Genomic DNA, 135447 nt, shown 5'->3' with positions numbered 1-135447 from the left:
ATAGACCGCAGCCCACCAGGCTCCCCTGTCCCTGGGATTCTCCAGGCAAGAACACTGGAGTGGGTTGCCATTTCCTTCTCCAATGTGTGAAAAGTGAAAGTGAAGTTGCTCAGTCGTGTCCAACTCTTAGCGACCCCATGGACTGCAGCCTACCAGGCTCCTCTGCCCATGGGATTTTCCAGGCAAGAGTACTGGAATGGTGTGCCATTGCCTTCTCTGAATGCCTTTGGCAAGAGGCAGTAAATCAACTGAAAGAGGTCCAGATATACATCAGTGACTTTGTCCTAAATATGTCATGAAATTCTACACTAATTGACTTGACAAGTCTGCCATGAAAATGAAAAACAAAATCATTCTATATTCCAGTTATTGATTGCTACATAACACACTACCCCAAAATTTAACTTAATGGCTTAAAACAACAATTTATTATCTTTCATGGTTCTGTGGTTGACTGGGCTGAGTTGGGTGGTTCCTGCTTGAGGTCTCTCATGTGGTCGCAGTCAGATAGCAGTTAGTCTGAACTGGATGTCCAAAACAGTTTTTTCATTCATATATTTGATGGCTTAGATGGAATGACTGGAAGATAAAGGCTGACTGGGCAATTCTCCCCCACCCCACTCTCTGTCCACATGGCCTCTGAGATATAGCAGAATATGCCAGCCCAAAATATGCCCCTTTGGTGTAAAGATTATTTTGAGCTGTAAGCATTTAAGAAGAAACAAACACACACCCCCTAACCTCTCTGCCCTCCCTATGTCTGCTCAAAGCAGGATATAAATTTGCAAAGGTGTCCCCTCCCTCCTCTACCAGGAAGGACAAAAATTATTCACTGAAGACAACTCTAGACTCTTGTTGGCCCAGAGATGGCTCAAAAGGAATCCACATGACCAACTTTACTCACTAACCTCTATCTTTCATTAGTTCTCATATATGTTTACCTTCTTACAATATGCTGCCCTAGAAACTCAAATCATTTGCTATGGTTTTGTCCCATCTCTAAAAATGTATTGCTTTTTGTTACAATGCTCTATAACTCAGAATTATAACCACTCTTTTGAGTTACTCATCTCTGAGTGCTCCCATATATATGCATGATGCATGTGTTAATAAATTTGTTTTTCTCTTGTTAACCCGTGTTTTGTTAGTTTAATTTATAGAGGCCCAGCCAATGAAGCGATGATGGGTAGATGGAAAACAGATCCTTTTCCTTCCCTATACCTCTCTACTTGGCTAGCTTGGGCTTCCTCACAGCATGGCACCTTAGGGCATTTGAATTTCTTACATGGAAGCTGGCTTGCCTTGCAATGAGGATTCCACAGATGTGGGCTAAAGTTGCACAGCTTTTTATGACCTAGCATTAGAAGTCACCTAGCATCACTTCTCGGAGAAGGCAATGGCACCCCACTCCAGTACTCTTGCCTGGAAAATCCCATGGATGGAGGAGCCTGGTAGGCTGCAGTCCATGGGGTCGCTAAGAGTCAGACACGACTGAGCGACTTCACTTTCACTTTTCACTTTTCACACATTGGAGAAGGAAATGGCACCCCACTCCAGTGTTCTGGCCTGGAGAATCCCAGGGACGGGGGAGCCTGGTGGGCTGCTGTCTGTGGGGGTCACACAGAGTCGGACATGACTGAAGTGACTTAGCAGCAGCAGCAGCATCACTTCTATGATATTCTATTGGTAAAAAAAAAAAAAAAAAAATCAGTTGCAGGGCCAACCCATGTTCTAAGGGACAGAACTATGCACGTGTGTGCTAAATTGCTTCACTCATGTCCGACTCTCTGCGACCCTTCAGACTGTAGCCCTCCAGGCTCCTTTCTCCATGGGATTATCCAGGCAAGAATACTGGAGTAGGTTGCCATGTCCTCCTCCAGGGGATCTTCCTGACCTAGGGATCAAACCTTTGTCTCCTGCACTGACAGGTGAGTGCTTTACCACTGGACTACTAGAGGAAATTACATTTCCCTTCAAATTCCAGGATTCATGGCTTATTCCAGGAGGCAGGACCATCTTTGAAGACTTGCTACCACATCCAAGCACACTTTTAATTAAGTTCATTCACCTTATCAGTATATTCTGCTGGGTTTTTTCCCCCCATTTCCAACCATCCTGATGGTCTTTTAAAGACTTCATATTTCAATCTATATAGAATTTTGCAGCCTTTTGGGTGCAAAAATTTTGCATTGCTAGCTCCAGAACTGCAGAAAACAATTTTGGGTGAGAATGTTAAATTATCTAGAAGGCTATTAAACAATGTCCTTTAGAAGGATATCTTATAATGTCAAATGTGGCACTCCTGGAGAATACCAAAGTCAACTTTTTTCAGTAATTACTACTTCAGGACCTAAGACTGAACTTTCATCAGTCAACCCTTATCAGATATTTTAGAGAGAATATATTGTTGTTTTTTAAAAAGAACTATAATATATTTTTACATGCAGGTGCTAAAGAAGATGAAATGAAAGTATTTTTTTTTTAATCAGGAGAATATTGATCCCGGTCAATTCTCGGTGCTGCAGACCTCTGGAATCTATAATTCAAAGGTGGAAATCTAAGTAAAAGGAAGATTGATATTGCATTCCAGTGTCATGTGAAGCCGTACGAATACTTAGCATTTGATGTTGAGAAGAGTTTTTCAAATGTTCTGATTATGGCACATCCTTGGGAGAGGCCAGCCTAAGAGTTTAGCAGGGGTCATATCCTGACACACAGATAGGCATTCTTGGCTCTCTGTAGCAGGATGGGCAGGCAGGAAGGACCAGCTTTGAGAATTAGAACTGCCCTCGAGTGTCACCGGTTACAGAAGGAAAGGGCGGGGCTGACTGCCAGAACCCAGCATTTGAAGTTTGTGTTGATAGCTGCTTAGAGTCCAATATGAGTTATATATATTTCCATGTAAAACACACCCACGCACACACACTCCACCCAAATTATGTATACTACTCTAATTCCAAGGCACTCCCTGAATAAACAATCATTTGAAAAGTGTTAGCTAATGAGCTCGAAGTGGGATTCGATAACTGGTGATTCACTAAGCTGAAAAACTGTTACGCATAGTATTAAAAATTACATAAAAATAGTGAAACAGGATAAATTATACAGTATTACCAAAGAGCAACACAAAATATTTAAATAGTAGCTTAGCTTAATGCCATCTATGGGGTCGCACAGAGTCGGACACGACTGAAGCGACTTAGCAGCAGCAGCAGCAGCTTAGCTTAATGGTACTTGCCATTTCAGTTCATATTCGTGAACTTTCTTCCCATAATATCTATCTATCCCAGATTCATTTCCTGCGTTATTTAATTGCTATGCTAGGGACTTCCCTGGTGGCTCAATGGTAAAGAATCTGCCTGCAATGCAGGAGACACAGGAGACATGGGACTGATCCCTGGGTCAGGAAGATCCCCCTGGAGAAGGTCATGGCTACCCACTCCAATATTCTTGTCTGGAAAATCTCATGGATAGAGGAGCCTGGCGGGCCACAGTCCATATGGTCACAAAAAGCTGGATATGACTGCAACCACTGAGCATAGGAACTTCTCTAGTGGTCATTAGGACTCCATGCTTCCACTGCTTGGAGCTGGAGTTCAACACCTGGTTAGGGAACTAGATCCCTCAAGCTGTGCAGCACGGTCAAAAAATAAGTTTTAAACAAAAATTATTATGCTAATTTTATGACACACCCTGCTGCTGCTGCTGCTGCTAAGTCGCTTCAGTCGTGTCCGACTCTGTGCGACCCCATAGACAGCAGCCCACCAGGCTCCCCCGTCCCTGGGATTCTCCAGGCCAGAACACTGGAGTGGGTTGCCATTTCCTTCTCCAATGCATGAAAGTGAAAAGTGAAAGTGAAGTCGCTCAGTCGTGTCCAACTCTTAGCGACCCCATGGACTGCAGCCCACCAGGCTCCTCTGTCCATGGGATTTTCCAGGCAAGAGTACTGGAGTGGGGTGCCATTGCCTTCTCCGATGACACACCTTAGATCTGAGTAAATGATAGATCTGGGAAAGATCTAAATGAGTAATACACCTCTTTGAAGGTATAGTTCCTGAACCTTCCAGTTCAGGAGAAGTTAGAGATATTATGTTAACCTAACGTTTGCTGCCGACCTGTTCCTGCTAGTGCACAATAGGACAGATAGAAAAGCCACTTCTCCCCAGTCGCAGGAGGATGGGACACAAATGTCACAGCACAGCTGTTTTACAGGTACTGTGGCTACTTGCTGACACATTCATTGAAAAGTTTGCTGCTTGTTTTACTCCACTTTACATCAGACTTGCTCTGTCTGCATATACTTCATAGGAAACCAAATATAATCTAGATTATGAATTGCTTTTCAGGCACTAGCATCGCCTATATATGTGACTTCATTTGCCAAAAAATATGTTGCTTCGTTGTATATTATATACTAGTTTTCATTGATACCAATATATTTATTTTAGCTATACAATTTTCTATTTTATTTTCATGGTCAGTGGACATAATTTTTTTCCATTATAGTTTATCGTAAGATATTGAATCTAGTTTCTTGGACAAATTAGGACTTTGTTGGGAATTCCCTGACAGTCCAGTGGTTAGGACTCGGCTCTCTCAATGCTGGGGCCCTGGATTTGATCCCTGGTCAGAGAACTAAGATCCTGTAAGCCATGTGTTACAGTCAAAAATAAATAATTAAATAAAGTAGGATTTTGTTGTTTATTTTATGTATCGGTCGACTTTGTTGAATACCCAGGATTGATGATTTCGTATTTCCATTTCATAGAATCAGTGTACTTAATTTGATGTGCAAAATAATCCTTTTTCCTAAAATCACCTCTAAATCAACTTTCAATGTTTCTTTGCATAAGAGTACAGAAAAGTAAAATTTTTCCCACAAAATCAGGAGGTGCCATATATATCTCCAGTGTAGTAATTACTGATAATAACATTAACTGCCATATTAAGCACTGAACAATTTATATCTGTTATCTCAGTTTTATTTTTTTAATGTATTTTATTGAACTGCAGTTGATTTACAATGTTGTGTTAATTTCTGCTGTAAATTGATTTGGTTATACATCTATATATATATATATTCTTTTTCGTATTCTTTCCCATTATGGTTTATCACAGGATATTGAATATAGTGCTGTACATTAGGACCTTGTAGTTTATCCATCCTATATATTATAGTTTGCACCCACTAATCCCAAACTCCCAATGCATCCCTCCACCACCCCTTCTCCCCCTTGCAGATCACATGTCTGCTCTCGATGTCTCTCAATTTTCTGAATGACGTCAGGATGATTCAATGCAGGATAATTATGTGTCACAGCAGATCATGACACCATGGACATGGAACAAGGACAGCCAATATTTGGAAATCCAACTAAGCCAAGTCTCCAGAGGCACAGCTGCACTGGAGTTTGCTCTTTGTGAAATAAGCCTGAAGAATAAACTTGCTTATCTAGTGGTTTTAGCTAACCGCTTCAGTTTACTTGCGAGCCCCCTAGCAAAAGTGTTAAATCAGTATGGGCATCTTTCAAAGGCAATGTACAAGCTAAAGGCACAGAAGGAAGAGGAGAGTGAAGCAGGACCGCTCACCGCTCACCCGAGGCAAAGCTTGTCCTGAGGTTTCTTTCTCGGTCTGGGTGGGGCATGGCTGTGTGCATGGCAGAGGTGTAATATTTGTCTTCTTCTTTCAGAGGTAGAGGAAGAGCAGTTTGGTCTCCACACCTTCCACAGTGGGAAATTTTTATCTTTCTCCCTGTATGTACACATATTTCCTGCTAATCTGCTGTGCTGTGTGGTTAGTCGCTCAGTCGTATCCAACTCCTTGCGACCCCACGGACTGGAGCCCACTGGTCCCCTCTGTCCATGGGGATTCTCCAGGCAAGAATACTGGAGTGGGTTGCCATGCCCTCCTCCAGGGGATCTTCCCAACCCAGGGATCGAACCCATGTCTCCTGCATTGCAGACAGATTCTTTTTTTCTTTTTTTTAGAGATACAAGCTTTTATTGTTTCCATCATACATGCAAGCTTACAACTGTTTATACTGTTTCAGAACAGAGAAATAATTGCATTATTACCAGAGTGCCAAATTACCAAGTAAGACAACCGGTTACTGATTACTTTGGGGAGGTTATTTTCACAGAACACAGAAACAATTTCCAAATTATACTTTACTTTCAAGTTCAGAGTTATATCATGAGACCAGGAGACGCTGATAATTGTAATAGTCACACAAAGTCTCCATCTTAGAGGGGAAAAAAAGACTGTTATTCTGGTGAAAGGTCTCAAGTAAGCACCTTATCAAAGACTGATAGATAAGTCTTTGAAAGAGTTTACAACAGAGCAGTCTCTCTTTCCTCTTGTGGACACAGGGAAAAGGCAGCTTCATCACTCTCTAAGACTTCTTGTCAACTCTGAAGACTTTCTAAGGTCCATCTCTGGAATGTCATTAGTTAACATGAAAAGCAAAAAGCAGATCTGATACGGTAGTGAGAGTGTAGCCCACCACGATCACCACCAGCAGAGTGTGTCAGTCTCCCAAAGTGGTCCCAGTTGAATCGGCACAGTGTCTTGGACTTTCAATCAACAATACAGGCGGGGAGATGGAGACGCAGATGAAACTGGGTTGACCATAACTGATAAATGATGTAGCTAGGTGACGGCACATGGGGTCTTTCCATTTCTGTGCATGTCTGAAAATGTCCATAATACAGGAAAAAGCTTTTTTTTTTTTTTTTAAAAAGCCAACCTGTATAGCTCTATTTTCCCATTAGGCAAAAAATGGGGAAAATGATAAGATTTACTCAGAGACAAAATAAGTAGCACATAATCTTCTACAAAACACAGGGCCACACCTGGAGCCACAGCTTGACGACAGTGAGCACATGTCCACACGTACCAGCCTGCCCATCAGTCCAGCAGCCAGCAGGGTTCCTGGAAAGCTTGAGAGGGTAGGTGTGTGTCTCATGCACCAGGAGAGGGCCTGTGTCCACAGGTAGGTCTCGAGGTCCTTGTTGCCCAGGAAGCCAATTGGGGCTGACTGGCAACCTAGACAAAACTCAATGGCCTGACAGTGATGAGGTGTGGTGCAGACCTTGACAAAGGTTTACCAGGAAGAAAGGCCCAGAGGCAGGAAGAGATGCAGAACAGTACAAAAGCCACAGCAAACTGCTTCTCACCCTGAACCTCAACCCGTTGTCTAGGAGGGCAGCATGGGTCCCTGGCCAAAGCCAGAGATCCTGCAGGTGGCACCTTGGCTGGTGACCCCAGAGCCAAGAGACAATCAGTTTTGGCTGGTGGCCAGTGCCACATGCACTAGCTTCATTCTGCAGTGGCCACCAAAAAGCTTGCCACAGATGGCATGCATGGCTGGCATGAACTCAAAGCCCAGTAAGTCACCAGTCCTGAAGTAGCAGAACTTGAGGATGCGCTGGTCCTCCTGCTGATTGACTCATGAGTGTCCATGTGAAAGCCAGGTGGGAAGTGCCAGAGCCAAGAACAGGGTCCAAGCAATGTAGAGAGAGGCAACACACACTGGAATCAAGTGAGTTTAACATATGAACAGGAGGGGCGAGATCACATAACCTATGATACTAATGTAGAGAAAGCAAGAACGTCACGGAAGGCAAAAGAACATGATCATAAATGCCATATTCTTGTAACCAAAGTCCAACAGGAATAGTGTGCAGAGGCCAAAACGAAAAGAAGGCAGACAGCCAAACACCCAAGGCCAGCCGGGCACGGGGGCCAGTAGGAGGTAGGACACAGGACGCAGACTTGAGCAGGATCAGTTGGACTTGTTTACCCCAGGTTCCGGGGTCTCCCCTGGCGGCCTCGCAGGACCCGGCCTGCCCTCCTTTCCTTTCTCTGCACGGGCCCCTTCACTCATCAGGTAGTACTGGAAGGGATTGGGCCACAATTCCTCGTTGATTATCTCCACAGTCTTGTCAGACTCGATGGAGCTGTGGTTTGAAAACCACCCAAAGAAGCTCCGGCTGTTGTCAGGGTTCCCCTGGCTAAGGGTCTGGAGGTCGTGCCCGGGGAGCTGCTGGATTGGAGTGGAACGAGACACCACCTGACCCGAAGGGCCGCACCCGTATTCCTTGATGAGCACCTTATTTTGGAAATAGGGGTTGCGCCCGAAGTAGAACTTGATTTTGTAGCCCAGTCTCGCCAGGCCAAGCTCTTCCACCTCCAAGCTATTCAAGAAGCTGAGGACCTCTTTATCCTGGTTGTTCAGGAAGGACGAGAGCTGGGGGTGGTTCTGAAAGGCCTGCCCCCAGAAGCCTGGAATATTCTGGATAAGGAGGTTCCTGCGCTCTAGCTGGTGCAGCAGCAACTGCCCAAACTTGCGGGAGAGCCGCAGGTAGGCCCGGTCCGCCTGGGCATTCATGGTCTCCAGCTTCCGCTGGACGTTCTCCAGCGTATCCATGCTGCCCTCTGTCGCCGGGGGCCCTGACCGCATGTTCTCCACCTTCTCCTCGCGCACGGGGACGGAGGCGGCCTCCGCCGCGGCCCCTTTCTTTGGCTTCCCACCGGCCAAGGCCGCAGACCCCCTTCCCACCGCACTACAGGTATCTGGGGCCTTCTTCGCGGCGGGGCCGCGCCGGCTTCCGACGCGGGGCCCGTTTCTCGGCCTCGCCACGGTGCCCATGGTTCCCACGAAGACGGTGTCGCTCACCAGGCGCTCCGGGAGGGATGTGGCCTTGACCGGGCAGGGCCTGGTCACCGCCTGCCCGCGAGTCCCCGCCGCCCGGGCCCGGAGCGCGAGGCCACAATCTAGGGGCAGCCGGCAGGCAGCCTCTTCCCCGGGCCGGCGGGGCGGCGCCGGCGCAGCGCCTTCCGGGCCACCCCAAACCGCGCCAGCCTGCACCTGTGCCGCCTTGGTCTCCTCCCCGAGCCTCTGGCACTCTGGAGGGTCCGGGTCGCGTGGGGCGTCGTCAGGCGCGGCGCAGACTCGGCCTTTGGCGCGGGAGGACCTTCTCCCCTTACTCCGGCCGCTCATGGCGGCGGCCGACTGGACCTCAAAGCCGCGATACGACCCCGTGGCCCCCCTGGCGCCGGCTCGCGGCCCTACGGAGTGGGGCGCTCCATGGCAACCCTGCAGGCAGATTCTTTACCGAATGAGCCACCAGGGAAGCCCAATCAAATTTATAGACCAGGGCAAACTAGAGTATCAAACACAGCCTAAAACAGATGAATATATATGTGAATTTATATAAAATAAATACAGATGTATGGGATAAATATAAACATGGAACATTTATTATGTAAAAACAAGGTTTTAGTCCCCTTGGAATACAAAAATGATTAAGAATTCATTCCTGCTTCAAGAGGCTAACGATCTGGGGCGGGGGGGGGGGCAAGTAGGTTAGAAGGTAATAGGACAAGACGCACAGAGCAATGGAGCAAAGTGACGCTCGCACAAGCTCCTGTGGGCACCCAGGTGGAGGACCCCCCCAGAGGACGTGAGTCTGTTCACAAGGTCTTCAGTGCCCAAAACCAAGGACGGGGGCGGGGGGAGGGGACTGTGAGACCTGCAGGCGCCATGTACACAACATGAGATGGAAGAGGAAGTGGTTTTGTGCCCTTCAAATTAGACCGTCTAGATGCTTGCCTTTTCCCTCTCTGTGTAAAATGACTCATTCTCAGTACGTGTGCGTGTGTTAGTTGCTCAGTGGTGTCTGACTCTTTTCGACCCCTTGGACTATATAGCCTAGCAGGCTCTTCTGTCCATGGGATTTTCCAGGCAAGAAAACTGGAGTGGGTTGCCATTCCCTTCTCCCATTCTCAGTATATTTATCTGTAAATTTCTTCGGACTTTCAGTTTATCAAAGAACAGCATCGTGTCATTCTAACGTGTGTTTGCCCAGCAGAAGACAGAGAATTATGCTGACAGCGCTTAGCAAGAGATTTCTGGAGGTGACAGAGATGTTTCCAGGCAGAACTGTTCCCGGGCCATGTTCTGCAGGGTCTGAAAGTTCACTGGCTCCCTACCCCACGCCTTCTCACACTCATTCTCTCCAGGCGCCAGTCTCTCTGCTGCCCTCAGGCTTCCTGGAGCCCCGCCTGGGGCCTCCCAGGGCCTCCCCGGCCTCCCCGGGCCTGGCCTGGCCCGCTGGTCAGGCTCCTCTGCAGGGAAACCGTCTGCCCTCCTCCACTGGTCAGACTCCTTCTCTCCTGTTTGTCCAGCAGGAGGACGGCTGTATCATTTCACTAACCTACAGTCATGTCTCAAAGCCCCAATTGCTAGCTTATTATATGAGCTTTTGCAAGAAAGTTTAATTTTTAAAAGAAGAGGATTTAAGTTCTGGTAAGCAAAGGCGGCAGCTTCAGTTAAGATTGTGTTCTCTGCTTTCCTGGCCCCTCAAATTACAACCTAGGGGAAGTGGCTTCTCTCTCTGAGTTAATTTGCTCTGACCCTTGGAGGCATTTGTAACCTTCAAGTGCCCTCTGGAGGCAAGAATAATCTCACGTTATATAAAATATGGATACAGTACCTGTGTGCGCGCGCGTGTGTGTGTGTGTGTGTGTGTGCCAGTGTGTAGTGTGATGTGTGTGTGTGTGCAGTCTCTGGTATGTGGGGTGTGTGTGTATATGTATGAGGAGGGTGTGATGTGTGGGGGTGTAGTGGGTGTGTGCGGTCTCTGATGTGGACGATATGTGTGTGGTGTGTGTCTGTGTGTGTGTGAAGAGGGTGTGGGGTGTGTGTGTGTCTGTGTGTCATGTGTGTGTGTGTGTATGAGGAGGGTGTGAGATGTAGTGGGTGTGTGTGGTCTCTGATGTGGGGATGAGTGTGGGGTGTGTGTGTGTGTGTGTGAGGAGGATGTGAGGTGTGGTGGGTGTAGTGGGTGTGTGTGGTCTCTGGTGTGGGGGGTGTGTGTGTACATAAGGAGGGTATGACGTGTAGGGGGGGTATGTGCAGTCTCTGGTGTGGGGGGTGGGTGGTATGTGTGGTGTGTGGTATGGTGTGGTGTGTGTGTATATGAAGAGGGTGTGTGGTGTTTGTGGATGTGGTATGTGTGATATTATGTGTGGGGTGTGAGGGTGTGTGTGTGTGTATGTGTGGTGTGTATAGGGTGTGTGTGTATGTGTGGTGTGTGTGTGTGGTGTGGTGTGGTGTGTGTGTGTGGTGTGGTTGGTGTGTGGTGTGGTTGGTGTGTGGTATGGTTGGTGTGTGTGGTGTGTGTGTGGTGTGGTGTGGTGTGGTGTGTGTGGTGTGGTGTGGACTGGTGTGTGTGTGTGTGGTGTGTGTGGTGTGGTTGGTGTGTGTGCTGTGTGTGTGCTGTGTGTGTGTGTGTGGTGTGGTGTGTGTGGTATGGTGTGGTTTGTGTGGACTGGTGTGTGTGTGTGGTGTGGTTGGTGGGTGTGTGTGTGGTGTGGTGTGTGTGTGTGTGGTGTGTGTGGTGTGGTGTGTGTGTGCTGTGTGTGTGGTGTGGTTGGTGTGTGTGTGTGTGTGTGGGTGTGTGTGGTGTGGTGTGTGTGTGTGCTGTGTGTGTGCTGTGTGTGTGGTGTGGTTGGTGTGTGTGGTGTGGTATGGTTTGTGTGGTCTGGTGTGTGTGTGTGTGGTGTGGTTGGTGTGTGTGGTGTGTGTCTGTGGTGTGGTGTGTGTGGTGTGGTTGGTGTGTGTTGTGTGTGTGTGGTGTGTGCTGTGTGTGTGTGTGGTGTGGTTGGTGTATGTGGTATGGTTGGTGTGTGTGGTGTATGTGGTTGGTGTGTGTGGTGTGGTGTGTGTGTATGGTGTGGTTGGTGTGTGTGTGGTATGGTGTGTGTGTGTGGTGTGTGTATGGTGTGTGTGTGGTGCGTATGGTATGGTGTGGTGTGTGTGGTGTGTGTGTGTGGTGTGTGTGGTGTGTGTGTGTGGTGTGTGTGGTGTGGTGTGTGTGTGTGGTGTGGTTGGTGTGTGTGTGGTGTGGTGTGTGTGTGTGTGGTGTGTGTGGTGTGGTGTGTGTGATGTGTGTGTGCTGTGTGTGTGCTGTGTGTGTGGTGTGTGTGTGTGATGTGTGTGTGTGATGTGTGTGTGGTGTGGTTGGTGTGTGTGTGTGTGGTATGTGTGGTGTGGTGTGTGTGGTGTGGTATGGTTTGTGTGGTCTGGTGTGTGTGTGTGTGTGTGTGGTGTGGTTGGTGTGTGTGGTGTGTGTCTGTGGTGTGGTGTGTGTATGTGGTGTGTGTATGTGGTGTGTGTGTGGTGTGTGTGTGGTGTGTGTGTGTGGTAGTGTGTGTGTGGTAGTGTGTGTGTGGTGTGGTTGGTGTGTGTGGTGTGGTTGGTGTGTGTGGTGTGTGTCTGTGGTGTGGTGTGTGTGGTGTGGTGTGTGTGGTGTGGTGTGTGTGTGTATGTGGTGTGTGTGTGGTGTGTGTGTGGTGTGTGTGTGTGTGGTAGTGTGTGTGTGGTAGTGTGTGTGTGGTGTGGTTGGTGTGTGTGGTGTGGTGTGTGGTGTGGTGTGTGTGTGTGTGCTGTGTGTAGTATGCTGTGTGTGTGCTGTGTATGGAGTGTGTGTGAGAGAGAGTGCTCACGCACACGCACATACTTCTACCAAAAGACTGCTGGGCGTTCTGCCATCTCTTGTCCCGCTGTCCAGATGCCGCGTCCAGGCTCTCACTGTCTTGGGCCTTGACTGCTTCAGCAGTTACCTACCCCATCTCTGTCCCCTCATTCTCACTCTCCCACAATGTTTTTTCTACTCAACCACCAACGTGATCCTTAGTAACTTAATTTAGGTCATTTTTTTCACCAATTTAAAATCTTGAAGTTTCCCCTTTGCACTTAGAAATTTTGCCCCCAGAGGGCAATATTTCACTTTATCACTGTATCAAACCTCACAAAATTAACCCAACACAGCCCAGAAACACTACCCAGATAAAGTACCAACAGAAAGATATTTCTATCACACAAAAGCCAATATAAGAAGGAGTCTATTCCACAGACACCGATATAAGGAAGAGAGAATCTTACCGGGTGGGGTCTGTGCAGGTCTGGGAAACAGGCATCAGTGTGGGAAATGACCAGCCCTTGCCTACTGCTCTGACGGCCTTCCCTACCTCTCCTCACCCTTGCTCATGGCATCCCAGTAACCTAGACTTTCTTCCTGTTCTCTGTACAGCCTTGCTGGATTGTTATCTTTGACAATCCCCTGGAGGAGGGCATGGCCACCCACTCCAGTATTCTTGCCTGGAGAATCGCCATGGACAGAGGAGTCTGGCAGGTTACAAAGTCCACGGGGTTGCAAAGAGCCAGACACGACTGAGCAACTAAGCACAGCACATTCTTGTCCCTGGAATAGCCTTCACAAAGATTGTTGTATGATTGGCTCTTTCATATCTTCCTAACTTAGCTCAACAGTCACTTCTTCAGTCACTTTCACATCTCATGAAGCCCACCTGCCCACTCCATCACTGCCTGAAATGATTTATCATTTACTCAACACACTCACTTGGAGAAATGGCAACCCACTCCAGTGTTCTTGCCTAGAGAATCCTGTGGACGGAGGAGCCTGGTGGGCTGCCGTCTATGGGATTGCACAGAGACACAATTGAAGCGACTTCGCGGCAGCAGCAGCAGCAACACATTCACTGAGCACCTTCAGGGGGCGCTATCTTATGCATGTGAGCTACCTCTGGGTAGGAACAGGCCTGCTCCTGGCCCCTTGGAGCTTACAGATCTCTCGCCAAACCTGTCTACATATTTATGTCAGCCTCCCTGGCTAGGCTATGACAGCAGAGACCTTGGTCAGCCTTCTTCACTGCTTTACCTAGTACACCATTGATGGCCAATCAGCATTTGTTGAATGAATAAGCAAATGTTCCTATTATTTATTAGGGTATGCAGAATTAACATTTTAAATTCCTATCATTGAGATCAGTTCAGTTCAGTCGCTCAGTCGTGTTCGACTCTGCGACCCCATGAATCACAGCACGCCAGGCCTCCCTGTCCATCACCAACTCCCGGAGTTCACTCAGACTCATGTCCATCGAGTCGGTGATGCCATCCAGCCATCTCATCCTCTGTCGTCCCCTTCTCCTCCTGCCCCCAATCCCTCCCAGCATCAGAGTCTTTTCCAATGAGTCCATTCTTCGCATGAGGTGGCCAAAGTATTGGAGTTTCAGCTTTAGCATCATTCCTTCCAAAGAACACCCAGGACTGATCTCCTTCAGAATGGACTGGTTGGATCTCCTTGCAGTCCAAGGGACTCTCAAGAGTCTTCTCCAACACCACAGTTCAAAAGCATCATTGAGATCAAGTTAATTCATTTACTATAAAAATGAGGCAAACAAGAAACCTAACATGGTAGCCACTGCTGCTGCTGCTGCTAAGTCGCTTCAGTCGTGTCCGACTCTGTGTGACCCCAGAGACAGAAGCCCACCAGGCTCCCCCGTCCCTGGGATTCTCCAGGCAAGAACACTGGAGTGGGTTGCCATTTCCTTCTCCAATGCATGAAAGTGAAGAGTGAAAGTGAAGTCGCTCAGTCATGTCCGACTCTTAGTGACCCCCATGGACTGAAGCCTACTAGGCTCCTCCATCCATGGGATTTTCCAGGCAAGAATACTGGAGTGGGGTGCCATTGCCTTCTCCGAATATATGAAGCAAATTACCTAGTACTTTATTCCTTTAGTGTTATAACACCTTAACACAGTTAATGTTATAACCTCTGTGTTTACCACACAGTAAATCCCTACCTACAAATGAGTTCCATCTTGAGAATGCACTCATAAGTCCAATTTGTTCATAAGTCCAACAATGTTAGCCTATTTACCCAACTAACAAGATGAGCTATATATGAATTGTAATAGGGTTATAATACGTTTCACACAAACAATATTCTAAAAAACAAGCAGAAAATAAAGGAAGTATTTTCCATCTTATAGTACACCTTGAAAAGTACAGTAGTACTGTACGTCAGCTGGCATACAGGGACACATTCGCATCTTTGAAAGCTCACAATTTGAAGGTTCGTGTGTAGGGGACTTACTATGTTTTACGTACAAATGTAATACATTATTGGAGTAGGAAATGGCAACCCACTCCAGTGTTTTTGCTTGGGAAAGCCTGTGGACAGAGGAGCCCCGAGGGCTACAGTCCATGGGGTCGCAGAGAGTCAGACACGACTGAGCATACACATGCACACATATAATACATTATATACTCAAGAACATCAAAATGACTTTATGAAAGTCACAGTGTAAACTTCTGGTTTCCAACCTTCCTGACTACTCAGCTTGCTTCTCTCTCTCTATGCACCAACCCCCAACATTTAGTTTCAGAGTGTTAGGTTTGCCTTTTGAACTGGTCCTGCTCTAAGTTCGTCTGATGCTGGTGGTCTTTGCTGGAGTGAGAGCCCCCTCCTTGGTGGAGTACCTCCTCAGAGAAGGGCAGCTGTGCTTCTTTCCTCTGCATCTTTCTTTCCTCTGCCCCCAAGCACCCTATTCTGGTGGGGTGTCACCTCCTTTGGCTTCCCAGGCAATCTCAGGGCTCCTCTCCTTTCTGTAACACATTCTCCTTCATGTGGAGTCATGAGAACCATTGGGAAACCTGTTCCCCTTCACCAGGCCACTGTCCCTTCAAACCAGCAGGCCAAGCCTCCCCACGTTCAGAATCTCTGAGAAATAGGCACCAGTCCTCATGTTTATGAGACCCTTGAACTCCAACTGTCCCAAGACACACCCCAAGCTCTTCTAAAGATCATCACTGAGCAGGTTGTGCTTAGCTCGGCTGGGACAGTAAGTGCACCGCAGAGGGTGCAAGCTTGGCAGCTCAACCAGTAGCCAACTGAGGGGAGAGCCAAGTGGATTCCCTTCAATGTCTTGGTGACCAAAATGATTTTGTGAAGAGGAGGAATAGGCTTCTTGACACAAGCCCTGCCCTCTCCCTGCCTCCTCTCCCCCAGTTGGCCTCTGAAATACTTCATGGCCATGAAATACTTTTCCCTTCACCTGCTTAGGGGCTTCCCTGATGGCTCAGCGGGTAAAGAATCCACCTGCAATGCAGGAGACACAGGCAACGTGGGTTCCATCCCTGGGGTTGGGAAGATCCCCAGGATTAGGAAATGGCAACCCACTCCAGTATTCTTGCTTGGAAAATCCCACGGACAGAGAAACCTGGCAGGCTACAGTCCGTGGGGTTGCAAAGAATCGGACCTGACCTAGCGACGAAGCACGCAGCCCTCAATCAATTCCTCTCTCGGTGGAAAAGGAGGCTGGGATGGTGAAGCCTAGTGATGGATGAGGAAGCAGCAGGTTCTGCAACCTCTTGGTTAACCCTACAGGGAGGTGTTATTAACCACTTTGGTAACTCTAAAATGCCCTTCCCCACCCTCTTACACTGTTGGTGGGAATGCAAACTAGTACAGCCACTATGGAGAACAGTATGGAGATTCCTTAAAAAACTGGAAATAGAACTGCCTTATGATCCAGCAATCCCACTGCTGGGCATACACACTGAGGAAACCAGAAGGGAAAGAGACACGTGTACCCCAATGTTCATCGCAGCACTGTTTATAATAGCCAGGACATGGAAGCAACCTAGATGTCCATCAGCAGATAAATGGATAAGAAAGCTGTGGTACTTATAGACAATGGAGTATTACTCAGCCATTAAAAAGAATACATTTGAATCAGTTCTAATGAGGTGGATGAAACTGGAGCCTATTATACAGTGTGAAGTAAGCCAGAAAGAAAAACACCAATATAGTATACTAATGCATATATATGGAATTTAGAAAGATGGTACCAATAACTCTGTATACGAGACAGCAAAAGAGACACTGATGTATAGAACAGTCTTTTGGATTCTGTGGGAGAGGGAGAGGGTGAGATGATTTGGGAGAATGGCATTGAAATATGTATAATATCATATATGAAACGAGTCGCCACTCCAGGTTCGATGCACGATACTGGATGCTTGGGGCTGGTGCACTGGGATGACCCAGAGGGATGGTAACGGGAGGGAGGAGGGAGGAGGGTTCAGGATGGGGAACACGTGTATGCCTGTGGCAGATTCATTTCAATATATGGCAGAACCAATACAATATTGTAAAGTTTAAAAATAAAATTAAATTTAAAAAGTACTGACTCTTGGCATCCCATTGGACAAGATAAATCCTACTCAGCACCCTGTTATACTTTTTGGTATAAAATCACACATGTAGTTTTAACCCCATATTAAATGATTTATATACACAAGCTCCCAGGTATACAACATAAAGCCTTCTTTCTTTGGTTGTCTTGTTTGGTTCCTAGAAGGGGATTCTCAACAGGAGAATAGAGACAAACTTCAAATCTCCCATTGACCACAATGACCAAAATACATGAGAGAAGAAGAAAGATTTAAGAGCTGTGGGCTGGAGATAATCTACCATGACAGTTGCTAAGGCAACCATCTGTCATCATTGCTGTCACTTAGCCTGTTCTGGTTCATGGTGACCAAACTAGGAACTGCTCTTCCAGATCTGATAATGAAAATATATATTAAGTCCCTGAGCTGATGGCAGCACTTCTTTGGCAGTTCAAGTTGTATTTAATGTTTGTTGACTGAAAAACTGAAGGTATGTACTGGATGGCTGTAGATGTGAAGATGAGAAATGACAGGAGCAACCTGCAGGAGAAAATATGTTCATCTGATACTGCTGACAGTCTGTATTTCAAAGGTAATAGAACCAATGATAAGTATATTTTACAGCTTTTAATGATTGAAATAGAAAATCTAAACGTAAAAAGAAATCACCTTTACAGTTATTTTATTTTAAAAACATATATAAAATGTCTGCAATGCTTACTTTGGATCATTAATTTGGTAAGTGTAAAAGATTTGCAAGTTTGGTAATGTTTTCCACTTACTATGAGACATATTATTGTTCATTTGATCTCTCAAGGCATATTTTATGATCATTTTAAAAAATGGTTTTGATCTTAGATCTAACTGAAAGCATCATCAAAGAGTATGCATGTGACCCTATGAGTTAATAATTGAATACTTCTCACATTTAAAACAAATTAGCCAGGACTACCCTGATGGTCCAGTGGTTAAGACTTCACCTTCCAAAGCAGGGGGTTCAGGTTTGATCCCTAGTCAGGGGAATGCCTCATGGCCAAAAATCCAAAACATAAAACAGAAGCAATATTGTAACAAATTCAATGAAGACTTTAAAAAATGGCCCACATCAAAATATCTCAAAAAAAAAAAAAAAAAGGCAAGATAGTCTTTATAAAAATATCCATTGGAGATAGGCCCAGTTGTGAGAAAAGACACATGTGTACACAAGCGTGCGCATGCACACACACACACACACACACACACACACACGAGAGAAAGAGAGAGAAACTGTGTACACCAGCAAATCCCTTACTGGCAAATTCTACAACAATGATGCAATCCAATAGATTGATTACAAAGATTCAACAGGTAGTGACTAAAACCCACCATGGGCCTGGCCCTGGGCCAGGCAAGGCGCAAGTCACAACTTCCGGGCTTCAGCTGCAGATCACTGAGTAGATTAGAATCCCAGGGATGGGGGAGCCTCGTGGGCTGCCATCTATGGGGTCGCACAGAGTTGGACAGGACTGAAGCGACTTGGCAGCAGTAGCAGCAGCAGAGTAGATTAGAGACCTGAGAATTTAGCAGGTGGCTCCTCCTACCTCCCGGCCCCGCCTCCCAGCATTCCCTGCTTTATACTCTGGCAGAGCCAAACTGCTCCAGTTCCCCAGACCTGTTGTTCCGCTTTGCAGCTCTGCACCTTCAGAAGTGGCCTTCCTCCATACCGCTCCCCCTCACCCCTGGAATGCTCAGCCCGTCTAGAGCCGGCATGTGTCATGTTTTCTGGCTGCTTGAAACCGTTTGAAAACCCTGCCTACATTCAAAGCATTTTCTAATAAGTGGGTCTTTCCTCTCTAAGACAGAAGCCAGAAAACCCCCACGTTCCCAGCCTCCTTTTACAGATCAGGGTTCAGTCACGTGACCCAGGCTCCAACCATCAGCTGCACCCAAAGGAGAAACTCATTTGGAAATGAGAAACAGGAGGCCACAGGGACAGGGCCTGGCAGGACAGGGAGTGGCAGTGGCTTATCAGGCAAAGCTGGGAAAGAAGATGCTCACTTTGGAAAAGCAGTAGCAAGAAGGCTGAGGCCCTGACATAGATGGATCACAGGGACAACTATACCATCAGATGGGAAAATGGGACCAACTATAACGTCTAGAGCTCTTAAGGGACTACAGCATGGTTTCCACGGCTGACACGCTCTGCAGTGGGTTTGAGGACTTGTTTCAAGTCCTCAGGGAGTATCATCTCCCCATTCAGCCATCAGGAGAATCACCCAGAATCTTTTTAACTGGCTGCTATTTTGCTCTGTCAGCTAGAATTAGCTTCTGCCGACTGGAAGAGCCCTGAGTGCTACATTACGTTTGTTCATCTTCTTAAAAAAGACGACTTTGCCTTTCAAAACATACCCCGATAGGGGAATCTCCTAGAGGCCTGCCCTGAGATTCTCTTTTCCATCTTTTATTCATGCCCTTCTCTGAGATGCCACACCACTCACACCCCTTTGCTGCACACCTTCCCTGAATTATAATTATTTGTTTTTTCCTCTTCTGCTTGGACTGAGGGCTCTTTGAGGCTTGCCATTGTCTCTTTCTTTTTTAAATATTTGGAAAACCCGAACTCCTTTGACTGACCCAATATTTATCAGCTGGTCCTTTTCACAAGTTTACTGAAACCTGTTTTAGACCAGTCATGGTAACTTCATTCTCTTCCCAATGTTTATGTTTGGCGTAGCATGGCACCCAGTTTCAGGCCAATGAAATATAAGGAGAAGTTTGACAGAGGGCTTCTAGGAAAAAAAATTTTTTTTTCTCTGATAAAAAGTTGGTATGGGAGAATGCTTTCTGACTTTGGATGTTGTGTGTGAAAATGTCATAGGCAGAGCTGTGGCAGCCATTTTGTGATCATGAGGAAAAGAAAAGATAAATATAGAAGTGGATCCAGATGCCTTTGAGCTGTTAAATTAACCAATCCTAGAACTTCCTATCTCTAGAAATATTTTTATATTCAAAGTAAATATGCTGACAGCTGGACAGTCTATTACTTGTAGCCAAATATGTACTAAAACATATATGAGAATATGATTTTTTTATATTATGGCATACTATTTCCTCTTATTGATAACCCATTAAAGTTTAAGCATTTAGAGGCATTTCTCCTAATTCTTTGCTATAATAAGTTATCTTTCATTTTTAACATATTTTACCAATTCAAACCTAAGGATCTTAAAACATGTACCTTAGCTGATTTTCTTACTTTTGCTTGTACCATTAAAAAACTGCCAAGGAAAAGATAAATAAAAAAACTGTCCCCCTTCAAAACATTGCCCTAACAATGCTTTCACAGGACACAAATTACCCTCCTTTATCACACTGATAGAAATCCAAACATATTTATTTCAAATACAGATTCTATCTGATTCAAAACAAATTTGAGGGTTTTCAATAAAAGTTACATCACAGCCAAAAATATTCAATGGGAGTTAAAATTGTGTGATCAAAGCAGTTTCTTCTTTCTCATTAACAAAAGGTATCCTTGAATGAGAGATAATTTATGTTTCTGAATTATTTGCAGCTCCAGTTAACACTTTGTTAAAACACACTCACATGATATCAGGGCCCAAAGGCTTCAAGTGGTGAAATTCTTTCTTCTTTTAGTATCATTAACCAGCACATTGTGAAATTCTGTTGAAACAGCAGAAGCTCCCTTTTCATGCAGCCACTCTGTCTGTCCCCTCACCTCTGACCTGCGTCATACCTTCCCTCTCACCCCAGAGCCAGCTGCACTGATGTTCCTGGATTATGCAATCCCAAGTGCTGCACACAGATGCCTGGAGCAAAGAGGTCAGTGCATTGACTTCTTTGCTGTTTTGAACCTGGATTTGAAATATCATTGGGTTGACTAACCTCTACGGAGAGCAGTGATGCATGACTCTAAAATTTTCTTCTCAAGAGGCCAACAGGTCCCGGGGGAATAACCCTTAGGATGAAAACTTTCATGATTTAATGGCAGTCAGGTGATTTTTCAATCTTCCTCTGAGCTCCTGTGAGATGTTAAACCTTTTCACATCTACATATGTCTCTATTCCTAAAGCAAAGATAGCATACAGGGCCACCATTGTAAGAGGTGATTTTTAACAAAATATTATGAAGGGAGATATTATGGAGCTCTTTCCAGGAGAAAGGGTTCCTGCAACCCTCTTGCTTTTCAGAGGAGGCCTTCTGGGAGGTATTACTGTAGAGCATAGCAGTTAACAATATGAACTCTGAGTCCCACCTCTCCTCTTAGTAACTGTACAACATCAGTTAAGTCCCTTGACCCCTCTAGGCCTCAGTTTCTTCACCTGCGTCATTTTCCCGGCCATGGGGGTAGTAAGCCAGATAGCAAATGGAGAAGAAAACAGGTGAGAGTTTGTGCAAAAAGGCAACTTCGTAAATGAGGGGTTAAAAACTTGCAGGGAAGTTTCCTGATTGCTTCTTAGTTTACAGAATTGAGGCTGAGGGTTGTGAAGGAGAGGTGAGGGAGAGAAGAAATGTAAAAGCCTTGGGGAGAGTGATGAGAGTTAAGGCGCTAAAGCAAGACAGGACAAAATGTCAGGAGACCCTGATCTGGAGTAGCAGCACGCCACCCCCCACCCTCCCCATGCCGTATTGCTACTGCAGGCTCCCAAAAGCAGCGGGATTCAAAGGAGGCCACGACGCTGTCACGTGATAGCTGAGGTTTGGAAAGGCTAAATGACTCACTAAAGGTCATGGAGATTTTAACACAGGTGGCCTTGCTCCAATTCCAGGGCTTTTTCTAATCTGTAACAGGAGGTCTAAGCCTGCCTCTAGTTAGCTCCTTTGGGCCTCATGTTTCTGGTTTGCAAAAGCCACCAGGCCAGGTGCCACGGAAAGTGCCAATCCTCTAGGACATTATACTGAGGGTTCTTCTTCTCACTGGTTATGCTACATGTCACTGGGCAAGTCGCTCAAATGCCCTGGCTTGTTTCTGTAATTAAATTATGCTCCAGAAGCTTGAGTTCTAAAGTGCTGATTCTGTGAGAAGACAATGGTTTTCTGCCACATTGAGAAGGGCTCCCATGCATGTATCAGGAGGTCTGACACCCTCACAGCACTTCCTCACCATCCCCCGCTCAGGTCTATTCAGCTGGGCATTCATGTTTAAGCATTAACACGTACTCAGTCTCTCAGTTGTATCCAATTCGTTGTGAACCCATGGACTGTAGCTCACCAGTCTCCTCTGTCCATGGGATTCTCCAGGCAAGAACACTGGAGTGGGTTGCCATTTCCTCCTGCAGGGGATCTTCCGGATGCAGGGATCAAACCTGTCTCCTGAGCTGCAAGCAGATTCTTTACCCACTGAGTCACCTGGGAAGCCCTAACACAAACCACCTCAAATATTTGTCACTGGCCTTCACAAAAAAAAAAAAAAAAAAAAACAGGCTTCCCATGTGGCGCTAGTGGTAAAGAACCTGCCTGCCAATGCAGGCATAAGAGACATAAGAGAACCCATAAGAGACATGGGTTCAATCCCTGGGTTGGGAAGATCCCCTGGAGAAGGAAATGGCAACCCACTCCAGTATTCTTGCCTGGAGAATCCCATGGACAGAGAAGCCTGGCTGGCTACAGTCCATAGGGTCACAAAGAGTCAGACACGACTGAAGCAACTTAACACTTAGGACGCAGTCACCAAAAATCACTTTAGTTACACTGGCAGTAGGCCAACACCACATTCAAACAGGGCAGAAAGTTGTAAAAGAAAACTGCTAACACAGTTTAAAGAAGAAAACACGGTGTAGGAAAGGAAAATGAATGCATGATGTCTGAACCAAAGCACCAAGACCATGACTGTTAATGGAACAGCTGTGAGTCACAGATCAACACCCTCCCAAACGAGTGAGTCTTTGCCTGGGACACTAGAGAAAATTCCTCTACTCCCAGTGCACAACAGAAACCTTGAACTGTGCTTTTTAATGAAATGCCAGAGAGGTGCAGAACTAGTCTATAATTCATTGCGCTTGGTCATGCGCTTAGTCGCTCAGTCGTGTCCGACTCTTCGCGACCCCATGGACTGTACCTGGCCAGGCTCCTCTGTCCATGGAATTCTCCAGGCAAGAACATTGGAGTGGGTTGCCATGCCCTCCTTCAGGGGATCTTCCCAACCTAGGGATGGAACCCAGGTCCCTGCATTGCAGGCGGATTCTTTATTGTCTGAGACACCCGTTGGAAACTATTCTTAAAAAAGACAGAGTTACAGTTTCCATTGGTGGGTGTGCTTTTCCCAAATGTCATCTGTGTAGATTTCCTCGCGGAAGGTGGAATGGGAAATGTTTTGGGGTTTTGTTTTTACCGGCAATAAGCGAATGTATTTTTCATTTCAGTACTTTGGTGCTCAATTATAACATAAAATGAAGGCCTTGAGCCCCGAGTCCCAGCCAAGTCAACACCCTGCAGACTTGTCACTCGTCTAACTCCAGGCACTCCCAGCGCCCGCTCTGAAGTCGAGCTAGAGTCGAGCTCACCACGGGCCTCCGGGAACCGAGCGGGCAGCAAAGCGACGTGGAGGCCCCGACTCCCGGCCGGCCCTCCGGCCCCGCCAGCCCGGCCAGCCCCGCCCGCTCGCGGCCCCCGGCGGTCCCCGAGCCCGAGCGCGCCGCCGCACGGCGCCGACTTCCGCTTCCCCGGCCGGCGGGCGGGAGGCGCTGCAGCCCCGGGCCCGCGCCGCCCGCCCCGGCCGCAGGGGCGCTCCGGAGGCCCGGGGGCCGCCGCCGGCGGCAGTCGGGCACGGGAGGCGGGGCTGGAGGGCAGGGCCGCGGCAGACGTGGGTGTTAAGCCGCCACCCCCGCCGCCGAGCCAGAGCCGAGAGCAGGCGGCGGAGCGCGAGGAGGACGCGGTGGTAAGCGCAGCCCGGTCAGGCGCTCGCGGACTGCGGGGAACCTGCCGGGAGGGAGCGGTGAACGGGCGGGCCTTGGCGCCCGGGCTGCGTGACCTTCCCGGGCGGCGGGGATCCGGAGTCCCCGGGCCCACACGCGCCGCCCACGTGCCCGGGGATCCCGCGGTCGCCCCTTTCCCGCGCTCGGCCCTGGACTTCCCCGTAGACCCTCGGGCCCCGCGGCCTCCTGCGCGCCGCGGTCACCGCCCGGGAAAGGTTGTCCTCCTTTGCCCCGCTAGTCGTGTCACCCAGCCTCCTGGCTCCGCGCGGCGCCGCGCAGGGCGGAGGCGCGTATGAATGGGAGACTCGGGCAGGTTGCTGGGTAGAGTCAGCGGACGTTTAGAGCCGGGAAGAAGTTGGAAGTCGTCTCCGTAAGCTAACGCTTTGGGCGGACCGGGATCCCGAGCCCCCGAAGCGGGAGCTCCGGTATCGGCTGCTAAGCGGCGAGACTGGTTTGCATCCTTGCGCCCGTGGGGCGCCCCTCTCTGGGCGCTCTGATGGCGGGCGGCCTCCCCTCACCCCAGCTTCGGCCTGAAGCTGGAATCTTCCCTAAACTGTGATCTGGTGGGGGAAGGCGGGGGTCCTCGGATTCTCCCGCACAAGAAATGAATTTCCCCGAGGAATGGGAAATGTACATGGTCTTCTGGAGTGGGACTCCGCTGTAGTTTGAAAGAAGGATAAAGGGACTCCGCAAGGTTCAGTTTTTCTGTTTCAGTTGGTACTGAAGGCTCATAAATCAGTCTAACTCAGGTTGGTCAGTCTTAACGCCCTCAAACCATATGTCTTCCTCAAGCCAAAGCCATGCATAGTTTGAAACAGTTGCTCACATCTTCTGAGTTAATCTGTCAGTTTCCATCACTGTTAACAGTCCTAATGATTCTACAAGTAGTTATGTGCAGGAGTTGATGTGTTTAAGTCTGACTTGCCTAAAAGGGTTAAATTCGCGTTGATGACATAGTAACATCTGCTATGCCTCTTTCTTTCTAAGGGAGAAATGTACCCCCGCCCCCCCCCCCCCACCTGCCACGCAAATGAACCCCTTTGGATTGCCACCATCTGTGGCTCCTTTTCCCTCTAAAATGCAGGGTTGAGTGCTTTTTCTCCTTTTGATCAGGTGGGGATACTTTGGAATTAAGTATTGGTTGATAAGCACAGACCCAAAAGGTAAGACTTGCATTGAATGCTGTCTGTCGCAGACTTGTTGTATGACCTTGGATGAGCCATTGGCTTCCTCTGGCCTCAGTTTTTCCATTTGGAAAAGGAGGAGATTGGATTAGGACCCTGATATCCTTCTCTCACTACTGGATGGTCCCCGTCTTATCAACATTAGTCATTGGCACTGCCTCTCCAGGCCTATCGGTAACATAAAGTCTGTGGTTTTTATGTCTGAGTTACTTGCTTTATAAAATGCTGTACTTTTGTTGCTAGTTTTAACACTTTTTTTAAAGGGAGATTCTTGGTGTCTGGTCATTGACAACATATTTTAAGCGGTTGAAAAACTTCTTGGTGGCTAAAATTATTTTCTGCTGGTGATTAGGGTGAGGTTGGTACTCATGGATCATTCAGCCCACCCACCCCCTCTGAGAGGTGGCCTGACTGGGTGTGGTATCTTCAGTGTGACAGTTAAAAAGCGTTCCTTGTTACTCACACGTAAGAATATTCTGTTAAAGAACTACCTTTTCTTTTCTAGTCAATATTTATTTAAGTCAATTCCATGGCAACGGTTGATTTTTTTGTTTTGTTTTATTTGTCTAAAGGTAGAAAAGTGGACTCTGATTTTCCCAAACTTCTAGACTCCAGCTCAAACCTACTGAATCAAGATCTCCAGGAGAGCGGCCTGGTTATTTGAATATTTAACAAGTGTCCCAGCTGATTCTTACCAAGCAAATTTGGGGGCAATGGAGCAGGTGTTGCTACTCAAAATACAGTTAACACCAGGCATTATCAACCTCACCTAGGAGCACGTCAGGCAGGCAGCATTTCTGGTCCCACTTGAAGCCAATCACATCAGAATCCGCCTTTTAATAAGGTCCCCAGGTGATCTGTGTGCACGTTTATGTTGAGAGGCTCTGGAGGGAAGTCTGATGACGGGAATGTTTGCTGCTAATGTTTTGTAGTTCTAAGAACTCCTGGTGCATATTCACAGTTTATCATTGTATTTATCCAATATGGCTATTTCTGATTGCTCTCAGATTATGATAGTATAGACAGAGACCTTGTATAGACAGGGACCTCCAGCTTTACGGGCCCAGGGGCCCCCCCCACTGGTGGCAGAGTAGGCATTCAGACCCAAGCAGGTGTCACTTGGCAGAGCTCCTAACTCATTCCTTTTCAGACCTCCTGCTTTGTGGCATTCTTTTAGGGTCTCAGGCTGCTGTCTGAATTTGGAACAGAGCCTAGTGGATTGAGAGTTCAACCTAGGCCTCTGAAAAACTGGTTTGATGGGACTTGTGGTGTCTGCTTGGCTTGGTTGTTTGGCCTTTGTTTCTGAGAGTTTCAGAAAAGTTGGTTGAAGTCCCCCCACCTGTTGATGGAGCAGTGATACTCAGAAAAGGTTTTCAATCTCTTGTGTTTTTTATGGGGAGGTGATGGGTAGGGAGAAGGGGAGGCTGATGACTGAGCTGCTCTGACCCCCTTAGCCCCCTCCTCTGGAGCCACTCAGAGCCAGTTTCCCAGTTCTGTGAGGTTCAAGTCCAGTAGCTGGGCAGCCTAGAGAAAGGGGGGCTGCAGAGGCCCGACTGATGGTGAGCTCTGGCTTCCTCCCAGGGGTATGAGGTGCCCGTCATAAGCTCCAGAGAGTCACCCTCCACAGAGCCCAGCAGAGGAGCGGGAGAATATGAAATCCAACCCTGCCATCCAAGCTGCCATTGACCTCACGGCTGGGGCCGCAGGTAAGGCCAGAGAAAACCCCGTTCTCTGATCCTCAAGTACCTTCTGGGAGTGAGATCCAGTGAGCACATTGCCTCTGTCACTCCAGGACCTTGTAATGAATCCACTTAACGGGAATGTAATACTGTGTTGCAAGTACAGCAGAAGGTAGGCGTTACGTATATACAGTGGAATGTTCAGTTCAGTCCCCCAGTCGTGTCCGACTCTTTGCAACCCCATGAATCGCAGCACGCCAGGCCTCCCTGTCCATCACCAACTCCTGGAGTTCACCCAAACTCATGTCCATCGAGTCGGTGATGCCACCCAGCCATCTCATCCTCTGTCGTCCCCTTCTCCTCCTGCCCCCAATCCCTCCCAGCATCAGGGTCTTTTCCAATGAGTCAGCTCTTCGCATGAGGTGGCCAAAGTATTGGAGGTTTCAGCCTCAGCATCAGTCCTTCCAATGAACACCCAGGACTGATCTCCTTCAGAATAGACTGGTTGGATCTCCTTGCAGTCCAAGGGACTCGCAAGAGTCTTCTCCAACACCACAGTTCAAAAGAATCAATTCTTCGGCGCTCAGTTTTCTTCACAGTCCAACTCTCACATCCATACACGACCACAGGAAAAACCATAGCCTTGACTAGACGGACCTTTGTTGGCAAAGTAATGTCTCTGCTTTTGAATATGCTATCTAGGTTGGTCATAACTTTCCTTCCAAGGAGTACGCATCTTTTAATTTCATGGCTACAGTCACCATCTGCAGTGATTTTGGAGCCCAAAAAGATAAAGTCTGACACTGTTTCCCCATCTATTTCCCATGAAGTGATGGGACCGGACACCATGATCTTCGTTTTCTGAATGTTGAGCTTTAAGCCAATTTTTTCACTCTCCTCTTTCACTCTCATGAAGAGGCTCTTTAGTTCCTCTTCACTTTCTGCCATAAGGGTGGTGTCATCTGCATATCTGAGGTTATTGATATTTCTCCTGGCAATCTTGATTCCAGCTTGTGCTTCTTCCAGCCCAGCGTCTCTCATGATGTACTCTGCATAGAAGTTAAATAAGCAGGGTGACAATATACAGCCTTGACGTACTCCTTTTCCTATTTGGAACCAGTGTCTTGTTCCATGTCCAGTTCTAACTGTTGCTTCCTGACCTGCATACAGATTTCTCAAGAGGCAGGTCAGGTGGTCTGGTATTCCCATCTCTTAAAGAATTTTCCACAGTTTATTGTGATCCACACAGTCAAAGGCTTTGGCATAGTCAATAGAGCAGAAATAGATGTTTTTCTGGAACTCTCTTGCTTTATCAATGATCCATCGGATGTTGGCAATTTGATCTCTGGTTCCTCTGCCTTTCCTAAAACCAGCTTGCTGTTGCTGAGGCTGCTAAGTCACTTCAGTCGTGTCCGACTCTGTGCGACCCCATAGACGGCAGCCCACCAGGCTCCCCTGTCCCTGGGATTCTCCAGGCAAGAACACTGGAGCAGGTTGCCATTTCCTTCTCCAATGCATGAAAGTGAAAGGGAAGTCGCTTACTCAGCCGTAAAAAAGAACACACTTGAGTGAGTCCTAAGTAGGTAGATAAACTAGAGCCTATTATACAGAGTGAAGTAAGTCAGAAAGAGAAAAATATCATATATTAATGCACGCATATATATATATATGGAATCTAGAAGGATGGCACTGGTGAACAACCTATTTGCAGGGCAGCAGTGGAGAAGCAGACAGAGAATAGACTTCTGGACACAGTGGGGGAAGGAGAAGGGGGGACACATTGAGAGAACAGCCTGGAAACATGCATCATCGTATGTAAAATAGCCAGCGGGAATTGGCTGTATGATGCAGGGAGCTCAGGCCCGTGCTCTGTGACAACCTAGAGGGGTGGAAGAGAGTTTCAAGAGGACGTATGTATGCCTATGGCTGATTCATGTTGATGTATAGCAGAAACCAACACAATATTGTAAAGCATTTATCCTCCAATTTAAAAAGTTTTTTAATTGACAAAAATAAAAAGACAAAAAATAAGCCAACTAAGAGTCAGGGTAAAGGGTGGGAATGTCCCTGGTTCACAGCTAGAAGACTGTGAGATCACAGCTCAGAGCTGAAGCCACATGTCCATTGCCACGTGGCTGGGATACACAGGATTCTACTCCTAGCCTGGCATTCTTGAGAGCCCTTGTGTGCAGAAGTAATGCTGTACCATTTCTCCAGGGAAATCCCAGAGACTGTCCTTACTACCACTGAGGAGAGAACGGAAACCCTTAGAAATATCTTTGGTAAATAAGACTGACTTTTGACTGTGTCTTAAAGCCCTGAAAGGAAAGGAGAGGCCCCAGGCCTGGCCGGGGAGTGGTGGATGGGGTGAGTGCCAAGGCAGACTCTGTCCTCCGCCCCTGGCGGCCCAATAACTCCCGTCCCAGGCACTGGCAAGTTCTCGGCCACGCCTGCCACGCAGGCCACTCTTCAGAAAGGCCGCCTTTACTCAGTGAGAGGCAGATGACAGAATTCCAAGTGCTTGAGTGATGACTTGGTTCTTCGGATTCCTGGGTGATTTTACGGCCGGAGAAGCGCTGGAATGCCCACCACTTTCCCAGTGGAAACCCTGACTGCTCCTCGCCTCCTTCACCGATTCTTGTCACGGCTCCCTGGAGCGGAGAGGCCAGGGGAGTGGGTCGCCCCCTGTCCTCTTATCTGGGGGGGCCCTCCTGGGTCAGCAGATGAAGGGCAATCAGAGGGCTGCCTGCTCTCATCCTGTCATCTTAATTGTCAAAAAGAAATCAGGGATTCAGGGAAGCTCAAAGTATTTTTCCATGAACCAGACCTTGACCACGGTAGGCTCTTGAGGAAGTCTGGAGACCGTATGCTGCAAGACACTGATAAGAAGTGCAGGCAGGGGCACTCCCAGGTCAGAGGCCGCGGGAGCGGGAGCGGGGTGGGGTGGTGGAGGGGGAGGGGCGCACTAAGGGCTGCCTGGGTTCCCTCCTGAGGCCTTTCGCATGCTGAGTGCCGTGGGATTGAGCCCCAGGCCCTCGCACTGTCCCCTCTCCATCCCTTTAACCCCTGCCCCTTGTCATTCGCTGGCAGAGGACACCGACTTTGGCAACCATGGGCCCAGCTGCCTGCCTCGTACCCTCCCGTGAACGCTTGTGCTCAGTTCGTGTCTCTGCAGTAGGAGTGGGTTTCACCCCATGGGGGAAGCTCAGCTTTTGGAATTCTGTGTCTTTTCAGTCTGTCAAAGGTGTAGGATCTGTTGTGATAGAATTAAAGCATTTTTGCTTTTCCTGGAAAGGACAGGCATTTGAGTACTGCATTCATAACTGTATCTGCATTCATAATAGTAATCTGTAAAGATGTAAATTGCAACAGTATTGTCCGGAGTCTGGCTGTGTAAGGCATTCGCCAGTACACGTGCCTTTTTTTTTTTTTTAAACGTGTATAAGGCCCGTATAGGAATATTTAAAGATATAACTTGCAACAATATTGTCAGGAACCTGGCTGTGTAAGGCATTTGCCAGTACACCTGCTCTTTTACAGTGGTATTAACATGTATCAGGCCCTTATACACATTAGCATTTATTTTTTCTGCTAACTGTGGGTAGGTGTTCCTTCTTGCACTGCAAACCCAGGGTCGCCCCTCACTGATGTCATACCACCCTGGTTGTCTTGACATCTGAGGTCAGCAGGCTTGCTGGGTGCTAAGCCTGTGAGACACCAGGCAGAGGAGGTCCCTCGTGGTGACCTGAGAATGGGAAGCAGCCGTCCCATTTTTGAGAGGTTTCAGCCTGTGAGTGATGGAGCTAGAAGGGCCTTTAGAGACCCTTGACTCTACTGCTCTTGTATGTGTAGAAAAGGGGCCCAGAGAGGGATAGTGGATTTGTTCAAGGCTGCACAGCTGTCAATAGATGGTGTAAATAAAGACAGGGCAAGGACCTTGGCTGCCTGGTTCCTTGCCCCGTTCTGTGATCTTTTTTCTGATGCTACATGATGGCCAACAGTGTCTCCCAGAGGTGGGGATTCCTTTGGGGGCTTCACTGCCCCAGCTCTCTGGATGGGGAAACTGGGGGGCTTTGGGATTTTTCTGTGGCCGCTGCCAGGAGCAGAGGACCCTTAGTGCTTTGTAGACATGGACCACCCATGGAAGCGATGTGTGTGAGAGCAGAGGCAGCCGTGGTTGGAGGTGATGTGAGTGTAGCATCCGTGTGTTCTTTGGTGTGTGTGTCTTCTAGACAAACCTCCTCCATCAAGCAGTGTTTCAGTCCAGCTCGTCTACTCTAAGGCGCAGCTTCCGTGTCCGAAGCTGCTGTAGGAGCGATGCCAGGAAAAGATTGAGAGGCCCAGGCAGCTGGTTGGGGAAGATTTGAAGGCAGTGGTTAGGTAATTGGATAATTATTGAAACGAGGCAGCTTGGATCACAAAAGTTAAATCCCCTTAAAGGGAAACCTTAGTGGCATGCGAAGGTCTAGTAGTTTAACAACTATCAATGTAAAAGGATGCATTCTTTCCCCCGACTGCTCTGTTGCAATGTGCCTTGCTTAAGTAGTCGGGAAAGTGGCATTTTATTTTATTTTTTGGCGTGTGGGATCCTAGTTCCCCAGCCAGGGATGGAAGCCACACCACCTGTTGTAAATGGTATTAGTCATTCAGTCTTGAGTGCCTGATTCTTTGTGACCCCATGGGCTGTAGCCCCAGGCTCCTCTGTCCATGGGATTCTCCAGGCAAGAATACTGGAGTGGGTTGCCATGCCCTCTTCCAGGGGATCTTCCTTACGTAGGGATCAAACCCCAGTCTCCTGCATTGCAGGCAGATTCTTTACTGTCTGAGTTAGGAAGTCCTAACAACTGGACCGCCAGGGAAGTCCCCAAAATGTGGCATTTTTAGATCATTGAGGTTTATCCTTTCAAATGCCAAAATTAACAACAAACCATAAGCACTTTTTGGTTGGCATATTTTGAAAATGGCACGCCTTTCTGCACCACTAAGGGGAGCATTGACTGCCTGCCTCTGGCCGGTCAGAGGCTCTCCTTTCTGCGTGGGTGGCCAGGTCCTCCCGGGTGAAGGTCTGCCTCTCCATTCCCACAGGGCCTCCCCGAGCGCTGTCTGTCACCACTGTCACTGTCTCAGCCCTGGTGGATTTCCTCACCAGTTTTTCACCTGCTGGCTCTACTCTGTGGGGGACCAAAATCCACAACTACAACCTTGAGAAGATGTAGGTTGCAACACGTCTCCTGCAGAGGAAAGTGCCACAGAGACACCTACACAAAAGTGCAGAGAATGGGTCTCTTTGTTTTCTTTTTTGGGGGCTATGCTGGGTCTTCGTTGAAGCACACAGGCTTCTCTAGTTGTAACCTATGGGCTTACTTGCCCAACTAGGGGTCAAATTGTGCCTTGGAATCTCAACCACTGGACCGCCAGTGAAGTCCCCCTTTTGTTTCTTTTTTTTAATGAACTTTTAAAAATTATTTTTTGATTGGAGGAACCCCCTCTTGTTTCTTATGGAGAGCAAGATGATCAGAGGTCTGAACTCTAGGCAAATAGGGAAAGAGATAATTCCTGTAAATTATTCATAGCTTTGTAGACTCAACAGGTATGAGGACCGTCTTGGTCTTGGGTTAGTGCTGGTGTTCAGAATAGTTATCACCTCCTTGAGCAGGGCGTGATGAGTGCCATGACGGTGTCATTTGTCTGAGCTTCCCTGGTGGCTCAGTGGTACAGAATCCGCCTTCAGTGCAGAAGAGGCAGAGATGAGAGTTTGATCCCTGGGTCAGGAAGATCCCCTGGAGAAGGAAATGGCAACCCACTCCAGTATTCTTGCTGGGAAAATCCCATGGATAGAGGAGCCTGGAAGACTACTGTCCACAGGGCCGCAAAAGAGGTGGACATGACTGAGTGACTGAGTGACTGAGCCACAAGTTACGTAGGAAGTTAGCTTGCATCCATGGATGAAGGGAGAGAATTGTAGGTAGCATTGGAAGTACGTTAGCCTCCTACTTTCTCCCTGTTGGAGATGGAAACTGTTATAGATAAGCAGCAGATGGGTACTGTAGTTACCCAGATGTCTGTGCTGGTCAGGATGGTTGGGTGAAAATATGGAAAACTCCTGGTTAAGATAGGATTTTAATGCTCTGAATTAAATGCTTTTTTCCATGTTGCCCCATCTAGGCTGTCAAGATTATGAACCCACTTTAAAAATTCTGACAGTCACCTCTTCTTTTGAAATGATTATTTTTGACATGAGTAGGATCTTATTTCATTCTAGCTCATCAGTACCTGAGAGAGAATGACTCTAATTATGGTAACATCTTATTAAATTATATTCCACTAATTCAGGACTGGCGATGGTGTGGCAGGACAAAAGCAGAAACGTGTCATTGCTCTCCTAGAAGGGAGGAACAACGGCGATAGGATCATGGAGACCATACCTGTGCGTGCTTAACAGTTCAGTTTTCAGACTCTTGGGTAAATGTTCATCTACCAATAATTGGGAGTTATTCCTAACAGCCCTCGCTCCATCTCTACTTTCCACAGTGTAGTTGGAGTAACTTATTATGTCAAAGTTGTGAAATTATATTTCTGAAATTCTTTGTCAGTTTTCTCTGGTTCTTTTTTGTTTTGTTTTTAAATTGGAGGCTAATTGCTTTACAGTGTTGTTAGTTTCTGCTGTACAACATCCTGAAGCAGCTGTATATCCCTTCCCTCTTGAGTCTCTGTCCCACCCCTCTAGGTCATCACAGAGCGCCGAGCTGAGCTCCCAGCTATCAGCAGCTTCCCACTAGCTATCTCTTTTACATATGGCAGTGTGTATACATCGGTGCCACACTCTCAATTTGTCTCACCCTCCTGTGTCCACAGGTCTGCATCTGTGTCTCTATTCCTGCCCTGCAAATAGGTTCATCGGTACCATTTTTCTAGAGTCCGTATGTATACATTAATGCACATTATTTGTTTTTCTGGCTTCGTTCTCTAGGTTCATCCATGTCGCTGCAAACAACTCAGTTTCATTCCTTTTTATGGCTGAGTAATATTCCATTGTATATATGTACCACATTTTCTTTATCCATTCATCTGTCTATGGACATCTAGGTTGCTTGCCTTCTCTTCAGCTTTGCTGAGGCTTTAATAACCTCATCCAGTGGTTGTGTGTCCTGGCACAAGTACAGGACATCCTGGCCCAAGGGGAGGTAGAAGAGTTCACCAGGGACAGTTCCCCAAATGCTGACCCAGCCCAGGGTCTGGGGATATCACAGGGTGTATGTTGTTCGGTCGCTAAGTTGTGTCCACCTGTTTGTGACCCCCATGAACTGCAGCACACCAGGCTTCCCTATCCTTCACTATCTCCTGGAGTTTTCCATGTTTTTCATGTCTATTAAGTCAGTGCTGCCATCCAAGCATTTCAACCATTTCATCTTTGTTGCACCCTTCTCTTGCCCTCACACTTTTCCCAGCATAAGTTAAGGGTCTTTTCCAATGAGTTGCAGGGTTTATAAATCATTCACTTCCTCACATCAGAGTTGTAATTGAATGCAATTTAGATTTTGCTGTATTTAATACTCTTAACAGTATAAAAGCATATAAATATGTGTGCTAAGCTATAAAGAAAGGTAAGCGCTGAAGAATTGATGCTTTTGAACTGTGGTGTTGGAGAAGACTCGTGAGAGTCCCTTGGACTGCAAGGAGATCCAACCAGTCCATCCTAAAGGAGATCAGTCCTGGGTGTTCATTGGAAGAACTGATGTTGAAGCTGAAACTCCAGTACTCTGGCCACCCAATGCAAAGAGCTGACACATTGAAAAGACCCTGATGCTGGGAAAGATTGAGGGCAGGAGAAGAAGGGGATGACAGAGGATGAGATGGTTGGATGGCATCACCAAGTCAATGGACGTGAGTTTGGGTAAACTCCAGGAGTTGGTGATGGACAGGGAGGCCTGGCATGCTGCGGTTCATGGGGTCGCAAAGAGTCAGACATGACTGAGCGACTAAACTGAACTGAAGCAAGGCAAGTTTCAGTCTAGTTCCTGTCTGAATACAAGTCATTAGAGTCCAGATAAGAGGTTTTCGCATAGGGTCAAACATTTAGCTCTTTGGGGACTAATTAGGCTCTTTGTTTTCTTTCTCTGTGGCCTAGTCTCCTGTTATTTTTCTGATAGTCATCAGGACCACTGGGCAACAGACAGAGGAGTGATGAACTCTTTCCAGACCATTCCTCTCCCCTTCCTTTTATGTGGATGCACACACAGTTAACCCCTATAAATTAACCCCTTGTGTAGCAACCGTAATGTTAGACCCTTATCCTAATCCTCATGCTATCCCAGTAGGGAACTGAGACTCAGAAGTCACATCGCTTGTCCTGGATCTCATAGCAGAGTCAGGCTTCAACCCCAGGTGCCTCTGACCAATGCTCCTGAACACACGTCCCACCTTCACATCAGTGGCTCTGATTGTTGAACACATCCTTCTCCCCTACTGAGTGTGAGCTCCTTCAGGGCTGGGCAGGGGACCCAGCACACAGGGAACCCCCTAGAAGTTTTACTGAACTGGGCTAGAAGGTCTTAGGGGGAGAAGAAGTCAAAACGAGATGATGCAGAGGTTAGCCCGGGGGTGGGCTGCCTGTCCCTCATCTCCAAGGGTCCTGGGGCTGCAGCCTGCCACGCAGCCATGGACTCGGGGGACTCTGTCCTGGTTCCAGGGGGCACAGCATGTGTCCTGACCGGGCAGCCCTTCGACACCATGAAAGTGAAGATGCAGACATTCCCCGACCTGTACCGGGGCCTCACCGATTGCTGCCTCAAGACCTACTCCCAGGTGGGCTTCCGGGGCTTCTACAAGGGCACCAGCCCCGCGCTCATCGCCAACATCGCCGAGAACTCCGTCCTCTTCATGTGCTACGGCTTCTGCCAGCAGGTGGTGCGGAAAGTGGTTGGATTGGACCGGCAGGCGAAGCTGAGGTGAGTTGAGGGCGCTGACCCTCTTTGTTTGAAAACCAGCACTTATTTGGTCAAGAGCTTTAAGAGACCTTATTGGGAAGAACATTTCCTTTTTTGTTGTTTTAACAGTAACCACTTTCTTGATTCTGAAGTGATCCATCACTGTCATAGGAAACTGGGAAGCACATACATATGTGTTATGAAAAAGTTGCCCACAATCCACCACGGAGAACCAGCCACCCTCACCTTCCTCCCACTCTTCAGGAAGATGCTCTTCTTTCTTTTTTAAGGATTATTTTTCTTTTCTTTTATTATCATTTTTTTGGTTCAGCCGGGTCTTCCTTGCTATGCATGGGCTTTCTCTTGTTGCAGAGAGTGAGGGGCTACTCTTCACTGCGGTGCGCAGGCTTCTCATTGCAGTGGCTTCTCTCATTATGGAACACAGGCTCTAGGCACATGGGCGTCGGTGATTGCGCGGACTCAGTGGTTGCAGCACATGGGCTCAGTTGCTCCATGGCATGTGAAATCTTCCCGGACCAGGGATTGAACCCATGTCCCCTGCCTTGGCAGGCATATTCCTATCCACTGTATTCACCAGGGAAGTCCAGTTTTTGCCTTTGGATTGGAATATAGTTCATTTACAATGTTGTTAGTTTCAGATGTACAGCAAAGTGACTCAGTTATACATATATCCGTTCTTTTTCGGACTATTTTCTCACATAGGTTATTACAAAATATCGAGTAGAGTTCCCTGTGCTCTGTAGTAGGACCTTGTTGGTTATCTATTTCATATATAGCAGTGTGTGTATGTTCATCCCAATCTCCTAATTTATCCCTCCTGCCACCGTTTCCCGTTAGTAATTAGAAGTTTGATTCTACGATCTGTGAGTCTGTTTCTGTTTTGTAAATAAGTTCATTGGTGCCATTTTTAAAAATTAGATTCCACCTGTAAGTGATATCATGTGATATTTGGGGAACATGCTTTTCAAATGCTGCCTATGGGTGCCACTTCTCGAGACAGAAGAACTTAAACCAGAGATCTGACTTGTGATCTGAGTTTTGGGTTCCACGTCATCAGCAAAATGCAGTCAAAGAGGTTTGAGGAGGAAGTTGGAATCTTAAGAAGGGTCAGAGCATCTGAGAAGATGCAGGTGAGGGTCTGTTTCCTTGGCCACGTGTGCCCCAAACATCAGACTTTGGCGTGTGCTTGGTCATCTCTTGGGTACTTATTATACAGAGATTAAAGGAATTTGGAAAGCACTGGGATGTTAACCCTTTGCTCTTTTGAACATTGATTTATTTTATTTTATTATTGTTTTTTAAATATTTCTTTTTGGCTGTGTTGGGTCCTTGTTGCTGCACACAGGCTTTCTCTAGTGTAGGGACTACTCTCTGTTGAAATGCACGGGCTTCTCATTGAGGAGGCTGCTCTTCTTGCAGAACACGGGCTCTCTGGCACGGGGACTTCAGTAATTGCAGCTCCCAGGCTAAAGAGCGCAGGCTTGGTCATTGTAGAGCACGAACTTGCCCTGTGGCATGTGGGATCTTCCCAGACCAGGGATCTAACCAGTGTCCCTTGCATTGCAAGGCAGACTCTTAACCACTGGACCACCAGGGAAGCCCTGATTTACTCGGTATCATTTAAAAGTTTTCTTAGCTTCACAGTTGCAGAGGGCAGTCTTGGCTGGGTTTTTTGGTGGGAATTTGAGGTCCTTTTGCAACCATCGGTCCCATGTGGCTACAGTGGATTCCCTTGTACAGAAGTTTTCTCTGCAGTTCCCTGGAGAGGTGCCTGTTTATAGACAGCCATTTTATCTTGATGGAAGGAACTTGTTTTTTTTTTTTTTTAAAGGCTCAGAACTGGATGAAATCACCCAGGGAGACATGTTTGTAGGACTGAGCATGGATCGTAGGATCATCCAGCAAGGGGGGGTCAGGAAAAAAGAGGAAGTAAAAAAATAAGCAGAAGCCCAAACAGGAGAATGTGGTATCCCATGTAGAGACAGACAGGAAGGACACAGCTGTGACTGGAGCTCTTTCCACTCGAGGGAGAGACTTTTTAGCTGAAAAAAACCTGTAACTATAGCCAATCCTTTAGCATCCTTGGTACCGCTAGTGGTAAAGAACCTGCCTGCCAATTCAGGAGACATAATGAGACGTGGGTTCAATCCCTGGGTCAGGAAGATCCCCTGGAGGAGGGCATAGCAACCTACTCCAGTATTCTTGCCTGGAGAATCCCATAGATATAGGAGTCTGGTGGGCTACAGTTCACGAGGTTGCAAAGAGTCAGACATGACTGAAGTGACATAGCATAGCATTCTTGGAGAAGGACTGAGTAACCACAGGAGATTCGAAGCAGATCCTGCAGTGAAGAAGTCTTCCTGTTTCACTTGGCTTAACCAGCACCTTTGCCTTTTTGTAAAACAAGAAAAAGAAATTATGCATTTATTTATTTGTGTCTACGCCGGGTTGTCTCTGCTGTGCGGGCTTTTCTCTAGTTGTGGTGGGCAGGGGCCGCTCTGTGTGCGGCTTCTCATTGCGGTGGCTTCTCTCGTTGCGGAGCACAGGCTCCAGGGCACGTGAACTTCAAAAGTTGCAACATTTGGGCTCAGTAGCTGCAGCTCCAGGGCTCTAGAGCACAGGCTCATAGTTGTGCTTGGTTACTCTTTGGCAAGTGGGATCCTCCCAGACCAGGGATCACATCTCCTACCTTGGCAGGCAAATTCTCCACCAATGAACCACCCAGGGAAGCCCTACTTGCCTTTTTTTTTGGAACTTGGGGGACAGGGACCTGCTGCCTTTTTCATCCTGCAGAGCAGTGTTGCTGATTACCATTGAGCATATACTGCCTGAGAGCTTGTGAAGCTCTGACATGCATGCCATGCTTCCCTAGCCCTCACCCCCGTGGTCCTGTGAGAGCATCCAGGCAGGCAGTGGTCTCTGTTTCATAGGCAGGGAAACCGGCACAGACATTGACACGGGCTAATACGTGATGCAGCCAGGACCCCAGCCATGTCATCCGCACCCTGCAACCAGCACTCTTCCCATCAGACCACTGGCAGGCTCTGGAGTACTTTGTAGGAGGTCAGGTCCAGAGATAAGATTAATAATTACGCAGATGCAGCAAAAGCAAAGAGCTGCTTGTGGGCACCTGGTGAATTTCTGCAGGACTGCTGTAAATATTTGTCTGTTCTCAGCTTGAACATGCCCCTGAGTAGTGTTCTCTTTCCATCCTTGGCTGGAAGGAGTCTGACACAGCAGGAATATACAGGTACATGTTTGTCGAGTGGGTGACAAAAACAGTTGATTCTTACCAGTCCCATCCACACCGACTGCCGCTTGAGCTCCAGGTCTAAACGTTTATACTACGGGCACAGCCTGAGGCCCGTGTCCCTTACCTGTGCAAAAAGTATTTATTAGAAAGCCGAAGTCCACCGCAGATCAGACTTGGCCTTGTGCTGCCCTGTATCAGCATGCTCGGGCTCGTTCAGGCGTTACCGCCTCTGAGATTGAGTAGCCGGCTACATTTATCATGCCACCTTTGTTCCAGCAAGCTTGGCCCACCCTGGTCAGTGACCCTAATTGACTACGGCCTGTCAGCAGGTTGACAGAGAGCCCCAGAGGGAGGCCAAGTACAGATCTGCAGGCTAGCCAAGAGACAAACCATTTAAGCTTTGGTTTTGACAAACAAGCCAAGCAGGAGTGAAGGGGGAAGGCTGGAAGGGACAGTGTCTGGCCGTCCCCACCCCTAGAAAGCTGTGTGCCAGTGCAATTGTGGAGCTGGCTCTTCTGGTAATGCTCTGACATGTCATTCTCTAAAAGGAAGGCCAGTGTCTTCCTTCTGAAAGAAAGCCTGCTCCAAGCCAGCTCTTCTGAGGCCTGGGTGTGCAACAGGCTGGCTTGGCCCTGGGCACCCACTTCACATTCACCTAAGGCACCAATGCCAGGCCACCAGAGGTAGGAAATCAAATTGGAGAGGGCAGACGGCCCTTGGCTTTATGCAGGCACACGTCAAATATTCTGGGTTTGGTTCCAGATTGGCTTCCCAGTGCATATAAAGTTAAGTTTACACCATACTGTTGGCTTCCCTTGTGGCTCAGCTGGTAAAGAATCCACCTGCAATGCGGGAGACCTGGGTTTGATTCCTGGATTGGAAAGATCCCCTGGAGGAGGGAAAGGCAGTCTGTTAAGTGTGCAATAGTATTATACCTCAAAATCCAATGTACCTACTTTAATTTTAAAATGGTGATTTAGTCACTAAGTCATGTCTGAGTCTTGTGACCCTGTAGACTGTAGCCCGCCAGGCTCCTCTGTCCATGGGATTTCCCAAAAAAGAATACTGGAGCGGATTGCCATTTCCTTCTTCAGGGATTCTTCCCAGCTCAGGGCTTGAACCTAGGTCTCCTGAATGTAGGTAAAACCTAGGAAGCCCAATTTTAAAATACTTCATTGCTAAAAAATACTAGCCATCATGTGACAACTTGGGGTTGCCACAAACCTTCGATTTTAAAAAATGCAATATCTTCAAAGTGCAGTAAAGTGAAGCACAGTAAAGTAAGCTTTGCCTGTAGTAATGTTTGACTCCAGTTTCTGTAACCATTAGTTTATTGTAACTTTTTATATGGTTTCCAAAACACTATTTTTTAAATTTAATTTTTATTTTATATTGGTGTATATTTGATTTACAATGTTATTAGTTTCAGGTGTACAGCTAAGTGATAATTAGATATATATATATATTTATATAACTATCTCCATTCTTTTTAAGATTGTTTTCCCATGTAGATTAATGTAGAATATTGAGTAGCGTTCCCTGTGCTATATAGTAGGCCCTTGTTGATTGACTGCAAGGAGATCAAACCAGTCAATCCTAAAGGAAATCAGTCCCGAGTATTCATTGGAAGGACTGATGCTAAAGTTGAAACTCCAGTACTTTGGCCACTTGATGCAAAGAACTGACTCACTGGAAAAGACCCTGATGCTGGGAAAGATTTAAGGCAGGAAGAGACGGGGATGACAGAGGATGAGATGGCTGGATGGCATCAGCGACTCGATGGACATGAGTTTGAGCAAGCTCCAGAAGTTGGTGATGGACAGGGAAGCCTGGCGTGCTGCAGTCCATGGGGTCGCAAAGAGTCGGACACAACTGAGTGACTAAACTGACTTGATTATATATAGTAGTGTGTATATGTTAATCCCAAACTCCTAATTTATTCCCATGTTTCCCCTTTGGTAACCTTAAGTTTGTTTTTGAATTCTGTGAGTTTGTTTTTGTAAATAAGTTCATTTGTTTAATTTTTTTTAAGATTCCACATATAAATGATATTGTATGATATTTGTCTTTGATTTACTTCACTTAGTATGATAGTCTCTTGGTCCATTGATGCTGCAAAAGGCATTATTTCATTGTTTTTTTATGACTGAATAATATTCCATGTATATGTACCACATCTTCATTATCCATTCCTCTGTCAACGGACAATTAGGTTGCTTCCATGTCTTGACTGTTGTAAACAGTGCCTCAGTGAACACTGGGGTACATGTATCTTTTTAAAGTATGGTTTTCTCTGGATATATGCCTAGAAGTGGGATTGCTGGATCATTTTCTATTTTTATTTCTAATTTTAGGTTTTTAGGAACCTTCACACTGTTCTCCACAGTGGTTGTACAAATTTACATTCCCACCAACAGTGTAAGCGGCTTTCCTTTTCTCCATACCCTCTCCAGCATTTGTCTGTAGGCTTTTTGATGATGGCTGTTCTGACCAGTGTGAGGTGATACCTCGTTGTAGTTTTGATTTGCATTTCTCTAATAATTAGTGATGTGAAACATCTTTCATGTGCTTTTTTGGCCATCTGTGTATCTTCCTTGGAGAAATGTCTGGATCTTCGGCCCATTTTTTGATTGGGTGGTTTTTTTAATTAGAGTTGCATAAGCTGTTTGTATATTTTTGGAGATAAATCCCTTGTTGGTTCCTTTGTTTGCAAATATTTTCTCCCATTTCTGTGAGTTGTCTTTTTGTTTTCTTATGGTCTCCTGTGCTGTGCAAATGCTTTTAAGTTTCATTAGGTCCCATGTGTTTATTTTTGTTTTTATTTTCATCACTCTGGAAGGCAGATTCAAAAAGATATTGCTGCCGTTTGTCAGTGTTCTACCTGTTTTCCTCTGAGTTTTATAGTATCTGGTCTTGCATTTAGATTTTTAATCCATTTTGAGTTTATTTTTGTGTATGGTGTTAGAGAATGTTCTCATTTCATTCTTTTACCTGTAGCTGTCCATTTTCCCCAGCACCACTTATTGAAGAGACTCTCTTTTCTCTATTGTATGTTTTTGTCTCCTTTGTCATAGACTAATGACCACAGGTGTATAGGTTTATCTCTGGACTTTCTGTCCTGTTATGTTAAATCATATTGGTTTCTTTTTTTTTTTTTTTGGCCAGTTTTTTTGTTTGATTAGTGTAGCTTTGTAGCCGGAGAAGGCAATGGCAACCCCTCCAGTATTCTCTGGAGAAGGAAATGGCAACCCACTCCAGTATTCTTAACTGGAGAATCCCATGAACAGAGGAGCCTGGTAGGCTGCAGTCCATGGGGTCCCTAAGAGTCGGACACGGCTGAGCGACTTCACTTTCACTTTTCACTTTCACTTAGTTGCAGCATGCGGGATCTTCATTGCCACTCACAGACTCTAGTTGTGACACGCAGGCTCCAGAGCACAGGACTCTGTAGTTGCAGCTCCAGGGCTCAGTTGCCCTGCAGCATGTGGGATCTTAGTTCCCTGACCAGGGATCAAACTCATGTCCCCTGCATTGCAAGGAGGGCTCTTAACCACTGGACCACCAGGGAAGTCCCATGTTAAAAGCTGTTTAATCATTTGCAATTTCAGTACTTGTGACTGGTCTGTTCATATTTTCTACTTCTTCCTGGTTCAGTCTTGGAAGGTTGTACCTTTCTAAGAATTTGTCCATTTCTTCCAGGTTGTCCATTTTGTTGGCATACGGTTGCTTGTAGTAGTCTCTCTCTCTCTCTCTCATGGGCTTCCCTGGTGGCTCAGACGGTAAAAAGAATCCACCTGCAGTGTAGGAGACCTGGGTTCGATCCCTGGGTGGGGAAGATCCCCTGGAGGAGGACATGGCAACCCACTCCAGTATTCTTGCCTGGAGAATCGCCATGGACAGAGGAGCCTGGCAGGTACAGTCCCTGGGGTCACAAAGAGTCGGACATGACTGAGTGACTAAGCACAGTAGTCTCTTATGATCCTTTGTATTTCTGTGGTGTTGATTGTAACCTCTCCTTTTTTTATTTCTAACTTTATTGATTTGAGCCCTCTCCCATTTTTTTCTTGATGAGTCTGGCTAAGCTTTTAGTTTCATCGATCTTTTCTATTATTTTCTTCATCTCTTACTGATTTCTGCTCTGGTCTTTGGTTTTTTCCCTTTTACTAATGTTGAGTTTTATCTCTTCTTTTTCTAGTTGCTTTAGATGTAAGATTAAGGGGTTTTTTTAGATTTTTTCTTATTTCCTGATGTAAGATTGTATTGCTATAAAATTCCCTCATAGAACTGCTTTTGCTGAGTCCCATAGATTTTGGATTGTTTTGTTTTCATTGTCATTTGTCTCTTGGAAATTTTTTTTTTAACTTTTAAGATTGAAGTATAGTTGCTTTTCACGTAGGTAATTTTTTATTGCCTCCTTGATTTCCTCAATGGTCCATTGGTTGCTTAGTAGCTTTGTTTAGTCTCCACATCTTTGGTGTTTTGTTGTTGTTGTTTTTTACAGTTTTCTTGCGATTGATTTCTATTCTCATAGCATTGTGGCTGGAAAAGATGTTTGATATGACTTCAATTTTATTAAATTGACCAAGGCTTGATTTGCGGCCCAGCATGTGACCTATTCTGGAGGATGTTCCATGTGCTCTTGAGAAGAATGTGCACTGCTCTCTGAGGGAATTGTCTATAAATGCGAGTTAAGTCCGTTTGGTCTTACGTGTCATTTAAGACCTGTGTTTCCTCACTAATTTCCTGTCCTGATGACTGTCCACTGATGGAAGTGGGTTGGTTTATTGTAACTTTAGGACAACTGAATGTGGTAGGTCTGTTAGGCATTTACTTCCAGATGGGACATAAATCATGAGGAGACCTTTCTACCTGGCAGGCTGCCCTGGGAGTTACCTTTGGGGTCTTCTGGAGGTCTGTGAGTTGTTCCAGTTGTCAGTGACAGCCTGTTGCTGGGATTTAACAGGTCAGGGTCAGGGCCAGGTGCTGTGAGCAGCTCAGTTCTTCAGCCCAACTAAACACTGTCCCCACACACACCAGTAGAACATGGCCCCGCGGCTTGGAGACCGTCTGCTTTGCTGACGCCCATGAACTCCCAGGAGTCTTCCTGGCAATTTGTTTTGGGTACTTTTCCCCATATTCTTGAACTCTTAGTGGGTTCTAACTTCACAGCCCTGCTGGTGCCTCAGGCTGGTGGTACTAAACCCATGTGAGATGAAGGATGAAGTGAATTCTTCTCTTTCTGTAATTGTGTGCATTCATTCCTCCATCTAGATTTCCAGCTTTGCCATCTGCCCTACAAGCATCGAGCTTGCTGACTCACACTGGCTGCCCTCCTCCTATGGCAACACTATACCACACCCATGCCCCTCTGTGGCTGAGCTCCAGGAAGTCATCAGCTGAGCTGGAAAATCTTTTTGTGATGAGCAACTTTTTGGTTCAAAATTTATCCTGGGTTTTCATCTGTTCAGTTCAGTTTAGTCGCTCAGTCATGTCTGACTCTGTGACCCCATGGACTGCAGCACACCAGGCCTCCCTGTCCATCACCAACTCCTGGAGTTTACTCAAACTTATGTCCATTGAGTCGGTGATGCCATCCAACCATCTCATCCTCTGTCATCCCCTTCTCCTCCCGCCTTCAATCTTTCCCAGCATCAGGGTCTTTTCCAGTGAGTCAGCTCTTCACATACCCTGGTGGCTCAGACAGTAAGATGTCTGACTACAATGTGGGAGACCCGGGTTCAATCCCCGGGTCGGGAAGATCTCCTGGAGAAGGAAATGGCAAACCACTCCAGTATTCTTGCCTGGAAAATCCCATGGATGGTGGAACCTGGTAGGCTACAGTCCATGGGGTTGCAGAAAGTCGGACACAACTGAGTGACTTCACTTTTTTTTTTCTTTCTTTGCATCAGGTGGCCAAAGTATTGGAGTTTTAGCTTTAGCATCAGTCCTTCCAATGAAAATTCAGGACTGATTTCCTTTATGATGGACTGGTTGGATCTCCTTGCAGTCCAAGTTCAGTTCAGTCGCTCAGTCATGTCCAACTCTTTGCGACCCCATGAACTGCAGCACACCAGGCCTCCCTCTCCATCACCAACTCCCGGAGTTCACCCAAACTCATGTCCATTAAGTCGGTGATGCCATCCAACCATCTCATCCTCTGTCGTCCCCTTCTCCTGCCCCCAATCCCTCCCAGCATCAGGGTCTTTTCCAATGAGTCAGCTCTTCGCATGAGGTGGCCAAAGTATTGGAGTTTCAGCCTCAGCATCAGTCCTTCCAATGAATACCTAGGACTGATCTCCTTTAGGATGGATTGGTTGGATCTCCTTGCAGTCCAAGGGACTCTCAAGAATCTTCTCCAACACCACAGTTTAAAAGTATCAATTCTTCTGTGCTCAGCTTTCTTTATAGTCCAACTCTCACATCCATACATGACCACTGGAAAAACCATAGCCTTAAGTAGATGGAACTTTGTTGACAAAGTAATGTCTCTGCTTTTGAATATGCTATCTAGGTTGGTCATAACTTTCCTTCCAAGGAGTAAGCATCTTTAATTTCATGGCTGAAATCACCATCTGCAGTGATTTTGAAGCCCCCAAAAATAAAGTCAGCCACTGTTTCCCCATCTACTTGCCATGAAGTGATGGGACCAGATGCCATGATCTTTGTTTTCTGAGTGTTGAGCTTAAAGCCAACTTTTTCACTTTCATCAAGGGGGTCTTTAGTTCTTCTTCACTTTCTGCCATAAGGGTGGTGTCATCTGCATATCTGAGGTTATTGATATTTCTCCCGGAAATCTTGATTCCAGCCTGTGCTTCCTCCAGCCTAGTGTTTTTCATGATGTACTCTGCATAAAAGTTAAATAATCAGGGTGACAATATACAGCCTTGACGTACTCCTTTTCCTATTTGGAACCAGTCTGTTGTTCCATGTCCAGTTCTAACTGTTGCTTCCTGACCTGCATACAGGTTTCTCAAGAGGCTGGTCAGGTGGTCTGGTATTCCCATGTCTTTCAGAATTTTCTGCGATCTACACAGTCAAAGGCTTTGGCATAGTCAATAAAGCAGAAATAGATGTTTTTCTGGAACTCTCTTGCTTTTTCGATGATCCAGAGGATGTTGGTAATTTGATCTCTGGTTCCTCTGCCTTTTCTAAAACCAGCTTGAATATCTGGAAGTTCATGGTTCATGTATTGCTGAAGCCTGGCTTGAAGAATTTTGAGCATTACTTTACTAGTGTGTGAGATGAGTGCAATTGTGCGGTAGTTTGAGCATTCTTTGGCATTGCCTTTCTTTGGGATTGGAATGAAAACTGACCTTTTCCAGTCCTGTGGCCACTGCTGAGTTGATCCCTGTGTCCTGTACAATGTCAAGAACCTCCGTCCATAGTTCATCAGGCACTCTGTCTATCAGATTTAGTCCCTTCAAGGGACTCTCAAGAGTCTTCTCCAGCACCACAGTTCAAAAGCATTAATTCTTTGGTGCTCAGCTTTCATTACAGTCCAACTCTCACATCCATGCATGACTACTGGAAAAACCATAGCCTTGACTAGATGGACCTTTGTTGGCAAAGTAATGTCTCTGCTTTTTAATAAGCTGTCTAGGTTGGTCATAACTTTTCTTCCAAGGAGCAAGCGTCTTTTAATTTCATGGCTGTAATCACCATCTGCAGTGATTTTGGAGCCCAGAAAAATAAAGTCTGTGACTGTTTCCACTGTTTCCCCATCTATTTGCCATGAAGTGATGGGACCGGATGCCATGATCTTAGTATCATCTGTAGCAGTTACATTACACTTGTGGTTGCTCTGGGCTGGATGCAGGGCATATAGGGATGGCCTTGAAAACTAGTTTTATTTAAAGCTCAGCAGCAAACACACTGAAGTATTAGTGGAGTATGTGTTTGGGGTGGTGGGACCTTGGGGAATTTTTTCTTCCATATTTGGTTTCTCTGTGTCACTTTTTGTCTTAGTTCTGACTGCTAAATAAAATACCCTGGACTGGGTGGTTTAAAAACAAACATTTGTTTCTCACGGTTCTGGAGGCTAGGAAGTCTAGGAATGAGGTAGGTGCTGGCTGATTTGGTGTCCAGCGAGGGCCGTCTCCTGGTTTGCAGAGGGATGCCTGCCTGTCCTCTCACATGGTAGAGAGAACACCAGCCAGCTCTCCAGTCTCTTCCACTAATCACATCAAGACCCCATCTCAAACTAATTACCCCCCCCCCCTCCAAAGACTCCTCCAGATACTATCAAACGGAGTGTGAATGCTTCAACATTGGAATCTGGGGGTGGGGTCCAGGCCATAGCTCTATGACTAATAAAAGAAGCATGGGTTTGCCATCATGGAAACGTGTGTTTGAAACCTAGCATCGCCATTTAGCAGCTGTGTGACTGAGCACGTTGGCATCATCTCCTAATCATCATTGTCCCCGGGAGTCAGGGTGCCGCTATCACCCCCACGGGGCGGTGGGCTCCTCAGAGGAAGCCTGGTGCGTGCCTGGTGGGCGCTGAAGGAGCATTCCTCTCCACCTGTGCTCGCTCTGCTTTACCATCCGTGTTGGAGCATGCCCCGTGCCGAGTGAATGAGTCACTGGCCGCCTGTGCTTGTATCCTTCCAGTGATCTGCAGAACGCAGCTGCTGGCTCCTTCGCCTCTGCCTTTGCTGCTCTGGTCCTCTGCCCCACAGAGCTGGTGAAGTGCCGACTGCAGACCATGTACGAGATGGAGACGTCGGGAAAGATAGCCAAAAGCCAGAAGTAAGTGCTGCTGCTGCTGCTAAGTCGCTTCGGTCGTGTCCGATTCTGTGCACCCCCATAGACGGCAGCCCACCAGGCTCCGCCGTCCCTGGGATTCTCCAAGCAAGAACACTGGTGCTGCCCATGTACAAATGTAGGGTCTCCATTGCCTTGGTGTAATGAATATCTTTAAATTTTACATTATGCTATAATTAAGAGGCAAAATAGTTTATCTACTCGAAACACTCCCCCCACCCACCCCATGCCCACCAATCCATGAATAATGTTCTGAATGGACAGTCTGGGATGGTTGGACCCACCACCCACCCCAGAATGTAGGCAAAAGATTTTTTTTAACAATGATTTATTATTTTTCCTAATTAAAATTTTTTTTTGTGGGGGTAAGGCTGTGCCATGAGGTGTGTGGGATCTTAGTGCTGCGATCAGGGATCGAACCGGCGGCACTCCCTGCATTGGAAGTGTGGAGTCTTAACCACTGAACCACCAGGGAAGTCCCTGTAGGCTAATATTTCATATCCTAGAAGTGGAGAAGCAGGGCTCCTACCTCATTTGGCCCGTGGAGAGCCTAAGGCATGACCTCCATATATACCTGGAAACACACAGCAGCAGCTTTAGAACTGAGGCTGAGCTTTCCTAGGTGCCGATTTGGATTCTGGGATGAATATTTGCTCACTCCCCAGTTTCACATCGGTGCTCAGGCTGATCACGCCAGATCCTGGTGGTAATTTCCTTTACCCCTTCCCTAATCCTTCAGGTGCCCCTGAAGAAGGGAATGGCTTCCCACTCCAGTATTCTTCCCTTGAGAATCCCACAGACAGAGGAGCCTGGCAGGCTACAGTCCATGGGGTCACAGAGAGTCAGACATGACCTAGTAACTAAACAACAAGAAGTCCTTTAAGTATACCTACAAAGGGCCCAAATTCTCAAAACGTTCATCAAACCCTTGTAAGCTTAGCAAGTCTTCAGTGATTGAGTTATCCCGTGAATGTATGAATCATATACATTATTATTTATTATTTGAATTAAAAAGCAATTTATTATCCTTATTCATCCCCAAATTTGCTTATTGAACTAACTAAAGGTTTGGTCATGGATATTGCTCAGGTTAACTCAAAAGCCAATAAATAAACTGCTGGGAAAAACTAGTAGATAAACTGACCATTTTCTGAGTCGTCAGTTTCCTTCCAATGAAAATGGGGTTTGTAATAGCGCCCTATTTCTTGCAGCCAAGAGATTCATTACAACCTATTTGAATCTATTATTCACAGCCTAGAAGTTCAAAAGTCTTTAATGCTTTTTTTTCATTGGAATACAGTATACACACAGTAACAGAAACACACCCAGAAATCATAGAAAATCTTAAGTGTGCAGTTCCACGAATAGTCACAAATGAACCTTTTTGTCAGCTGGTGCCCAGATGAATAGTGCATTGACAGCACCCAGAAAGTTGTCTCTTGAAAGTAGTTTAAAGTATTTTTAAAAAAGTAATTTTAGATCCAAAGGACTCTGGTAGATGGACACCCTGTACAAAAGAAAACATGTTTTAGGTACAGCAGTGCCCAAGCCGGGAATATGGTAGCTGAGGGTTGAGACCTGGATTGGAACTAGGCTAACTGTTGAGTTGCATTACTTTGTGTGTGCATGCATCAGTCACTCAATCATGTCTAACCACTTGCGACCCTATGGACTGTAGCCTGCCAGGCTCCTCTGTCCATGGGATTCTCCGGACAAGAACACTGGAATGGGCTGCCACGCCCTTCTCCAGGGGATCTTCCCCACCCAGGGATCGAACCTGCATCTCCTGTGTTTCCTGCATTGGCAGCCGGGTTCTTTACCTGCTGAACCATCAGGGAAACCCTGGATTACATTACTTCTTCAATGTAGAAGGAGAGGGCACTGCAGCAGGGACTGGCTAGTGGATAATGCCTGGGAAGGCAGATCATCGATTAAAAGCAAGTGGCCTTTGTTACCTGGGCCCTGATCCCTCTCTGGTCCAAGCCAGGTCACCTATTGAGAACACAGTGAGGAGTGAGGGGCTGCCAGGCTGACAGGCTTGGTTTCTGGTGCTATCGGGAACAGGCCTGCCCACCCCCACCCCTGACACCATCAGGAAGAAGAGCCTGCACAGAGTGTGCCATGTTCTGGCTGCCTCAGGCTCTGATCTGCTTCAGGTAAAAAATTCTTACACACCTGCCTCTGTAAGAACTGAATCCTGGGTGCGTCTAGCCTGACATAGTTCGGCTCTTGGAATTTCTTTTGTTCTTGCCTTTAAGTAACATGTAAGGCTCCTTACTCACTTCCCTGCATGGAAGCAAAACAAAACCCTAAACACCTGAACAATCAGTTCACTCAAAATAGATCATCTCAAAAGAAAGGCTGAGGAGATAGAAATCGAGAGTGGTAAGGGGACTGGGCAAGAACAATGCCATTTTATTCTCACTGAGTTTGGACAATCTCATTGTAGTTTCACTTACTCACTATTGAAAAAATGGGTGTGATTGACTCTCTTAGATCTTTGATAATGATTTCTAGAAATGTATGCATTCATTTTAATAAACTATCTTTACATGGACTAGCTCAAGTGATGAAATAAACTTGTTATAAAATAATTGTATCTGAGAGATTTCCTTCCCACAGAAGCCTTTTAGGGCTGGAATTCTGGTAGCTCTGTTTATAGAACGAGCTGCTTGGTGGTCAGAGCTCCGTCAGGTCTACGGGATGGGTGTGGTCAGAGCCCCGTCAGGTCTACGGGATGGGTGTGAACATTGTCCTAACTGTCTGTCACCCTGTGTCTCCACCCAGCACAGTCTGGTCTGTCGTGAAGACTGTCTTTAGGAAGGACGGCCCCTTGGGCTTCTACCATGGACTCTCAAGTACTTTACTTCGAGAAGTACCAGGCTACTTCTTCTTTTTTGGTGGCTATGAACTAAGCCGGTCATTTTTTGCCTCGGGGAGATCGAAAGACGAATTAGGTAAGCCTGTTGGCGAGGACCACAGGTGGGTTTGAAGCGTTGGCTTCCTGGTGGTGGTTCAGTTCAGTTCAGTCGCTTAGTCGTGTCCGACTCTTTGCGACCCCATGAACCACAGCACGCCAGGCCTCCCTGTCCATCACCAACTCCTGGAGTCCACCCAAACCCATGTCCATCAAGTCGGTGATGCCATCCAACCATCTCATCCTCTGTCATCCCCGTCTCCTCCTGCCCTCAATCTTTCCTAGCATCAGGGTCTTTTCAAATCAGTCAGCTCTTCACATCAGGTGGCCAAAGTATCCGGGTGGTGGTGGTTGCTATGGAATCTGTGCACGGCGCCCCCTTGTGGCGGGTCCACCTGGCCCTCGGCCCCTCTGGATGCCAGGGAGTAACCGTGGCGGCAGGTGGTAGCTAGCACCTTCCTCCCACCTAAGTAATTTCCTCAAGGCAGGGACTAGAGCAAGACTTCCCAAACTTATTTTACTGGAATACCATTTGTGCATTATCTCCAGGTCCATTTTAAGGAAGATTGCAGACATCATTTTTCCTGGGGGAAATCACCTGTAAAGAATCTCTGAATAAGCTTAAACTTAGTAATAAATCTTGATAGTTTGTTTTTTTTTTCCCCCCAAAGATTTTTTTAGATGTGGACCTTTTTTTTTTTAGTCTGTATTGAATTTGTTACAACATTGCTTGTTTTGTGTTTTGGGTTTTTTTGGCTGTGCAGCGTGTGGGATCTTATCTTTCTGACCAGGGATCAAAGCCATGCCCCTCTGCAACGGGAGGTGAAATCTTAACCACCAGACCACCAGGGAAGTCCCCTTGCTAGATAATATTTTAAGAGCAATGAGAAGGGTCCTTCCTTCTCATTTATCCTCATTAGTGGCTTGACCTAATGCTTGGCTCGTGGGTGATTACATTTTTTTTCTTAAACACCTCCATTCAGTGTTTTGGACCTGTTCTGAGGATCGTCGTGCTCCCAGGCTCAACTGTCATGTTTAATAAGATAACTTTAGATTTTCACAGTAAAGGGAGAATCAGGGCTGTAGGGTATTAATATATTAAAATACTTAAGAGAAAGTTGAAAAAAGATGCAGCCTGTGTTTCCGTGGCCTCTGTTCTTACTCCTCGTGGCAGGGTGTTGCCATGCTGCTGATGCCTGCTGGTTCTGGCGGGGGGTGGGGGGAGGCCTCTGGAGAACAGGGCAGGAGGGCCACAGTGACCAGCGTAAATCTGACCCTCACTGGAGCTGCCCCTGGTCCTGGCATCATGAGGGATGCCCCCAGGCTGTCACAAGGACCCTGTGCCCTTAGATCGTTGCCCCAGAGAACTGTGCTCCACAGCTTCCGTGTTGGTAACTGCACCCACCTGCCATCACTGCTGCACTGACCTCTGGAAATGTCACATCACCTGTGCTTTAGACAAAATACCATTTGCGCATTTTCTCCTCTAGGCCCTGTCCCTTTGATGTTAAGTGGTGGATTTGGTGGAATCTGCCTGTGGCTTGCTGTTTACCCAGTGGATTGTATCAAATCTAGGATTCAAGTTCTTTCCATGTCTGGAAAACAGGCGGGATTTATCGGAACCTTTATAAGCATCGTGAAAAATGAAGGTGAGTCTGCCATTGGCCGAACCAGAGGTGCTGTGTACAGAGAGCGGTCATTTCGCCGCTAGTCTTGTTGAGGTTGATCACACGGATAATGGCTCTATTTCCCCCACCTCATAACCTTTTCTAACTGTGTATATAACCCACACTTGTGGATTTGTTTTCAAACCCCTTTCTTTAGGTTCTTTCATTATTCTCAAGAATGTTTAAAGTTCCTGACTTCTAACCTCTAGGCCAGGATTTTTTTTCTAAATAGCGTGGAGGGAATTTTTAAAGTATATACTTTTGTCTAAGAGGACGGATGTTTCGAAGTTAGCACCACTTGTTTTAAGCAATATTATCAGAAGCTGAGCTCTAATGGAATTGCTAAGACATTTCAAACAGTGTGCATCCTTAATGCTAAGACTTCTGGAATGAGAAAGGCACTAAGCCGTTTCGGAAGGTTATTTGCTATCAGGTTTTGGTTATACAGGAGGATAAAGACTTTTTAAAGTAGCGGTTGTGTAAAGTCGATTTTATGCTACTAGTGAGTAAAGACCTGTCCTTCTAGCATTCACTGTGCATCTTAAAACTTGGCACATGCACGTCTCTTGAGAGCGAGCATGGTAAAGATGCAGAAACTGATTTAACCCCAGATAGAGCACAAGACGTCTATTACTAATAGTAACCCCGTTGGTTTTTTTATTTGGCTACACCGGGTCTCAGTTGCAGCATGTGAGATCCTCAATCTTCATTGCGACATGCAGAATCTTTAGTTGCGGCATGTGGGATCTAGTTCTCTGACCAGGGATCAAACCTGGGCCCTGTGCTAATGGGAGCGAGGAGTCTTAGCCACTAGACCACCAGGAAAGTCCCCAGTAACCCCTTTTCAATTTGCATTACACTTCATAGTTTTACAAAGTACTCACACCTCCTTTATCTGATTGGATCTTCAGAACCGCCTTGGGCAGTACTGACACTAGAAACCTGATACTGGTCAGATTTCTGACCTCATCCAGGTTCTTGCTCCTGGCCCACTGCCTCATGGTCCTCGCCCCCACGTGAAGCTGCAGAGCCGCTGCCATCTGTGACTCCGGTTGCCTTCTGTCCGCCCACGTGGCCCCGCTTTGCCACATCCATCTACTAGGAGTTAACAGGCACCGGATTGGTGAATGTTCGCCAGCTCTACTGGGAGACCTGCCCTTGCCCTTGTTTCCACTAGACTGTTTGGTTCCATTAGCCCAGAGAAACCTGCTCCATAACTGTTGGGTTTTAGCTCTATTGTCTGGATTTGTAAGTGTAAAAATATCCATGCTGTGCGGGTTGGTGGGATATCTGCAAGAAGAGGGGGGAAGGATCTCAGTCTTTGATCACCCTTTTGTCTTCTAGGAGTACCGGCCTTATATTCTGGACTGAAACCTACCTTGATTCGCGCGTTCCCTGCCAATGGGGCTCTCTTCTTGGCCTATGAATACAGCAGGAAGTTGATGATGAACCAGTTTGAAGCATACTGAAGTGTTGCAGTGAACCTCGATCCAAGTGCAGGCATTTGAGGACTGCAGTTCATCTCAGGGTTTCAAAGAGTACAAGACCAATGTGGAGTTATTTTGATTTCATGCAAATTACTTTTTTTTTTTTGTCTTCCATTCTTCTACCTTAAACTTTATAGAAGAGCCTCTATTTTATAGCGTATAATTTCTGCCCATAATTGTATTGAAATAGAAAAGTTGCTGCTCTTGTCCATGGTGGGACATGCAGGGTAGGTGGGCTGCTGGTCTGAGATATACCTATTCTGGAGGGCTGAGTAGAACTATATCAAGGGCTTTTGCATAAACCTGTATGTGTCCATGCAGTTTAGATGGTTATGAGTTGTGAGTGAAGCACAGTGTAGTTCCATGTTTTATCTCAGATCACATCAGAAAAAAAAAAAAACCTGAGGTAACCATGTTTCATGAGGATGGTTATAAATGCGTAATCCTTTCTAGATGTAGGGTCTCTTTTTTAAAAAAAAAATCTGCGTAGCACGTACACAATATTAAGTGGGTACAGTTTTTAAAACGTTTTCCTGTGGTGCTTGAAAACTTAAGATGTCCTTCTAGATTTTTAAAAAGGAGAAAGTACCCTCATACTGGTGTGGCTTTCACGTTGTCGACTGACGTTTCAGAGGAAGCATGCTGGATTCTCCTAGGATGCTCCTCTGTGGAAACAGTGCCAATCATCTTCCAGGTAGGACCACATTCTGCGCCCTGACATAGGGCTAGGTGTGGCCCAGAGCCTTTGAGAAGCAGCCCAGGGCCGGCTTCTCCTCCCTTCTCTCGCAAGGGACTCCCCTCTGCTGGGCTTGAGCTAGAGGAAGGGGCTGAGGGGACGACGGCGGCGGCCGTGGTGCTCGGTGAAGCTGGTGGCTGACAGCTTCCCTGAGCTGCTTTCTGTCTCTGGGTCCTGGCCTGGGTGGGGTTCCAGGGATTCTGTTGGACTCTCTATCCGTTTGGGGCCACGCCCTCCTTTGCCTCCGCCAATCAGAAGCCCTTCCAGGGAGCCGACTGCGGAAGCCCAGAGAGGCCCTGGCTCTGCATCGGGGAATAGGATGCTCCTGGGCGAAGCGCTCTCCTCTCAAACATTCTTAGGACTTGCCCTCTCCGTAGGGGTGTTAGGTGAGCTGGGCTGAATTTTTGTCTCAGGATCCCTCACTCCTGGTCGGGCTTTTCCAGCATGAGAGCCTTTTGACTTGGGCCTCTGGCCGTCGTGAATTTCAGCGACGTGGTCTCGGGTGTGACTTGATCAATGAAACAAGTCATTTTATTAAACTATGCCGTTTGTCTGCACTACTCACAAACCCTAGTTTTTTGGGTTTCTACAGACGTGGGAGGGTCAGCTATTCTCTGTCCTCTGGTGTAAGGGAGTTGCACCGTCCCGGTCCCAGGACCACCCAGGGCTCTGATAAAAAGGTCTTAATAGGCCTCAGCGGCTGATGTGTTGTTAGTAACAGTCCTCAGCCGTATGTCTGTCCCTGGCGAAACCTCTAGTTTCTGCAAGCTTTTTGTTCTCCCTGAAGCCTCGTGGTGACTCTAGCCACCTGCCAGAAGCCAGGAGGTCAGGAAGGCAGGATGCTCAGCGTTGTGCCCAATGGGTTCGTGTTATGCCTGGTCTTGAAAAGCATTTGCCTTTTCTTGAAAAGCATTTTTCTACCTACCTTTTCTCCATGTTTAAATGGTCAGTAGCTACCGAGTAGTGCTTCATCTAGACAGGCTGGACTGAAGCCAAAATAACAAACGGGACTGGTTCCCCCAGGAAGAGGCTTCCTCCAGAGCCCACTGGCAGTACTACTACCGGTGTTGTCCTGCAAAGATGTAACTGGATTTCTTCAACGGAAACCGTCTGAGGCAAGTTAAGAGTGAATGGGAGTAAGGATTGGGAACTTAAGTCAGAATTGTGTTATTGTTTGTTTCATTCTATTCGCTTAACTCATGGTTCAGTATTTAGGTACAATTTGTACCATTTCAGGTGTGTACTCCAGACAAAAATATAGTAGCTTGAAATACTGTGTTTAAAGAAATTCTTGAGTTCTGTCATTAAATTATTTGCCTAATAGGTGACTATATGATTTAAGTGCATACATTCAAAGAACCAACTGTCAGGAATGCTTGAGTCATGTATGGTGATATTTCAAGGTGGTGGTTTTATTGCAATTAGCATTGTTCTTTGTCAACAAAATTCCTGATGTAAAACAACTACTGATAAAAATCCATGTTATCTGTACACTGCAGTGATGAAACTTGGCCCACAAAAGTTACTTTCCCTCCACCAGGCTGTGGATGTGATGTGATTGATTTGCCAGGATGCCATGCTATTTTTTAAAATAAACTTCTCGATACAAGTTTGGGTAGTTCTATTCCAGGTCAGTAAATTCTTTTTGGCCACACTGCGCAGCTCGTTGGCTTTTAGTTCCCTGACCAGGGATTGAACATGCGTCCCTTGCATTGGAAGCGTGGAGTCTAAACCACTGGACTGCCAGGGAAGTCCCTCCAGGTCAGTAAATCCTATTCAAGAAAACCAATATCGTTCTGATATTCTATAAATTTCTCAAGTTGTTTAACTATTCGCAGTGGATTCTAGAAAAGCAGGCCTGCAGGTGGCTGTGAGCAAGTTCTCTTTATGAGCAAAAGCAGTATTAGGTGACCACTCATAGTTGCCAGAAATTTTGATGCACTTTGGAGGATTAGGGAAGAAAAACCCCCAACTGTAATCTCCTCTATTTCAAAACTCAAGATTCTGAAAAATTGGGGTTTCCCAACTTTTGCCAGTATTAAAGCTAGATCTTACTCTCCTCACTTTTTACCTCATCCACCTAAGCCTGCCAGCTGATGGTCCTCCGCAGATGACGGCTGCAGGAATTTCAAAGGAAATAACCTGTCCTGACACGTTTCTGTAACCCAAACTACAGGGAATAGTGGAGACATAATGTAGGAGGAATTTGAAAGCCTTTTCCTCCAAGATCGGTTCCTCCAAGGGGGCAGGGCATTGGGGGGAGGGAAAGGGAAGGATGATCATTTTTCTGGCTGGGCAGCTGCAGTGGCAGCTGGGACCCTTTGTGGGCTGTTTTTTTGGGGAAAAGAAGCACCTGCAGGGCCTTCCCTGCCACCACGTGACAGCTCGGAGAGTCTCCTCCCTTCTCTGCTTGGTTGGCACCCACCAGCCCTCGTCTGTAAACTGATGGTCTAGTCTCCCTCAAATACTGACTGGGGCTGCCAGCCTGAGTGGTCAGTGTGCTGTTCTAGCACTGCTTCATCGGAGTGGTCTGCCTCAGCCTCCCAAACCTTATTTGTGGCTCAGATGGTAAAGAATCTGCCTGCAACATGGGAGACCTGGGTTCCAACCCTGGGTCGGGAAGATCCCCTGGAGGAAGGCATGGCAACCCACTCCAGTATTCCTGCCTAAGAATCCCCATGGACAGAGGAATCTGGCAGGGGTTGCAAAAAGATCAGTCCTGGGTGTTCATTGGAAGGAATGATGCTAAAGCTGAAACTCCAGTACTTTGGCCACCTCATGCGAAGAGTTGACTCATTGGAAAAGACTCTGATGCTGGGAGGGATTGGGGGCAGGAGGAGAAGGGGACGACAGAGGATGAGATGGTTGGATGCCATCACCGGCTCAATGGACATGAGTCTGAGTGAACTCCGGGAGTTGGTGATGAACAGGGAGGCCTGGCGTGCTGTGGTTCATGGCGTTGCAAAGAGTCGGACACGACTGAGCAACTGAACTGAACCAAAGAGAAAACAGTGATTCCCTGTGGACACAGGGTTAACCTGTGTCTATAATGAAAACTTGACCTTACTTCAAAGTTCTCCAAGCTTGGGTGAAGCTGGTTGGGGGCAGGGGTGGTGGATTTTAAAATCTGGATTGCTCTAGGCAAACGTTCCCATTGACTTCTGTAATGATGGACAAAAGCAGAGGTTACTGAAGATTCTTTTACCCTCCCCCGATGCCCTGTGTATAATTAATGAGCTCCGTGTGGTGCTTGGAGTAAAAAAAAAAAGCCCATGTTGGGGGTGGGAGGCTGCTGGTGTGAACATTTCTCTGGGTTTTAAAATTGTTTTTACTGCCATTCTGATCGTTGTTAATAGTTTGTAAGTCAAATAGAGGAAAGAAATTACCTTCAGTTCTTTCCTCTATTTGACTTATAATTCTTACTTTCTAACATCTGAAGTTACAGATGTAAAACAAAGCAGGGAATAAATACTTGTCCAGAAATATATAAGTAAATGAAACAAACCCACAGTATTAGGGAAAACTGCAGTCTTTAAATCTTATTTTGGTAGGAAAGTTTTATTTGTAAGTTCTTAAAAGTGATAACTAATGTTCTGTGTACTGTTTCAAACTTAATATATACGAAAACTCTGTGTGATGTATAGTCCTTCCAAAAAAAAATACTGCCATTGACATTCTCCCTTGTATATATTTAATAGATTTCTCAAGAACATATGTACATGTATGTAAATATAAGCATATCAGCAAGGACATAGGTTTAAAAGATATAAATATGTAGCAAGGATTGGGAAGAACATGATTCTAGCCTAGAAGGGGAACTATACTTAATCAGATACCAGGAACAACTTAAATGTCATCAAAATATACCTCGACTGCAAACTGTGGACTGTAAGCTTTCCATGCTTTTATTTTATGGGGATTATCCAATTCACTTCTTGAAAGATAAAGCCTAGAATAGAAAAAAAATTTTTTTTTACATTTTATTTTAGGGCTAACAGAAAAGCCATGCTGAGGGGCACCCTTGTTTTAAAGCCTCGCTGGCTACCATCAGTCTCAGTTCCTCTGCATCTAGTTAGCTTTCTAAGCTCAACTCTCTATTAAGAGAGAAAAATATCATAACCTTGAGTAACAACATGCCACTGATTCTTTTAATATTGCCTTTGGAATTAACATCCGTATTTAATAAATTGCTGTGTGACAAATCAGACTGGATGTGTATTAAAACCCAGGATAAACAAGTGTCTTTTTAAATTATGAAGTGGGCATTTTGGATAAATTAAGTCTTGTAGTACAAACAGCTTCACCCAGTAGTATGGAAATCTAAATGTTAAATCTTGAGGAACTATATAAAAGTGAGGAGAAAAAGTGATGGAACTTGTTGCCTCTCTAATACAGCTATGGTGTTTTAAAGGAAAAAACTCCCTCAGCAAGAACCGCTTTGCAGAAGTAGCACCAAATGAAGTTCCACCTAGATGTCAATTCTGAGGGATTTTGCTCATGTTATGAGTCAAAGTTTTCCATCTGTAAACATCCAGGGGGGCTTCCCTGGTGGCTCAGTAGTAAAGAATCTGCCGGCCAGTGCAGGAGACTTGGCCAGCCAGGAAATTTAACGTTTAGATTTCCTTACTACTGGGTGAAGCTGTTCGTACTACAAGACTTAATTCATCCAAAATGCCCACTTCATAATTTAAAAGACACTTTGATCCCTAGGTTGGGAAGATTCCCTGGAGAAGGGAATGGCAACCCACTCCAGTATTCGTGCCTAGAGAATTCCATGGACAGTCCATGGGGTTGCAAAAAGTTAGACACAACTGATCACAAGCACATCCAAGGGGAAAAAATCTGGTAAAGTTCCATCACATCTAAAGTTCATTCTATCGAAATCCACTAAGTGTGTGTGTGCGTTGTAGGTATATTGTTGCCTTCCTGGAACTTGAGGTGGGACGAGAGGGCATCCACATTTGAAGCAAAGGCTAGAATTGTATGTCAGGAGAACTATCAACTCAGGCCATATATAATCACAACCACTTCTTCAAAATTCCTGTACGATTTTTTGTATATTGTTTTTCCCTGGATGGGATGGGATGGTGATACCAATCTCAAACTTTCAGCACCACAGGACAAGAGAAGTGGGGGACTTCTAGATGTAGGAATGAGGTTCAGATATGATAGAGGTTCTTTGGCATAATCTTCAAATCAATAGATTATCCAATTTATAGTTATTAGAACATTTTTTATGGGAGACTATTCATAATTTTTTTAAGCTGTCTTCATCAGTACTTACTGTGGATTATAACTTCTGCCCTAAATATAGAAGTGTAAAATAGAAGTGTGTCAGCCAGCTTTTAAACTAGCCGAAGGCTCCCTGGGTGATGCCTTACTGTGGTGTAGAATATGGTATCGGTTGGTCATCAGTAAATCAGCACGTACTGGGGACCTGCCATATTTGAGGTGCTAAACAGACTCATATTGAACTTTCACGGGAAGGACTTGTTACCAGTCAAGATCTGGTTACAGGATGTTTTATGACAGTCCTACGGCATGGGTCTTGAGGATAATGCAACAATGGATCTCAAGAATAGCCATATTTTTAAAACAACTAGATCACAATAAATAAGGCAGTGAAAACGGGGACTCAAAAGAATTTTTGGTTGGTATCTATAAATTGGGTTTGGGTAATTAGCAAAAGACTTGTCAGGGACTTCCCTGGTGGCCCAGTGGTTAAGAACCTGCCTTAAAATGCAGGTTCGATCTCTGGTCAGGGAACTAAGATCCCACATGCCATGGAGCAGTCCCACAGGTTGGCAACTAAGCCTGTGTGCCACAATTAAGACCCAACACAGCCAAGTAAAATAACTTTAAAATAAAGGCTTGTCATACCCCTTATGTAGTCATTGGAGCTACTGGATTATGCCACGGCCATACCTGTTATTTCGTATAAAAGACATATGGAACCAGAAGAAGAATGCACAGTTTTCGTAGTATTTAGGAAGAGCCTAAAAAGACATGGTTTTAAACAACAATTAGTTCTTGGTATCCATGTAACTGTGAAAAATAGTCATTTCAGAGGGATTAAAATTCCTTCCTTTATTCACTTGTGTGTTCATCAAATAGTTGTAGTTATTAAAATGCAGCACTTCTAGTCAACATTATATTCAAGTCACCTAGGAGGAGACTTTAAGAGATTACCGTTCCTTTCTCTTGCCTTTTCCAGCAAAATTTTCAAGGAAATGTATTTTCTCTATGATAGATATTTATAAATTTAGACACTGGTATTTTAATCAGGTTTGGATAGCGCTAAACAGAATCTACTAAGGACTATGCCGATTTCTGCCCCAGTGTATCATCCATTTTTACAAAGAACAGCTACATTAGATAATTAACCACTATCGATAATGATGATAGAAATAGCTAAAATTTCCAAAAGGGCTTTCATCTCATGGGCCTGAAAATCACAAAGGCCAGATAAAACCAGCATCCCCACATTAGCGCTTCTGCTTAGAGACCACTGATTAAGAGAACTCAGACTGGCTCCATTACTCGAGGGGAACTTTCCAGGTCACCTGCTTTAACACATTTACCACTTCAAACTTAGTAAGTTCTCCCCAACAGGGAGCAAGCGGGGGATGAAGGAAATAAGCTTTCAATTGAGCAACACAGTTATGTGTTGGCAGTTCTGGTTGATGATGTTATAGGAAAATGAACTAGCAATTGAGGCTTAGAAGTTTACTATGTACAGAATACTGCCATATACAGAATAATCAGACATTTGCTAACTGGTCAACATAATTATACCCTCATGATAATGTACTGACAGTGGCAGACATTATATTTCATAAATATTGGATTAAATATACTATTTTAAATGAATTATACATCAATTACGAGGAAAGTTAAACCTCCCTCCCTTTAAAGTATTTTATAAGTTATGGGGAGAAATGTGTTTCAAAGATACAAAACAAAAATATGATCACTGCTATGTAGTAAGACATACATTGTTTTTAACATCCTGGTTTTTGTATTTTTTTCTTACTCGAAAATGAACACATGCAAATTGTATAGAATTTAGAAAACAACGAAAAAGGGTTTCCTTACATATTTTCTTATTTTAAAAAATTCTTTATAGTAATCTGACTTGTTTTCTTCCCCTCCCCGACTTGGGGTTGACATTGCCTGTCATCTCGCTTATTGGGAATTATAGTCAAGGAGATCCCAAATCAGAAGCATTCACAAGACTAGATGAGATGAACAGCATAGGTTGTTCTTGATTACTCACCGAAGAAGAGAAAAATTTCACTTTTACCTCATCATACAGAGGTGGGCACTTAGAGAGCAAGATTATTACTCTGTCTGTTTCAGCATCATGAAATATCTGGATGAACACACAGAATTCAGAATTATCAACCTGATAATGAGACAACAGTGAAGTTCATGTTCGCTTATTGCAGCTTCTAATATTTAATCAAGTACTCTTGGTCTCACAGCTCAGTGACTACATGTATAAATATTAATCTTTAAAGTTGCAATACTGTTGTTTACATTTTTAATAGGCCAATGTGGTTGAAGGTTACGGGGCAGCACTGTTGAAAAGTAAAGTATCCAGTTTCCCATTAGACTTCAACTATGTTAACAATACTGCTGAATGTCTATCATCTGATTTTCAAATACTGAGAATACATTAGAAGTTCAATTTTAAAGCTAGTATGCACATTCAAAAAGCAATGCCTAATGGGTCACATTTTACAAAAGATGTATTTGCTGATGGGATTATTGGCCTTGTCTGTAGCAGACAGCTGGATGGAAGGACCAAAATAGACCAAGTTTCTGGAATGAACGACTTGGACGCTATACTATTTCTTTGTTCCTGATACACCCTTGGGTGAGGGTGGCACCCACAGTGGGAAGGGTCTGTGCTTGGTCCTGTGAAAAAAAATACAAAAGGAGGCGCAGACTCCGATGATGCTTCCGGGAGTTAAGCATGCAAGGAACAATAGCAGAATGGCAGGCAATCACGTGTCAAGCTGGATGATAAAGACTGAGGGTGCCGTTATGGGCTCAGGGAGGTTAACACGAGGTGAAGAATGAGAGCGCTTCCCTGAGGAGGCAGACGCTGAGCTGGGCACAGAAGGATGTGTGTTGGTGAAGAGGAGCACCGAGGCAGGATCAAGATGGTGGAGGAGGAGGGTGCCCAGCTCACCAGCCCCCACGGACACACCAAAACTACAACTACCTATGGGACGACTCTATGAATGACCTGAAGACTAGCAGGACAACTCTGCTACAACTGAGGATATGAAGAGAAAACCACTCTGAGACAGGATGGCAGAGATGGGTGGTCTTAGAAGACCCGTACACCTGGCTTGACTACTACCCACAAGCGGGAGGAGGCTCACCAACGTGGAAGTTCTCCCTGTGGAAAGGAGGGGTTCGAGCCCCTCTCATCAGGCACCCCAGCTCTGGGGAAGATGAGCCCCCAGAGCATCTGGTTCCAAAGACCAGCAGGGCTTATATCCAGGAGAGCAGGAGGGCAGTGGGAAGTGAAACTCCTGCTCTTCTGACCAGAGACATATTAATAAGTCTTCTGCTACCCAGATGTTATTGATCAGAGATGTTTCAATATTCACTTACACGATAAATCACTGGCCACAGGCATTAGTTATCTGCAGAAATCCCCCAGTCGATAATGTGTTAAAGGCCATGAGCACAAACTCCCTCACAAGGAGCCCCAGTGCAGAGGCTGTACTTCGAAAGGTGCCCTGGCCAAATGTGAAGTACGTGTATAAGCTTCAGGGTGAGTGCCACAGGGGCAGAAGCTTCCCCTGGAGAACAAAGTGCTGGCAGGCATCATGTGAAAAATTCCCCCTCCGCCTAGCTGGCCCAGCGTGGCGGGTGCCACTTCAAACGTCTGCCATCTACCTGGCTAGCACCACGCGCCCCGCCCCAGTGTTCTCTTGCAGACCCGCCCTGCCCCACATGCTCACCCCAGTGGCCAGTCCTCCAAAGCACCTCCCACCCTAAGGGACCACGCTCATCCCATCATGACCGTATCTGCAACTGATGTGGCTGGGAGCCAAGCCAGCCGCACTGAGGCCCGCCCTGCCCACCAGTGAACCTGCAGCCAGCCCTCATAGGCAGCCAGCCTCGGGGCCAGCGCCATCCACTCGTGTGTCTGCAGCAACAGTGGCGCCACACAACAGGTGGGCACGTGCAGCCCACTAAAAACATCCCTGGCTCTGGTGACGAGCCGGGATTGCTCTTCTGGGTCCCATAGGAAACCTTCTACCTAAGGCCATTTCTTCAAAACCAGATGTCGGTGATCCACCTAACACATAGAAACAAACTCAGAGTCAGGGAAAATGAGGAGATGGGAATGTCCCAAATGAGAGAAAAAGACAAGACCTCAGAAAAAGAACCAACAAAATGGACATAAAGAGTCAACCTGATAAAGTATTCAAAGTCATGCCCGTAATGAAACTCAGACTTGGAATAAGAATGAACGCAGTAAGAACTTCAACAAAGGGATATTAAAAAGAGCCAATCAGAGCTAAATACAATCACTGGAAGTAGCAATACTTATATCAGACAAAATAGACTTTAAAACAAAGGCAGTAGAACAGCTATGTGTAAAAGAACATTTTCTAACACTCTGTACAAAAATAAACTCAAAATGGATTAAAATCTAAATGTAAGACCTGATACTATAAAACTCCTAGAGGAAAACACAGGTTGAACACTCTTTGATGTAAATTGCGGCAATAATTCTTTGGATTCCTTGGATCTATCTCTTAAAGGAAACAAGCAAAAAGAAATGAATGGGACCTAATTAAACATACATGCTGCTGCTAAGTCACTTCAGTTGTGTCCAACTCTGTGCAACCCCATAGATGGCAGCCCACCAGGCTCCTCTGTCCCTGGGATTCTCCAGGCAAGAACACTGTAGTGGGTTGCCATTTCCTTCTCCAATGCATGAAAGTGAAAAGTGAAAGTGAAGTCGCTCAGTCGTGTCCGACTCTTCGAGACCCCATGGACTGCAGCCTACCAGGCTCCTCCATCCGTGGGATTTTTCAGGCAAGAGCACTGGAGTGGGGTGCCATTGCCCTCTCCGAACATACATGCTCTTGCACAGCAAAGCACACTACCGAGAATATGGAGACAGCCAAAATGGAGGAAATATTTGCAAATGATTTGACTGATAAAGGGTTAATATCCAAAATATATAAGCAGCTCCTGCAACATTAAACAAAAACAAAAAACCAAAACAAGCAACCTAATTAAAAAGTGGGCAGAAGACCTGAATAGACATTTTTCCAGTGGACATCCAGATGACCAACAGGCACATGAAAAGATGTTCAACATTGTTAACTACCAGATAAATACAAACTAAAACCACAACGAGCTGTCATCTCAAGCCCATCAGAATGGCTGTCATCAAAATGACAAATAACAAATGTTGGTGAGGACGTGGAGAAAAGTGAAACTTCAAACACTGTTGGTGGAAAAGTAAATTGATGCAGCCACTGTGCAAACAGTATGGAGGTTTCTCAAAAAACCAAAAATATAAAACTATGACCCAGCAATCTACTTCTTGGGAAAAAAAAAACCCCATTAATTAAAAAAGATACATGCACCCCAATGTTCACAGCAGCATTATTTACAATTGCCAAGATATGGAAACAGGTGATTTTCATGGGCATTGAAATTTCAGAATCAGTGCCATGTCATACAATGACCAAGAAGAACAGGACATGGCTAAAAGTGACCAGAGGCATGAATTTAAAACTCTGATAGGTTTCTGGGAACATGCTTAGCATCTATGGAAAAGTGAAGGGCAAAGCACCACTCAGAACCAAAAGTATTCTGGAAAACACCCTGAAAACAATTTTGAACAATCAGTTTAACTCCTGACTCACATCCAAACCCAGGGACACCAAGTTGGATGGTAACCAGAAAGCAACATGGCCTTTTCCTGTGGTGATAAATGGTTTGGGGAGGTCAATGTGCTGACTTGAGATTTAAAACAAACACCAGACTTTTCAGTTCACATGCTTTCTCTTACCCTACAGTTTTTGGAAGCAGAACAGAAAAAGACAGTCTTTCGTTGCATTATTATTTGTACTTTTAGATCATGTCCATTGCCTTTTCCAACACCTGAATGAAATTAAAAATTTAGACCGGTTAGAGCAAAGATCAGAATGTCTAAAAATCAACAATATGGATTAGAAAGAGAAAAAATGAACCCAGCTAACAATGCGTTAATATTGGATCATTTGGATCTGGCCTGGATTTTGTCTTTGAAAGACAAAGCTTCAATCCAATTCTGCCCCTAAGGCAGAGTTTATAAGGCTGGAGGGAAAAAAACCCGAAAAACAAAAAGGACACAGTTCAGCTTCTAAGACTTAGAATCTTACTGCTCACCTATCTAGCAAAAAAAAAAAAAATTAGGGAATGGAACTTGAAACCTTTCTTACCAATGTGTAGCTTTCTTCAGACTTCCAATCATGATGTTTCTTAATAATAAATTAAAATTCCTCTTGCCTTAATTTAAGTCCAGTTTATATAAAACACAGGATAGCTGTATCCAAACATTCCTGCTGTGTTCACTATATATTTAGAGACAAATGGCTTTTTGCCCCGCTCTTGTTTTTTTTTCCAATTTAATTGACCCACTTATTTTAGTATTTCCTCAAAGAGTTGGTTTCTCAAGCCTCCAATTAACTTTTCTTGCTTTTGTTTCAATCCTGCATATTTCACTTAAAGAAGCACAGAACCAAAGGTACAGAACTAAAACAAATATTCTAACAGTCATTTATCGATCATTCTTGATTATTTTCTCATATTGTTTCATGTTCATTTAATGTTGTTCTCACTAACACTGAAATATTCATTTGTCATTAGGAGTCATGGCTTTGCCTCAGTTCTCTCTGTCATATCCAGTTGCAGAATTTGTTTCAACTAATATTAACTAGAATTCAGGAAATGCAGAGCTAAACGTTAAGACATTTATCAAGCGACAAGGGCATTGTTTTATGAGCTTGAATTCCCACACATTAAAAAGTTTAAAAATACTTTAAGTATATCACATGATTTAAAAATAAAATATAAAGAAGATGAAGAGTCTCCATTTCACCTATCACCCACCTGTTTAGTTTGCCGGCTCCAATAGATAACTATTAGTTTCTATTTTTATGTATAATCAAATATATTTTCTTCAAGTTTTATATGTTTTCTGCGTGTATATACGTACAGACAGGGCTTCCCCAATGGCTCAGCACATTAAAGAATCCAATGCAGGAGACACAGGAGATGTGGATTTGATCCCTGTGTTGGCAAGATCCCTGAGAGGAGGAAAAGGGCAACCTACTCAAGGATTCTTGCCTGAAAAATCCCGCAGAGGAGCCTGGTGGGCTACAGTCCAAAGTATCACAATGAGCTGGACATGACCGAGCAACTAAGCATCATGCATACAAACATAAATATATATATATACTGTTTTACAGAAATTGTTGCATACCATAGCACTGTCCTGTACTTGTACTTTTTTAACACATCAAAAATCTTATTTAACTTATTAAAAAAAGAAAACAGTCAAATGTTGTAGTTGGTTCAATGTACTGCATTCGCGGGCAGATAAGGAATGATGAAATTAATTTACAAATAGAATCAAAACAGGTCAATAAGCAATTTCATTCTACTAGACACAACTAATTTGCATTTCTATTCCCAAAATAATTTGCATTATTATCAGTTTTCTATGACTTAGAGTTGTAAAATAGCTTAAAGACCATGAGCGGTGAAGACAACCTTGAGAAGACACAACCCTGGAGAAGATACCCTCTGTCACTTTTTCCTGACAATCTCCCCACTCTCTCTCTGTTATGATCATAATCTCAAAGGAAGATTATTCTTTAGAGTTTTTACAGGATTTTTTTCCTTGTTCTTTCATTTGATACTCCTCTACCTCCTCATTGTGTTTAACTTGCTCTGTCTCTATGAAATCAGGTGAATCAGTTACCTATCCTGGTCTTGAAGGCATGTCCTTGTGTGGAAGCATCCCTACCCAGTCTAGGTGTGCCCAGTGGCTTTGGTGGGACAGCTGGACCCGAAGCAAGTGTGGGTCCCATCTCCCCCTGAGATGCTCTGGGAGTCACCACCTTGGTGGGAGGTGGGGCTGGAGATGGAGAGGCTACAGCCAGAGCCAGGCGCGACCCTGTGTGTGTGTGAATGAGTGAGATGGCAGTCTTCGCCTTGGTTTGGGACACATCAGGGGCTCAAGGGTGCATGCATGCTAAGTCTCTTCAGTCGTGTCCAACTCCTTGCGACTCCATGGACTGTAGTCCATCAGGCTCCTCTGTCCATGGGATTCTCCAGGCCAGAACACGGGAATGGGTTGTTTCCCTTCTCCAGGGGATCTTCCCAACCCAGGGATCAAACCCATGTCTCTCATGTCTCCTGCACTGGAGGAGTTCTTTACCACTAGTGCCCCACGGCTGGGGGCCACAATTCTACGCTGGTTTCACCTTTTTTCCCTGGTGAGAGGCTGGGTTGGGCTAGAGAGGTTGGTGCCTCACTTCTGGGCTGGTTTCCCTCTCACCAGCAATGTCAGTCACTGCCCTGGAGTAGCTTTGCTCCTCCTAAATGTGGGTAGCAACAGAGTACTGGCCAAGGTTGCCTTCTCCCTGGTCAGAGTTTTCAGGCTGCTGCCTCGGTTGGGATGGTGTATTAGCCACCACTTTGCTCTTTAAGAGCAGGGGTCTCAGTGTTTCATTCACAGCCTCCCCTCAGCCCCTCTGGCTTTCAGGCCTACTAAGGGGATACAAAAGTGTGACTGACACTTAGCTAATAGAGAATCAGACGCATCTAAGCGTTCCAGCATCATCTGTGTTCTGGTATGTGAGTTACCTCTGTACTAACATTTTCAATTCCAGAGACCACAGTGATCTGTTATTTTCAAGCTATACCATTCCACAAACAGATGCAGGATGACTGTGTGGAATGATGTGGTGAGTCAGTCAATTTGAAGCTGACAGAATGTCATTAGCGTTGCTTTAATAGGATTTAGTAGTTTTTTAAAAATCTGATTCCCAGGTAATGACTAAAGATAATTAAGTTAGTATTGAATTTTGCATAGAATGGTAAATTGCAAATCAATAAAACCACTAATAAAAATAAAATATTAAAAAAAAAATCCCAACCAGCCAAGGGGACCCATTTTCCTGGTGTCAGACCATGACCTGGGGTGCAGCTCAAATCCCTCACTCCTCCAGGAGAATCCCCAAGCCCATGACACCAGCCCCCTCCTCTTCTGGGTCTCCCACCAAGGGTGCAGGTCTCAATCAGATTGCTTCTCCTCCCTTCCTGCCAGACTCCAGAATTGTTTTCTTTACAGACTTGGCTGTAGAAGAGCTTATCTACCCCGGTTGCTCCACAAGGAGTTGTATTTTTGACGTGTTCTTGGCGGGGAGTGGGGGCAGGTAAACTCAGCACCCTCCTACTCTGCCATCTTGATCTCCCTCAAAGGAAAGAATTCTTATTCCAAATGAGGGCTGGTGTCCCCGGGTCTGGCCTGCTTATTTACGTGGGCACAGCAAGAATTTTAGCATGCCAGGCATGCCTTAAGTCAGCACTGCCAACCAAGTCCCACACTATAAGAACAGCTGTAAAGGGCACAAGCTTCTGTCTGGAAGCCTCTGTGAGGGGTCTCAAAGTAGACTTTTAAAATCCACTACTTTATGTTAGCCTGAGAAGTAAAGTGAAAGTCGCTTAGTCTTGCCCAACTCTTTGTGACCCCATGGACCATATAGGCCATGGAATTCTCCGGGCCAGAACACTGGAGTGGGTAGCTTTTCCCTTCTTCAGGGAATCTTCCCAACCCAGGGATCGAACCCAGGTCTCTGTATGGCATGCAGATTCTTTACCACTGAGCCACCTGGGAAGCCCTAGATGAGGAAACTAAACCCATAAATCTCTCTACCAGTTTTTGCCCTGCAGTGCTTATATATCTGCATTAGTTCCAGATCTACACTTGACAGTTTTAACAGTATCTCCACAGAGGTTAAGTAAAACTCAAAATATTAAGAGCCGTCCACAGTCTTAGGATATGATATCAGACTGAGACAATCTATGAAATGCTAGAACTTATTAAAACCATTTTCAAGCTTAGCATTTTGAGAAATGATTCCTCTTCTCTGGTTCATGTTCGAGCAATGCATCAAAACTCCATCAGACTAACACCTATTTGCCTCTTTGGAATAGCTTCATACTCACAGAGGTGTGTATAGATACTGTTACAGGCAAACCTCAGGGATACTGTGGGTTTGTTTCCAGACCACTACAACAAAGTGAATATTGCAATAAAGCAAGTCACGTGAATTTTTTTTTGTTTCCCAGTGTATATAAAAATGTATATTTACACTGTACTGTAGTCTATTTATGTCTAAAAAAAACTACATTCATTAAAAAAAGACTTGATTGCCAAATTGCTAAAAAATGGTAACCAGCATCTGACAATGCAGAATTGTCACAAACCTTTAATTTGTAAAAAAAAAAAAAAAAAAAAAAGGCACCATCTGTGAAGTGTGATAAAGGAAAGCACAATAAAATGAGGTCTTCCCGGATTCTCATTATGAACCAAGAGGGCCCTGAGGGAGACGAGACATGCAGGTACAAACCAGGCTCTCACGCCGCCAACTTGGTTTTACGGCTGAGTTTAAAATTCCGAGAGAAAGCAATTGCTCCACCAGCCCCTGGGTTGCCTCTCACACTGCAGAGGACAGCAGTGTGGCTCTTTCTGCAGGGAACGATGGGGAGTGAGCCACCCCTGTCCCCTCCTGCCCGCAAGCCTGGCTTTACCCCAGGGAGGTCTGAGGGCAGCTGGCATTCCGAGTGAGACTCCACTCCAACCCTGTCCCTCATTCATCACACACACATGAGATGGTCAGAATGGACCTGTAAAGAACTCTGTAGCCCACAGAGCCTCCTCACAAACAGTTACTCCTTTATACACAGAGGCAGGCTTGTGCTGGAACAGGCTGGGTTTCCAAGGTCTGCCTGTGCAGTGCTTGTTTGGAAATCTAGACCAAAATTGCCCACAGAACCCCTGCTGCTGGGTTGAAGTTTGTTTCCAGAAGCCAGAAACCCACGTGACCTGCTTGTGGTTGGCCCTCACAGCTCCTCACCACCATTAGGAGGTGGTGGTGGTGACGCAGGGGTGTGTGGGTAGGGAGGGAGGAATATATAAATAATCTGAGAAAAAGCTTTTTCTATTTAAATAATTGTAATTTTTTTAACTATACAATTTTTACATATATTTTGAAGGAGTCTCTTATTTCTGAAGAATTGGATTAAGCATTAAAAAAATGTCTAGAGAGTATTTTAGTGAAGTGTTAGTCACTCGGTCATGTCCAACTCTTTGTGACCCCATGGACTGTAGCCCATCAGGCTCCTCTGTCCATGGGGTTTTCCACGCAAGAATACTGAAGTGGATTGCCATTTCCTCTTCCAGAGGATCTTCCCAACCCAGGGATCAAACCTGGGTCTCTTGCACTGCAGGCAGATACTTTACCATCTGAGCGTCCAAGGAAGCCCTGATACTGGGGGAAATTGCAGGCAAAAGGAGAAGAGTGTGGCAGAGGATGAGATGGTTGGATAGCATCATCAACTCAATGGGCATGAATTTGAGTGAACTCTGGGAGATAGTGAAGGACAGGGGAGCCCAACGTGCTGCAGTCTATGAGGTTGCAAAGACTTGGACATGACACAGAGACTGAACAGCAACAACAGAGAGGATTTTGTGTGACTCCTCAGAGGACTAAAAACACTGGGCTGTCTGAGTGGAGACTAGCACCCTAGCCCCACACCACCCGGAAGAGTCTAGCACCACTGGGTGCTCAAGCTGGTGATGCTTTCAGGGATCAGAGCCAGAAACGTCCCCTCCTGTCACACCTCTGGCAGTGGGGGAGCCCCATCCCTTCCACTGAGGGGTCCCTGTCTCCTGCCTCCCTGAGACTGAGCAGTGCAGGGAAGCCAGGCAGGTGAGAGAGAAATAAAACACGGGGCTTGACCTCTATTCCTCTCGCCCTCCTTCAAGTCCCAGAGATGAATGATCTGACCAGTCTCCCAGGGCGATGGCAGGTCCATGTCTTTCTCCTTACATTTTTAAAAGGATTTTTACTCCCAGTGAGAACTGGTAAGAGCTAGGGTACTGAGAGACAGGCCCCCAGAGACCAGGTGTGTCCCAACCCTTTTCTGTGTTCCCGTAGGTTCAGGGAAGGAAGACCCAAGTGCTGTCCCCGCAGGAAACTTTCCAACACTGCCGTCAGCTCTCCATTCATGTACATTCCTCTCCTTTGTTTACCACTCATGGGCTCCAGAGAAACACAAGCTGGGGGCCTGACCCAAAGTAGTTCTTGGGAGTTATTTGTGAAAAAAGAATTGTGGCAACAAAATGCATCTGCTGTTCAGGTATTTAAGACATCCTGATGGAGTTTCTGGGGAGAGAGGGCTATAGGAGAGGAGGGTGGGTAAAGGGAGAACTTTTGATGGTAAGCAGAAAATCAAAGAAAACCAGGTGATGAGAAAAAAAAAAAAAGGATCTCTGAACAGAAAAGGAGAGAACGATCCAGGGATGTCTCTGCCAAGACAAACCCTGAGCCAGAGATGAGGTATGAGAAAGAAGTGGTCTCCAGCCTCATGGGCCCATACTCCCTTTAATCTCAGAGGTCCTACTCTGAAAAGGACACCCTAGGCTGAGCCCAGAGCCGCAATGAGAATAGGAGAAAGGGAAGGGGGTGGATGGAGCCCCTCAAGCTGGGAAAGGAAAGGAGAGGACATTTGAGTGGTGGTAATGTGGCCACAGGGCTTCCCAGGTGGCTCAAGGGTAAAGAACCTTCCTGCCAATGCAGAAGACATGAGTTTGATCCCTGGGTTAGGAAGATCCCCTGGAGAAGGAAATGGCAACCCACTCCAGTATTCTTGCCTGGGAAATCCCACGGACAGAGGAGCCTGGCAGGCTACAGTCCATGGGGCCACAAAAGAGTCAGACATGACTCAGCAACTGAACGATAGCGACAAGGTGGCCGTAACAGTAAAGGGCTAACGGGCAATTCCAGGGGGAGGAACCTGTACCTGAGGCTCCACTAACAGCTATCAGTTGGGACTGCCTGTGTATATAACGGTGAGAAAACCCTCCCAAATAATAAGAACACTGGCCCTCCTGCCCATTTCTCCAATTATACATAGAGCACTTACCATGAATTGAATAAATCACGAATTTTTTGATCGTGAGTTTTTTTATTGGAGGAAGAGTCAAATTGTAGATATTTTTCACCATTGCAAAATATCCAACGAATCTATTCTGCAAAACAACAGAGGTCTCAATTTCAATGCAGGTGAAAATTCTAAAGTCAGTATCCCCGATTTTTTTAAGGAAAGTAATGGATGAAGGAAACATTGACTGTGGTCCATTAGATAAGGCACTGTTGTCTCACCGACCTTAGGGGGGAAAATACTGAGCTAAAAGCAATGGGGAAGGAACAAGAAAGGGGCCCAGTGTCCTGAGAGGCAGCTGGGACCAAGAGCAACTAACCAGAACCAACAAAATAGCTATGACAGCATCACAGCAAGATGCAATTAACCGCAAATGTAAGAGACCGGTAGAGGGTAGGAGCTTTGTGGTGGCTGAGTTAAAGGAAGGTTTGTGCTTTGCAGGGAGAAGGAGTAGCTCTTCGGATAAGAGAAGGGAAGATGTAAAGACTCAGGGGGAGACCCCCCCAGACCAGCAGCACATACGCATTCTTCTCTAGTCCCAGTCAGCAAGCAGTTCCCCACTGTCCATTTCCCCAATCTCATTTTTGCAGCAAAGCCCTGTGGATTCTCTTAGCCTAGTACTCCTCCTATGGCAAGTTGCTCACAAGGGCTCTGCTTGAACTTTTCTTCTAGAAGTTGAAAAGTTCTGTATGGAGTCAGCTGGACTGAAAAGTTCACAGGCTCTTCCCCACTCATTGGGAAATATTAGTAAAATTAACCACCATGCTCTTCTTTGGAAAGGGCCAGTCAAGCTCTTTAGTCAGGGACAGATGAAATGTGTGTAATGCATGGAATGACGCACAAAGCAGGGCCAGGAGGGGATGGTGTCTGAGAACTACCGCCACACACACGCCTGAGAGCCACAACTACTGAACCCCAAGGGCCTAGAGCCTGTGCTTTGCAATAAAATAAACCATCACAGTAAGAAGCCCATGCAATGCAGCTAGAGAAAGTCTGCACGTAGCAACGACCTAGCACAGCCAAAAATTATTTAAAAAAAAAAGAAAACCAAACCAGGAAATAGGTGCCAGTCTTAATCTAATTACCCAGAGTGACCCCTTTTAAAGAAAGAACACTTACCTGAGAAGGAGTCTCTATTCCCTGAAATTTACTGCTAGTGGATTTATCTGTTCGCCGTTCTCCAAAATAATACAGGCTGTCCTATAAAAGAGGGGACAGTCCAGTCATGGGTCATCTGCGCTTTCCTTTTCTGTAGAAGGCATTAGAAAGTTTCTAAGGACATGTGATTTCCTAAGGTCAGCAGTCTCCCAGCAGAGGCCACCCAAAATAACAGAACTAAGAAAGACACATCAAGGCCTACTCTCATTCAAAGATTCATAAAGACAGGGAATTTTAGAGCTGGAAAACTTCAGAGATAATCTGGTCCTTCTTCCTTTCTTACTCTTTTACAACGAAAAGACTAGGACCAAAAGAAAATCAAGTGACCTGCGTGGAGATGTATGTAACTGGTGAGTCAAAGACAGCACAGGCCTGAACACTGGCCTCTGGCTCTATCCAGGGCTTCAGACCAATGGCTTTCAAACTCTTTTTTCTTTTTTCGGCTGTGCACCATGTGGGATCTTAGTTCCCTGACCAGGGATTGAACCTGTGCTGTCTGTGTTGGAAGTGCGGCATCTTAAGGAAAGTCCTCAGACTTTTCACTTTCAAAGCTACAATCCACATCCATAAGCCTGGGAGATGCACACACACTCTCTCTCATGAACACACGACTGAAACAAAAGCTTCACAAAACAATACTCACCTTTTCTAATCTATCCCATCTTATAGGTAGATTTGGTTGCAAGTCACAACCCAATGAGTTGATTTCACAACTCACTGATAAACTCTGACCCACAGTGTGGAAAACACTGTCCTAAAGCATCCATCATCCTAACCTGTGCATCTCAAATTAGAAGCAAAGAGGAGGGTGGAATCAGAGCCCTGAACCCAGCGCATAACCCTCAGCTTCTCTTTTCTGCGCAGCAGACTAAAAGAGGCCCAGAGATGCTGGGAGCATGCCCTTCTCCGTAAGATCACGGCAGAAAAGAGAATGAGAACCCTGCTTTAAGACACAGCAGCAGCCCATCCTATCTTCTCAGAAATTCCCAGAGGGCACAGACCCCACAGCTATTGATTGTGCAAAGATAGTAATGTCCAGGGGAGCTTTTGTTCTGGATTGGAAAATGATGACTTTTACCTACTGAGCACTACCAAGGATGTTCAAGGTCCTTTAGAAAATTTCCCTAACCCATCTTCTTATTTTCATGAGGAAAGCAGAAAGCCAGGAGTTGGTGGGATTCTATCAGAGCAGGGCTGGGTCTGGGGGTGGCAAGTCAAGTTTCTGGATTGCTGAGGTTTTTTGTACTTGCATAACTCAACCTTACTCACTTCACATTAACCCTTCTTCTACTGTGTCCTGTCTTTAATCAAAATATTAACATTGTACTCATGATGAATGTGGGTGCATTAATTTTGATTTTTTGAAAAATATTGCATTAGAAGATTATTGATCCTAATTACTGAGATTTTTGGCATTCCCTTAAATTTTGTGCCCAGGGTGAGCATCTCAGCAACTTTACCCTCATCCCAGGCCAGAGGAAGAGGCACTGAGGTCAGTTACCAACCAGTGCCAATTAAACAAGAAAGTATCCAAGCCAGGTGTTCTAAAACCACCTCTCCAATAATTCCATGAAATACAATGAACAATGACTCAATGGACATGAGTTTGAGCAAACTCCGGGAGATAGTGAGGGACAGTGAAGACTGGCGTGATGCAGTTCATGGGGTTGCAAAGAGTCATATACAACATAGCGACTGAACAACACACACACCCATGACTTAAGGAATCATCCTAACATCCTACCCATGAGCTATTAAAGCTAGCAAACTCAATAAGCCTACGACAGAGTTTATAGGAGCATCTTTCATACCTCCGCAGTGGCAAATATCTCACTGGCAAGAAGGTAGGCACAGACCATAGTTCCAGTTCTTCCTAGAAAAGAAGTTAGTCCATGAACCGTTGTTCCTGAGGGCACTTGATATAAAACTACTCTGCAAAGTATTTAAAGAGCTCATTGTGGATTGATTTTCTTTCATGCCAAAAGTACAGGTTCAAAATATTTCAATTCAGAGATAGCCAAAGCCGGTACACTGCTTGTTCTGAAGGTCTGCCTAGAGTTCTGTGTTAACTGTGTGCACACATGTGTACGTGTATGCTGTTCTTGAATCACGACCCCTGGGGACTGCAGTAACAGGCTCTGCTCTAGGACTCTAAAGCTAAAGTGATGCTCACCGATTAAGAGCTAATTATACACCCTGTTTCTCTACTAATATAAATAAAAGAAGCTATTTAAAAAAAAAAGATGGACAGAACACAAACCACCACCTAGCATTTGCAATACCCATTCCTTCTATTTATTTATCTAGTTATTGTGTTGTAAAGTATACATTAAAATAGGAAGAACAGCGTAATAAGCCTGCATACACCCATGCCCCAGATTCCATAACTATTGATTGTTTTACTTGTTTCTTTTCTTCCCTCATCCTTCTCCCCCTCCTTCTTTCTATGCCCTTCCTGTAGCATCTTACTTTATTATTAATTAATTTTTATTGGCATATAGTTGCTTTACAATGTAGTGTTAGCTTCTACTGCCCAGCAAAGTGAATCAGCGAAATGTACACATATATCCCCCCCTTTGGATTTCCGTCCCATTTAGGTCATCACAGAGCATTAGAGAGAGTTGCTTGTGCTATGTAGTAGGTTCCCATCAGTTGTCTATTTTACACATAGTATCAATACTGTGTATATGTCAATCCCAATCTCCCAATTCCTCCCAATTCTACCCACCCTTACCCACCTTGTATCCACACATTTATTCTCTAGGTCCGTGCCTCTATTTTTGCTTTGCAAATAACTTCATCTATACCATTTCTAGATTCCACATATATGCTCTCACCCCCGTAGCGTTTTAAAGAAAACTTGATTTCATGTCATTTCAAGCTCAAAGTCTCATGCTTTTTTCCTAATTTATATTTTTGTCCAGGCACACAAAGTGTGAGTTAAAAAGTACATTGCTTCTATTATTTCTACAATGACCTATGACTTTGTCTTAGCTAGCGTACGCTGAACTTGTTTTATGTAATTCCAAACTTAACCTTTTACTTTGAGATAGACTTTATTTTCTATTCTGTCCTTCAAAAAAATGAATGTTTAAATTTATTTTTCAATCCATAGTTTGAAAAACACTACTCTAAGCCAATAACTTCCAAAGAAGGCTACTGACCATTAACAACCTGGCTGTCTCTAGGTTAACACTGCACATTTGTTGGACATCTATGAGTCTCCACAGCCCTTATATATTCCCATTTGAAAAAAAAAAACAAAACAACTTTTGTAGATCCATGTCCCGGTGGCTGTGGATAAGCACACACACGCTGCCATAGACAGAGTAGCCGCCCTCTTATCCAGTCAACTCAGGTATGCAAGGAATCATTAAAATGGTTTACATTTGTTTTCAGTATTTTAACTTAAAACACAGGTGTATATTCACTCACTAAGCTTTTGCTATTGGACAAAAGTTTTAAGTATGATGAAAAGAATCTACCAAAATATGTACCAGGTTTATCATATTAATGATGAAATGATGATAACATTCCTTCTAAAGCCAGGAACTAAACAAAATGTCCACTATTGGCTGTTTCTCTTTAACACTGAACTACATGGCTTAGCCAGTGTTGTAAGAAAAAAAAACAAACTGTATATGGATTTAAAAAAAGGGAACAAACTACTTGAAGACTAGAAAAATCCAGGTAACTCTACAGGCTAACTCCTAAAACTGATGACAAGAGTTCAGGAAGATACAAGGTCAATACTAAAAGAACAAACAAACAAAAACCCCCAACAAACTCATGGCTAAATAAAGGATGTAGGTTGAAATCTTTAGAGTAATTACTAAGGAATATAAAAAGGAATATAAAATGACTTCCAAGCAAATGGTGGGGGTGGAAAGAAGCAAAAAATTCAATCAAAATATCAGTATAGAATATGTGAATAAAACAATGAACAGACAACCTAATGGGTACATATAGAACCCTGAACAGTGCATAATACACTTATTTTTCAAGTGCAGAGAAAACATTTGATAAAATTGACCAAATTCTGGGCCATAAAGCAGGTTTTAGAAAAGGCAGAGGAACCAGAGATCAAATTGCCAACATCCGCTGGATCATCGAAAAAGCAAGAGAGTTCCAGAAAAACATCTATTTGTTTTATTGACTATGCCAAAGCCTTTGACCGTGTGGATCACAATAAACTGTAGAAAATTCTGAAAGAGATGGGAATACCACACCACCTGACCTGCCTATTGAGAAATCTGTATGCAGGTCAGGAAGCAACAGTTAGAACTGGATATGGAATAAGACACTGGTTCCAAATAGGAAAAGGAGTACGTCAAGGCTATATATTGTCACCCTGCTTATTTAAGTTATATGCAGAGTACATCATGAGAAATGCTGGGCTGGAGGAAGCACAAGCTGGAATCAAGATTGCCAGGAGAAATATCAAAAACCTCAGATATGAAGATGACACCACCCTTACGGCAGAAAGTGAAGAGGAACTAAAGAGCCTCTTGATGAAAGTGAAAGAAGAGAGTGAAAAAGTTGGCTTAAAGCTCAACATTCACACCCTCTCCAGCATTTATTATTTGTAGACTTTTGGATCGCAGCCATTCTGACTGGTGTGAAATGGTATCTCATAGTGGTTTTGATTTGCATTTCTCTGATAATGAGTGATGTTGAGCATCTTTTCATGTGTTTGTTAGCCATCTGTATGTCTTCTTTGGAGAAATGTCTATTTAGATCTTTGGCCCATTTTTTGATTGGGTCATTTATTTTTCTGGAGTTGAGCTGTAGGAGTTGCTTGTATATTTTTGAGATTAGTTGTTTGTCGGTTGCTTCATTTGCTATTATTTTCTCCCATTCTGAAGGCTGTCTTTTCACCTTGCTAATAGTTTCCTTTGATGTGCAGAAGCTTTTAAGTTTAATTAGGTCCCATTTGTTTATTTTTGCTTTTATTTCCAATATTCTGGGAGGTGGGTCATAGAGGATCCTGCTGTGATGTATGTCAGAGAGTGTTTTGCCTATGTTCTCCTCTAGGAGTTTTATAGTTTCTGGTCTTACGTTGAGATCTTTAATCCATTTTGAGTTTATTTTTGTATATGGTGTTAGAAAGTGTTCTAGTTTCATTCTTTTACAAGTGGTTGACCAGATTTCCCAGCACCACTTGTTAAAGAGATTGTCTTTAATCCATTGTATATTCTTGCCTCCTTTGTCAAAGATAAGGTGTCCATATGTGCGTGGATTTATCTCTGGGCTTTCTATTTTGTTCCATTGATCTATATTTCTGTCTTTGTGCCAGTACCATACTGTCTTGATAACTGTGGCTTTGTAGTAGAGCCTGAAGTCAGGTAGGTTGATTCCTCCAGTTCCATTTTTCTTTCTCAAGATCGCTTTGGCTATTCGAGGTTTCTTGTATTTCCATACAAATTGTGAAATTATTTGTTCTAGCTCTGTGAAGAATATTGTTGGTAGCTTGATAGGGATTGCATTGAATCTATAAATTGCTTTGGATTGCTATAAATTGCATTAGATTGCATTGAATCTATAAATTGCTGTGGAGAAAAGGGAACCCTCTTACACTGTTGGTGGGAATGCAAACTAGTACAGCCACTATGGAGAACAGTGTGGAGATTCCTTAAAAAACTGGAAATAGAACTGCCTTATGATCCAGCAATCCCACTGCTGGGCATACACACTGAGGAAACCAGAAGGGAAAGAGACACGTATACCCCAATGTTCATCGCACACTGTTTATAATAGCCAGGACATGGAAGCAACCTAGATGTCCATCAGCAGATGAATGGATGAGAAAGCTGTGGTACATATACACAATGGAGTATTACTCAGCCATTAAAAAGAATACATTTGAATCAGTTCTAATGAGGTGGATGAAACTGGAGCCTATTATACAGAGTGAAGTAAGCCAGAAGGAAAAACACCAATACAGTATACTAACGCATATATATGGAATTTAGAAAGATGGTAACGACAACCCTGTATATGAGACAGCAAAAGAGACACTGATGTATAGAACAGGCTTATGGACTCTGTGGGAGAGGGAGAGGGTGGGAAGATTTGGGAGAATGGCATTGAAACATGTGAAATGTCATGTATGAAACGAGATGCCAGTCCAGGTTCAATGCACGATGCTGGATCCTTGGGGCTGGTGCACTGGGACGACCCAGAGGGATGGTATGGGGAGGGAGGAGGGAGGAGGGTTCAGGATGGGGAACACATGAGAAATAAAGGAATAAAAAATTAAAAAAAAAAAAAATCTCAACATTCAGAAAACTAAGATCATGGCATCCGGTCCCATCACTTCATGGGAAATAGATGGGGAAACAGTGGAAACAGTGTCAGACTTTATTTTTCTGGGCTCCAAATCACTGCAGATGGTGATTGCAGCCATGAAATTAAAGATGCTTACTCCTTGGAAGGAAAGTTATGACCAACCTAGACAGCATATTAAAAAGCAGAGACATCACTTTGTCAACAAAGGTCCGTCTAGTCAAGGCTATGGTTTTTCCAGTGGTCATGTATGGATGTGAGAGTTGGACTATAAAGAAAGCTGAACACCAAAGAATTGATGCTTTTGAACTGAGGTTGGACTGTTGAACTCCTTGGACTGCAAGGAGATCCAACCAGTCCATCCTAAAGGAGATCAGTCCTGAGTGTTCATTGGAAGGACTGATGTTGAAGCTGAAACTCCAATACTTTGGCCACCTGATGCGAAGAGTTGACTCATTGGAAAAGACCCTGATGCTGGGAAAGATTGAGGGCAGAGGAGAAGGGGACGACACCGGATGACTGACACAGGCATCACCGACTCAATGGACATAGGTTTGGGTGGACTCTGGGAGTTGGTAATGGACAGGGAGGCCTGGCATGCTGCCGTTCATGGGGTCGCAAAGAGTCAGACGCGACTGAGCAACTGAACTGAACTGAAACAAATTTCAAAGAAAAAGAATACATATGTTCTCTGACCACAATGACATACAACCAGAAATCAGTAACTAGAAGACAATTACAAAATCCTCATGTTTGAAAATATAGTATATTTCTATATAACCCATGAGGCTAAGAAACAAACACAATGGAAATTAGAAAATATTCTGAACTAAATAATAATGAACACATACAAAAACTTGTGTGATGAAGCTTCACTAAAATCTTTCATTAATTCTGTTAACTTATCTGTAAATTCTTTCACATTTTATTGCACAAGATTATATTGTATGAAAATAAGGAACTATATTTTTTCCTTTTCAATCCTTTCTTTCCTTAGCACTGGCTAGAACCTTTGATGTGGCGTTGAATTAGTAGTGATGATCATAGGCACCCTTGTTCTCCTACTCTCAAAGGAAAAGCTTTCAATAGCTCACCAATTACTTTAGCGGGTATGTGGTTTTTATCACATTAAGACACTCCTTTAATTTGTTAAGAGTTTTTATAACGAATGAATGTTGAATTTTATCAGAAACTTTTTCTGTATCTTTAAAATAATATGATTTTTTAGCTTTATTAATCTGGTTGATTACATGGATTGATAGTAAACTAACCTTGAATTCCTGGAATAGACACAATTTTGTTGTGCTGTAGTATTTTTTAATAAATTGCTGGTTTCTTAATATTTTCTTAAGAATTTTTCTATCCATGTCATGGGTAAGAACAGCTTTTAGTTTTCAAACTTTGGCTTCATAAACTAAAATTAAGTTGCACTTACTCTTTTTTTAAGTCTTTGGATGAATTTGTGTAAGTTGACTTCGTTCCTCTCTCTTCCCTTCTTTCCTCTCCTTCCTCTTTCCTTCTCTTCCTGCAGTCTTTTTATTTTTTAATCTACTGTATTTTTTAATTGGAGGAAAATTGCTTTACAGTGTTGTACTGGTTTCTGTAGTGCAACAACCCAAATCAGCCATAATTATACATTCTTCCTTTAGTCTTGAAGCTAGTTTTTTAAAATGTCAACAGTGATTATTACTGGTTCATAGCAGGACATATCTTGTTGATGTCCCTTATTAAAATTTTCAAATTTCTTTAGAAAAAGAGAAATAAAAAGAACGTTTTTACCTTTGCCTCCCTTACAGTGAACCACTATGATATTGTCCTTGTCTTGAGCCATCCACTCTTTCACTTCCATGGAGAACGCCAGCATCTCACTGATTTCAAATGAAATATTTTGGGTTCAATTAAAATACTTCCAAAGAAAACCAAGCCCTATGTATTTGACCCTCTTCTGTTAGTCAATTTGGCGTCAAACATACCTCAGAGAGGGGACGTTGTGATCATCAATCAAGTATCGATGGACCCTATGATGGAAGTACTTAGGATCATAAGCTCTTTCACCTGAAATAAATGATGCATAGTCATATCACTAACTGTAATTACCATAGCAATGAGCAAGGTGTGAATAAGTTATACTTTTTAGAGACTCCTTATCTACTTTTAAAAAGAACTTTCTGACTGGCTCCTGCTGCTCCAAAAGGGTCTCAGAAACATAAGTATAGTAGTGCTTTCTCCATCTTGAGTAACATAAGCCCAAATTATTTGGTTTGCTTTACTTTTAATTTTCTTTTTAAAAGCACCTTTTTATTTTGTATTGTGGTATAGCCAATTAACAATCCTCTGATAGTTTCAGGTGAATAGGGAAGGGACCCAGCCATACATACACATGTATCCATTCTCCCCCAAACTCCCCTCTATCCAGGCTGCTGTATAATGTTGAGCAGAGTTCCATGTTCTATATAGGTCCTTCTTACTTGTAATTTTCTAGCAGGCTACTCATTACTTTATCATAGGGTTACACAGAGCAGAAGCAAATGTGGCCACCAGAATAAACATTTGCCTCCTGAAAAATATCCATTTACTATATAGGAAGAGGCGAAACTGGGATATAATCTGTTTTCTACAAGAATTTGGATTTATTTTTTCCCATGCAGGGCCCTGGTCTCCTCATATCTCATCCCTAGTGGGTTAGAGCATGCATTTGTTGAATTGTCTTCCAAACACAAGCTGGCAGGAAAAACAGAAAAACTTTCCTAAACCACAAGAGCTGACTCTTTCTAAAATGTCCCTGCCTCCAGTCTCCTGCCTCCCTCACAGGGTACGTTGTGCTGTTGAGCTTTCTTTTCCTACCAAATAGGGCCAGCATAAGATGGAGATTTTTTAAATTCACTTCCTACCACCAAATACTTATGATTAAATGAAATGTAAAAACTAAATAATCTTGCACGCAGTGACCTATTTTCTATCATAGGAGCAAAACATGGAGTCATGTACATACTGCAGAGATTGTAAACTTGATAGTGGTTTGGGTGCTTGGTATCCAGGAACCGCACAACTTCCTAAAAAAGATGGACACACATCTTATATATGCCCATGGTGCACCAACATAAACCCTTCCCTACCACTAACCTAGAGTGATTATTACCTTTTATTCACTTGTCCCTCACTTAGCACCTTTCAGGGAAGATTCAATGAATAAAATGCATTCCAAGTTATACCTAAACCCTTTGTGAGTTTTCAAATAGCCCACAAAGTTGTACTTTTATACTCACATTAGCCTTTATTATAAATACACATTGTTTAAAGCTACCAGATAAGGAAATTAGATGGTTAATGAGCTTTAAGGAATTGTAATTTGTTCTAAACTTTGTAAGTAAGTGAAGTCACTCAGTAGTGTCTGACTCTTTGCAAACCCGTGGACTGTATGTAGCCCACCAGGCTCCTCTGTCCATGGGATTCTCCAGGCAAGAGTACTAGAGTGGGGTGCCATTTCCTTCTCCAGAGGATCTTCCCGACCCAGGGATCAAACCTGCATTGCAGGCAGATGCTTTAACCTCCAAGCCACCAGGTACGCCTAAACTTTGTACAGAACCACAAAAGATCCTAAAAAGCCAATCGTCAGGAAGAAGAACAAAGCTAGAGCTTTATTGCTCGCTGATTTTATCATGCTTCCCGATTTTAGACTATTAATACAAAGTTGTAGTCATCAGAACAGTGTGGTACTGGCACAAAAACAGACAATAGATCAGTGGAACAGATGAGGGCCCAGAAATAAATCCACACATATATGGATAACTATGCAACTTAAAAACAAAGAAAACCAATTAAAAATGGGTAGAGGATCTTCTCTAGGGGGTCTTCCTGAACCAGGGATCAAACCGGCATCATCTCTTAAGTCTCGTGCATTGGCAGGTGGTTCTTTACCACTAGCACCACCTGGGAAGCCCCATATGGATGATTAACTTTTGATAAAGGAGCAAAGAATATACAGAGAGGATGGTCTCTTTAACATACAGTGCTGAGAAAACTAGACAGCCACATGCAGCCATTATCTCACATTACACACAAAAAGTAACTCAAAAAGGATTAAAGACTTGAATGTAAGATGCGAAAACATAAAATTCCTAGAAGAACACATGGCTGGTAACTTCACTGACATTGGTCTTAGCAATGTTTTTGTGGATCTGACCCCAAAGGCAAGGGAAACGAGCCAATATAAACAAATGGGGCTACGTCAAACGAAAAAACTCCTGTGCGGTGATAGAGACTATTATCAAAACAAAAAGGCAACCTAACTGAATGGGTGAAGACATCTGCAATTCACATACCCAGTAAAGGGTTAATATACAAAATTTAAGAACTATACAATTTAAAAATAAACAAAATCTATAAGCAATACATGCTGGAGAGGGTGTGGAGAAAAGGGAACCCTCTTACACTGTTGGTGGGAATGCAAAGTAGTACAGCCACTATGGAGAACAGCGTGGAGATTCCTTAAAAAACTGGAAATAGAACTGCCATACGACCCAGCAATCCCACTGCTGGGCATACACACCGAGGAAACCAGAATTGAAAGAGACATGTGTACCCCCAATGTTCATCGCAGCACTGTTTGTAATAGCCAGGACATGGAAGCAACCTAGATGTCCATCAGCAGATGAATGGATAAGAAAACTGTGGTGCATATACAGAATGGAGTATTACTCAGCCATTAAAAAGAATACATTTGAATCAGTTCTAAAGAGGTGGATGAAACTGGAGCTGATTATACAGGGTGAAGTAAGCCAGAAAGAAAAACACCAATGCAGTATACTAACGCATATATATGGAATTTAGAAAGATGGTAACAATAACCCTGTATGCGCGACAGCAAAAGAGGCACAGGTGTGTAGAACAGTCTTTTGGACTCTGTGGGAGAGGGCGAGGGTGGGAAGATTTGGGAGAATGGAATTGAAACATGTATATTATCATATGTGAAATGAATCACCAGTCCAGGTTCGATGCATGATACAGGATGCTCGGGGCTGGTGCACTGGGATGACCCAGAGGGATGGGATGGGGAGGGAGGTGGGAGGGGGTTCAGGATGAGGAACACATGTACATCCGTGGCAGATTCATGTCAAGGTATGGCAAAACCAATACAACACTGTAAAAAAAATAAATAAATAAAGTCAGTTAAGTGAAAAAAAAAAAGGAAAAAAAAAAAAGAAAACAATAAAAAATGGGTAGAGGATCTGAACAGTTTTCCAAAGAAGATATACAGATGACCATCAAGCACATGAAAAAATGTTCAACATCACTAATCCATAGGAAAATGCACATCAAGATATAACCTAACACCTGTTAGAATAGCTATTATCAAAAATAAGAAATAAAAAAATGTTGAGAGGATGTAGAGAAAAGGGAATCCTTCAACACTATTGGTAGGACTGTAAACTGAAGTAACTTCTATGGAAAAAAGCATAGAGATTCCCCCCAAAATTAAGACTAGAACTACCATATGATCCCAGCTATTCTATTTATGGGTATATACCCAAAGAACACAAAAAACACTAATTCCAAAAGATACATGCACCATTCACTGCAGCATTATTAACAATAACCAAGATATGGAAACAACAAAAATGTCCATCAATGGATGAATAAAGATGTGATACACACAAGCACATGTGTACACACACACACACACACACACTCCTATTCAATCATAAATGAAGTCCATCATTTGCAGCAACATGGATGGGCCCCGCAAGCATTATGCTAAGTGAAATTGTCAGGCAGAGAAAGACAAACGGCGTATGATTACATTCATATGTGAAATCTAAAAAAATAAAGTGAACAAACAAAAGAGAACGAAACCAAGCACAGATACAGAGAACAGATTACCTGGTTACCAGAGGGGAAGGGGTTTGGGGTGTGCCTGAAATAAGTAACGAGGGTCAACTGTTACGGCGATAGATAGCAACTAGACTTGTGGCAGTGATCACTTTGTAGTGTATACAGATGTTGAATTATAATGTTGTACTCCTGAAACTTATTAGAAAGAGAGAGAGAGAAGAGAAAGAATAGGAGTGGAACAGAGGGAGGGAGGAAGTAGTAAGGGTTTGCCTGAGAGCACAGTCAGCAAAAGTTTTGACCAACTTATAGCATGATGAAGACAAAAATCACAGTGATTGACATCTGGATCAAAGGATTCCTCAGTAAGCCGTATAGAAAATAAACTTCCAAATGAAGATGGTCTGGAAGCTGAGGGGCATGAGGTTAAAAAAATACTCAAGTATGACAAAGAAAACGATGTCAGAGATGGCCAAGCAACTTCTAGGGACATGTTATGGCAGAAGAAACAGAAGAACCAGCTTCATCTAAGAATAAAGACAAAGAGGATGAAGAGGAAGAGAGTCTTTAACAACAGGAAAAAAAAAAAAAATCAAGAAAAAGAATCTGATGATCCCTTAACTATAAATGAGCGTCAGACCCCGCAGAAGCTCACCGGCTGTGATGGACCGTGCAGAAGCGTGGCCGAGAGGAGCTACCCCTCGCCCAAGGTCGGGGGTGTAACCGCGCAGCAGCAGCCGAGAGGAGCTACCTCATGTCCGACGTCAGGGGCAGCGGCCAAGAGGAGCTACCCCACACCTGAGGTCAGGGGCGGCACCCGAGAGGAGCAACCCCACGTCCAAGGAGCGGCGGCTGCACGGGCGCAGGAGGGCCGAGAGGAGCTACTCCACGTTCAAGGTCAGGAGGGGCGGCCGTGAGGAGATACCCCTCATCCAAGGTAAGGAGCAGCAGCTGCGCTTTGCTGGAGCAGCCATGAAGAGATGACCCACGTCCAAGGTAAGAGAAACCCAAGAGGACTGGAAAAGGTCAGTTTTCATTCCAATCCCAAAGAAAGGCAATGCCAAAGAATGCTCAAACTACCACATAATTGCACTCATCTCACACGCTAGTAATACTCAAAATTCTCCAAGCCAGACTTCAGCAATACGTGAACAGTGAACTTTCAAATGTTCAAGCTAGTTTTAGAAAAGGCAGAGGAACCAGAAATCAAGTTGCCAACATCTGCTGGATCATTGAAAAAGCAAGAGAGTTCCAGAAAAACATCTATTTCTGCTTTATTGACTATGCCAAAGCCTTTGGCTGTGTGGATCACAATAAACTGTGGAAAATTCTGAAAGAGATGGGAATACCAGACCACCTGACCTGCCTCTTGAGAAACCTATATGCAGGTCAGGAAGCAACAGTTAGAACTGGATATGGAATAAGACACTGGTTACAAATAGGAAAAGGAGTATGTCAAGGCTGTATATTGTCACCCTACTTATTTAACATCTATGCAGAGTACATCATGAGAAACACTGGGCTGGAAGAAGCACAAGCTGGAATCAAGATTGCCAGGAGAAATATCAATAACCTCAGATATGAAGATGACACAACCCTTATGGCAGAAAGTGAAGAGGAACTAAAAAGCCTCTTGATGAAAGTGAAAGAGGAGAGTGAAAAAGTTGGCTTAAAGCTCAACATTCAGAAAACTAAGATTATGGCATCCGGTCCCATCACTTCATGGGAAACAGATGGAGAAACAGTGGAAACAGTGTCAGACTTTATTTTTGGGGGCTCCAAAATCACTGCAGATGGTGATTGCAGCCATGAAATTGAAAGACACTTACTCCTTGGAAGGAAAGTTATGACCAACCTAGATAGCATATTCAAAAGCAGAGACATTACTTTGCCAACAAAGGTCCGTCTAGTGAAGGCTATGGTTTTTCCAGTGGTCATGTATGGATGTGAGAGTTGGACTGTGAAGAAAGCTGAGCGCTGAAGAATTGATGCTTTTGAACTGTGGTGTTGCAGGAGACTCTTCAGAGTTCCTTGGACTGCAAGAAGATCCAACCAGTCCATTCTGAAGGAGATCAGTCCTGAGTGTTCATTGGAAGGACTGATGTTGAAGCTGAAACTCCAATCCTTTGGCCACCTCATGCGAAGAGTTGACTCATTAGAAAAGACCCTGATGCTGGGAGGGATTGGGGGCAGGAGAAGGGGACAACAGAGGATGAGATGGCTGGATGGCATCACCGACTTGATGCACATGAGTTTGAGTAAACTCCAGGAGTTGGTGATGAACAGGGAGGCCTGGCGTGCTGCGATTCATGGGGTCTCGAAGAGCTGGACACGACTGAGCAACTGAACTGAACTAACTATAAATGAAGAGACTTCTGTGGAAAATAATAAATAGAAGAATCTCCTCTGTCTCAGGATGAGAAAGACTTAGATTCTGCAGATAGTGAAAATAGAGGCCCTGCAAGTAGGATTCCAACTGTCATGAAATAGAAGAACTAGGAGGATCCAAAACCAGCAGAACTGGAGAGGTTCTCTCAGAATCATCCACAGGAAATGATTGTAAAGTCACAGAAGTCACTGATGAACCGAAGGAACAAGACTCTTTAGAGTCTTGCAGTAGTTCACACTGAGTTCTAGTTTTACAGTCTTTGAAATTTTTATGTAAACAAATGGAGTTTTAGTTTTACAAGAAAAGGAGGTCATAAAGTACTTCATGGGATAAATTCTGAAAGAGTTATTCATGTAGAAAACTATGAATATCAGCTTTACTGGGTCCTGTTTACTAAATACTTTTTGGAAGGTGGGAAAGGATCTGGTTAAATCAGCGACTCATTTTTAGATTTTTTTAAGTTTAGAATTAAAGTGTTTAACTGGAAAGTAATAATTACAGTCCTTAATTCTTTTGGAGAGTATTGTGTTCAGATAATACGTATCCAAAAAAGCTTCCAGTCTTCTTCTGACAGCTCTGGCAGTTTTTATATTTCGGTCATAGTTACCATATAGTCACAGTTACCATTTGAGTTAAAGTGCTTCATGGTAGTTATATACAGTTTTTATCTATAAATATAAATTACATATATGTTCATCTCTTATAGAAACACAAAAATAAAAAATTTTCTCCCTTAGAATAATATATGTATATTATGTGTGGAAAAGTATAAGCGTTAGCTGTTCAGTCATGTCCAACTCTTTGGGACATCATGGACTACAGCCTGCCAGACTCCTCTGTCCATGGAATTCTCCAGGCAAGAATACTGGAATGGATTGTCATGCCCTTCTCTCCAGGGAATCTTCCTGAACTGGGGATCAAACCCAGGTCTCCTGCATTGCAGGCAGATTCTTTACCATTTGAACCACCAGGGAAGCCCATATTTACGTGTAACATATTATATGTTATATATATATGTACGATCATGCATATTATATAAAATAAATATGATATATATAATATATAACAGAACATTACAAAGAAATAATATGTATAATTATTTTATTAATAATTTCATGTTTATTATATAATATATAAATTATAAATTTGTATATACTGATAGTATTACATATAATATATTCAGAATATATGTATATTTGTATATTATATGAATGACATAATTATGTCATATAATATAAAAACTATTGTTTTATAATTTTATATTATATAGTATACATAATAAATCATATGTAAATATACATATATTATAATAAAGGGGGAACTGTTATATTTTTCTGTTTCTATAAGAGTTGAAATGTATACTATATATGTAGTAAATATTTATAGATGGAATATTAATGTTACATAAAACTGATATGCATTTATATATGATATATAATTATATACTATATAACATGATATATATTTAATATATTAATTTTATATATCATGTTAACATACATTTAGGAGATCCAACCAGTCCATCCTAAAGGAGATCAGTCCTGAGTGTTCATTGGAAGGACTGATGCTGAAGCTGAAACTCCAATACTTTGGCCACCTGATGCAAAGAATTCACTCATTGGAAAACACCCTGATTTGGAGAAAGACTGAAGGCGGGAGGAGAAGGGGATGAGAGAGGATGAGATGCTTGGATGTCTTCACTGACTCAATGGACATGAGTTTGAGTAAACTCTGGGAGTTGGTGATGGACAGGGAGGCCTGGCGTGCTGCAGTCCATGAGGTTGCAAAGAGTTGGACACGACTGAGCACCCGAACTGAACATATACTATAATGTATATTTTATTTAAATAGATACTATTTTAAGATAAATATTTTAATATATCAGTATATAATTAAATATACAACTGTATATTATCTAATTTATTATATACAGTATATATAATATATATTATATATAATTTACACACATTATTCTGAGGGGGAAATGCTGTATTTTCTGTTTCTATAAGATACCACGCTGAAGCTTAAACTCCAATACTTTCGCCACCTGATGCAAAGAGTTGACTCGTTGGAAAAGACGCTGATGCTAGCAAAGATTGAAGGCAGGAGGAGAAGTGGATGACAGAGAACTAGATGGTTGGATGGCATCACCGACTCGATGGACATGAGTTTGAGCAAGCTCCGGGAGTTGGTGATGGATAGGGAGGTCTAGTGTGCCGCCGTCCATGGGGTCGCAAAGAGTCAGACATGACTGAGCGACTGAGTTGAACTGATAAGATATGAATTGGATACTTTTTCTAGTTGGTAACAAAGGAGTCACATTTTTCAAGACAGATTCTCCTCTAAGTAATTTAAAATCTGATCCTTGTTAATGGTTGGAAACCTTAAGCCTGTTGAAATTATGAAGTTAAATACATTCTGAGAGATCTATTCAAACTAAAATTCTTTTTGCACACTTTTGTGGTGAGAAAAAGACTTCATTATTTGTAAGAAAATGTGCTTTACCTTAGAAATAGTGTTCAAACATTAGCTTACTGTTTTGCAGAAGGAATATGCTTATGAAGCTGACACAAGATTGTCTCAGACGAACTGGGCAGTTTAGTTTTTGCTTGCTTTTCTGCACATTTGTAAATATTATACATTTCTTTCTAACATATTCCAGAGTATGCAAATATTGATGTATGAAACACAGGTATACAGGAAAAATTAATAAATTACTTTAATGATGGACTCAACCTAAATGACTGAATATCATATTCACAGATTTAAAGTCATGAGATGTGTACAAATGGCTGCCAAATTTATAGCTGTTTCTTCAGATGCACCTCTTGGTATTTAGAATTTTTAATTTTCTGAATTTTCAGAATGTGATGTGTTGGCTGCTTTTGTGAAGCAATGTATAATTGTATAATTTCTGTAAGTAAACTGAATGCTTGGGCTTCCAATCAATATTCCAGAAGCAATAAATATTAATGTTATGCTATTTAGAAAGAACTGTACTTTATATAATTATATGTACAACTATTATATTACTGTACCCACAATAATACTGGACAAATCTCACAGAATTTATTGTAAGCATAAAAAGCTACAGTATATGATTTCATTTACGTGAAATTTAAAAAAAAAGTAGAACTAATCTGTTGTGACAGAAGTGAGAACAGTAATTACCTCCAGTATGTCAGGGTATTGACTGAAAAAGAGCAACAAGTGTTCCACATTGTGATAGGGGTGTTGGTTACATGCATATATACCTATATATAATTTTAATCAAGATACACATTTAAGGCAAGTGCAATTTACAATATTTGTTTGCCTCAAAGTATAATAACATACCCACATGTATATAGGTACACTGATATATAGACATACACACATTTACATACATAATTACATTTTACTGAGATATAACAAATGGATATACAGTAATGTATACACATGCACAGGGCTTCCCAGGTGGCTCAGAGGGTAAAGAATCTGCCTGCAGCACAGGAGACACAGGTTCAGTCCCTGGGTCAAGAAGATCCCCTGGAGGAAGGCATGGCAACCCACTCTAGTATTCTTGTCTGGAGAATCCCAAGGACAGAGGAGCCCAATGGGCTATACTCCATGGGGTTGCAAAGAGTTGGACACGACTGAAGCAACTGAGCATGCGCGCATACACATCCACACACATATGAAAACTTCTTAAACAATTACTTTTAACTAGAATTTCATAGTAAACATCATTTGATGTTTGAACTTATTTAACCTATAGAACCTGAAGCAGTATGTATCCACTGTAATTTAGGATCTCAACCTAAGAACAGATATTTTTAAAGAATTCTCCATCTTTCCCTCTATGACAGACCATGAAAAATGGCCACAATTCCCCACAGATACAACAGAGATGGTATCTGTTGTCTGTCTGAATCTGAACTGGGTTTGTAGTTGGCTCGTCTGATAGAATAAGGTAGAAGCCACATTACACTAGTTTGGTGCCTGGGCCTTTGGAGGTTCGGCATTCTTTGGCTGGATAATAACGAGGTCCTTGCCACTGCTTTATGCGAACAAGCCTGAGCTAGCCTGTTGGAGAATGAGAATCACATGGAGCTTCCAGGCATGCCATCTTAGACTATCCAGTCCTCAGATGCCCAGGTGCTGCCCACAGATGTGTAAGTTAGCTCCGCCAAGATTAGTGAAGCCAATTCCTGATTGGCAGAGCCAGCCAGTTAAGCCCAACTCAAATTTACAAACCACATTATCACGAGCTGTTTGCTATTGGAAGTCACTGAAGTTTTGGGGCAATTCATAACACAGCAAAAGCTAACAGATAACAACCCATGATAATTTTTTTTTTTAATCTGAAAGAGTACATTTTCAGGAGAGTACTGCTGTCTCTGGGCCAAGGTTATCTTATGACTCCAGAGTCTGTGTTTGCTGAGAAATGTGAGCTTCTGTTAGATAAAAACCTTTACCTTAATGGGATTCCTGTAGAAAGACTGCTTTCCAGAAGATGGGAATGACATGGCAATAATACGCTCTGGAAGTCAAAACAGTCACTATTACAAATCTTATAGATGTGAAGCAACACATGAGAACTCAATTTACATGTAATCAGACTCCTTCTCCATAGAAAAGAATTTTCAGGATTGAGAATGACCAAAGAAAAAGCTAACTAACCCTCAGCATAATCAGCATAACATATGAAAGTATTCACTATTTTGATCATTACACTTAATGTTCCCAAGACTCAAATGGTTCAAGACTTAAGCAACAAATTTGTCTGTTCAAATGGTTGAAGAATTAAGCAATAACTTTAGTCTGGAGCACCCTCTGTGGTCGGAATTGGTTTCTTAAACACCAAAGGAAAATGAGAGATCTGGGCTCCAACAACGTTAGGAACTCCTGGGATGTTTTCCAGTGTTCCCTTGACTCAGAAACCTGAGACCCAAAAGCAATGACCTCATCCTAGGGTTCCAGCAAGAGAAGAGGTTTCTCTGAAAACCTCAAGACCAAGGATAACTCCTAAAACGTAATAAATTCTAAACCAAACAAATGACTTCAGCTGAAAACCCATGCAACTTTCATACTATAACCAAGTAGCCCTGATTTGAGATGAAAATTGAGATTTTTCCATTGTCAGGGTTACACTCCAAGTATGTCACTACCATAGTGGCAGAAGTCTTCATGGACAAAGAATGCTTTGCAAGAACACGGCTTAGGGCAAAAACTAAACATATAATTACTCACACACATGAAAAATGTGGTGTTAATATAGGCAATCAACAGATAAACTTCACAAACCAGTAACATAAGTGAGGTCTAAGTCAAATCCATCCTTCTTGTACCGCCGTTTGTTTCCTGAAACCTAAGAGTTTATAACAGTCATTCACTTGTAATACATAAACCAACATTAAAAAAAAAAACAATATATAGATATCTAAAACCCTAGACAGTAGTCCCCAAAATACAAACATTTTTTCTGAAAAGTAAGCATATTTCGCCCACTTACCATCCTTCTGGTTAGCATTTCAAGATGTCTTTTTTGATAAGCCAGATGAAAAACTCTTATCAGAATGACAAGTCTTACAGGTCGTAAAACAATTCTCAACCTAACAATAAATTTAAAAGATTCAGTTTTGCTTTAGAAACAGAGGATTTTGTCAATATAGACTAAGTCTAGAGCAGCAGCTCTTAACCAAGGGCAATTTTGCATACGCCCTCCACCCCATCCCAGCTTCCCTCCTGCCCACCCAAGGCATATTCAGCAATGTTCAGAGACATTTCTAGTTGTCATAACAGCCTGTGGGTGGGGAGGTGGGGGGTGTTGCTACTTGCATCTAGTGGGTAGAGGCTAAGGATGCTGGTCAGCACCAATGCACAGGACAGCTCCCAATACTGGGACTTCCCTGGCAGTTCAGTGATTAAGACTGTGCTTTCACTGCAGGGCAGCTTAGGTTCAACTTCTGGTTAGAGAACTAACCTACACAGTCAAAAAAAATTTTTTTTAATTTTTAATTCAAAATTCAAAATATCAATAGTGCTGGGTTGAGGAAACTCTGGTTTAAAGAAAAAGTCACATGATAGACTCTCAGAATGTGTCTTCAGTAGATTTAAGACAAGTATTTTTCCATCTTTTTCCCATCGAAAGAGAATTCCTGTTCATCTCTGTCACTCCCATGAGTAACAGGGGCTCACTAGAGCTGTGAACATACATCACACAGGCAGCAGATTACTTTCCAAGTGTGTCTTCTACCATCAGGAGAAAACATGATGGCAGAGAAGTAATGGTTTGGGCTAGCGCTTCTCTAACTTGAGCATGCACACTGATTCAGTAGGTCGAGAGTGGGCCCTGAGGTGGTATTGTTCTTGTATTTCTGATAAACTCTTCACTGATCCTGACATTGCCTGTCTAAGGACTACACTGGCTTTGGCTATTTTAAGAAAATCTCCAAAAGCTTATTAAATTTTGTTGGGACCTGAATGAAAGTCCTTAGATGCCAGAGTACAAAAAAAAGCAGTATACTATTTGACTCAGGAATAAGCCCAGTGAATCACCCAACAGCCACATCCCAGAACACTTTTATTCTTTTTCTCACTGCCACAGTAGAAAGAGGAGGAAAAAGAAAAAAGCCATTGGTCTCTCACACATTTTTGTTTGATCTCTAACAGTTCTAACTTCGCCTCAGCTTACATCATGTCAGTTCAGTTCAGTTCAGTCGTGTCTGACTCTTTGTGACCCCATGAATCACAGCACGCCAGGCCTCCCTGTCCATCACCAACTCCCAGAGTTCACTCAAACTCATGTGCATCGAGTCGGTGATGCCATCCAGCCATCTCATCCTCTGTCGTCCCCTTCTCCTCCTGCCCCCAATCCCTCCCAACATCAGGGTCTTTTCCAATGAGTCAACTCTTTGCATGAGGTGGACAAAGGATTGGAGTTTCAGCTTCAGCATCAGTCTTTCCAATGAACACCCAGGACTGATCTCCTTTAGGATGGACTGGTTGGATCTCCTTGCAGTCCAAGGGACTTGCAAGAGTCTTCTCCAACACCACAGTTCAAATGCATCAATTCTTTGGCACTCAGCTTTCTTCACTGTCCAACTCTCACATCCATAATGACCACTGGAAAAACCATAGCCTTGACTAGATGGACCTTTGTTGGCAAAGTAATGTCTCTGCTTTTCAATATGCTATCTAGGTTGGACATAACTTTCCTTCCAAGGAGTAAGTGTCTTTTAATTTCATGGCTGCATTCACCATCTGCAGTGATTTTGGAGCCCCAAAAAATAAAGTCTGACACTGTTTCCATTGTTTCCCCATCTATTTCCCATGAAGTGATGGGACCAGATGCCATGATCTTAGTTTTCTGAATATTGAGCTTTAAGCCAACTTTTTCACTCTCCTCTTTGACTTTCATCAAGAGGCTTTTTAGTTCCTCTTCACTTTCTGCCATAAGGGTGGTGTCTTCTGTATATCTGAGGTTATTGATATTTCTCCTGGCAATCTTGATTCCAGCTTGTGCTTCATCCAGCCCAGCGATTCTCATGATGTACTCTGCATAGAAGTTAAATAAGCAGGGTGACAATATACAGCCTTGACGTACTCCTTTTCCTATCTGGAGCCAGTCTGTTGTTTCATGTCCAGTTCTAACTGTTGCTTCCTGACCTGCATATGGGTTTCTCAAGAGGCAGGTCAGGTGGTCTGGTATGCCCATCTCTTTCAGAATTTTCCACAGTTTATTGTGATCCACACAGTCAAAGGCTTTGGCATAGTCAATAAAGCAGAAATAGATGTTTTTCTGGAGCTCTCTTGCTTTTTCGATGATCCAGCGGATGTTGGCAATTTGATCTCTGGTTCCTCTACCTTTTCTAAAACCAGCTTGAACATCTGGAAGCTCACATCATGTCGACTATACTGCAAAAATCCCACGTCTGTGCTGCTACCCAAGTCACCTGGTTTTCTGTTCCACTTGTTCCTTTTTAGAGAATCATCATAGAAGTCACTCAAATTTTGCATCAACTCAAACCAGTCCTCTCTAGGTTATAGGAAAAACCCAGGAATTTCACATGTGAGAAATCTGTGGTTGAGGCACAAGTGGAAACTTAGTGGAAAGTTCAAGTTAAGACAAGAGGCAAGTCCCCAGTTTCTTTTTTTGGAGGCACCATCTTCTTCATTCAGTAGAAGGTACCACCTTTTGCTGGGCCCTAAACACCACCATCCTTTTGTTTACAAGTGTGTGGAAATTTATCTCAACATTTCATTTGCCAGCATATTTAGAACAGAATCAGCACATTTAGAGTTTAAAAAAGATTACATAAAATGAAAGTCACAGATACTAGTTTTTTAAAAAGAAAAACTTTGAGAGACAAAGCATATGTTTCTTACCTGGGGAAAATTTTAGCAAGTATAGAGTCATACAAAAGATAAGTGATATCAACCAGTAGAGTCACAATAATAATGGCAGCATCTAAGGAGTTAAATATATCAGAAAAATATGGTCGTATCCTATAATAAAAACAAACAAACAAAAAATACAAGCTGATGCTTCCCCAAAGAAATCAGGATATTTTAAGAGGATAAATTTATTTGACTCATTCCCCCTGCCTTAATTCTGCTTTAATGAATGACTGAAAGTACATTTACCAGACTAAGAGAAAAAATATTCATACTCATTATTTTAGATTTACATATGACAAAAGCATCCATATTGCAACATAAGTACAGTAAGAGGTATAACCAAACCACTGAACAAGAGGCAAGCCCTATCTTCACAACAGGTGGGAGAGAAAGATGAGATGGTGGGTTGAGCTATCAGGCAATGAAAGCTGACCATGTCACAGCCCTAGAAAAACGGACTGTGAAGAGGGCACAAGAGGAGCCTGTGAGAGGAAGACACATCCACTGCTTTGGCCAGCAGACTCATCCCTGGCTTTGTACCCACAGTGGGGTCCCAGTGGGCTGGTGTGGCTTCCTCTGTGCAGAGGGGATCTTCTGGTGTCTGCACCTCCTCCCCAACACTGGCTCCTTCAGCCACGGGCAATGAGGCTCCAGAGAAAGCCTCTTGCAATGCTGGGGTAGCCTCTTTTAGGTTGGGGTAACCTGGGAGTGGGCAACTGTCCTAAGCCCAGAGATTTGAGGGCAGAGGGTTCAGCTAGAGAGGAGACAAGTGTGTTCCAAATGTTCTGGTGAAGTGAGGCTGGGGCTCCGAGGCTGCATTCCCACCTTCTCAGGAAGCCAGAGGCCAAGAAAGCTAGTTGCTGCCTCTCTCCTGAGCGCCGCCCCACACTGGGATGTGTGTCCCTCAGCTCTTTGGGGACCTTCCCACAAGTTTCTATTTCAGCTGAGGTAGGGAACTATTCGTGATCTATTACCTGGTATTTAATACACTGTCAGCTGATGCTGGGAAAGATTGAAGGCTAAAAGGAGAAGGGGGTGGCATGGGATGAGAATTAGATAGCATCACTGCCTCGATGGCCATGAATCTGAGCAAATTCCGGGATATAGTGAAGGACAGGGAAGCGTGGCGTACTGAAGTCCATGGAGTCCCAAAGAGTCAGACATGACTAAACAACGACAGCTTTTATTTACACTCAACTCTTCATGAAACTACCAATATTTATGCTTCACATATATATATTCCTCTTAATAATATCCATGTAGACATACTAGCTGCTTGGCCCCGTTCTTCAAACCCTTTAGCTTTATCTGTTAAAGGAACCATCTAGAATACATGGTTTAGAGACTAGAGTGCCAGTTGCAACCATAATATTAAAGCAAAATATAGTAGAAATTGGGATTTGGACTATTGTTTCTCTTGTTTCTGAATGCTTCAGAGAGATTTAGTTTGACAAAGAGGGGCATATTTGGTTGCATTGACTTGCTAATTACTTGGGGATGCCTCTTATAGCACAAAATAGTTCTATGTGTTTTTTAAAAAACGAATAAAACTTACCCTTCTATAAACACTCGAAGAGAAACATCCATGAAAAAAAAAAAAGCAATAACAAAAGAAACTGAACGAGATTCCAAAGAAATCTGTGTCGTGCCACTAAGGAAAATTACGTCTTTGATGATGAGGGCCATGTCCAGAAAGATCAGCAAGATTGCAAATATTCTATAACAAACAAATAGACTGAATAAGGATAAAGTGGTTTTTACACCCACAAACTAATTTCAGCCCAATGATCTGATATCAAAATGTTATTATTCCAAATTAAACTGTTCGGTAGTAGGGAGAAATGCTCTGCTTTAGAGTCTGAAATTACTCTGAATGAAGTTATGGTTGCCTAGGGGGAAGGATGCTTTTGATGCTTTTGAACTGTGGTGTTGGAGAAGACTCTTGACAGTCCCTTGGACTGCAAGGAGATCCAACTAGTCCATCCTAAATGAAATCAGTCCTGAATATTCATTGGAAGGACTGATGCTGAAGCGGAAATTCCAATACTTCGGCCACCTGATGCAAAGAACCAATTCATTGGAAAAGGCCCTGATGCTGGGAAAGATTGAAGCCAGGAGTAGAAGGGGATGACAGAGGATGAGATGGCTGGGTGGCATCACTGACTGGATGAACATGAGTTTGAGCAAGTTCCGGGAGTTGGGATGGACAGGGAAGTCTGCTGTGCTACAGTCCATGGGGTCGCAAAGAGTCGGACATGACTGAGCAACTGAACTGAACTGAACTAAGGGGGGAGGATGGGGGAAAGGGAGAGTTAGGGAGTTTGGGATGGATACATACACACTGCTATGTTTAAAATGCATAACCAACAAGGACCTACTGTACAGCACAGGGAACTCTGCTCAATGTTATGTGGCAGCTTGGATGCGAGGGGAGTTTGGGGGAGAATGGATACATGTATGTGTATGACTGAGTCCCTTCACTGTTCACCTGAAACTATCACGAAATTGTTAATTGGTTATACCCCAATACAAAATGCATCATTGTTAATTGGCTATGTGTGTATGCTAAGTCACCTCAGTCATGTCCAACTCTGTGCTATGCTGCAGACTGTAGCCTGCCAGGCTCCTCGGTCCATAGGATTCTCCAGGCAAGAATACTGGAGTGGGCTACCATGCCCTCCTCTAGAGATCTTCCCGACCCAGGGATGGAACCTTAGTCTCTTACATCTCCTGGCTTGGTAGGCGTGTTCTTTACCACCTGTGCCACTTTGGAAGCCCTAATCAGCCATACTCCAGCACAAAATAAAAAGTTAAAAAAAAGTAAAAACATTATTTCTATTTTCAAAAAATAAATAAATGACTCTGTTTTCACTCAATAGAAGCAGTCATTAGGAAAATAAATTTCCACTAAACCACTTCATGGTATTGTGCCCTTTTGTAATAGACACATCAGACTGACACTCCAAGACAAAACAGGGAAACTACACTGGCTCAGTGGTCAAGAAATCTGCCTGCAATACAGGAGACTCAAGTTCAGCCCCTGAGTTGGGAAGACCCCATGGAGAAGGGAATGGCTACCCACTCTAGTATTCTTGCTTGGAGAATTACATAGAGGAGCCTGTTGATTACATGTTAATGGATGGTTCTGGGCATGTAAGAAGGAATTCAATTCCATAAATACATACATGATTGAATTATAAAGTACCTCCTAAGCCTTTCTCTTATATATGCTAAACCCATTGTCCATAAGTTGATTATACTATTTGTATAACCTGTGAAGATAATCTCCAAGGCACTTTTTCACAATTGTAATGCAAATTAAAATATTATTGCTTTAAAAGGAAGTAAGTATGTTGTGTGAATCTGTAACACAGTATGAAATCTTACTATCATGTAGAAATGAACCATCTAAGTAAAATGAATCCAGAATTAAGGAGTAATTCTAGATGAATATTTACTAAAACACTTTCCTTATAATTATAGAATTTTGAAATGCATGTTTCATTATTTTGACTTTTACAGGTAGAAAAAGACATGTTAACGCATTACTATTAGACTTGGGTAAATACCATTTCTTTTGCAATTCTTAATATTCCACTTCAATTAAAATTCCAAGATAAATTAGATTGCATTAAATGGGGCACAAAGGTATTTAGCAACATATTGACAGTGGAGGTGCCTTTCCCCCTCCCAGATCTTTTGCCATAAAAAATATTGATATTAAATGTAATACATCTTTAATTACTTCCATCTCTAGAGTCTCACATACCTGAAAGTGAAGGATGATATAATTAAGTACACAATTCTCTTTATCTTGCTACTGCAAATGGAAGTAAAAATAAGATTTCAGAGCTTATCTGAAATTATTTTTCAGGAAATTATTTTTCAAGTGTATCAGTTTCTCCTAACATGTAGTATGAATTTAACCAACAAAGGCCTTTATATTAACAAATATAATCTTTAAAGTACCTAGAAATTGCCCAACAAAATGCTTATTAATAACTATGGCCTTCCCTGGGGGCTCAGTGGCAGAGAACCTGCCTGCCAGTGCAGGAGACTCGGGTTCAATCCCTGGGTCGGGAAGATCCTCTGGAGAAGGAAATGGCAACTCACTCCAGTATTCTTGCCTGGGAAATCCCATGGATAGAGGAGTCTGGTGGGGCTACCATCCATGGGGTTGCAAAGAATCAGACACAACTAAAAATGTTTCCTGATTTTTTCTTTTACTTTCCTATATAGAATATATGTGAATAAAACACTAAACTTTGAATGTTTAGCAACACTTCTCTTGACTATAAAGCTCTAACCCCAACTTTACGGTAAGATTAAGCCTGGGGTCATCAACTAAAGCAACATCGCATGGAAACAGAAGGGAATGGTATAAGCTCAGCCTCCCATGAGCGAGCTGTGGGATCCTGCGCAAGTCATCAAACCATGGCCAGACCTGTTCTGTAGCAATAGAATAAGGGACTTCAGGGAAGCTCTCCTCTTGTAATATTTATTTCTTGAAACAAGCCACCCCATGAATATGACAGTTAAACACTAATGAGACTCACATTGGGGGTGGCAAGTGCACTATGGGGGTAAGGAATTTTAATAAGATGCACTTCAAAGGAGAAACACCCTAGAGGCCAGGCTCCTTCTGTTAGTAGGAGAAGGAGACAGTTCTATAGCACTAGCAACTAGGCTTCATTTTACCATATGGCAGCAGACAAGGTAGCCATCAGGGAACAATTTCTTGCCCTGCTAAAGCCTCCCACATGAGAGCCCAATTCCACCCCCAGTGGGATTTGATCCCAAAGCAGTGCTCACAGTCTGTGCCCAAGACCAGAGAAGAGAGAGGATGGAGGCTGCACAGAACTGGGGCACTGGCAAAATGGGCCACAGATGGATGCTCTGAGGCTAAGCTGAGTGGTGAGATCTCCCCATTCCCTCTAATTTCTCCCTTCTCCATCAGCACTCATCTCCCCTACCCAGGCTTGGGGAGCAAAGGTTGATGTCATCTGAGACAACAAAATCAGAAAAGCAGAGGAGGAAAAGATGGAACTTAGGTTTTTAAAAAATGTTTTGGTTCTCTGTAAATTACATCATAATGTGTGAAGTGTGCTGAACTCAAAAGGCTGGAAAAAGCAAATAAAACAGATTCTGGAAAGACTCAAAGTAAAGAATATAATAGAGATGGATTTGAAAGTCATTGAACAAGATATAAATTTTTTTCAATAATGGGTTCATTCATTCAACCAAACTCAGTGAGTGCCTACTACGTGCCATGGCACCGTTGGAAGCACTGGAGATACAGCAGTTAAAATGGACAAGATTTTCTTCCATCAGGATGTTTGCATTCTGTCTCGTGCAGATCATAATATAATAAATATATTCATGATATGTCACTAAGTAATAAGATTATTTCTAAAACAATGTAAGCATGATACTATACTCATAAACAAAAAATTTATAAGTCTGAAGAAACTTGAAGGGCATCTATTAAAAATTAAGAATGCCTATTTATTGCTTGTCTATATTTTCTGATTTTCCTAATAATTAAATTTTGCTGTTTGATTTTTGGTTTTTAGTGTAAAATGTATTTATGGTGCTTTAGCATTTTAAAAGCACTTACATATTATTCTATTTTTATTTTTATAAGGTGATAATTGCGGTAAGGATCATTAAATTAGGGCAAGGACAATGGAGGGAGGTACAGTTTTGATGCTGAGATAATGAAGTACTCACTTGGGAGAAAAACAGATTCTTACATTTTATACTTTAATAGAAAAGAAATTCTGGGCAGATGTTTTACTTTAATGTAGAAAATAAATTCAAAACAAATGAAATTTTGGAGACTATATTAGAATCATAGGTAGAGAAAGACTTTCTGATGCTTAAAGCATAAATAATAAAGAAAGGTATAGATATATTTGTGTGAGGATTATAAACTTCTATAGAGTGGAAATCTAGACAAAATGGGAAAAGCTACTTGCCCTTTTTGTGATATAAAAGTGATATATTTAACTTTTCTATCCAATGGCAGTGATAAACACCCCAATTTTAATTGGGCAAAGGCAGATTGAAGACAATGAAATAAAAGTTCTATGAAAATAAATATAAACAAAAACAATGTCAAATGAGCATTAGAACAAACATTCCCTGACATTGAAGAGATCACTGGGCTAGTGTGGGAAGGGAGAAAAAGAGTACACTGCATCTTCGTGTGGAAAGGCACGTTGAATAAAAAAATAAAAAAAAAAAAAAAAAAAGAAAGGCACGTTGAAATCAATAGCCTCACAAACATTTCCCTTGACATAGAATTTCCATTGAGGAGGATTTTTATTTTAAAGAAATAAAATATACAGAGATTTGGTCTCAAAATTAGTCATTTTTTGTAATAGTAAATGTCCTAAACAGCTTAAATGTCCAGAAATATCTGACAATTTAAATAACAATTTAAACGTTTACCATGAATTATTACACAGCTGTCAAAAGGAAGGTTGCAAGTTCAGAAATCAATAAATATATAATGGTGTAAACGCAAATGCATGGAAATATACTCATGATATATCACTAAGTAACAAGGTTATTTTTAAACAATGTATATCCATAAATAAATAATTCGTAAGCCTAAAGAATCTTGAAGAGCATCTATTAAAAAATAAGAATGCCTATTTATGGAGGATTTATTGCTTGTCTGTATTTTCTGATTTTCCTAAAAATTGACCTTTGTTGCTTTTTTAGTTTTTAGTATAAAATTTATTTATGGTGCTTCAGAGTTTTAAGAGCATTTACATTTTATTCTACTTTTATTTTTAGTTTTATTGTATAACACTCAGTAGATATTGTAGATAACATTACTAGTTTACAGATAAATGATCTAAAATTTAAAGTGGCTTAATATTTCACCAAGTGTCCAGTGTATATGAAATGCCAAAGTGTGTGTGTGTTAGTTGCTCAGTCGTGTCTGACTCTTTGCAACCCCATTGACTGTAGCCCACCAGGTTCCTCTGTCCATGGGATTCTCCAAGCAAGAATACTGGAGTGGGTTGTCTGTCTCTTCTCCAGGAGATCTTTCCAACTCAGATATCGAACCTGGGTTCGATATACAGACAGATTCTTTACCAACTGAGCCACCAGGGAAGCCCACTTAGATACCATAGCCAAGCACCAATTCCAAGTCTTACTCCAAAATCTAGTACCATCCCCCTAGTCTGAAACACCAGTGTCTCTCACACAGGGACTATTGCAAATGCCACACAAATCTATAAAGAAACATTTGTCACTTAAAAACCAAACTAACACTTTCTGTTTGTAAGAAGAAGGAAATGCTTGTCTTACTCAATCTTCTCAAATTTTGCCCCAGTCCTAGGCAGCCTCATTGCAGAAAATATAGTTAATATGCAGACACATCATTTAATTAAGTAGCAGAGTGAACTCTTCATTGATGGCCCATGATGAAAAGACACAGAAAAAGGAAATTCATGGGTAAGTTGAAGAACTATTTGTATTCATGAGTCACCCTTATATTTTTCATTTTATCTTTGTCTAGACACCAACTGATTGCACCAGTAACCAGTTAATTTCTTCCTTAGCGCTACACACTTCCCACCATAAATTCAAGTTGGTGAGTGGTTAAATAACTGGCCAAGAGAGAAGAAAAATCTCAATGAATAATTCTGAAGTCCAGACATATAGGATTTTTTAATTGAAGTATAATTGATTTACAACATTATATTACTTTCAGGAGTATAGCACAGTGATTAATAATTTTATAGACTGTATTCTATTTAAAGTCCCTGCAAAATACTGGCTATATTTCCTTGTGCTATACAATATATCCTTGTTGCTTATTTTATACATAGTAGCTTGGGGGAAAGGTCGAGTCAGACACATGAGATTTTAAAAACATGTCCTTGCAGTTGAGTACAGATGAAAAAGTGCCTTCAGATGAGTGCAACAAGAAGTACTCTCATGAGGTTACTCAGACACAAGACAAAATTAATAAAATCCCAGTGGACATTAAGAGGGCCTTAATCAGCAAAACACATTTGCTTTTGCTGTTAGTCCTATTTACTCTTAGACAAAAGTCAATAAAACTAGGAATTAGAACATAGCCAACAAAAAAGAGAAAGGAACACAACTGAAGAGTAAGTAGCATTCTGCAATCCTTGATTAAGAAATTTTGTAGGACAATTCAAATCTACTAAGAATACGTTCACATTTTAAAACTAGAAGAATATTCCACTTATGAATATGTAGAAATATTTTTTCAAGCATGGTACTTATGTGCAACTTTAAATACTCTATACCCTTCCTCCCAAACATCTTGCTATCTTTCCACAGTTTTCCTTTTCACCTCAGCATGAGCCCCATCTTCCAAAAGGTAAGAAATGCATCAACAGCTCCCTCCCTCCGAACTTCAAACGGACTTACTATTGTGGGTTGAGAAAGTCAATGTCTTCATCGACATCACTAATCTTGGACAGCTGTTCTATTATACTTCAACCACCAACAAATGCAAAAATACATCATTAGAGACTTGCTGCATGGAACAGTGATGTGAAAAATTTACTTGAACAAAAAGAATTCCTTAAATCTAAAGGGTAGTCAACATGACTTAGCTCACTGGAAGACCCAATCTTACAGAAAGAAATGTCGAAGTATTGTCTAGAAAATTCTGTATTACTACGAATCCTTCCAAGACTGAATTTTGCAAATCTGTATTTCTCCCTCTGTCACTATAAGTCTGTATAAATCTCTGCCTTTCTCACTTTTTCTATATAGACTGAGAGATTAATACTCTCTAGATAGCACTGACCCAGGTAAATGATCTGAACAGTCTTGGATGGCAGTGTCATTGAAAGAGAAGCTATATCAAACTAGTCAAAGACCTTTGATGTCAATTTATTCAGGTCAATATAAAAGGTTAAAAATGAACCTAGCATCAAATGATTTAACTTTTTTGTCTGAAATTGGATACACTTGCTCTAGAACTTAAAAACTGGTTAAGCTCTAATATATATATATATATGTTAATTAGTTATTTGGAACCTGGGTCCCTGCACCACCTACTTTTCACATATTATGGATATCTTGTTTTCTCCTGGAATCAGGAGGCTGCCTGAGATGGGGACTCTGACTAATTGGATTTCATGCATTCCAACGTCCTCCTTCCCCTTTCCCCCATTTGTATCTCACCTTTCATCGATGCTTCTCATGTTACACAAGTCAGAGCTGAAGGATTAAAATGTACAAAGTAAGACTCCATACGTTTTATAGATTTTTAAATACAAGTTAGCTATAATTACTCTGCAATTGATAGTCTAATTATCTGAAAAATAGCATTTTAATCAGTTATTTAAAACCTGGTATTTTATTTTTCTGTAGAAATGAACGTTATATATCAGTAATGAAAAATCCTAGTCATGTGGAAAAACTTAATACATCAAATGTTATGTACTTTACTCCTGAACCCAATCCCCAAGTGTAACACCATTTTGTGATGAAATTTGCTTCAAAATTCACCTTCAGTTTGTAGGTACTCATCTCACTGGTTCTGTAATTTTCTGCCTTCTCAAGTCCCTACATCGTCCAGTAACCTCTCATGAATCACAGATGTCTTTCCTGCCCTTGAGAGATACGGTCAAGACAAGGCAGGGGTCCCTCCAATGTAATGGTGGGTTTGGGTTACCAGCCTCACATAGAGGCAGAGCTGTAGAAGGTGAGCGACACATTCAGGACCTATGAGATACATATTTTTCCTGCTAAGGGCTCCCCTCTGCTCTCTGTCCACCAAGACCTTCTCCTGTCCTCTTCTGGCCCATGCATGGGCAATCTGATACTTTCCTCAGGGCTGTGGCTGCTCCTAACTAAGGGTAATAAAACAGACTAGCAGTAAGCAGACTCCTTTTATGACCTGTTTATTTTCCCCCAGATAGATCCAAAAAAGAAAGTAGCATGTGAGGCTGGAAAAACAAAAATCTTAGCTAAAGTGTCCTGTTAACTCTGTATTGCCAGTAGCCACTTCTCAGAATAAATTTCACAAATCTCAATACCCCCCCACCCCCACTTACTCTCATCTATATATATCTCACCTTTCATTGCAGGATTCAGCATAAGTTACTTTTTTCACCTTGCTCTGGTCACAGCTAAAAGATCATAAATGCACACAGTAAGACTTTACATGTCTCCCTAGACTTATTTTTAAATGCAAATTAACTACAGAAATAATAGTAGACTTAGTCACTCAGTTTTGTCTGACTCTTTGCACCAATCCCATGGACTATAGACCACCAGGCTCCTCCGCCCATGGCATTCTCCAGATAAGAATACTGGAGTGGATTGCCATTTCTTTCTCCAGGGGATCTTCCCAACCCAGGGATCTGCAGATTACCTACAATTACTCTAAAATTTGGGCTTCCCAGGTGGCCCAGTGGTAAAGAATCTGCCTGCCAACGCAGAAGACATGGGTTCAATCCCTGGGTCAGAAAAATCCCCTGGAGAAGGAAATGGCAACCCACTCTAGTATTCTTGTCTGGAGAACCCCAGGGACAGTGTAGCCTGACGGGCTACAGTCCATGGGGTTGCAAAGAGTCATACACATCTGAGCTCACACACACACACACACACATGTACTCTACAATTTAAAACCTAGTTGTCCCCCAAATAACATTCTAATCAGTCATTTGAAACCTGTAAACCAGGCTTTATATGATTATAATGAAAATCTTGGTCCTATGGGGCGAATAGATCAAGTTTATGGACATTTCTTGACACCTGAGCCCCTTCAGGAGTACAACCTTCTCCTTGCTTCAAAATAAGTTTCTCTCCTTTCTTAGCCCACTTTAGTAAAGCTTCAAACACAGGCATTTGGATAGCTGCCTAGGGGGTTTGACTGCTCCTAAGAGAGAGAAGGGGCTTCCCTGGTGGCTCAGTGGTAAAGAATCCACCCTCCAAAGCAGGAGATAAAGCTTCAATCTCCAATCCTTGGAGAAGGGAGAGGCTACCCACTCCAGTATTCTTGGCTGGAAAATCCCATGGACAGAGGAGCCTGGCAGGCGATAGTCCATGGGGTCGCAAAAGAGGCACAACTTAGTGACAAAACAATGAGAGAGAAACAGATGATTAAGAAGCATCTCTGTTATGACCTGTTTCTCTTTTATCCAACAAGATTTAAAAAAAAAAGATAAGATACTTACACAGGCTACAGCAAAAAGATTTAGAAATAATGTCAAAGACGCTGTTATATCATGAATACTCCTACAAATGAACCTCTCAAATAGCAAGCTCTCTCCCCTTTCCTCTGCTTCCCTCTCTCCTGGGTGCTCGCTCTCTGCATTTATGCGTTTTTTTAAACACTTTTGTTTAAGTCTATCTTTGTTTCTATCTCACATTTCAGTGGTAGGTTCATCAGCGGTAGGTTTTCCTGCTGCCAGTTCAGTCAAGGTAGTGCTGAAGGATTAAAAAGGCACATAGTCAGATACCAAATAATTTTCCAGATTAAACTTTTTGGTTCAAATGTTTAAATTATGCTTTAACTTATAAGCTAGATAACCCTTTAAAAACCAGTGTGTAAATCTATTATTTGAGACCTGGTATGTCATTTTCCCCAGAAATGAGGTTTTATGAAAAGTCATATATATTTAATAGGGCTTCCCTGATGGCTCAGCCGTAAAGAATCTGTGTGCAACTCAATCCCTGAGTCGGGAAGATCCCCTAGGGAAGGAATTGGCAACCAACTCCAGTATTCTTGCCTGGGAAATTCCATGGGCAGAGGAGTCGGGCAGATTAAGTCCACGGGGTTGCAAAAGAGCTGGACTCAGCAACTATACAACAACGAATATCTTAAACCTCTTAAAAAGGTAACGACTCAAGATTTAACTTCAGTTCTTTACTACTGAACCTAACCCAATGTATAACAGCCTTTGGGGGTGGAATTTATTTCAAATTCCTTTTGTAAGTACCCATCTTTCTTGACCAACCTAACTTCCTGACTATGTCTGTGTTCTGTAGGAAACATACTGGTTTTTCCTGCCCCGAGATACGGTCAAGCAACCACAGGTCTGAGTCAGAGCCTCCATCCAAAGTGATCATCTCATGGGCTTGGATTTGCATTATCAGCCTCCCCTGTGGCTGAATCTGGAGGCTAAGGGACAGATCTGGGTCTATTAGCTCCATTCTTTTCTGTTGAGGCCACCTCTGCTTCCTGTCCACGCTATTACGCTCTTACTTACTATTTATAATTTACTATTATTTTCCTTGCTCCAGACAAGTTTTTCTCTTCCCCTGACCCACTCCAGCAGAGTTTCAGACATTGGCAATCTGATAGTTTCCCAAAACTTTGGCTGCTAGTAACTGAGATGTTAAGATTGGAAGTACGAAGACTCCATGTCTTGTATCTCTTTTTCTACTTAATTTCAAAAGAGAAAGAATAGGGATTTCCCCAGTGGTGCAGTGGATAAGAGTCTGCCTGCCAACGCAGGGGACATGGGTTCTACCCCTGGTCCAGGAAGATCGCACATGTCTTGGAGCAGCTAAGCCCGTGCGTCACAACTACTGAGCCCAAGTGCTGCAACTCCTGAAGCCTGCATGCCCTGGAATCTGTGCTCTACAATAAAAGAAGCCACTGCAGTGAGAAGCCTGCAACCACAAGGAGCAGCAGCTCCTGCTGGCAGCAATGAGAGAAAGCCCGCAAGCAGCAAAGACGACCCAGCACAGTCAAAAAATAAATACTTTTTTTTATAAAAGACAAAGAATATTCCACATAGAATCTCATCATGAGAGCACGTTAGAAACAGTATCAAGGGAACTCTGTACCCCCATGGGCGCTTCTAAGGGTGAGCATCGCAAATCTTAATCTCTCTGTGTTAAGAGAGATATATTATAATTAAGATATATTATGCATGTATGTATATACATGTGTACATATTATATATGTATTTATTGTATCTCACTTTGCCATTTGGAATCTTGCAGATGACGCTGCTGTCAATTCAGTCAGGGCAGTGCTAGAGGATGAAAAACAGAGATAGCAAGATATCATATGACTTCCAGACTTTTACTTTTTTAGCTCAAATCTGCCACAGTTACTCCTGAACTTATAAACTGGCTGGCTCATAGGAAATATGCATATAAATCAGTTCTTTGGAATCTGATATCTCATTTTCCCTAGAAATGATTCTATATAGTTGGTAATAAATATTTTTGACCTATCAAAACAGTTAATGACTCAAGAATAAGTGCATTTCTTTACTACTGAATCTAACCCAACGTACAGCAACCTTTTGGGGTGGCACTTATTTCAAGTTCAACTTCAATTTGCAAGTACACATTCCTCGTCCTCCACATCATTTCCTGTTTCTCAAGTCCCTTCATCATCCTCTAACCCCCCTATCAGGGTTGTCTTTCCTGGCCCTCAGACACTGTAGATTAACTGCAGGCCTAAAACAGGGCCCCTTCCGTGTGATGTGGGTTTGGCTTTGGGGTGCCAGCTTCACATGGTGAAAAGCTCTGGAGGGTCATGGACAATCTGGGTTCTATTAGCTCCATTCTTTTGCTGGAGATTCCTCTGCTCCCTGTCCACAACTAATTCCTCCTTACTTGAAAATGTTTCTCTCCTCCCTTAACCCAGTCTCATAAGAGTGTCACTCATGGTAATCAAAGGTGACAAATATTAGAATTAAAAAGACCCCCTCTGGGACTTGCCTGGTGGTCCAATGGTTAAGAATACGCCTGCCAATGCAGGGGACACGGGTTCAATCCCTGATCTGGGACAATTCCACACACTGCCGGGCAACTAAAGCCGTGCACCACAAGTACTGAACCCATGCACGCTAGAGCCTGTGCTCACAATGAGAGAAGCCACTGCAGTGAGAAGCCTGCTCACTGAAGTGAAGAGCAGCCCCTGCTCACCACAACTAGAGAGAAACCCTTGCACAGCAACGAAGACCCAGTGCAGCCAAAAATAAAAATAAAAAATTTTAAAAGACCCCCTTTATGACCTGTCCATCTTTTTTCTACTTCAATTCAAAAGACAGGTGGGAGGGAGGTTTAAGAGCGAGGGCACATTTGTATATCTATGGCTGATTCATGTTGATGTATGGCAGAAACCAACACAATATTGTAAAGTAATTATTCTCCAATTAAAATTAAAAAACAATTTTTTTTTAAAGACAAAGAATGTTAGATATAGAATCTTACCATGAGAGAACTTCAGAAACAGTATCAAGGGAACTCTGCGTTCCTGTGCATGTTCCTAAAGGTGAACATCAAATCTCAACCTCTCTGTATATGTGTATTATGAATGTATGTATGTGTGCATATTACATACACATTTATTCATCATGGCTCACTTTGCATTGGAGAGGACTTCAGAGGATGCTGTTGTCCATGTACTCGGGGAAATGCTAAAGGATTAAAAACAGACAAAATAAGATGCCACAAGACTTGTAGACTGCAACTTCTTTAGTTCAGTTTGGCTATAATTGCCCTTGAACTTATACACTGGATAACTCTTAGAAATTTAGAAAATTCACATGTAAATAAGTTATTTGGAATCTGACATCTCATTTTTCCTAGACATGATTTCATATACATTTGTAATAAATATATTTGACCTGTCAAAAAAGTTAATGACTCAAGAATTGGCTGGTAGTTACTAGGAAGGATTCCTCTTATGACCTGCTCCTCTTTTATTCAACTAGATTCAAGAAAGAAAGTTACCAATAGGTGTTACAGTGAGAAGATTTAATAACAATGTCAAAAATACCTTGTCATAGATACTCCTAAGAATGAATTTGAAAATTTCACCTCTTTTTCTTCCATATTTGTGTTTATATATTTGTGTTTGTATTGGTATGAGTATATAAATATGTGTATACATGTACATACAAAATGTATTGATCTTTCAAATTCATTTATATTTCATGTTTCATTGGTGGCATCCTCCTAGGTTTCTGATGTCCATTCATTCAGGGCATGCTAAAGGATTAAAGAGATGCATGGTTCATAGTATTTGCAGGGCAGCAATGGAGATGCAGACATACAGAACAGACTTGTGACACAGGAGGGAAGGAGAGGATGGGACGAGTGGAGAGAATGGCATGGAAACATATGCACAACCATATGTAAAATAGATAGCCAGCGGGAATTGCTGTACGACTCAGGAGCTCAAACCCGGTGCTGTGTGACAGCCTAGAGGGTTGGAATGGGGTGGTTCAAGAGGGAGGGGAAATATATATACGTATGACTGATCATGTTGATGTATGACAGAAACCAACACAATATTGTAAAGCAATCTTCAGTTAAAAAATAAATTTAAAAAAACTAAAAAAAAAAAATACATGGTTCACATACCACATGTAATTCTGGACTTCCTTTAACCATCATCATACTGTCTTGATTATCATAGCTTTATACTAAGTTAAGTTGGTATTGTCAGTCCTCTGACTTTACTCTTCAATGTGTGGGTGCTATTCTGGGTCTTTTGCCTTCCCATATAAACTTTAGAATCAGTTTGCCAATACCCCAAAAATAACTTTCTGGGATTTTGATTCAGATTGCATTGAATCTACAATTTGGAAGAATCAACATCTTTACAATATTGAGACTTCCTTTGTTGAAGATAAAGTCTCTGCCATTTATTTAGTTCTTTAATTTCATTCATAAGAACTTAGTTTCCTCATATACATTTTGTACATTTTACTGGGTAAATATATATTTAGGTATAAATCTATGGGGGGGGGTCCTAATTTAAATGGTTCTCTGCTTTTAATTGCAAATTCCACTTGTTTGTTACTGGTATATGGGAAAGTAATCAGTTTTTGCATCAATATATTAAAGCAATTAGACAAGATTACAGGACACAAGCTTATTAGACCCAGTTTTTTTTTTTAATCTATTCTTTTGGATTTTTCTTCATAGACAATCATGTCATCTGTGAACAAAGACATTTGTTTCCATTCCGTCGTGCATACTTTGATTTCCTTCTTATTGCTCATTACTATAATCCTCCTTGGAATTTTGAGTATGATGTTAAAAAGGAGTAATGGGGCAGAGAGCATCCTTGCCTTGTAACTCTCTGCAGAAAAGTTTCAAGTTTCTCACCATCACATATGATGCTACCTGTAGGGGTTTCGGAGAAGGCAATGGCACCCCACTCCAGTACTCTTGCCTGGAACATCCCATGGATGGAGGAGCCTGGTAGGCTGCAGTCCATGGGGTCGCTGTGGGTCGGACACGACTGAGCGACTTCATTTTCACTTTTCACTTTCATGCATTGGAGAAGGAAATGGCAACCCACTCCAATGTTCTTGCCTGGAGAATCCCAGGGATGGCTGAGACTGGTGGGCTGCCGTCTATGGGATCACACAGAGTCAGACACAACTGAAGTGACTTAGCAGCACAGCAGGGGTTTTATGGCTGTGTTTTTTTTTTTTTTTTAATCAAGTTGAGAACATTCCTCTCTATTCCTAGTTTGCTGAGTTTTTTTTTTTTTTTTTTAAATCATGAGTGTTAGATTTTGTCAAATGATTTTTCTGCATCAATCATTTTTTTCTTTTTAGCCTGTTGATGTGATGGATTACATTGACTGACTTTCAAATGTTGAACCAGCCTTGTCCATCCAAGTCCCACTTGGTCTAGGTATAAAATTTTTTATTTACATTGTAGGATTCAACTTGGCAACATTTTGTTTAGGATTTTTGCCTCTTATGTCCTATGCTTCTATTTTTTTGTAATGTTCTTATCTGGTTTTGGTAATGCTGACTTTAGACAATGAGTTAAATTTTTTCTCTGTGCTTCTACTTCCTGGAACAGTTTAGAAAACTGACATCATTTCTTCCTTGAATGTTTGGTGGAATTGACCAGTGAAGCCATCTAGGCCTAGGGTCTGTTATGGAAGGTTTAGTCACTGATTCAATTTCTTTAACAGATTCAGGCCTATTCAGGATGATCTTTGTATGAGCTTTGGTAGTATCTTTTAAAGCATTACTCCATTTCATGTAAGTTATCAACTTCGTGGGCTTGGAGTTGTTCATAATATTCCTTTATTATCCTTTCAATGTCCTGTGATCAGACATGATGATCTTCATTTCTGACAACAGCAATTTGTGTCTTCTGTCTCTTGTTTCTGTTAGTCTGGCCAAAGAGATACAAACTTTATTGCTTTTCAAAGAACCGGCTTTTGGCTTTGTCGATATTCTCTATTGATTTTTTGATTCCAGTTTCATTGATTTTTGCTCTTTTATTATCTCCTTCTGCCTTTTTTAGGTTTATACTGGTCTTGTTTCCTATGCTGGAAGCTTATTGATTTTAGATCTTTCTACTTTTTTAATGTATGAATTCAGACTATAGATTTCCCCCTAATTACTGGCTTTGCTGCATTTCACAAATTTTGATAGCTCATGTTTTCATTTAGTTCAAAATATTTTAAAATTTCTCATGAGACTTCTGCTTTGACCCATGTGTTACTGAGAAGTATGCTGTTTAACCTCCAAGAATTTGGGGACTTGCAAACTATCTTTGTTACGGACTTCTAACTTCACTGTGGTCTGACAGCAAATTTTGTGTGATTCCTCTTCTTTTAAATTTGCTAAGGTGGGTTTCATGTCCCAGAATATGATCTATATTGGTGAATGTTTCATGTGAGCTTAAGAAGAATATATTGAGTTGGCAAAAAAATTTGTTCAGGCTTTTCCATAGGCTGTTATGGAAAAATCTGAATGAACTTCTGGGCCAACCCAACATTCTCTGCTCTTGTTAAATGACCTATTCTATAAATGTCAATTAGATGCAGTTGACTGAAGGTGCTGTTCAGTGCCACTATCTTTATTGTCCGTAGTTATCCCTTTTCTTCTTGCCTCAGCATAAACCCTATCTCCCCAGTGATGATATCCACCAACAGTTCCCACCCTTCAAAACGTCACACTGACTTATTCCTATGGATTACCAAAGTTATGGGCTTCCCTGATGGCTCAGATGGGAAAGACTCTGCCCACAATGTGGGAGACCAAGGTTTGATGGTTGAGTTGAGAAGATCCCTTGGAGAAGGGAATGGCGACCCACACCAGTATTCTTGCCTGGAGAGTTCCATGGACAGGGGCGACTGGCAAGTCCACAGGGTCACAAAGGGTTGGACACAAGTGACTAACACTTTCACGGAAGTTAACATCTTCATTCCCACCATCAAGAAGAATTGTTCTATTTTACTTTAAATACCAATAGATAGAGAAACATCTCATTAATGATAGTCTATATGGAATAGTGATATAATGAATTTACCTGAATAAAGATTCCTCGAATCTAAAATACATAGTAAACATAACTTACTGAAATTCCTATCTTTATAGAAAGAATTCTAGATCATTGTCCAGAAAATTCTTCATTGCCATGGATAATCCTAAGACTAAATGTCTCCACCCCATCCTCCTGGACCCCTCACCCCTCAATAAATACCTCACCTTTCATAGATGGTATCATCATAGGCTCCTGATGTCAGTTCAACTGAGTTATCTCTAAGGAATTAAAAGCATACCATCAAACTCAAAATGACTTCATAGAGTTAACTAGTTACAAATAGTCTTCAATTTGTAAACTGATTTTTAACTCTAAAGATCTGTTTGAAATTTAGTTATCTGGCAATCAGTATTTCAATTTTCACTACAAACAGGGCTTTATTATAGTTGTAATGAGACCTTAGGGCTGTCTAAGCAACCTGGCAAAGTACAATTCTTTACCTCTAAACCTAACTCTATGTCTAACTGCATCAAGGTTGTGTTTACTTAAAATTCAACTTCAGTGTGCAGGTCTACTATCTTCCAGCCCCTTCTAAGTTCCTGATTATCAAGTCCCTCCCCTGCATCCTTACTTTTCTCGTATCCTGTAGTCCTTTCCTCAGTTTGGTTTAAAGAGCTACAAGCCTGGGGTAGGGACTCTCCAACATGACGGTGGGTTTACAGTTGGGACACCAGCTTTAGATGGGAGCAGAGCCCTGGAGGGTGAGGGCTAGAGCCGAGATCTATTAGGGTTTGCTCCTTTCTGCCTCTTTCTTCCTCCTCTCCTGGCACTCTGTAGCAGAGTCTCTCACACACATTCTTATAGTTTCCCAAGAGTTTTGGCTACTAGTTAATCAGGGTCACAAACAGGCTATTAGTAAGGATTCTCCCACGTATGATCTCTTTTTTCCCATCTAGACCCCTAAATAAAGTTACTTATAAGAACATCCAGTCTTTTATGAAAAGAAACCTTCCTTGGCCATCAATACTCCCAATACCTTTTCACCACCCACATCACGCACCTCTTGTCAGCGTTGTCAGAGGAGCCTAAAGAGGCATCCATAACTCTGCCAAAGAGTGAAAAAAACAAACAAAAATATAAAGTCAGACAGTACGGAAGGCAATTAGTTGCTTCTTTCCAATAGAATTTCAGGACATGAAATGTAAACTCATGAATATGGAAAAAATTGAAGAAAGAGTTTCAGGGTATAACACTGGACTTCTTGAGACCACATCTGGGCTATGTGTGTTTGTGAATATGCTAGAGAGAGAAGGAAAGAAGGGAGGTGTAGCATTAATTATTAAACCTTTCTTTCACATTTCGCAAACCATGCACACACTTGGAATCAATCTGGGAAACCAGAAAGAGCTGAGAGTGTACGAATGGGGAGATGGATCCAGTTGATAACTAGTAAAGGGATACAGGAAAAAAGAAAAGAAAATGCCAGAATGACAAATATTCCAATTCCAAGGACTTGTCCCTGGTCACCATTTGGTAGAGAAGAAACAGGTAAGTAGGTCAAGGATGGCCTATATAAAACTTTAATTTTTTTTTTTCTGACCTGGAAGTAGAGCATATTTATAATGATTCCTTTTTATTCTTCTCTGAATTATTCCAAAAAGATACCTGGTTATATTATCCAAAATCAAGACTTCCCACCACCGAATCACTGGCTTTATTAATTTAACCTCTCTACAACTCAGTTTCCTCATGTGTAAAATAAGACACATGAAAATGCACTTTGCATCCGTCAACTTCAGAAAATCATACTGAATAGCCACTATTTCACAAACATTAGTTTTTAGGCAGCCTACCTTCTTCAAATGTCATGTCCCCAAAACTCAGTATATATTTTAAATTTCAAAAACACCTCAAGATTCTAAAGTAATAACACTTCCATAATCCCCTGGGAAATGGTGGGTTTCTATCCAAGATGAGAAACAGCCGAAAACTACTGATACCAAAGTCAAATGAAAGTATGGATTCCAAGAAATAACAAACCCTGGAAGGCTAAGGAGTACCTTAGCTGGTGGACAGACAGGGGCAGACTGGAGTAGCCCAGTGGGAGGGGAAATTTTAAGTTCAGTTCATGCCTTTCCCTTGAGTTGCTTGGAGACAAAAAATGAGTTCTTAGAAACCAGTAGCAATTACCCAGATGTTGTTAATATAAAACGAGGGTAGCAGGGGTTTCCTGGTGGTCTAGTGGTTAAGAATCCATCTGCCAATGCAGGGGACACAGGAAGATCCTACATGCCTCGGGGCAACTAAGCCTGTGCACCACAACCACTGATCCTGCACTCTGCAACGTAAGAAGCCACCACAGTGAGATACCTGCACGCAACTATGGAAAAACTACCCCCCGCTCACTCCAACTACAGAAAGCTGGAGTGCAGCAACGAGACCCAGCGCAGCCATAGATAAATAGGCAAAAGTGTTGGAAAGAAAAATCAAAAGAGGGTAACATTAGGTTAGCTGATGAAAACAGGGAGGGGCCGAAGAGCAATACTTCATCCTCCCCCTCCCCCCCATCTCCAAAGCTCCAAATGACAACCTAGGGTGACTGCCTTCTCCAAAGTTTCCTTGCCCAGAGCTTAAAGGTGACGGTATGAATTGATGCTTTCGAATTGTGGTGCTGGAGAAGACTCTTGAGAATTTCTTGGACAGCAAGGAGATCCAACCAGTCAATCCTAAAGGAAATCAACCCTGAATATTCATTGGAAGGACTGAGGCTGAAGCTGAAGCCCCAATACTTGGGCTACATGGTGCGAAGAGCTGACTCATTGGAGAAGACCCTGAGGCTGGGAAAGATTGAAGGCAAAAGGAGAAGGGGAAGCAGAGGATGAGATGGTTAGATAGCATCCTTGACTCGATGGACATGAATCTGAGCAAACTCCAGGAAGATTCCACATGCCACAGAGCAAGTAAGCCCACGTGCCACAACTACTGAGCCTGCGCCTTAGAGCCTGCGCTCTGCAACAAGAGAAGCCACCGCAATGAGAAGCCCACGCACTGCAAGTAGAGGGTAGCCTCTGCTCACAGTAACTAGAGAAAGCCCGAGTAGCAACAAAGACCCAGTGCAGTCACACATAAATAAAATTATTAAATAAAAGAAAGAAAAAACCCCAGAGGAAACGTTACGTGTCAAAGTAGAATTGTTGGGTATAAAGAATCCATTCATGGGATATTAACTAGTTTGGGTACGTGTGAAAAGCAAAATAGAGTTGGAAAGTGAGATTGAGAAACTCCCAGAAAATAGTAGAAAAGAATAAAGTCAATGGATATGCTCTTATCCTCCATTTCTAACATCTGGAATACAGACATCTGAGAATGAGAAAACACGGAACAGAAAAGGCTGAGAAAAAATAAAGATAAATTTCCCCAAATTATGCCAAGAAATTGTCTTTCACCTTACATTTTTTTTTTCAAATGTACAATCCAGGGATTTAATCAATTATAGAACATTTTCATCCCCACAATGAGATCCCGTCTGTTCATTTATAATTAATCCTGTTCCCACCCCTAGCCAACTGTGAATCTACTTTGTCTCCATAGATTTGTCTTTCCTAGACATTTCATATAAGTGGAATCACACAATTTACTGTCTCTTGTATCTGACTTCATTTCACATCACAAAATATTTGAGGCTCACCCATGACATAATATGGATGCAGTCTACTCCTTGTAATTGCTGAATTGTAATTCCAATGTTCACTTTACAAATATTTAAATGGTATTTACTAAAAAGTGCCAGGCATTATGCTGATACTTTCCAAATACTATTGCAATTGGTCCTCAACACATCTCTTGAGATAGTTACTATTTTTCATGGATAGTTACAATTCATGGATCTCAAAAATTTGTATATTTCCAACATCCATTAAGCTGATTTGAAAATCTCACTAAAAAAATGCATTTGCAGGAATTAGCAGTGTTTCAGGTTTTAATGGAGATGGAACAACTGAAGCCCTTGTGGCCGTCCCTGGAAATGTTCACCACCCTAGACAGAACTTGCTCCAGTAAAGCAACCAGTCACCCCTAGAGGAGAAGTTTACAGGGACTATGACTGTTACGTGTATATTATTACTGGTACACTGCTTCAGCTGTGGTATTTTTTAAGGAAAACACAGGCATACAACAAGGTCTTTAAATTTTGAATTTGCCAATTCATTTGCATACAGTTTACATTTATTATAAAAGAAGGTACAGGTATATTCCCTATTCTATTAAGGGCTGAGAATTATGCTTAAAATTCAGCAAATTTGAACCTTATCACTTACTTATTTTTTGGATGCATGAGCCAGGCACTTAAAGAATTCTTCTTTAATCCCTGCATGGTTTGTTTCGTGGTTGAATTTAATCTACAGTTAATCTAAGAAAAGCAAAAGCACACATCCATTATATATTTGATATGTTTAAAACACATATGATATCCCCCCAACTGGGAAGAAAGTCACACATATGACTTACTAGGTAAGGATCAGCATTTCTGAAGTCTTGAATCCACAAATACAAAATCTGCAATACTGTGCAATTTTATATATCCTGTGAAACACGCATTGTGCATTTGCCCTTAGAATTTTAGCTCAAAAAATAGGGGAAAACATTTTGTGTGTGTGTTCAATAAAATTTAAGTTTAGCTCAAGCACAGTTCAGTTCAGTTGCTCAGTCATGTTCGAATCTTTGCGACACCACGGACTGCAGCATGTCAGGCTTCCCTGTCTATCACAAACTGCCAGAGCTTTCTCGAATTCATGTCCATCCAGTCAGTTATGCCATCCAACCATCTCATCCTCTGTCGTCCCCTTCTTCTCCTGCCTTCAATCATTCCCAGCATCAGGATTTTTTCCAATGAGTCAGTTCTTTGCATCAGGTGGCCAAAGGACTGGAGCTCAAGCACAGGACTCTTTAAAAAAATTACCCACTTGCTACCCGGGACCCAGAAAGTGAAACAAAACCATTTCAAACCAATTTTACATCAGAGTGACTTATATTTCCATCCTAGAATATTCTCTGTAGAATAAATCACAGGAATGAGAAAGCAAAAAAATGTGACCCTCAGCATTTCACAGGGCAGATTTCATGCACAAAAACTGTAAGTCACAGAATAAAAGCCACTGCCAAGTATTAATACATCGCCAAGTTAACAAGTAGTAATATTATGTCCACCTGAGGCAAGCAGAAATGTGCCACAAGCCCCTCAATTCTGAGCAAGGAGAGAAAAATAAACAAATAGAACAAAATCTTTCCCCTACAACAGACCAGTTTGTGCATCAATGTTGATTTTGAGGCTTGGGGTCCAGCCATCTGTGAACTCCAAACCTTTAAGGGACACTAGCTCATGCGCAGTGGGAGTATGAAGCCCAAAGTTTGGACGCTGTGGCCCCAAGAGCCCGGATGGCCATGGGAGAGCCAGCCTGGTTCTGGGGGGCCGCCCCCTCCTTGCTGGTGCGGCATCCGCTTACCTGCAGGCAAGGCTGCTGTAGCGGAGGTGCTGCGTCCTGGACGGAGCTGGGGCTGTGGGGCGGTGGGGCGGTGGGGCGCATTTTGTGACTTGGGTACTTTTCCTAAGCAGGAGCGAACTTGACTCAAGATCCTGGTAGCAATTTCTCTCCTACTGCCTTTCAGGATAATGCCTCCCCCTGCCACATCCTTCTTCCCATGCTTTCCTATTTTTTAATGTCCCCAGATCAAGTGCGGTAAATCCAATCTCAGCCCAATTCCTGCCAGCCTACAGAAGCCTAGTGCCCCTACTCCCTCCACCCTCATGACCCCTGAGGGTGAGATAGGGGGCTCCGCAAATGCCCTGGGAGGGGAGAGGAATGTTAATTAGGGTTCCCCACAGCTAAGCACAAGGCAAGCCTTCCTGTCAGCGGGCCCAAAGACCCCTATCCTGACCCTTCTCCTGATCCTTCCTCCTCCCCGCACCCTCCATCTGTCCCTGTAAAATGTTCTACTCCTCTTACTCTGTGAGGGTGGAAGGGCAACATTAGCTACATAAAGGGCAGAGGGTGTGATGGGACGTCCTCAGCCAGAGGCCCCCACCCTAGGTCTTTACCTGCTGCTGCTAACAAGGCAGTACTAGAATAAGAACCCTGTGTCCATGGCAACCCTAGACAACAGATTCCAGGTGGTCCTGAGATGTAGTAGAGTGAGGAATACAATGAACTTGGTTCCAGGCAGCAGGGACTTAAAAAGAGACTTTCCCTTAAAGACGGGTGTAGGGGTACCAAGATCAAAGATCCCAGGATAAGCATCTCAGAGCAGATCTTCTCTGCTGTTACTTTCCCTTTTGCATCTAACGAAGGGGCTCTTCTTCCATATTCTGATTCTGAATATTAGATTGAGGTTTTGGCTTCCCCATAGGTTGGCAAGAATGACCAGCAAGCTGAATATTTTCTGGCTAATATTAACTTTAAGTAAAATAGATTGATATAGGAATGAGGAGCACAAAAATTCATTTTACTCAAGCTATCAATTCGTAAGATTGAAAAGAAGCAGTCAAATATTAGTTGTAAATTAAAACTATACCCATTTTCCTCGTAGAGTAAATCTGAAAGGTGTAAACAAATACCAAATGAATGAAAACAAATATGGAAAAAAAGCTTTTATACTTCAGGTTTTTTTTGTTTTTTTTTTTTTGGTGGGATCTTAGTTCCCTGACCAGGGATTGAACCCAGGCCATGGAAAAGAAAGCACCAAGTCCTAACTGGTGGATTCCCAGCGAATTTCTGGAAAAAAAAAAAAAAGTTTTTAAAACCTTAGTGAAACATTAGCAATTTTGTATGGAAACTACAATATAAAAATTACCTCCAAAAGAAGAATAAAGATCAGTTTGACAGTCTGTATTGGTACATGTTATGAAGCTGTAAGTGGTCAGTTGAAGAGATAGAAAAGAGATTAAAGTCATATTAATTTAGTAGTATATCTATAAAGCACTTTGCAAGTTACAAAAATTAATAAAACATGGTCACTGACTTCAGTGTCAGATTGACGACCTTAAGGCCAGACCATTTTGAAATATGCCAAGCATCCTACTTTCTGTGAGAAAGACCTGCCCTTGACCAGAGCCTCATCTGACCTTGAAGAAGGACAGTAACACAACCCCAGCCCCTCCAGCTTTTCTGTCTCACACGAGAATTAAAAAAGACTAAGAAACTCTTCTGAAGATCACAGCCCTTGTTTATGTTTTAATTTTTTGTTGTTGAAAACTAGACTTTTAAAGTAAATGTAATAACTAAAAATCAGATTTTCCCTTTTCTCTAGGGTTTATTGCTGTTGTTTGTTGTTAAGTGATTTTTCTGAACTCTGTTCTTCGTACAGTATGACCACTAAAGTCAGCTTGGTCAGCTAGTAATTAGAGATTACCTCAGGTGCCCAGAACTGGTAAGTCTCTCAGTGGTTACCGTTCCAGAAAGAGAAAATGGCTCCAGGCACCATCTTGTCTCTCTCTCAGCTCCTTGTGCTTAGATCTCTGGGGCAGTCTTCTCCCTTCTGTGCTGCCTGCTCCTCCTCTCTACCCTCACTTCCCCACACTAATTCTTGCTTAACTTTGCTTTTTCTCTTAAACTCTCCCCCCCTCTCCCTTTTCCTCTGAACTTTTCAGAACCCATCCCTTTAAAATTAGGCCTACTGAGGATCCAGAGACCAAACCCTTAATTTCTTCTACTCTCTGAACGAAAGCTGAACTTTGAGCTATAGTCATAGATTTTTTTCCCCCCACAGTAATCCAAAGAACCTCACAGACTTGCAGAGGAATTTTATGTTACTCAAATTTAGCAACCTGGTATCTGACTTTTACCAGCCAGTTCATAGGCTTCTTGGCTAAGGATAGGCCCAGCATTGAATTAAAACTGCTAACTGGGAAAATGCTGAAAGGTACCTAGAAATACAACTGGTAAAGCGTTACTGAACCAAGGTTGTTTGCCCAGCATGCAGCAAGCCAAATGCTGAGACACCGAAGTTTGCAGCAAAGAAAGGGTTTACTTACAAGGTGGCCGAACGAGAAGATAAAGTCTCAAATCCACTTCCTCAAAGGCGAGGGGCTGGAGGTATTCTTTGGGATAAAACTGAAGCTAATTGGAGACAATAAAATGTGAGGTGACCTTCATTCTGGCCTAGACAGAACTAAGCTACAGGCTTCTTCACAATAGGTATACTCAGAACATGCTCTATAGATGGAGTGTTCAGCCCTCTGAAGTCAAAAGGTCACGGAGCATGCCCAGTTGAAGGGTCAGGGGGTCTTAACTAGTTAGAGCTCAAATTGGGCTCAGCTGATTTCAAGTTCTGGAAAACAACTCAGGCAAACCTCTTATTGTTTAGGCTACTTGACTCTTGGAGGATCTGCACATTTTTATAAAAACAATTAAAAGGAACTTAATCAGTGGAAGCAGGTTTCAGGTGTAACAGATTTGATGACTACCTTCTGTTTCAAAACTAGCCTGCTAAGTCATACGCTCAGGCTCAAAAATCACTAGATGGCTTCCTGGAGCAATTCCTAGGGTTTTCCCAAAGTCTGTTGAACACATTTCAGGCTTGCAGACAAAAATCTGATGAGCCTGTTCATGACTATTACGGTCGATTTCAGATAGTTTTAAATGATAATTCTGACCTTCCTTCAGATGCTAATTCTAATCAGGTAGATTTTCACTCTATTTATTTACAGGCTAAACCAGGACATTTCCCTGCTAGTAAAAAGGACCAAGAGAAATCGGAAACTATGTCCACTCCAAATTTAATTAACCTGGCAAACCAGCTCTCTTGAGCACTACAGGAGTCACCTAAGTGGAAGACCACCAAAAGTCTTAATCTTCAACTCCAGCAAATGAAAAGCAAGACCCTCCTAATTTCTGCTAGGATTGCAGAGAGCCGGGACTTTGGGAAAGAGACACTTAAACTCTTCGGGCACTTGTAACCCTCTCAGGGGCCTTTCCAGCTAGCTCTCAGTTCTCAATGATGGAGCCCTGAGGAGTAACACAGGCTCTTCCCAATCCTCCCTCCAAGTGGTTTACAGACACATTTCTCTAAATTGGGGCTGAATCTCCTCCAGTTCTAACTGACATCTGAGTTAAGCTCGTGGTGTACAAGCCCACTACTATAAAGCAGCCTCTGCCCTGGAGTAGTAGAACAGTTCAAACAGTGGAGACCTCCAGTGAACCTCAAGATGCTTTTGTCTCTGAGCCAACTTGCTTCTGTTTAGGTCCTTTGAGAGACACAGACCCTTTTCTCCTTAGTTCTTCCACTGCTATCCATGTATAAGCCTGAGACTTCTTAAAGAAGTATCATGCCAGAATTTCCTTCTCTCAAAAGGAGGGGGTGGGGAGATAATTCTATAATTTGACAGTACTTATCAAAGCAGCCAATCAGATGAGTTAAATGATGCTGTGACATCTTTTATTTGCTCTGTCTAGAGCTGATCCTGGGAACACTGATTATTTGTCCCTATTGAATCAGCCATCACCCTCCTTACAGACAAAATCTCCACTGGTATTGGCAAAATTCACAGTGTACCTCCCATCAAGATTCAGAGAGATCCCTGAAAAACTCCCCAGAATTAATCAATAGCCTATGAGTAAAGAAGCCCTGGGAGAAGGCAATGGCACCCCACTCCAGTACTCTTGCCTGGAAAATCCCATGGACGGAGGGGCCTGGTGCACTGCAGTCCATGGGGTCGCAAAGAGTCGGACAGGACTGAGCGACTTCACTTTCACTTTTCACTTTCATGCATTGGAGAAGGAAATGGCAACCCACTCCAGTGTTCTTGCCTGGAGAATCCCAGGGACGGGGGAGCCTGGTGGGCTGCCGTCTATGGGGTCGCACGGAGTCGGACACGACTAAGTGACTTAGCAGCAGCAGCAGCAAAGCCCTTCAAGGCACAAAACCCATAATAGAAGATTACAGATTTCAGAGTCTCTCTCTCTCTTTTACTAATCCCTGTAATATTCTTATTTCACCTGTGGGGAAACCTAAGGGTGAGGGTAGAAGTTTGTCTAGGACTTCTGAACAAGAAATAACATTGTTCTACCTAGACACCATATTGTTCTTAACTCTCATATATCACTATCATCCATTTCCACTGGAAGCAAATTCTTTACATAACAGTTTTTTTTAAGGTTTTATATATCTTTATTTTTATTGACATTTAGTTGATTTACAACATTTTGAGTTTGGGGTGTACAACATAGTGATTGAATTTTTAAAGGTTATACTCCATTTATAGCTACTCTAAAATATTGGCTATATTTCCTATTTTGCCATTTTTACTGAAACTACTTCCAAAAGTACTTTTAAATACATTACTAAATTCACAAGAAAGTAAGCAAAGTACTAAATAATCACACAGACATATTCACACTTACTTATACTTGAAAGTCACTCAGTCGTGTCAGAATTCTCTAGGCCAGAATACTGGAGTGGGTAGCCTTCCCCTTCTCCAGGGGATCTTCCCCACCCAGGTCTCCTACATTGCGGGCAGATTCTTTACCAGCTGAGCCACAAGGAAAGCCCAAGAATACTGGAGTGGGTAGCCTATCCCTTCTCCAGCAGCTCTTCCCGACCCAGGAATCGAACCAGGGTCTCCTGCATTGCAGGTGAATTCTTTACCAATTGAACTATCAGGGAAGCTCTACTTATACTTACTCAAGTGGTAAATCAACACAGAAACCAGGAATGTCCTGGAAGTGTTCTAAAACCCCAAATCTAGAGCTCTGTGGTTTAATATTGTGGTTGCCTGAATGCCTGTAAACATAATGCTTACAAAAAACAAAAAGATGTGAAATGAGATGTAAAGAGAGGACTTTGACATATTCCTGGGAATATAGAGTTCTGTTGGTTAATAACCAAGTAACAGGATTTGAACCTGACAAAGTGGGCAGCTGAATCCAACACCTTCACATAGATCCAGGCACCCAAATTGGCTACATATGTTAATTTCTTCAGTATATTTTCTTGGAGCCTGGAAGCCCAAGGTCAAAGTGTCAGCAAGGGTGGTTTCTCCAACACCTCTCTCCTTGGCTTGCAGACACCTTCTTTCTGGTTCTCAAAGTACATGGCTTTTCCTCTGTGCATACTTTTCTAATGGCGTGTTTTGTTGTTGTTTGATTGGGCTAAGTGGCTTTATTAGAGAAAGCCAGGATTACAAAGGATTTGGGAGTTGACATCTGGGCCTTTCTTCTTCCCAAAGATGGGCACAATATTGACAAAGCTCCGGTTGTACTGCATATGCCTCTTGGCCCGGCCCATCTTTTTCTCCTGTTTGGCCACCTTGGGAGTCTGACGTCTTACTTACCCAGCACCAGCCAGGTGCCACCAGGATATGGTGGCAAAGTGAACCAACAAACAAATCAGTCTCCCTCTGCTGACAGTGGATTTAAAAGTATTAATAAATTTATAATCTTCCCCAATGTTTTGTAACTAGCTTTACTCTCATGCTGGGATTTGAGTTTACTCCACCTTCAAAAATAGAACTACCATATGATCCAGAAATTCCACACCTGGGTGTATATTCAAAGAAGAAAAAAAACACTAATTAAAAAAAATTCATCCCAGTGTTCACAGCAGCATTATTTACAATAGTCATGGAAGCAATCTAAGTGTCCATTGACAGATGAATGGATAAAGAAGATGTGGTGTGTGTGTGTGTATATATATATATAAGATTGAATACTACTCAGCCATAAAAGAAAAAAAAATGGAATTTTGCCATTTGCAACAACACAGATGGACTTGGAGGATGTGCTTAGTGAAACGAGTCAGAGCAAGACAAATACTGTATGACATTGCTTATATGTAGAATCCAAAACATAAAGCAAACTAGTGAATATAACATAAAAGAAACAAGACTCACAGATATAGAGAATGATGTAGGGACTTAAAGAAATGAAAGTGTTAGTTGCTTAGTCGTGTTTGACTCCTTGCTACCCCCATGGACTGTAGCCAGCCAGGCTCTTCTGTCCATGGAATTCTCCAGGCAAGAATGCTGGAGTGGGTAGCCATTCCCTTCTCCAGGGGATCTTCCTGACCCTGGGATCAAACCCGGATCTCTTGCATTGCAAACCCGGGTCTCCTGCATGGGCAGGCAGATTCTTTACCATCTGAGCCACTAGGGAAAATCACATAGTGATTACTAGCAGGATCATGCATTGGAAAAGGAAATGGCGACCCACTCCAGTGTTCTTGCCTGGAGAATCCCAGGGACGGGAAGCCTGGTGGGCTGCCATCTATGGGGTCGCACAGAGTCGGACACGACTGAAGCGACTTAGCAGCAGCAGCAGCAGCTGGGCAGGGGGAGGGGGATGTGGGGTTTAATGAGGTTAGAAAATTAAGAGCTACAAATTACTATGTACAGAATGAATACGTTACAAGGATGTATGGTACAGTACACCAGCAGAGTGGCGCAGCGGAAGCGTGCTGGGCCCATAACCCAGAGGTCGATGGATCGAAACCATCCTCTGCTAAGGTGGGGTTCTTTTCCTCCTGAAGAGATCTTTAGGAGTAGAGAAGAGAGTTTATTAGGAAATTTGCCACTGTATATCTTCTTTAGTGAAGTGTTTAGGTCACTTTTTTGGGGTTCCCCTGGTGGCTCAGATGGTAAAGAATCTGCCTGCAATGCAGGAGACCAGGGTTTGATCCCTGGGTTGGGAAGATCTCCCAGAGAAGGGAATGGCTACCCACTCCAATATTCTTGCCTGGAGAATCCCATGGACAGAGGAGCCTGGCAGGCTACAGTCCATGGGGTTGCAAAGAGTCAGACACAACTGAGTGACTAACACTTTCACTTCACTTTTCACAGGGAATATAGCCAATATTTTGTAATAACTATAAATGAAGTATGTAACTTTAAAATTGAACCACTATGTTGAAACTCATATACTATTGCAAATCAACTACACATCAATAATGATAAATAAAAATATATAAAAACCTTAAAACATTTAAAAAGAAATAAAAGAAATAAAATATAGTTGATGGAACAACTACCAAAATATATTAAAATTTTGGACTGAAGAAAATCCTATGGAACATTGTGTTCTTAACATTCTTAAAGTGCGATATGAAAGAACTGTATTTGCCTCTTTTTTCTCTAGTAGCATAAAAAAAGAGGCAAATACAATTCTCGGACACGACTGAGTGACTTCACTTTCACTTTTCACTTTCATGCATTGGAGAAGGAAATGGCAACCCACTCCAGTGTTCTTGCCTGGAGAATCCCAGGGACAGCTGAGCCTGTTGGGCTGCTGTCTATGGGGTGGTACAGAGTCAGACACGACTTAAGTGACTTAGCAACAGCAGACTTTCTCCACTTTGTCATATTCAGTGTTCTTTTATTAGCATAGTATACCTTATTATAAGTATGCTTATGTATCTTTTTATACCAAACAATGTTTGTTAAAATATCACTTAAAGTTTTTTTTTTGTTTTAAAACATAGTTTTTATTGAAGCATAGCATATGGTAATGCTCATAATATTTATCATCAAATTTTGCATTTATGAAAAACCAGTATGTATCACACTTAGCTGAGTCCCAAAGTAGAATATATATGGAGCTTACATAGTAACTATTTATTTCTTTTGCTTAATTTTTCTTTCTTTTTTGTGCATATCCTTGTATATTGGTCTTTCATTTCTGCAAGAAGATTTCTCAAAAGTGGAATTACTGGATCAAAAAATATGTACATTGATGTTTTGAAGCATAACAATAAAATAAAAATCCACGTGCCCATGACCTCACACAGAATGAAAACATTTCTAATCCTGTGGAAGCCGCTGGAAGTTTTACTCTGATCCATTCCTCTTGTCTCTCCACAGAGAAGACCATTCTTCCGAAGGTTTGTTTTTTGGTTGTTTCTAATTTTTTGGCAATGCTATGTACCATAAAGGATCTTAGTTCCCTGACCAAGGATCGAACCTGAGTCCCCTGCAGTGGAAGCGTGGAGTCCTAACCAGCGGACCACGAGGTAAGTCACTCTTCTGAAGTATTTTATGTTCATGACTCCCTTGCTTTGCTTTATAATCTAAGTAGACAGGTATTTAAACGATACACCATTTTGCTATAATATTTATTCTGAAGTTTTACAATAATGGGTATCATGATGCGATGATATTTATCCTGAAGCACATTTTGATCACTAAAAACCACTTGATAAATATTAATTAAATTGGGGACTTCCCTGGTGGTCTGGTGGTTAAGACTTTGCCTTCCAATGCAGGGGGTGTGGGTTTGATCCCTGGTTGGGGAGCTAAGATCCCACATGCCTTGTGGCCAAAAAAAACAAAATATAAAACAGAAATGATATTATAACAAATTCAATAAAGACTTTAAAAATGGTCCACATTAAAAAAAAAAACAAAAAAAACTCTTAAATTGCTGGGGTTGTTTGCATTGTTTACAAAAATGTTATTCCATAAAATATCTAAATAGTATTTTGTGTTAATAAATATCAGTGGCTCTTTGATTTAAAGGTAGTAAAATATAAGCTAATTGTAAAAGTTTTCCATATATTCACATTATTTTCCAGTGACATGATACTGCCCATATATTTAGAAATAGATTCTTTTGGCAAGAAAAAGATTGGTGAATTCTAGAAAGTACAAAGTAGACACAAATGAAGGTTTTTGAACCTAGAAAGGGAAGGGTCATTTTCTGTAAATGATTTTTTCACTGTTTCTCATATTCATGCAGTAATCTTAATTACTGTATTACCAGTTGGCTTCACTAGATGGAGCTATGGCTGTGCTGTGCGTAGTAGCTCAGTCATGTCCAACTCTTGGCTACCCTATGGACTGCATGTAGCCAGCCAGGCTGCTTGGTTCATGGGATTCTCCAGGCAAAAATACTGGAGTGGGTTGCCGTGCCTTCCTTCAGGGGATCTTCCCAACCCAGGAATCAAACCCAGGTCTCCCGCATTGCAGGCAGATTCTCTACCATCTGAGCCACCAGGGAAGCCCAGATGGAACCACGAGGTATAATAATTACAAATGCCTTCAGAAAGTAAAAATAACTCAATATCCTGAGAAGATAATTATTTGTAGAAGAGAAACTATCACTTGTAGATATCATTTTAAAGGATATAATCTTCTATCACATGGTTTGTCATGAATTGTCTGCTCCAGGGAGAAACATCTGCTTTGGGGTTGACAATGAGGAGTTTACCAGCTAGTAACAGTTCATTAATGAACTGAGCAGACTCCTTCATTTATTCACCTGGGCATTTATTTTTTCATTCACTGACCAAGCATTTATCAAGCACCGAGTGTGCCCAGCCCTGCTAGGCACTGGGGATATAGAAATAAACCCCACTGGGATTGTAGACACAATCCTCTTCAGGAACCTCACAGCCTAAGTCAAGTAGGGGAGGTGAGTACACAAGCCATCAATTACAGTACATTTGGGAGAGAATGAGAGAATCAGTTAACACAAGATTCAGTGGTGGCATCAAGAAAGAAATGGCTAGCTCTGACCAAGTAGGAAGACATGCCTAGAACAGTCAAAGATGGAAAGAAAACTTGGTGAATGCTGAACCAACTGAGTACTCATGGGGACAGAAAGGAGATGATGAGAAGGAGATAGGTTATGTTGGACATAATGGCTAAATGATTGTGGGGATCAGAGGGGAGGAAGAAACTTCCTAAATCCTTCCTAAATCCTTTAAGACAAGTGCTGAGGGTGTCAGGATAAAAATTTAACATGACTCTGAGAAATTGAAAATGAGTTTAAGAAAGCACCTCTTTCATATCTTAAATTGTAGACAGCCTCCCCACCCTTCCCCTATTCTTGAGATCTCACCCCATTCTCTGTTTACTGTGGCGTGTGAATTTGTTCTTTCTGCCAAATGAGTCAGTGTCAGATTTGTGCTGACATGTATTAAATTTCCTGTAAGAAACTAGTGTGTCATATCTCTTTCACTGCTCTCTCTCTCTCTCCTCTCTCTCCTCTCTCTCTTTCTCTCTCTCACACACACAGGGGCAAGTATGTAGAAAAAAGTGCAGAGTCATTTGTAGACAGTTAAAAAGATATAGAAGCACTGTTCCTATAACAGCAAAATAATCCCTCACTAAACCCCCAGAAGTACTGTATTTGATATCCTTAAGTGTTTCTGAATCTTAGAATGGAATGTGGGCTTTACTGCATATATTCACATTATGATATATATTCATCTATTTGAAGTTTTCTAAGTTGTTTTTAAGTTACATTATTTATGAAAAAGATTAGAAAACAAAAGTTTCATTTCTGTTTCCAGTCTTCCTTTTAATTTCCACTGTGAACGTAGCTCTGTTTTCAATTAACATCTCTATGTATAACTTTATCCATCCCCTAACACAGGGAGTGTAATAACACATCCTCAATGAGCATGTGAGACTTAGCCCGAAACCAACTCACCACGACCCCATAAATCAGTCCGAACAGCTGCTGGAGGCAAGAGAGAGAAAGGGAGATAAGGAAAAGAAGCCAAACTCACAACGAGCAACTTCCCTTCAGGCAGAGTGGATTAAGTGCCAGAAAAATTAAGGACTTCGCTGGTGGTCCAGCGGTTGGGATTCCATGCGTCCACTACAGGGGCACAGGTTCGATCCCTGATCAGGGAAGATCCTTCATGCCACTCAGCGTGGCCCTCCCCTCGCCACCCCAAGAAAAACCAAACCAATAGAATGGCATGATCAAGTTTGTTAATTATAGCCACGGAGTCAAGAATACATTGAAAATCACTGAGGAAAGTACATCAACTATACTTCAATTTAAACAAACAAAAACCTTGGACTGAAAAACAAAACAAAACAAAAACTTAAAACTTCAAAAATTCTAACTTCCTTTTGAAATGTTTGTAGGTTTTCGGATTTGCCTAGTCGTGTAGCAGAAAGAACTCAGATGTGCCTATTTGAGTCCTGTCCAGCGTCTCCCAGCCTCCCTCTCCATTCTTCATCAATATCCACACCATCCCCTTTTCTGCCCTCCAGTCCACTTCTCTGTCTTCCCACCCTCCTGCTACCTCCTGCCCGGATCATCCCTGTGGGACAATTAACGTGGACAGAGGAGCATCAGGAGTAACCACAAGCCGATGCTGAATGACAAGTACAAACTCCACCTATCTGTACAGTGTGTTTCTGAGAAAAGTGTACTAAACAGTCAAGTCAAATGTGTTTAAGACATAACATGAGCTGATGGAAGGGGCATGAGACGCTTATGACAAAGTCTTGGCTCAGAGGGTTCTTCAGAGAAGCAGTCGATTCTAGGGCTGGGGTATGCAGAATGTAATTGAGCCTGGAAAATTGTGTGTCAGAAAATAAAGAAGTACTCGGGCTTCCCTGGTGTTCCAGTGACTAAGACTCTGTCCTCCCAATGCAGGGGGCTGGATTCAATCCCTGGTCGGGGAACTAGGTCCCCCATGCTGCAACTGAGACCCAGCACAGCCAAATAAAGAAATTAAAATTTTAAAAACATAGTCTTTAAAAAAAATGAAGAAAATAATGAAGTACTCAAACCAGCAACATAGTCCCACAAGCAACATAACCCCACAATGATGAGGTACGACAAAAGGATATGTGAGCCAACCTAAAGGAGTCCCCAGTGGCCAAAGTTGGAACAATTTGAGCAACAAAGTATATAATGATAACATTGGGTTATGATCCACAGAACAAAATAAATATCCATCCAGCTATTAGTACAAAGATATCTCTATTTCCATCTATCTATAACAAAATCACTATTAGGTAAACATTATCATAATAATTGTTGCAGGTAAAATCCACTGCTGCTGCTGCTGCTAAGTCGCTTCAGTCGTGTCCGACTCTGTGCGACCCCATAGACAGCAGCCCACCAGGCTCCCCCATCCCTGGGATTCTCCAGGCAAGAACACTGGAGTGGGTTGCCATTTCCTTCTCCAATGCATGCATGCATGCTAAGTCACTTCAGTCATGTCCAACTCTGTGCGACCCTATGTACAGCAGCCCTTGAGACTCCTCTGTCCACAGGATTCTCTAGGCAAGAATACTGGAGTGGGTTTCCATTTCCTTCTCCAACTGATAAATACTAAAATCTACAGGTGAAAGTTTGAGGAAAATTAGGATATTAGCATCATCTCAATGTAGCTCCGCTAAGATATCCATCAATTACAAAGGGGAAAATAATAAGAGTAGAGAAACCTGACAGATACCACCTTAACCAAGTGATCAAGGATAATATCACCAGTAACAGGACATACCAACGTTGTGTATTTTCTAATATAATGCACTGAGAAGGACACTTTGCCTCAAACATAAACTCAGTCTAATGGTGAAGAAACATTAGACGAACCCCAAATGAATGACATTCTACAAGATATCCGGCCAGTACTCTTCAAGAGTGTCAAGGTCATGGAAGACAAAGATTGAGGAGTTCTCCCAAACTGGAAGAAACTAAGAAGGCATAATAATTCAATGCACTGTGAGATTCTGAATTGGATCCCAGAATGACAGACAAAGAGATGCTAGAAGGAAAAATGATGAAATGTGAAGGTCTGTAGTTTAATTAATAGTACTATAACAATGTTTTCTGATTTTGATCATTGAACTATGGTTGTCTGTTAACATTAAGAGGGGGCTAGAGGAAGGTAGCAGAGAAGGCAATGGCATCCCACTCCAGTACTCTTGCCTGGAAAATCCCATGGACGGAGGAGCCTGGTGGGCTGCAGTCCATGGGGTCGCTAAGAGTCGGACACGACAGAGCGACTTCACTTTCACTTTTCACTTTCATGCATTGGAGAAGGAAATGGCAACCCACTCCAGTGTTCTGGCCTGGAGAATCCCAGGGACGGGGGAGCCTGGTGGGCTGCCGTCTATGGGGTCACACAGAGTTGGACACGACTGAAGTGACTTAGCAGCAGCAGCAAAGGAAGGTAGATTTGAACTTTTTTCTAAAAATCTAAAATTATTTAAAATTAAAATATTTTAACACTTTGTGTCAAATCTCAACTACAGAATTTATTAGTTCTGACCTTTTTGGACCTCATTTTTCTTACTAAACAGGGAGTTAGGAAGGATGATCCCTAAGCCCATTCTGGAAAGTGAAGTGAAAATGAAAGTCATGTCAGGCTCTTTGTGACCCTGTGGACTATACAGTCCATGGAATTTTCTAGGCCAGAATACTGGAGTGGGTAGCTATTCTCTTCTCCAGGGGATATTATCAACCCAGGGATTGAACCCAGGTCTCCCACATTGCAGGCAGATTCTTTACCAGCTGAGCCACAAGGAAAGCCCAAGAATACTAGAGTGGGTAGCCCATCCCTTCTCCAGTGGATCTTCCCAGCCCAGGAATCAAACTGGGGTATCCAGCATTGCAGGTGGATCTTTACCAACTGAGCTATCAGGGAAGCTCATTCTGAAGAACAACAGAATTGCCTTCTTGCCCACGGGGTTTGACTTGCTTTACTTCCACAGACCACATGCTGATGTTGAAAGTGGGGAATCTTGAAAATAGTCGTGAAATGATAATTGCAGATAATTTCTCTCTGCAGTTCAAATGTCCAATTTAAGGCAGAATGATACAGGACTGGAGAATTGTTCCCAGCTCATTAGGGTTTAGAAGCTGCTTCAATAGAGTTCATGCCAAGGGGAAACTTACTCGCCCAAAAGTACTGCTAAAGAAAGAGTTTTAGTTTTAGTCCAGAAGAAAACATAGAAAAATAGAATATTAGCTATAGAAGAGTAAAGGAATATTATTGAATATAAGGAATATAAGGATACACTTATATACTGAATATTCCTTATATACTGAATATAAGGAATATTACTGAAGAGTAAAGGAATATTAGCTGTTGAAGAGTAAAGAGAAGTCACTTTGTTTCAAAGTTTCCTTAATGTCACCATTGTCTTTTTAGAATTATAGATACATCTGCCAAAATTTTTTTCTTAGTGCTTGTACTTGTAATGGATAAACACACTGTTGAAACTTGCCATCGCTCTAATCCCAGCATCTTGGAAGAATGTCCTAGGAATGCCTTGGTAGTTAAAATACAAATCAACTTGGCAGTGTTCATTTCCCCTGATACCCTCCCACACACCCACACATGCATTTCTCCTGACCAGTAGGACATTCCAAGCTCTCTCCTTCCAACGGCCTCTGCCTCCCCACTCTCATTCTCCTGTGGGCCCTTCATCCCTGAGAACACACGGCATTCTATCCAAGTGTGAAGCTGAACTCAAGATGTTGTTTAGTTGCTCAGTTCAGTCACTCAGTTGTGTCCGACTCTTTGCGACCCCATAGACTGCAACACGCCAGGCTCCTCGGTCCATGGGATTTCCCACCCAAGAATAGT

General features: G+C 43.0%; 3 protein-coding genes and 1 non-coding gene across 5 annotated transcripts; 2 read left to right on the top strand and 2 right to left on the bottom strand.

The window, feature by feature from the left end:
- Positions 1-5953: 5953 nt before the first annotated feature.
- LOC133258281 (testis-specific Y-encoded-like protein 5) lies at positions 5954-9141 on the bottom strand. The gene has a single exon (XM_061434710.1). The coding sequence runs from the start codon at positions 9000-9002 to the stop codon at positions 7785-7787; it is 1218 nt and encodes a 405-aa protein (XP_061290694.1). The 5' UTR covers positions 9003-9141; the 3' UTR covers positions 5954-7784.
- Positions 9142-23754: 14613 nt separating this feature from the next.
- Positions 23755-56217, top strand: SLC25A15 (solute carrier family 25 member 15). Of its 2 annotated transcripts, none has more exons than XM_061434707.1 (7): positions 23755-23922; positions 26725-26849; positions 35512-35770; positions 47634-47771; positions 50574-50743; positions 52194-52352; positions 53715-56217. In XM_061434707.1, the coding sequence occupies exons 2-7, from the start codon at positions 26795-26797 to the stop codon at positions 53837-53839; spliced, it is 906 nt and encodes a 301-aa protein (XP_061290691.1). In that variant the 5' UTR covers positions 23755-23922; positions 26725-26794; the 3' UTR covers positions 53840-56217. The 2 variants fall into 2 exon arrangements, with proteins under 2 accessions (XP_061290691.1, XP_061290693.1); XM_061434709.1 differs by lacking the exon at positions 23755-23922 and adding an exon at positions 23976-24329.
- Positions 56218-58088: 1871 nt separating this feature from the next.
- LOC133258279 (phosphatidylinositol 3,4,5-trisphosphate 3-phosphatase TPTE2-like) lies at positions 58089-121692 on the bottom strand. The gene is made up of 26 exons (XM_061434706.1): positions 120624-121692; positions 119439-119530; positions 116183-116227; positions 115347-115400; positions 111240-111293; positions 109842-109895; positions 108280-108339; positions 106983-107036; positions 106087-106122; positions 105322-105387; positions 100670-100720; positions 98456-98617; positions 96889-97008; positions 94013-94112; positions 93805-93868; positions 92976-93040; positions 83293-83353; positions 82274-82355; positions 82080-82168; positions 75827-75888; positions 73977-74057; positions 72840-72945; positions 65650-65741; positions 61870-61965; positions 60519-60589; positions 58089-58542 (listed from the first exon to the last, which is right to left on the bottom strand). The coding sequence occupies exons 1-26, from the start codon at positions 120702-120704 to the stop codon at positions 58440-58442; spliced, it is 2001 nt and encodes a 666-aa protein (XP_061290690.1). The 5' UTR covers positions 120705-121692; the 3' UTR covers positions 58089-58439.
- Positions 121693-127541: 5849 nt separating this feature from the next.
- Positions 127542-127613, top strand: TRNAM-CAU (transfer RNA methionine (anticodon CAU)). The gene has a single exon. It is a non-coding gene; the product is annotated as a tRNA-Met (tRNA).
- The last annotated feature ends 7834 nt before the right edge of the window (positions 127614-135447 follow it).

This window comes from Bos javanicus, chromosome 12 (assembly GCF_032452875.1).
Source record: "Bos javanicus breed banteng chromosome 12, ARS-OSU_banteng_1.0, whole genome shotgun sequence".
NCBI lineage: Eukaryota > Metazoa > Chordata > Mammalia > Artiodactyla > Bovidae > Bos > Bos javanicus.
Note: the sequence above shows the minus strand (reverse complement) of the source record. Positions and strands in the feature narration are given on the sequence as shown.

Bases quoted from the DNA above. Each gene is read 5' to 3' on its own strand.
- LOC133258281 (XM_061434710.1), bottom strand. From the start codon at position 9,002: ATGAGCGGCCGGAGTAAGGGGAGAAGGTCCTCCCGCGCCAAAGGCCGA.
- LOC133258279 (XM_061434706.1), bottom strand. From the start codon at position 120,704: ATGCGCCCCACCGCCCCACCGCCCCACAGCCCCAGCTCCGTCCAGGAC. The intron at 100,721-105,321 runs GTAAGTCCGTTT...TTCCATTTGCAG, and splicing joins GACTTTCTCAACCCACAATA to TAGCAAGATAAAGAGAATTG. The intron at 72,946-73,976 runs GTAAGTGTTCTT...GTTGTTTTGCAG, and splicing joins GAATAGAGACTCCTTCTCAG to AATAGATTCGTTGGATATTT.
- SLC25A15 (XM_061434707.1), top strand. From the start codon at position 26,795: ATGAAATCCAACCCTGCCATCCAAGCTGCCATTGACCTCACGGCTGGG. The intron at 35,771-47,633 runs GTGAGTTGAGGG...GTATCCTTCCAG, and splicing joins GACCGGCAGGCGAAGCTGAG to TGATCTGCAGAACGCAGCTG. The intron at 50,744-52,193 runs GTAAGCCTGTTG...TTTCTCCTCTAG, and splicing joins GAGATCGAAAGACGAATTAG to GCCCTGTCCCTTTGATGTTA.